This window comes from Hippoglossus hippoglossus, chromosome 24 (genome assembly GCF_009819705.1).
Source record: "Hippoglossus hippoglossus isolate fHipHip1 chromosome 24, fHipHip1.pri, whole genome shotgun sequence".
Classification (NCBI taxonomy): domain Eukaryota; kingdom Metazoa; phylum Chordata; class Actinopteri; order Pleuronectiformes; family Pleuronectidae; genus Hippoglossus; species Hippoglossus hippoglossus.
Genome location: NC_047174.1, coordinates 19,470,844 through 19,615,022, shown reverse-complemented (window position 1 = coordinate 19,615,022; position 144,179 = coordinate 19,470,844). Strand labels below are relative to the sequence as shown.

Below are 144,179 nucleotides of genomic sequence, written 5' to 3'. Positions count from 1 at the left end.
TACAGTGTTACACCATGACCAAAGTTTATTTTTTATTACAAATGACAAATTCCTTCTTAAACTATTATTTATCCAGGGCACAAGTGCACTTTTATAGCTAGTCCTGCCCTCTCAGTTATATACAAATCGACACATTCACAGCAGTTCAGCAGTTCAACCGAATCCTTCTACTCTCAGCCTATGAGACACTGGGAGGGACCTGCTGGGTGTGCACCTTGCTGACAGTTGATGAGGGAGGGGCCTCTAATTTCTTGCCAAGATACATAAGACTGAATTTGAGCACAAGGTCAGAGGAGTGGTGATGATAATGATGATGATAAGTGTCATGATGACTTGAATTTACAGTTAATTAACAGAAATGCCTTGTTTTCCTTGTTGGAGGTTCACATTTTCAGATTAGGGATTCAGGCTATGGGTGTAATGGGACTTTTTTCTGCGATTGTTAAGTCATTTCATGGAGAGTGAGTTACTAGTATTTTTTGAATTACATTTTAACATGTTTCTGTTTTCATCCATATTGCATGTAAAGCACTTTGAGCTGCATTTCTTCTATGTAAGGTGCTTTACACAAAATATTATTCAAAAGAAGGCTATAACTATATTTCATTTGTTGACTGTTGTAGAACATCTTTGGTGTGTACCTGCTGTCTTTCTTGTCAGCATCTTAATCTTAAGTGTCACTTTTATTATTTCATTCATTGAGATTTATTTGAATATTTAAACAAAACCTGATGGGTTATGGAGCTGATGCACTCTACAAGCAGTGATTTTGAATTAAACAATGTATTTGGAAGGAGTTTAATTATTTAACTAAAAGTAAAGAAAATATACAGGATTTCTTATCCTTCCAATTGACCCCAGTTAAATTTGAACCATCTCTGTTTGTATAAATGAAAGTATCTATCTTACTACTAGTGTACCTGCATTGTTCTAACTTGATTTAACCTGAACAATTATTGGTTGAACAGACACACTTGACTCACCATGGCTCTTGACGGGGTAGGGACCCTTGTTCACTCTCGGCACGTGGTGGTACCTTTCAGGGGTTGCCGCGGCCAAAGCCAGGAGGACGAGGAGAACGCTTGTTACCCTCAGATCCATCTTGTGAAGCCAAACCTGCAAAGACAAAATCCAACTATGAGGAGGAGCAGTGATGTTGGCCTCAAATGACAATTAAAGGAGCGTGAATGATAATATCAGAGCTGCTTAGCCCATGTGTCACTGCATTTCTCATATTCTTGAAAGTGATGCAAAATGAGGACATGGCTGAAAATAATGGTCATACTCATGCAGTTCTGAGCAGCTACAGCTACACCTTTTGTCAAAAGTGTTTTTTTTGTCGCAGCAGAAGCATTGTTATCTTATTTTCTCTCAGTGTAAACTCAGCCATAGCACATGGCTCATTACACTTGTAATTCCATCAACCGGCAGTGCTCTACCACTGGCCCTCTCCTCAGTGAGAGCCTGGCTGCAGCTGGGATCTCCTTTCACTGCACTAACCTGAAATCAAACACAAAAAGCCATCTTACCGTGTAGGTTTACGCTCCAAAGAAACAGTTGGGGGGGGTCGGGGGCCTGCTGTCCGAGTGCCTTGCTGTTATATCCTTGGTTGTGGAGTCTGTCAGTCTGAGTGGCAGCTGCTGCTTCCCAGGGCACTGGGCTCAAGGTATTTATACTGAACCACTCTCCAGTATCTTGAAGGGTCTACCTCACGTGGAAGGCCCTCCCTGCTCTGATGTCATCTTTTAATGATGGGTGCCATGTCCTCAGGAGGCAAGTCACTTCAGGGTGATGGTCCTCCCTTCTCCTCCCTGCCCTCTTCTGCTTCATTCTGTGTGCAGAGAGCAGCCGTGAGGAGACTCTTGTCAGATTCTGTTTGGTGACATTTTACAGACAAGTTAATTTCATGATTTATCTCTTTCAGATGATAAATAGTTGAGATTGTGGCAGACAGTTTGTGCAGTTCTCAAAGTTAGCCTAGTTTATTCAGTCTTGCATCCTACACTTTGATCTCTGCGCTTTTTATATATGAGTCAGATTGCTTAAACTGACAGTGCTACTGTCCCTTTTTTAGTATTTTTAGCTGCTCAAACATACAGAAGTTGTTTGTGTAGTCTAAAGACATAAAGTAATTGACCATGTGGCTTGTGACAGGTTGTTTTTCTGGAAAAGTAAAGACTGTGTGAGTGTGACAATATTTTCCTCCAGTCTGAAGACCGTGCAACAGGCAGGCTGTGGTGGACTATATGTACCAGATGACTATTTTCACTCAATTTTGGTTAAATCTGAGTTTAAACTTAGCTTTAAATAGATACCTGAAAGTGTTAGAATCTCTTTTTCAAAGAAACTGTAGGTCAATTTTGGGTTTGAAAGACAGCAGGCAGTGTTCACCAATTAAGATGTATTTCTGAACTTGCCACCAGCTCTATATTAAATATAATAAAATATTTGCATAGTAAAGTCTTAAATCATAATGATGGCAGGTTTATGTGTGTGGATTGTCTTTGTGATTTTTGTCAACCACAGTTCAGCTTGAAGACACTGGGAGGCAGAAGTGAGGTTTTGCTCTTTTTGCTGTGAGAAGCTGCAGGTCTGCACTCAGATTCACAGTGTAATAGCAGTTGAGGATTCGGAAATCCTTCTGCTTGAGGCCTTACATTTGTGTTTTTCAATACCAGCCAGAATTAAGATGCTACAACTAGAACTTCTGCATTTTCTGAAGAATAAGCATTTCATTACATTTGCTGTTGCCATTAACAACTGATGCATAAAAAAAGAACGTTATCGTAGTTAAATCAAGGGACATCAAAGTATCAATCAAAGAAAACAATATCTGACCACACGGTGGCGCTATCGCAACAGTTTTTGACAATGCAAAGCACATAGTCTGCCAAATTTAATGTTCGGAACTAAGTCAGTTTTTAGCGCTCCTAATCAAAATGAATTACTCATTATGAGAGATATGGATTATCTGCTTATAACTTTGTCATGTTTATTATTTTGTTTTTTTGGTGTAGCACACTCGAAAGGTGAAATTGAGAAATCCGGTAGCCTTATGTAGCCTTACATGGTATACACTACGTTTGGTGAAGTTTGGATGAATGATAGTGGAGAAACTTTTATGTTTCTCACCAGAAAACTGAGTTTTTATCCTTGAGACTTTAAAAAAAAACCCAAAAAGCTGAAAAAAACCAGCTAAGAATTAAGGAATAATGAGAAAAACACAAAAAGAGAAAAGTGACATTTGACAGTTGTATAAATCTTGACGGTTGAATTTACGATCAAATGTTGATTTAACACATATACAGTAAATAACAGTCCGAATTGTTCCACTTTGTAATAGAGCTCTGGTTTGGGAAGAGCCTTCCCTTTCCTTCCCTTAGGCCATATCTTTTAAATTGCCAACGTCTCAGCAGCCACAGATGAGCACTCAGTGAGCTGTGGGCATCTTTGGTAAACTCTTTGAATTAAATGACAGAGTATTGTGGGGGGTGGAGTCGACATTTAACAACTTTCTAAGCTGCAGATATGCCACTGCATCTCACTATGAAAGTGGCTGTGACCGCATTGTGTTCGTGGCTGCCTTTTATTTCATTTGGATCTTTTCTTTTCTTTTTTGGTGTGTCAAAATTAATGCCTCTCTATCTAAATCTGGCCACTGGTAGCTTAAATGTAAACGCTCACTTAGATTCACATGCTGTTACTGGATAAGCTCACGCTGCTCACGGCAAAAAGCAGTCAGAGTGCATAAACATGTAATTAGGAGTGGAGACGTATGGGAAAGCAGAACTGATGGAGTGATATGGAGTGGTCCTCAGTCTCTTTTCACACGTGGCCTGATGGCAGGGTGGGTGGTATTACAGGAAAGGGTCTGCTGTAACCATTGTTTTGCCCCTCCAAACATCTTAACATTCCACCGCTGCTCTCCAGACATGACTTAATGCTCCTTCAGTGGCTTTAATTAACACTGGTGATGACAGGGGTTTGTCCCCCAACATGTTCTCTGTTTTACACGTTGTCTTGATATGTATAGTATGTATAAGCAAAAAAAATCCTGAATTAAAGTTGTTTTGCTCCTTGGTCATCAATGGACGGAAATTTTACATAGTTGTTAATCATTTTTCAAGTGTTTGTATTGTATTTGTGAGACACCTCATGAAAGGAAGTTTGAAAATATTCTACCTTTTTCGTTGTGTTTTGGTTAAATTTTACACTATCTGTTCACCAGCTAGTGCCTAACTCTCAGCCCCTTTTCTGAATTGCCTAAAGCTCACTGTGGGTTTATAGAGCTTTCCCTTTGACCAAAATTCCTATTGGTCAGAAAAGTGCTATATAAATAGTCTTTTCGGCAGTGGAAGTTACAGACTAACTACCCTCCCCGTTTTCACAACTTGTGACTTGCCCAAGTCATGAATGAGACTGCTAGGTGTAATGCAAGGTCTAAGTTAAACTTATGTAGACATAGGGGATCCCCCTCTGTGTTCATGACGAGCGAGTGGGGGGGTTGATTAAGCTTCTAACGCGCGACAGACGCAAAAATGAAAAGAGAACAAATATCTCCTTGTGAAAAAGCGGTGTCACACACATAGAAGACACTGACAAATTGGATTGGATTTACGCTATTCATGATTCATTGATGAATAAGGCTATTAGGAGTGAACTCAGTTCACTGGACGAAGAGAAGGTATGATTTCAGTCGGCCAGGATTTTCTTTGGTAGACTATAGCCCTAAAAATACTTTATATACTTGGCATTTCTTTTACCGCAGTGTGTTGTTGTGATTAGCATCTATCAACAGATAATTATCAGGTTGGCTAGTACTGAACGGTAGTTGACGGTTTATTCTTGTCCATGGAAACAGTGATTGAGGAAACAGTCTCACCACAAAGGTCTGTTAGCTGTTGCTGGACTTTCTATCTCTTTATTCTCATGAGCAGATGGAGTTACCCAGTTGACACAAAAGTTCTAGATTTGTTTCTTTCTAAATATTATCGCAAAAATCGAGGTGCAGAGTTCATTCATGACTGTGGAAATTGTCTCCCAACAAGGTCCTTTTAGTGGCTGATCTGTAACTTGTGACCTAACCCTAACCCTTGTGAAATTCTGTATTTTCATCTTGATTTTTATATTTTCTGTTTTTGCACTGTCTTTGTCCATTTGACCCAGAGATTTGAGGATGCCATGGTGCCTGAGAGAAAAGGGAGAATAATTGAGGGAGAGTGGAAAGCAGGAGCTAAAGATAGTGTTTGAACTGGGAAGTGACGGTGGCTTAGATTTTACGTTTTAATAAACCAAATACGCCACTAAGAGGCACTTTGAGCTTTATGAATGGAAGGACTGAAGCCGGACCTCCTGGCTGAGAGTTGGCTGCAATTACAGGGACCTAAAGACAAAAACCATGGCTGGAAGCTTGACCAACCTGAGGCTGACTGTGATTCAGAATAGCAACCAAAGGCCCTTACTGCATCCTTCTGCATTTTGTTTTCTTCTTTCTGCATGACAAATCTCACCCAAGAGAGTCATTATAAAATAATAGAAAAGCTGTTCTCAGAGAAAAATAATTGAAGCCAAAGACGCTAATTATTTTTTGCTACCAAATCAGATTTTGCTCTCATTTTAGGATTTATTTTAGGAGCAGGTAATGACTTACTTTAAAGTCAATTATCTTCAAAGCTGAGTAAGTGCTATAATGACCAGTAGTTTTCTTTTTACAGTACCTCCAGCATTAACTCATATTCAGCAGATTTTGCAGGGGTGGTGTTGCAATCTTTATATCCCAGCAGCTCTTACACATCTTCGACTATAATATGATCCGATGCACATGCCTGAAATGGAAACTATGGACCAAAACTGACAAAAGCCAGTAAAAAAATATTAAGAGAGTCAAAAATTTGTAACATTAATTAATAAGTAAAAGTTAAACAACATTTTTTTAGTATAAATACAAACACCAAACTTTCTAGTGTTATTTTAATCATGATTTAATTAGAATACAAAAGAAACTAAATGTATACCCCATTCACACCTGGCATTAAAGTGTATTTTGCATGATCATGATAAAATTAAACAGAAGTTAACCACATGGTGTAAATGCATCCAGGCTGCACTGAGGACCGATTGTGATCCATCAGCCAAACCATTATTTTGTTTGTTGTTTTTATAGACTCAACAGGACCAGCTCATTTTACTTGAGGCGGGTTAGAACGGTCGTCCTTTAACCAGAAGGTCTGCGGTTTGATCCCACTCTTCCCTAGTCCGCATGCCGAAGTGTCCTTGAGCAAGATACTGAACCCCAAATTGCCTCTTCTCATAGAGAAAGTGGTGCACATAGATGTACTGAATGAATGTGTGTCTAAATGGGTGAATATAAAAAAATTAAATGGCCTGGAGTGGTCATCAAGACTAGAAGAGCACTATATAAATACAGACCATTAACCATGGTGGCTGTGGCTGTGGCTGAGGGGTAGAGCGGTCTTCCTCCAACAAAAGGTCAGCAGTTTGATCCCCAGTCTTCTCCATCTGCATGCCGAAGTGTCCTTGGGCAAGATGCTGAACGGATTGCCCCTAATAGAACAAAAAAAAAAGTGCTGCTAATAGATGCACTGTATGAATATGTGTGAATGGCAAACTGTACTGTAAAGCGCTTGGAGTGGTCATCAAGACTAGAAAAGCTCTATATAAAAAATACAAACCAAACCATTACTCGATGAGGTGCTGCACCTTTTAAAGACGGCTAATGATGACAAAGTTAGCAAGTTAATGCTACTTGAAGTTTGGTATACTTCTTATTATGAGCAAGGGGACATTCAATAATACAGCAAAATGTCAACGAAACACAATAACGTCCAAGATTTTATTTCCCTTGTGCTTCTTCATGAAGATCAGAGATTTGTATTTATTAATGGAAATAGTTTTATGATCATAGATCAGCTAGCTTTATCACTGTTAGCTTTTTAGCTAAAATACTTTTAGCTACCTTTTTATATTGTACTCTGACACTATAGCAGTACTGTATATGAATTATTAACACTTCCTGCAATGGGGCTGTCAAATCTATATTTGAATGTGGAAAGAAATTAAGTTGGCGTATGTTCAAATTCAAAATGTAGTCTATAAGAGTAAAAGGCTGTTTGAAGCAGTTTGAGGCCTTGTAGTCCAGCAGAGTGTGCTCTTAAAATTCACTAATAGCTTTGATGGTAGAGGAGTACACAATAAAGCAAAGTTGAGTTAATCAGATAAAAAATGCTGCAAGTATGTTGAGCACGACAGTGAGGATGGCGAAATTACTAGCAAACATAGGGCTGTTTGTCGGAAAAAACAGCTCTACAACCACAACAAATCTGTGATATATTTTCTGCGATATTCTTGCAGTTTAACAAGAAAGGACATATTTGCAAAGTGAAGGGTTGCTGCCCGCTGTATTGGGTTGGTCCACTCTGGGATTGGAAACTAAAGAATATGTTAGTGTTTATTCTCCATGGTTTGCGTTAGAGATCCTTCACCTTCCATAAACACTCCCCCATAAAACCTTTACTATATGCTCCTATGGTTTCGACCTTGGGAACTTATCCCAATTCTCTGTGGTACAGAGTGCGGAGTGGCATAAGTGTGCATTCTGTACTTTGTTTTTGTTGAATTTCTTCAAACCGCCTTGCACCTTGAGATGTCGGTTTAGTTTTTTTTTTTTTTTACTTACGCCAATGTACAAGACTTAATCGTCCGTTCACTGTGCATGTCATTCCTCACCTTCATTCCCGTATGGTCCTCCAGTGTCACTATAGGAAGCCCAGCACACTAAAGCTTGTCGTTGACTGACTGTGGAGGTGGTGTTAGTGGTGAGAAAAGTTGTTGGAGGCCAAACCCAATGTCTTAAACAGCTCCAACACTATTATGTTTATGTTTTTCTGAAAGGAGCGCTGGTGTTTACCAAATTACGCAGAGTTCAAAATAATGATGGTGCACAAAGACAAAAATGGAAGGAATGATGCTGGAAGCTCCTGCAGACATCTGCGGCAAACACTTTAAGACTCATCTGTATTGATTTTGAGATAGTGTGGAAGCTTAAAGTGAGACACGAGAAGGAAAATGTGATGTGATGGAATCTTCAGTTGAGGGGTGGAGCCAAACTGACCTGTCATGTGACATTGTTGTTGAGTCATGAAAAACTCTATTTAATTTAAAGAAACAACTCCAAAACATGTTTGTCTGCTCTAAAATGTTCAGTCTTCAAAGGTCATGTGGGACTTTAGATTCCAGACTGACAAAGGTGGACAAAGAACAGAAGAGGCCAGAATTGATAGATGTGGCAATCCCAGCTAACCCTAGCTAGTAGAAGTATAAAGGGCTAAAAGAACACCTAGAACAGATGTGGGAGGTAAAAGGCAATGTGATCCCCATGGACTTAGGAGCATTAGGAACTGTGATTCCCAAACTAGGGGAATGGCTCCGGCAGGTACAACATCTGAAGCCCCGGTCCAGAAGAGTGCAGTCCTAGGAGCAGCTAAGACACTGCACAGAACCCTCAAACTCCCAGGCCTCTGGTAGAGAACCCGAGCTTGAGGAAGACATACCACCCCATGCGGGATGCGGGGGAGATTTTTTTTACTCATCAATATTTTATTGAAATAGTGCAACTTTTCAATGCTTTGCATGGAAAATAAAGTTTTTTTCTTGAAATTCATTATTGAGAATTTTACAAACTGAAATACCACATGAATGAATTCAGAAAGCTGTTTCTAAGTCAAATATTTTAGTGGTACTTACATTTCAAGTAGGCTACTTGGTAGGGCTTAAATTTCTAATTTATGATTTAAATTATTGTTGCAATAATTTTTTGCATTCACGGTCATTGCTCAAACTTCTAGTCACACATGTGGAATTCCTATCTAATAGCCACAGGGACCAGCCATGTAAGCAATGTTTTGATTGTGACCGACTGACTGAGTAAGGTTCTCCACTCCCTGCGACCAACCAGCCAATCAAATGTTGGTCGAATGAGACTCTTCTTATTGACTAACATCTGGTTGAGGGGGGCATCATCTACATAAGTAAAACTGACCTGATATGACGTTGCTGTGGCAGCAAGTAATCACTTTAAAGTAGGACTGAGCCTTCTCATTGCCATAAATAGTTTCCCCCGAACTATTCACCTGTTTTTTAATGAACAAACTATGAATGAACTCAGGTGCTGGCATACATCTATGTCATTTGCAAGCTCTTCATGGTCTTTTGAACCCAGTGCTTATCAGCCCTGGTGGCCTGTGTCCTAAATATACCGTAGTCTGTGTGGATTTCCCTCGCTAGGCTGCTCTCCTGGCTCAGGTCTGTTGTTTTTGTCGGTTTTGATTTTATTTTGGGTGTTGGGCTGGGAAAGATCCCTGAGAACCATTCTGAGTACAGTGGGAAGAATGCGTAAGGAACTTAAGAAGCCATTCACTCTTTTTTTTTTTTTTACCCCTCCAATCCAAAGAAACCTAACATCACTCAGTGGAAATGAATAAGGAGCAAGTCATGAATAGCATTTATCTCACAAGCTGTATAAATATCTTTGTTTTGATTCCTACCACAGCTGATGAATAGATAGTACAAATGTACATGGATTTGGATGTAGTACAAGTATTATACCTATTAGAGTGGCTCAATTACGATTTATTATGCCCTCCATGAGTTATTATGAACAGTAGCTAAATATTTTTCTGAATTGTGCGTCACAGAAAAAGGCAACATCTTGATTTAATAGTTAAGCATCCGATTTGGATAAATGTTATCTTAATTGTTGTGAAATATTTCACATATCGCTGTAGTCCTGTTGCTTTTTGGTTTCAGTCAGTGAAATTGTGAAAAATGAAAAACAAAAAAACTTGTGTTGTTTACAGGGCACAGTGTGGCTGTATAAGAATGATACTAAACTCAGGCACCACAACCTTTCAGCTGTGCTAAGACATGTAAACACAGCCTAAAGGTTTCTTGCTTTTCCCAAAATGTGGGGCTTTGTGTTGCCAAAAGTTACTGCTGGGCAGTTTTATGGCGGAGGCAAAGAGCCGGCCTTCTCTGCCTTGTCCTGGCTGTTTCGCACTTCCTGCCTGATCTCTCTCCCAGAACTCTTTAGCACGTTTTTATAGTCTTTAGATTGTTACAGATGGAGATAAGGCTACGCGCTCTCAAGCTGTTTTCAGAAGCATTTACGGTTTTGCACTTGGCTGTTGGTGTGTTTGGTAGTCATGGGGAGTGTGTGTTTGAAGGAAGAAAGAGAGAGAGGTTCAAATTTTGGCGTGCGTTCTCACCCCCAAACACCTGGTGTGTCAGTAGATGCACTCCATTTTTAACATACTGTTACTCCTGTATTTGTAAAAACAAACCTCACAACGTTCAGTTCAATCCTCATGAAGCTCTCAGAGGCAAATTTGGGTGAACTTTGAATTTTGAACTCATGTTGCTTAGCAGTTGTAAACCTGCTTTAACAATGACAAATGACAAGAGGGAGAAAGTTCAAAATGGAGGAATCGCAACAACATTGATATTCAACATCTGTAAAATGTAAATTCTTGACAAACATTGTTTTCCGTTGTTAATTTAAAGTGATGACATCATTATTACCCAGCTGTGGTTAGGTTAGTGTGGTGTGAATTTACTCTACTGGAGTATCCTGTGAAAATGTGAGGAAACACAGCATGATTTTTAGTCTGTATACAAAAGTATAGTATGTTTCTTGAATAAACTGTCATAATTCTTTATGGCAAATATTAATCTTAAAAACAGTCATCTGTTGATGTAAAAGTGAAAATAGAATACTTGGTTATGCTCAAGGAGGATTTGAATCAATCCTATGTATCATTCAGAAATGTAATAACCACTGGCAAGGTGACCTCGGCAACCCCTTCTCCTCTGTGATATAATTACTTTGAGTTATTAAAGGCCCATTCTCTGAGGCTTTTGAGAAAGCAAATAAAACACATTTTTGGGACATTGGCTCTGTATGTGTGGACAATGCACTTTTGTTGTGTTGCTCACTTAAATGAAAACCCTAAGTAACAGCTGCTGAGTGTGATGGAGGGCAGTAAAAGGAGCTGGATTTTATATTCTGATTTTTTTATATCTTTTAAAACCTCGAGATTTTGTTTGGTTGGAAACAAATCTATAAGAACATTTTAATAGCATTATGCACATGTGTCACAGTTTGACGTCAGTGACTATCTCAGAGGAAAGGTGGAGCGAGTGAAGAAAAGTAATGCCTAATTTTCTCTGTAAATTAAGGGGGCTGCCATGGTGAAGGGACATGTGCTCTGGTTTTATGGTAATCCAGCAAATCCAAAATAAGACAGCTTTAAACTCAGTAGTTTCATTTCAAACATGGTATTAAGCTGCAAAAATACCGAAATGCTCTCATCAAATCCACCACGTCTCCGACCACTCAATTCACCTCAGCGTCCACTGCTAAATTAACTGCTGAATTTGTTTAGCTCCTCTCAGCATGATTGTTTTGAGCTTCCTATGTCTGATAGTTCAGCCTGTCTGCTCTCTGGATGCAGTGGAGCCAACTTTAACCATAAAGCTGTGGTTTTGCCGTTTGATTTTCCTCCTGCGCAGTAAAAATCCCTTTTTCAACTTTGTAACATTTTCCCTGCTTCTAGGTTAGTAGCATTTCTAGAGACAACTTGCAAACCAACCGGTATTTTTGTATTTGGTATTTTTAACAGACTTTGAAACTTGGATCTCTATCGTGATACTAGTTTTGTCACAGTCGATATGTTTCTATACATCAAACACACTCTGCTTTGACCTTGTTAAGAAGTAAGCATACGTGTGTATGTTGACATAGCAACAGTATCCATGTTTTTACAGCTTTGTTTACGTTAGATGATGAAGTCATCCATGCCACAAGTCTTTGGCCTAAATTAGTCTGGAAAGTTGATTTAACGTCTTTGTTGCATTTAAAATGCCCAACCTACTGGGTTTGAAGATGATGAGCCTTTTCTTCATGACGTACATGTATATAAGGAAGAGTTGAGGTGGATTTAATTACATAAAGGGACACCTCGTTCGCTTATGTTTTAAGACTCAGCGAACACTTTGTAAGAAACACCCACCCACCAACCCAATAGTTGTGACTCAGGACATAGAGAGGGTCGTTCACTAATCAGACAGTCTGTGGTTTGATCCCCAGTCCTGACCAAGTGTCCATTGTCCTTTAGCAAGATACTAGGTATGAATGGTGAGTTATCGAAAAGCACTGTGCATAGAAGCCTGTGAATGTGTGTGTAAATGGGTGAATCTGGCTTGCATGGTTGATATTATCAGAAAAACGCTATATAAATACAGTCCATTTACCATACTAACACTGGGCAGTTCCTCCCTCAAACAGCCATAGTTCTTAGTTATGTGTCAAATGGTATATACAGCACTTTTCTAGTCTTGCTGACCACTCAAAGTGCTTTACAGTACAGTTTTTGCCATTCATACAGTGCATCTATGGGCAGCCGTCAGGGGCAATCTTGCCCGAGGACACTTGGCCTTTTAGTTAGAGGACGATCTGCTCTACGCCCTGAGCCACAGGTTCAATGACTGCATCTCAACATTACTGCAGATTTGTCAGCTGCACATTCATGCTGCCAATCTCCTGTTCTACCACATCCCAGAGGTTCTACTGGATTCATATCTGGTGATTGGGGAGGTCATTGATGTTCTCTGATTTGGCGGTGTTTGTCTCTCTGGCTGAAGACTGTAGTCATGTACAGTGAGAGCACAGACACAGGTACGCCAGTGAAGCATTTTATTCGCTCTGAATGTGCTCACGACAGTCCTGCGAGGGCCAAAGACACTGGCTTTTTTCAGACAACTTTATCTATTGATGGCTATTGGGACGTGAAGATAGAAGTTTTTTTGGGGGTCGTTTTTCCTTCCTCTTTTTGAGGGTTAAGGACAGAGGATGTCGGACAATGTTAGGCCCTATGAGACAAATTTGTGCATGTGTGCTACATGAATAAAATTTGATTGTGTTTCAGAAACAACTAACCAAACCTACCTTTAAGCAGTTACGTATGAGAGATGTAAAACAAAAGTAATAAACACAACATCAGGCCAGCTGTGCGCACCCTCTATCATTTTTATAAATGCCAGACATGATAGAGTTTGATGTTTTTCTGTTTACATTTGTTCCTGTTCCCACTTCCCAGTACGTTAAATATGTGTGTTCAGGAAAGGCAACATTTACCTTCACCCCTCCTGTCTCCGTCTCGGTCCCTGTCTCTGTCTGAGAGGACATGTAAACACCACAAACCCCTCATATCTCAAACCATCACCAAAGTTAAGATTTAAGTGCCAGTTTCCCTCGGTTCGAATCATAGTCAACCTAGTTTATGAATAAAATGATTTGTTTGGTATGTCAATCCCTTTAAACAGTCTTGCACAGCTTTGTAACAAATGCATTCAGAACATATGTTCCACACACCGATGTCACATATCAGGGCGGGGACATACACTGTTATGTCTGACTTGCTAAATGTTGTTATAGCGATGCCCATGCTTTGATCTGGCCGGACCGCTCTCAGATAAGCTAAAATTGTGTTTTGCATGCAACAGTAACAGTTGAGGCACTTTCTGTATCAAATAAACAACTCTCTCCTAATGAACTGCTTGGATCAGGAGCTGTGCAGTAATGCTTGGAGTCTGATGAAAGCTGGTGACACCAAAGACCTTTTTAATAAACGCAGTCAGTTTAATCAGCCTTTTATTTCATGACTCACTATTATTGTGGTCGTGGACAACACAATGAATTTGTCAGATGTTGATATGTTGTGCTACACTGTGGTAAAATAAAGATTTTTTTTATTGAATTGTACTGTAAGGATGCACGATGCAGAAATATCTAATATCATAAGCACTTCTGGCTTTGGCACATGGCAGTCTTCTCTTTGTCTCATTATGCCTCATCAAATTCATGCGAATGGGACAGATGGACAACCTGAAAATATATAATCCTTCCGAATTATAGAGACTTTCTTCAAATTCGGCACTTGGACTCCAAGTTGATCCTCTGAACATGATATCTCAAGAATGCCTGGAGGGTATTTCATTATATTGGCACAAACTTTGATTCAAGGATGAATTGACTAGAATTTGGTCATTTTAAATGATGAGATTTTATTACCAAAAGGTCAAAACACTATTTATAGGTAAGGTTGGTTGTCTCTGAAACACTTTTTTTAAAAAATCTTATATATTTAATTCCTCTTCACAACCAGATAGCTGCAATAAATAAAGTTGTCTGAAAAAAAAGAACACTCTGGTACTCGCATGACTGTAGTAAACACAACCGATGGCGTACCTGTCTGTCACTAACTGATCATCCTACGTACGTGCACCCAGGCTGCGCTCTCACTGTGCATGATCAGTCTTCACAAGGCGCAGAGACGATATCCAGAAGTAAGCGAGCGAATCACATTAAAGGTGACTACTAGCAGTTGTCAGTGTTCATATGGGCGTAGTTTTCACGGGAGAGCCGATGGGAGGGGGTGGGATTTATCGGTTGCATGTTTAAAAGTGTAGCATGCTTTTTTGCTAGCTTTTCCAGGAATACCGTCCCTAGATTTAAAACCAAACGTCAGAACCAGGAGAGCCTGTAACCATATTTCCTGCTCCTTGACTCGTTCCCAAAGGCAAACTCAGTCAGTCTAGTTTATAATCTCCACTTGTGATTGGGCCTGTTAAAGACCTGGGCACACCCGCATATAAACAAATTTCAATGTAAACATATGGAGATCAACTTTCACTCTGTCAATTTTTGCCCTTGACCAACTTCTCGTTTGTCTTGAACTCTACAGGAACAGAGACTTGTACAGTTCAGAATATGCTTCAGTATTCCCTGTATCCTACCACCCCATCTGATTCATAGCATTGTTCCATGAGAATATTGCTTAGCAATTGTCATGAGATGAGCCTCCTAAATTGCAGTCAACGCCTTGTTTTAAAATCGTCCTTACAAACATTTACGTAAGAAAAACCCTCCAGAGCTTCTATAAGTAACACAATGTACCATATGAGAGCACTCCCTCCACTTGGATCAAATGTCCTACAGTAGCCTCAGTCTGCTGCAATACACTACATCACACCGAGAGACGTGGTCACTTTGACCACAAGAGGGTTATATACTGTACATCTGGACAGGATGTGGATGTGTTTGTTGCGTGGTTTTTTCACCGAGAATCAGAAAGCCAGTCCAAAAATATGTCTGACTCTTTCAACTTAAAATAAAACACAGGAAAAAGACAAAAAGGCTAAATACAAATGGAAAACAATTGTTTTAATGAATAAAAATCGAAATCATAAAGCTTTATATATAGAGAGATAACTTAAAATACTTATAAATTAGCTGACACGAATCCTGTTAATTCAACATAACAAAACTGACAATAAGTTTAGATTTAAAATTCTTTGCTACCCACATATTGTGTCTCCTATAGCCCTGAATGAAGCTGATTCACAGCATGCTCCTGGTGGCCTGATGGTAATCTATTGTTTATGGAGATTGTACCTTGAGATGGGAGTATAATTCGTCTCTGAGTGCCATAAATCCCCTATGATTAAAACAAACCTGGCAGGCTCTGGATTTTACACGTTTTTTGCTTTCTGTGCATATTTTTGTCCTTCATCTGTCGTCAGCACCATTCAGCCAAGATGGATAAACTTTAATAAGTTGAAGGTCATTTTAACTTAGGTTTTTAACTTTTGTTTAAATGGATTCTTCAGCTCCTATTAAGGCAGTTGCAGAAGTGACTATAAAATGTGATGCAAGTTATTTTACACCTTATGGGAAACTCAAGCTACGGTTCTGCTGAGATCAAGCCTTGAATGTATGAATCCTCACGGTTTTCTTAAGATAGCTCTGGCTAAATATAGCTCTGGTTTGGTATAATGACAGATTTCAGTGTCTCTCACATTTGCTCAGAGGGGGAATGACTGTGTGCCTGGCGTCACTGTCCCCCACAGTGATGTGCACAAGGGTGTCCAAAAACCACTGTGTATTTTTTTCTCTGCTGCCATTGTTCTTGTTTGTTGCCTTTTCTCTCTGCTTCAATCACATTTCTTCAAAAAGGAGAAAGTCTATGAGATAAGAATCTTTTAGACTACGTCTACCTGTCTGGTGAACTACTAAAAGTTTCCCTTTCACTGACAAGCGTATCTTTCTGTCTGAAAGGCCAAGGTCCAAACTAAGGTTTATGTCTTTGTTACATTACATTTGATCTGGTTAGATTTGGTTTCACATTGCAATTTATGGCGCTGACTAAATAATTTTGTATGGCGTACGTTTTTCCAGTCATCACCTAAAGTAAATGTCTTATCAGTTCGACAGGTACCATAGAAGTGAATGAACCAATTCATTTTCTAAGTTTCGTTGCCATTGGTATATCATTACGGTATTACTACCAGCTTCACCAGTACTCAACAATTGGGGGGAAAAAAATGCCAAATGATTGCCCTCTTCGTTCAAACATTATATTATTGGAGGAAAAAGAATCCTGCGATCCTGCCTTCTTCTATTGTTTAACGCTGTCCAAACTATCCAAGAAAGCCAAACTTTTACCTAATGCATAAACCCTCAATTATATTTGGACCAAAACAATGGCCCATGCTGTTAAAAGAAAATAACATAGGGCTAATGTGTAATATTTACAAAATATTCAGCTTACCCTGACTTTAAATATAATGCTTATTTCGTAGGTTTAATTGACATGTGTTTTATTCTTATTTCTGAAATCAAAAAGTACACATTTGTTTTGTTACCTTAGTAGAGAAATGCAAGCCCAACAGGCTTTTCCTGTCCCAGCAGTGGTGGCAGTATATGGATGGGGTATCACCTTTCATTTGTCCTTTATCGTGGTACAAGATTAGAGATGTTTCTATTTTGGTCTCAGTTTCAGAGTCATAATGTCAAAAATCTAAATAGTAGCAAATTCAAAATTCTTTGTCGTTGCAGAAATATCTTCCAGATTAGAAGCAGTTAAGTTCTCCATGAACATTTTGTGTTTCAAGTTTGGCATATGGTATGTCCCAGCAACGTAGGGTACCTTTTACCTACTACGCCTACCTGTGTTATATCAAAAAAAGCAGCAAATCTTACATACTATAGTGTATATAACATATATAACTCCATGTGAAAGATATTGTCATGACAATCTCAAGATTCTCCCTCTGTCACTGTCTTAGAAAAAAACTGTGTGCACCATGAGGGACATAATGCAGCAATTTGTGGTCAGTCTGCTAAAAATGGAAAGTCCACAGATAAAATGGCCTGGCCAGTGTTTTCCACGTGGTTCCAACAGGTGCTGGAAAACATTGTCTGTCTGGATGCCTTTTTAAGACAAAACACCCAAGATTATAGCTTTCCTTTAGAGATCTTCTCCACGTGCCTTGTGTGGGCTTGATGCACATTAAATATAATGAGAAAATGGATAAATGCGTCTTTCTTCATATTGTTATGATAGCCTTTATCTTCCTTGCTGATTAACTGGGCGATAAAAAAAACGAACGTGATTCTGCCCCCTCATCACTTTTGGTGTGGCTGTTTGTGCAACGCACCCGGGCTTGGCCCTAATTTGCACTGCAACTGTTGATTTGTGTATCCTGTCAGGGTGCTTTGATGTGTGAGAGCGATGGAGCTGCTGCTAGTCGCGGTTCTCTCTGTGACGCTAGGCAGCTCTCCAGCCGTCCAGGCCCCGCGCCCAGCCTGCACGGCACGGTGCCCAGCCACAGGCCTGCAGGCCCTTGGGGCACTTGAGTCTTGAATTCACAGCCAGATCCTTTAGAGCCACATTTTGATCCACGACGCACACAAACACACAAATGCTGTAGTCAGCAGGCACTGGTGATGAACCAAGCAGCATTTAAAATATGCTCTTTTGTACTTGTGGATTGATCACACATTACACAACAGTAATAATCTGGCCTCTCTACTCTCAGCCTAATGCCAGAGAGAGTGGGAAGTGGTTTACAAGAAATCTAACATATCATCTTGGTGGACACATTTTGCGTAGATGTTTGGCAATTATGCAGGAAGAAACAAATCACAGAGAACCAGAGGTCACTGATCAAGTATTACAAAATTAAACCACCTGCTGCCATGCAAATAGTCTTTGGATCTGAATGCAGACACACAGAGAACCAAAGGCCGGACATCACTTTATGCCTACTCACTATTCCGCCAGATTCTGTGACTCAATGCAATCTCCCTTTGAGTTAAGACGTGGCTCCTGGTCCTGTGGTTTCTCTATCCTGCCAAGATAAATAGGTATCTACTGTATTACAACACACGCTGCAGCTGTTTACTACTAGAATTTGAGCTTGTTGTGGTTTTTTGAAATATGTTTTTATTGACCTTTTGTTGTTTTCATTGGATAGTGACAGAGACAGGAGACACAGGGAGAGAGGAGGTGAGTGACAAACAGTAAATGGACCAGTAGTCGAACCCGGGACCTGCTGCTTGAGGGCATGTCTTTGCAGTGTGACACTTACCTTTACCATACGCCTGTTCTGGTATTAATGAAATTTGAAAATTATTCATTTGTTGGCACTGACAATATTATAGTTGCAATGAAGAAGCAAATAACTCTAGCTGTTTGCCCTTTAAAAGTTACGGTAAATGGTCTGTAGTTATATAGTGGTTTTCTAATCTAGATGACCACTCAAAGCACTTAACAGTACATTTTTTTGCCGTTCACCCTTTCACACACACACACACACACACATTTATACAGTGCATAGCCATCAGGGGCGATTTTGGGGTTCAGTATCCTGCCCATTGACACTTCGGTATAAGGAAGGGGACGTTTGGGATTGAACCAAGGACCTTCTGGTTAGAGGCCAACCCACTCTTAACCCTGTGACACAGCCGCCCCCAGTTATGATTCAAAACAACATAAATGTACAACTTTTCTGATATTTACTCTGAAAGTGCTCTAGAAATAATAAAACAAACTAGAATGGCACTCAGAGGGTGTCAGTCTCCTTATCAAACCACATTTAAATTCACTACATCCAGATTTTGTATTTGGATGTGCACTTAACTGCACACACTCATAGATAAATTTCTGGATCTGCCCCTGAATCTGCAAAAATGTTAATAGATTCTTTCCTAACCTATACTGCATGGTAATCCATTCAGTAGTGTTTGCGTAATTCTGCTAAGTAACGAATAAACACGCAGATGAAAGCATTATCCACTTTGGGCCTGATCTACTAAGATCCCAAATAAAGAGTGCTAAATTGCATGTGCATTATAACAGATTGCACGTTTGGTTGGTGTGCATTTTGCGGGTGATCTACTAAAACTAATTGCGTAAATGATAACAGGTGCAAACACGGTAGAGGCAGCAGTATTTAAAAGAGTGTTTTGTGTGCGTCACTAGTTTCTGCCATGGAGCATTACGGAGAGCAGAGTGACCGCAAGCGCAAAGCGAAATTTAATGCCATGGAATTGGAGGTGTTAGTGAAGGGGGCAAACAAACATGTTGTTGAGCTACAGCAAAGAAATATTAATATAACTCAAAGAAACACGATTAGGGAGAGTGTCTGCGAGAAAGTAAATGCTGTGGGTAAAACAAAAAACGATGAAATTAAGAGAAGATGGCAGGACATAAGAACAAGAACAAAAGAAAAAATAGCTCATAATAAAACCTCGGCAAATAAAACAGGTGGGGGGGGGGGGCCGGTTGAAGGGATGCCTCTGACCAATATTGAAAAGCAGGTGCAGTTCACTTTCTGTGACACTCGCGCCATCAGCGGTGTATCTGGTCTGAAGATGGCCATCAGTGCCCTGGCAAGAGGGATCAGAGCTCAAGGGATGACACAAAACCCTGCCGCTATACAAGTAAAACAGAATTTCATTTATTGTTTTAGTCTGTGTTTGTCTGTTTATTTGTGGGTAAGGTAGAAGGATTATGCAGAAACTACTCAAATCTACTCCATACATTTTTGTGGTGGTGCCCAATTTAATGGGTTCTTCTAAAGAAGAACCTATTTAATTTTGGTGTGGATCCAGATCAGTGGTTGGATCCAGGATTATTGTTTTCACTATATAGGGTGTTTTCACCATAATTCCTGGATCTTGATAAAAAATATCTGGCATGTTTATGGGAACGATATTAATGTGAGTGTGTGCAATTATGTGTAAATGCAAATAAAAATCTGATTCTGGTTAATTTAAATTTGGTGTCATGAGGCGGATTGTCGGGCCTTGGCAGAGGTATGTGCCCCCTAGCTCTAGTTCCATGATGGTGTTTAATCAACATGACCATTCCCTGGATCTTGTGTCAGCTGTGTACTTGGGTGGTAAATGTCAGGTCCTGGTGGAATAAAACAGCTTCTGCTCTGTTTCTGCTGCACGCTATCTGATCGTTTGAACGTTGCACAAAGATTGATGACGAGGTCAGTTGTTTATCCTCTAGCACACATAACTGCAACATGGAATTTGTTGTTTGCAGGGTCCCAGAGGAGGAAGCCCCCTCACACTGAGGGCCAATTGTTGGTCCCCATGACCTGCCCTTTCTGTTTAACTGAAAGTGAAATGGTCTGTGGACACCATTAACTTCAGAAGAAATTCGTGGATGTCAAGCCCAGATGTTTACAAATGTGTGAAGTCCGGGCTCCTGAAATGAATCTAAGCCTCTAGTTGCCTGTGTTTGTCGCCATCTTCAGGTTAGATCCGTCTACTGCATCTTGAGAACCTCCAGGAGCTTTGTTCTTTCTCCTCTTCCTGTGTTCTACCACTGGGGGGCACCATGCCCTCATTTTTCAAACTCCTGCTGCAGGATATTCATTAGCTGCTTGAGTCAGACCTCCACATTTTAGGCTTATGTACAAGAACTGAGTAGTTGAAATGTAGCTAGTTAGGTCATTGTGTTGACATTGTGCTAAACACTTAAAAAAAGGAAAAAGACTGAAAGTCTGTTTCTATTGATTTCTGTTCAATCAACCCAAAAAGACACAAACAGGTGCTACAAGCTACTATCCCACTAATGGACAAGCAGCACAGATATTTTTTTCCAAATGAAGTTCAGGTCCAATCGTTCGACCTCATCTTTAAAGGATTAAAGAGGTTTATTTCGTCTTTGCTTGAACAATTGGGAAAGATACAAGAGAATGAAATCCAACACAAGTCATCTGTTCATTTCAAATCAAATTTCAGATCAGCTTTCCAATGACATTGGGACTGAACTGCAGCTTCTGTCCAAATAGATAACAAGACTTACAATTCACCTTCCATTGCTAAGCCATCCTCTCCGTTGCTGCTGTGGTGATGATTGTGGAGAAAGACAACAAATCTAATCATTTTCATGAGAACGGCTAAAAATTCCAACTTTAAATGGTTAACAGATTTAATGCTTTCATGCCCTGTCAAGTGATTGGTAAGACCTTATATTTTTATAAGGGTTAGGGTTGGAATATTACGTGGACTAAAAACAGCAGGCTGATTTTCTCACTGGCTTCTATATAAATTGAAAACTGACTTCCGCCCTGCATGAAAGAATGCCAAACCAGAAAAAAAAGGGTTCCAACTAAAATAAGCAAAGCAATGCGGTGTGACATCATCTGCCACGGCACAGCAATGGTCATTCAGATATGTTCAAGAGTTGATCGCTAACGTTACCATTAAATTGCAACTGTTGATCTGCGGCCATCATAACTATTTGTTTAGTGTTTAGATTATGTTGCTCAAACTGGACTTCAGTAGCAACAGTACCAGTGTGTTGTTCTAATCTGTGTTAAAATGAATACCTGCCTATGTGTGTCCATGTGGCACTGAAGGTGCAGGGATGCTCCTGAGATACATGTTCTGAAACATCTAAATTCATGAGAACACACTACTCAGCCTCACCCTGTCCTGTTTTTATAAGCCCTCTTTTCTCCTGCTCATGAAAATAAGTGATGCAAAATTCTCTTTTTTTTTGTTGAGCAAATGCAATTTGTGGGTTGCTTTTTTATGTCTCAGGATGAATCCAAATATAATTCTATACTTAAAATCCTCAAATAATGCTACACATAGCAAAGGAGAATGTAGTGCTTTTCAGTGTCACTGACCTGTCACATTTCCTCTCAGTACCAAGAAAAAACACACTATTTTCTAACTTAGTATTACATTACATGTATATTGCCAATCAGCATCAAGTGCCTATTTCCATATAGGTCATGTTTTATTCATGAACTGTTACATTCAGCTGAGAACCTAAGGTAAAGGATATTCTGTGATGGACTGGGATTATGTAACAGAGCGCAGGAGAGCTTTGCCATATTTAGCTGTGTGCACTCTGCTGACAGGATGTACTGAAGGGCAGCTGGGGCATCAAAGTGGGGAGAGCCCACTGAAGTTGCCTCAGAAGTGGGGAACATGACTGAGGTCCCCTTTTACCTCTTTGAATACAAATGTGGAGAATCAAGGCAGAACTCAACAAAAACATATCACAAATGTAAAAAAACACATAAGCTATACATCCTGCAAAAAGTTGGACTGAAGGATGACCTACAAAACCCATGTTTTGCTTTATCTTAAGAGCACCAACAGAAAATCTTTTCAGTTGTTTTCTAATACTCAAGGATAAACTAATCAGATTTGGGGAGTTAAAGGTCAAGGTCACGGTGGCCTCACAGAACATGTTTTTGGCCTCTTGAACATGATAACTCGAGAACAGCTTCAGTGTGTGAAATCTAGGAATTAACAGCATTGTCTTAAAAGATATATTCACCAATTTGGTGTTTTGATGTTGGTGACAGAGAGAGACATCTCACAAACTGTTCCATAATCTTCCACTGGTTGTCAGATGGGTTGAGAGCTTTAGAATGTGACGGCCATATCATATGATACATTTTAGTGATGTCGCAGATCATGATGGTCCCCACTGTGTCACCTTAAATGCATCTTTAAGATCAAATCTGGTTGTCTAACTGTATCTCACTGTGTCTCTGCACAGAGGACGCAGGGACTTACTTCCCTAGTGTGAAGATGGACCCAGGCCGATACCTGCAGCCCTGCTCTGACTCTGTCAAGGCCTGGCTGCACAGCATGAAGAAAGCCGGGAAGGTCCTCCTCCTCATCACCAGCTCTCACAGCGACTACTGCAGGCTCATTTGTGAACACATCCTGGGGTAAGACTGCCCACACTGGAACCACAGACTGACCCCTCCTTAATAAGACCAGGACCCAGTCTGCAGTGCTCACCATAACAGCCCCCACAGGATTTATAACCCGGACGTCTGCAACGGCCGAGCTGGGAGGTTTTGCTTCTCCCTCGACTCATAACATTCCTTACAGCCCCTGCATGCCATTAGTCATTCCTTTAGTCAAAGGTGGCTCTTATGTCCACCTTGAATTACCATCATCATCACAGTATGTGCTACACACATAAACATTGGCTCCATAAAATATTCAAAGTATTCACTTTTTTCGCGCTTCATTGTGTTATAGATTTTTTTTTTTTTCATGCTGTGCCTTTATTAATATTCAATAAAACACAAACTTATACCATTAAATTGAAAATAGACTGCAAAATACAATAGCTATAAGTTAATGGGACCAACGGCACTTAGACTTGTTCCTCCTCCGCCTTTACTCCAGTTATACTGCTTTTGTTTCTCCCGGTAGGTGTTGGTAGCTTTTGCTTGGTAGTAGAAATGGAAGAGCCGGAATGTGAGAGGAGGCAAAGAAGGCGAACATGTAGGGTGATAGAAAACCAGCTAAAACAACAATGCACCTCAGACGGTCTTCACAAAATGTAGAGTGAATGCTGCCCCCGGCCCCTCCCCTCAAAAAATAAATCCAATCATGAAGTGACTCTGATTGAGCCCAGTCCCAGAGCACACATGCAGGCTCATGTTTCCCAAGCCTATTTTTCATTTGCTTACACATTATGAATTAGAACTTTAAGGCGTCATATGTTGTATTTGCAGATTGTTCTGTTTTACAAAAGGGGCCAAAAAATTCATTAATGCAGTTTTCAAAAATTGGAAAAATGCAGTTTTCCTAATTTGGTTTTCTCCCTTTTTACTAAAACCGCCTTTTATAAAGGCAGTTTTGTCAGCAATGTGTCAGCAATGACTCCACTCAAATAGGCTGTGTCAGCAATGACTCCACTCAAATAGGCTGGCTTAGAGTATATCTGCACCTTCTAAACACATTCATGTGTGTAATTATAGCTGCACAAACCATGAAAATTCATTCTTACACACTTTTCTGTCACTTACTTAAAAGCAAAGTGGTTTTCAACTTTTAAGCTGGTTAGTTTTTAAATTCTAGTAAAACGTACTAAGAAATCTAATTTGGTGAGCTGACAGATTTAGGCCAACTGGTGCATGTAATGCCTCAGGGGGACCAAAAATGAGCTAAAAGTGATGTGAGTGAATATTGGACTTTTTCAGGCGGGTATAAGAACATGAATCCAAATTCATGCTAACATTGCCTTATGATGTGTTTGTGGCTTGCTCTGGTGTCAACACAGAAGAATTAATTGAAGTTTAAAACCTAAATACAAATAACAGAAAAGCAGTCGGTCTAATAATTAACATCATTAGTTGTACAAATGTCAAATGTCCATATTTGGCAAGGTAAGTGAAAAGTGGAATCCATCTCCTCACACTTAGCCATTTGTTACCAGTCCAGAAGTAACACTCAGCACTTAAGTTTATAACTGTAGGTGTGCAGCAAAGGGATTATTCTCTTAGTGGGATTTTTGTAGTTCAACACTGGCTTTGTGTATCACTGACGTCCCTCTGTTTGCAGCGCACCCTGTGTGGTGTAGGCTTATTTTTGTAGCCTAAGCCCTATTATGCACTCGACCAAGCAGCAAGAGGGCCTTGAAAAAACACAGTGTCCATGTTGCTGCTGTGATTGAACTAACATAAGCCTCTCTCATTCTTTGTGAGGTGCTGTTGTCTTTCAGTGCACTCGCCCAGTGAGGTGGTCTGCCTTTTCACTTTCCACGCTGTAAGCTGATTGTTCTTTGTACGGCCAAATTGCAGGTCGACTTAAGGCCGCTTTGCTCGCTCTGGATGCCAGTTTGTCTCATGTGGCCTCGGTGGCCCCCGCCTCCCCCCACGCTTCCCCTCGCTCACGGTTTCCTGTTAGGCAGTGATCAGCCTTGGCCATTCCTGCAGTTCCTCACCCCCTTCCCCTGCTCGCCTACTGTTTCCCTGGCTGCCCACCCCCCCCTCTCACGTCCATGACCTCCCAACACCACAGCATGCGACGCCTTACAGAGAGAGCAGCTAGAGCCCAAGCTGTGCATGAGTGTATGTGCACCAAATCATATTCAAATGACTGCTTTACAAGGTCAGGGGAGACATTTTGGCTGTGACTTTCAAAGATTAGGCCAGCTTCCTCTTGTCAGGTGTGGTTTGTAGAGTATTTTCATGGAGTTGGCCTTTTGAAAATCGTTCCTGTCTTATCTATATGGTAAGTGTTCCTACCTCAAGGAATGTAATTAATGCTAATTAATAAAATAATTTAATTCAGTCAACACAGTACCAAATTCTCTCTCGCATTTAGCACTGCACTATCAAGACAGCCTCCTCTGCCTCACTACAAGGTCCCTCCTCTTCCAGACAAAACCCTTGCCCTCAGCCGCTTCAGTGTGGTGAGTCGGCTACAGGCCAGTGACAGTCAGCTGTCAGAAGTAGCATAACAAGGTCAGAGCTGTCTGGCAGGAGACTACTTGCCAACAGCCAACCACCTGTTCGGAGAAGCTGCTGTTATTTGGCCTGACCAGATAAAAGCATTTACTGCTGGAGTGCTGCAAAGCTTATTGATTTGTTAGGTGTCAATGTGTTGAGCTTCTTTTATCCCTTAGATGATATCAGTTTAGACAGAACCAAAGCTTCTCCAGCTGGGTGAAATCAGCTTTAACTTGGCTGCATTCACATGATATCAATGCATCTGCAAACACATTTTCACATGCTAAAATATCTTTAGATCTGTAATGGTTACTCAGAAATCTTGCCATTTTAAGTCAACATTGTGGTTTTCTAAGGACCTGAAGTGTGGAAAAGGGCAGAGGCAACAAACATAAGCACAAACCACACAGTGTGCTGCAAGCAGAGGGAGATCAGTGATATACAAAGCAAGTGGTAAACTAAAAGAAACCCACTCAGAGAAAAGTTCCTTTGCTGCAAAACTACAGCTATAAAATAGAACGCTTTTATTTCTGGACTGGAAGCAAATGGCTAACACACTGGCTGCGTGAGTGACACCTGTGTGATGAAGAACATCTTTTCATTTAGGCACCCATGTTATCAGGCAGGAGCGTTTACACTGCCTGTGTGAGCAGCGCAGCTCAGGCGTGATGCTCTTCAAGAGAAAGGAGGTCTTGCCAATTTTCTCCACTTAAGGCACATGGTTCAGAGAAGAACAAACAGTAAAAATTATCTTTCTCCACAGTTTCAATGTCTATCTGTTGAATATGTCACAACACATTGAAACACTTCTTGTACCAGTTTTAAAGTAAAAGCACTGCCACGTTTCTGTTGACTGAATCCATTCATTTGTTTCACAAGGATTGTTATAGTCATTGTAGAACCAGAAGATGCACGGCTTCATACTGTAGAGTCCTAGCATTACGTTGCGTATATCGCAGTACTTTTATTCAAGGAAATACAGTATTTATACCATAAACCTCTCATTGCAACTCCGCAGCAGACACACTGCCTGTGTGAACAACAGAGGACTGCGACACGCAGCAGATCTGCGGCGCAGCCATCACACGTAGCTCACACAGGTAGAGTGGCCCTGTGGCCCTGGTGTAACTCTGAGCAGATGGACACCAGATATCATATATAGCCTAATTATGGAATTTGACTGTTAAAATAATAATAATGAATTTAGCAGCACGCTACAAACACAACATCTAAGATATTGTCACATTATGGCTGTAGCTAATTGTTAGCAAACAGTTGCCTATTTATCCAGCAGACATAAGACAATGTTAGCATTCATTGTGTCAGGTTCTTAGCCACCTGACACATTCAAGTCCAATATTCACTCAAATGTGACTGTATCTGCTAGAGCTTCATAAAGAGCTATCTGCTTTAAGTGTGTATCATGTTCTGGCAACATGTTGGCAGCACAACAAGCTGCAAACATAACATTGTGAGGCAATGCTCGCATTAATTTGGACATGTTTAGTCATCTTCCTAGACACCTGATAAATACAAGTCCAATATTCACTTATATTTCACTTTTTAGCAGATTTTTTGTCTCCCTTAGAAAAATATGTGACTGTTACTGCTTAGTGCTTCATGGCGTGCCTCAGCTTGCCTAAATCTGTCTGCCTGTCGCTTGTTTCTGGACAGCTAGCAGCTAGGGGAGTAATCTTAACTCAAAGACCACTTTGTAGATTTTTGTAGGATTTCAAAACTAGCTAGCTTTAACACTAACACTTAAAAGTTTAAAATCAATTTGCTTTTAAGCTAGTAACCTGAAAGGGTCTAAATACTATGTTCAAAGCCGAGAATTCATTTTCATACTTAATGAAAAATAATGTTTAGACATAAACATACACCACTGCCTTTATTAAAGTTATTTTAAGGTAATTAGCTATCTTCCGGAGCTTTAAAGCATTCTACTTTATTTTATTAAATACAAGTCTTAAACTGCTGAAGGCACAATGTAAATAGGGGGACCTTATATAAACCAGTGTGTGTGTGTGTGTATATGCCTCCCAGTTTGAAGACCTCTGCTCTATAACATATATTCTCACTATAAACTTGTCAAACATCAAAATGATAAGTTTACGTGTTTATACATTCCCAGTCCTTCCTGTTTCATAAGACACCTTATATGGAAGAACGTACAGAGGTTCTTATATCTTATATACCATGGTTTCCTTGGAGGCACCATCCAGCTCCTTAAATGCTCATTGTAACTCCCTGTGGGAGTGTATACTGCCCTCTCAAAGTGTTGACTTTATCAGTCTAAGTATTCCTTTCACAGTGCCCTATGTTTACACTGTTTATTGCACCAAGCTTTTCATCACATCTGTACAGACTAGTTGGCTTCACTGAGCTATTAGTGCTTATGTAACTCAGTGTCTTGGATGTTGTCCAGGCATTGTCCTTCATGCAGCGGCCAGGCGCATGTCACAGAGGTTAATGTTTTTTCTCTGGCTGTCAACAGGAAGGACTACGAGGAGCTGTTTGATGTCATCATCACAAATGCACTGAAGCCCGGTTTCTTCTCCTTGGTGCCCGAGCAGAGGCCCTTCAGGACCCTGAGTGAGTGCTTTAACACATCATCAAATAAACCAAATAAAGCCCATCACATAAAATATTCTCTTTATAGTCATATTATACCAAGACAAACATGAGGAGCTGGAGCCATGAATTTACCATATAACCATAAATATAGTATCATCAACTAACACTGACAATTCCAGTCCTTCTAAATAGATTTTTAAAAATCCCTGAGAGTAAATTTTCCAGTTAGACAGTCAGTGTCAACTACATAATTGCCAGCTTTGGTGTTATTGTACCACACCATTCTAAATTATTTAATACATACTTCACTCTGAACTTCTTCTGTTTGGTGAGTCATCTTACATCTGATGGTGGTGATAATGATGAGGATGATGATGATACTGGCAGCTGGGTCTCCAGGTTTGTGTCGGTCAGTCTTCTACTTTAATGTCCCCAAACAGAGATGCAAACTTAAGTGCATGTTTTCTCAGGACATACATACACTCGTATATAGAACTAGAGCAGAGAGAGGTTGTTGTATCTACTGCAGAGTTGAGTTTTGTTGTTTTGAAGTTCAATGGTTTCATAAGGGACATTGCATAACACGTCAGCTTGTTCCACATTAAACATCTTAACAAATATGTTCTGTTTAATTTGTTTCCTTTCGTGCCCTGAAACATCTCATCTTATACCTGCTTTGCAAACTCAACCGCATATTCAGATGTTACAGCAGACTTAAAGTGCACGTTAGGAAAATACACAGTGTTTGCACACAATGAGTTTTACTTTGTCTGGTTCTAGCAGCTCCACAGCAGCAACAAGGCTCCTTCACTTATTCTCCATGGTAGTGAGGCTTCAGCTTCTTAGCTATTAGCTCGCTCACCACAAAACCTGCCTGTGTAGCATTATCTCTGTCAGAATGTGGTGCTGTGAAAGCTGTATGTTGGGCACACACCAACCCCTTAACTTTATCTAAGGGTGTTTGTCTTTGCAACTCATCTAGTTTGGCTGCATATCTCCAACTGGATTGATGCCGAGATTGACCTTCTTCTTAACTGCGAACTCCTCCCTGAAAACTAGGCTCGTATTTAATGTCTACCAAAAAAATTGTCCATTTATCTTCATTATACTCATGAACTGTCAGATCAAATTATCTTGTGGGCCAGAGATTCCCCACCCCTGACCTACAAAAACACACAGTTAAGAGATTGATATTGGTATGTGTATCCCAATGCCATTTATTAGAGCTTTGAGTAGCACAGAATTCATTCCATTGTACTGAGGAGGAGAAAGAAATCTCTCTAAATCAGCACGACCTGCTTGTCATATGTACAACAAACAACCACTTTTTTAAAATTTGGGTGAACTGACATTTTGAGGGAGCAGGGCTTTTTAGACATATGCAACATCCCTTGTATTATTTTAAAACATCATACAGAATCAGACATCAGACCAGATGTAATTCTATATTCAATATGAAGATTTCCAGCAGCCGATGGTGTTAGTGAGAAAAGATCATCTGTCAGCATCTCATCAGCTTAGATCACCCTCAGCGGTCCACGTAACTCCATTTACCTTGGTGGACTGTCTCCCTTCTCATTAGCCCAGGCGTCTGTTCCTGGATGCTCATGTTAAAGGTGTGTGCAGCCAGCTGGAATGTTCCACTCATCTGGATTGTCTTCCTGCCAGCAATAACACAGGGGATGCATTATGTGAGAAGACAGGATGATCTACGCACTGAAATATCCTCCTCTCTCTCCTTCTCTTGCTCTTCCTGAGTTTTGCCACGTTGGCAGAAAAAAAAAGCACCAGTATCTGTTCCCCCGGCTGCTGCACAGACAGGCCACTCCTTTTTTGAGCTGGAAGTATTTTTTGTTTCATTTATTGGCAAATACAGTTTATCTGGAAGAATTGAGGATTGCTGATGTATTAAGTGTGTACTGCTGATTATCTGCTCGAAATATATTCAAGAAAAGTTCCACTTGTCACATTAAATGACTCATTTTCTGGGGCCTTTCAATGTTTAGTTTATATTATCTGTCTGCTTTTGTGGGCTTTTTAAAGCACTTAAACACAGGTAAAATACAGAGGTGAACTTATCTAAAGCTGTGCTAACATGTCATGGTGTTCCCAGCCTTGTGATCAGTGCATGCTGGGACCGACCAGAGCCCCAAGCTATCTTGAACAAGAACTGTACCTATAGCAAATTAACGTACGGATCAACTTCATGTGGGGGGCATCAGGAATCAAACTGTGCTTTTCATAAAACATTTAACTCAAGGATTAAAGTGGTGTTAGAACTGGGACTTTAGTCATTTAGCAGTTGCAATTAGAAATTTGGAATGCCAACAATACTGTGGGCATTTGCTGCACTGTTATGATGACAAGGGGGTTGAGCTGGAAGGTAAAGCGTTTGAGTTACCGGTCAGTCTATGCTTCAACCCTCCCCTATGCGGGGCCCACCCTCAGAGACAGGGTAAGGAGATTGGACATCCGGAGGGAGCTCTGAGTTGAGCTGCTCCTTTGTTGTGGGGGGAGACAGTTTGTGGTTTAGCAATCATCTTTTGGAGGTTTTCCGACAGACCCAAGTGGTAAAATTTCCTCGGGTAGACCCCTTCTTTATTATTGTGGTTACATTTATTCAAAAAACCATGTTACCCAGAGGAATCCGGTTTTGCAGATATTCTGGGAACGAGTTTGCATGAGAAAGTTATGACCTATCTAGTATGAAAACTTGTACAGATGCAGCAGGCCAGTAATCAGCTCTCTATCCTACTGTACATGGCAGGTGAAATCAGGAATCACTAATCCCCTATCCTGATTATGGAAACATTTATATGACGGTTATTATTCCCATGGAAAAATCTTTTAACAACAAAAACAAAGATAAAGATAAGTTTTTCATGTTCCTTTGTGCAAACTAGTTATTTTCAAGCAAACTCAGCCTTAAAACAGTCTGCACATTTAGTCTCAACATGTTTATGTGATTTGGTTTGATCTGGTACTAATCAGTGTCTTTCCTTTCTTTGCATGTCGCTGATTAACTTGATCTGGAGCCTCAGAGGTACCCACTCTGTTTGAGGCTACAGTCTGATCAGTCTCTCTTTCTGCTGCTCTCCAAAGACACCTCACGTCTTGAGTTGGTTATGTTGTCTGAGGATATTTTTAGGTTTTGTCCTTCACTTTACAACACCCACATCCTTCACTCCTGCTTCCCACACACCGCTGACTTTACTGATATTCACATATTCTAAAATTATAGATCTATAATTTGTCACTTAAAGTAAGTTTGAGTGTGTGTGTGTGTAGTAAATTGACATGGTTGGTCTGAAGCGATCCTTCTTTTCCAGTGGTGTATAGGTCAGACATCTGTCCTGTTTCTTTCCATGACCAGCAAAGAGCAGTTACGGTACAGCTACCATATCTATAGCATCACTGATTCTGCCACAAATGTAGCCAGCAATAACCAGAACAATCTAAAAGAAAACCTTTTGTTTGTTGCTTCAACAAGCTTTGTGGTTAATGTAAGATATCTGGTCACATCAAACAAGAATGACACATTGAATGAGTCAATCAGAATAAATGCAAAGCTGTTTTATGTTCAGTGTCTCTTCATCTCTCCATTCTCTTATCTAGCGTTTCTGTTTAAATGTATTATGGCTTTGTATTAAAACTGGACCAGCACACTGACTTTTCCTATGGGTCGAGGAGGGGGGGACTAAATTATATAAAACATATATACCATATACCAAATTCAATATAACATAAAACTTCCCTCAGTTTGCCATTGGTGGTTCTGTATTCATCTGGATGTGAGGAGGATAAAGGAAAACAAAGAGAGAGCCATCACGTCTGAACCAAAACCTGTTGTTAACTACCACTCCAAAGTGTGTTTAGATTTACATTTTCAAAAGTATATTGACACTGCAATGCAAATTACAACAACAAATGGGAAAACACAACAGCAAGTCGTGTTTTGTGATTTGCTGTTATTTGACAATACAAAGTGAAAACATATTCTAAAAATATGTAATTGATGTAAATGGTCTGTATTTATAAAGCGCTTTTCTAGTCTTGACGACCACTCAAAGTGCTTCACAGTACAGTTTGCCGTTCACCCATTCACACACACACACATTCATACAGTGCATCTATTAGCAGCACTTTGTTGTTCTATTAGGGGCAATTCGGGGTTCAGCATCTTGCCCAAGGACATTTCGGCATGCAGATGGGGAAGAGTGGGGATCGAACTGCCGACATTTTGGTTGGAGGACGATCGCTCTACCACTCAGCCACAGCTGCCCTGATGTGTACGTCTATTGTGCAGTAATGTGCAAAATATAAACTAGTTTAAAATGTGTAAAAGTTCACAGCATGCAGCATAAAGAACATTTTAAATGTGCAAGATAATCCTCCAAAAAGACATAATGTAAAAATAATATGACATAATTTATTTCATAACTGCAGGAGCTGATGTACATTATGATTCTTTTATTTTGGTGAAAATGCCACAGGGCATCTTCAGGGCTGCTGCTCATCTCAGCAGCAGTTTCCACTTCTCTGAAGTCCAGACCACATACCACTCATTCCTCTAAAAGTCCAGTGTCCTCACAGCTGTTACCGCTCGTGTACACTCCAACATGTGCATGTGCTCATCACTGTTCCTTCACTCTCTCCTGTCACAATATTTGTAGCATATTTAACCTCAGTTTGAACCTGCACCGCCCTTTACTCCTAAGAACACCACGGTTTTGTCTGTGAGGATTAGGAGCTTCTTTAATCCTGCTACTGCTGCTGTTGTCTTAAATACCAGTCAATCAACGTAAAGACCACTGCCTGTCCAGAGTAGCAATTACCTACTTCAGAGAAGCTTCTCTATTGATTCCTAGATGACAGCCAAGGACATACCACATTTAAAAGTCATTCTTTAACCTGCTTCAACACACTATTATACGTTATTATAGATAAATGATTGTTATTTCATTTATGTGGGCCTAAATTAAACTATATTCAAATTTTTGTTCTAGTTTCATTATGGCTTTTGGCCCATTTAAGGATGTGAATGTCAGGTTTTTATTTAACTAATCTTTTGAAATACAAATCTGGTCCTGTCTAAAATGGAGGCAAAATACCAATATGCAGAAATAAATGAAAAACAAATGGCGCGTGCATAAAGTTAGGCAGCTCACAAAAAAAGAAAATTGAAAAAGGAGAGGCCAATATATCCTGATTTTTAATCCCTAGGAGGGGGTCAAGCTCCAAAAACGCTGGATACTACATTACCCATAATAGCGTCACTTGGTTCAACACTGTGTTTAGTAAAGCCTAACTTATTTTCAACTCCACACCACAGGCTCCTTTGTTATAAGTTTGTAGTCTCTAGTTTAAGATGACATAAGCATATTTTTTTTTTTATTTCAAAAATGTCTCTGCCCTTTTTCTTGTGTTAATCCTGTTGCAACTCCTGAGATTTAACCTATTGATCCCTAAGGGGTCCTAACTCATAGTGTAGGACCAGCTGTAGTGGTGGTATTGAAAGCAGGTTCACTGTCCACATGATTCACACGGTGCTTCTGCTCTTGTGCTTCCTTGTGAGCCTGCTGCTGAGTGCTGTGGTGAGGTTTTGGTGCTGAATGACTGGAGGCTGTGTGGTCATGTAGCCGCTGGCTGTTTGGACAAACTTCTGCAATCATGTAGTCTGATTTTATTCCCTTTCCTGCAGTGAACGATGTGGAGGAGAGAGAGGGTCTACCTTTGCTGGACAAACCAGGCTGGTACTCCCAGGGCAACTGGCCCCACCTCCACGAGCTGCTGAAAACCATGACGGGGAAACCAGAGCCAAAGGTAGGCCCACCACCTCGTATATCACAGGAGTAGGCAGCCAGACGTCTGGCTGAAGGACATCTCCGACTCGCTTTGAGGTTGACTCCAACTTTGGTTTTGGCAGAGGCTGAAAGAGATGAGAGCTTCACGATAACTCCGCTCAGGGAGATTCACACTGGTGTGATGGAGAGGAGGAACGTGGCCCTTGGCATGACTGTCGACAAGGCTCCTGTGTGCCAGCATGCTGGGTGTTTACTGATGAAACATGGCAAATATTTCCCCTCAGACAAGCTTCTTATGTACGATGCAGCCTATTTTACTCTCTCAGGTCGACAAAAAGTAAGAAGCTAAAAAACCAAGGTTGGATTTTTCTTAAAGGTTCAGTGTGTAAAATTTAGGTGAAAGGAATTTGTTGGCAGAAATTGAATATGTAATAATCCTAGAGATGTTTTCACTAGTGGGTTTCATCTAAATCGTATGAATTGTTGTTTTCTTTACCCTAGAATGGGCCCTTTATATTTAAATACTTTATCTTTACATCGGGAGCAGGTCCCCTCTACGGAGGCTGCCATGTTTTGTATTGTTGTCCAAACTAGACAAACTAGACACCTTTCGAGTTTTATGACAACTGAAGGTTACTGCAGGTTTTCTTTCATGTTTGGAAGGGGTGGGTGAAGTGAGGGGTATTCAGCTGTAACATGCAGCTTCACCACTAGATGTCCCTAAATTCTACACACTGAACCTTTAAGTTCTGAGATGTCATGAATGAATTATTCCCATTTCAAGACCAAAAATTGTATGTTATGTATGTTAATTGTTATGTTGTACCTAACATTTACATACATTTACAAAAACATTTTAGCAAAGGACAGGGCTAAGGACAAGCTACTTGGCGCATGGCTCTCTTTTAGGAGCAGAAGCTACTGTAGCTGTCCTGGAATGCAGGGACACTGGACATTGGTCAGAGAAAGGGGTGTTCGGAGAAAATTTACTGTACCACAGATCTCAAACATTGCTGTATGTTGAAGCAGCAGAGTATATTTAGCTATAGACAGTTCACACACGAAATTCAGGTTTCTTCTTGATCAGAAATCCTGCTCAAAGTTATCGACGTATTTCTGCGTCACATAGGCAGAAAGTAAATGAATTCAAATATTCTAAAAAAGATAGGTGGATGGTAGGCCTTCTTCTGTGCTTCTCACAAAATCTTTTACCACAAATGAAATGAACCTTTTTTGTATAGAATTTTTTCAGTGAGCTTTTTGCTTTGAAGGTACATTGCCTCACCAGTTCCCTGCCTTCGGACGCAGAAACTCAAGAGAGAGAGAGAGACACACACAGAGAGCAGCGAAGTCAGTGTGTGTGTGTGTGTGTGTTACTTTTCCCTCAGGTTCTGGGATCATGAATAAGCTACACAATTCCTTTATATAATCAAACGCTCATAGTGATGAATTTGATCCGGGACAAAAGTGATCACTAGAAGTTTCCACAGTAGAATTTAGTCGGGAGGAGGCAGAGCGTGATTTATTTTCAAATTCTCTGTTTTCTCTTCTTATTCTCTTCTTCCGACAATGATTCATTGAATTTCTGACACCCATTTGGATGTCAGTTAACCGTTCAAGTCATTTTTCATTCAGCAGATATATCCAGTTGTAGTTTCTCCCATGTAAGGATTCAAATCTTTTCTCCATCAAGAAAACATGAAAAAGAAAAAGAGAAGATCAGCAGACAGAAAGCCACTTTAGAAATAATGCTTTGAACCGAATATCTTTGGGATTTAACAATGTTGGTTGGACAAAAAATACTATCAGCTTGTTTTCAATTTACTAAACTAAACAATACACCAAAGAAGAGATAAATTATTGATCTGCCGATTAACATTGAATCCCCTTCTTTGAGTTTGAGTTTAAAAGGAATGTATTTTATGTTTGTGACAGGAAGTTGCCAATGAATTTAACTTCACTTTGGTCTCACTAACTTGGTCATGTTTGTATCAGGTGAAACATCTAGTCACAGTGGTGTCTCATATTCTATTATCGTGTCTTACTGGACTAAAAGATATAAAGACAAATGATGTCTATTAAAACAAACCCTCCCAGATCAGGCACATACAGCTCTGTATCATCTAACCCCTGAGTCCACCCAACAATACTCGTCATCATCCACATCCACAGCTCCGTCTCCCCCTCTCTCCCTCCCTCCCTCCCTCCCTTTCTCCCTCCCTTCTGCTCAATGCCCCCTCTGTTCCTCAGCCACGTGGAGAAAGCTCTTGTGGAATTCAGTATCAACCTTCACTTTTAGCAGTTGGAAACACTCCTCCACGGTGACCTGAGGCGCTCTGAGTGTTTGCACTTTTCTCCACTTTCACCTGAAAAGACTTAATGCAAGTGCTTTGAATAGAGGCATTCAGGGGAGATTACAATTCCCGCTCTGAACTAGAGTTTGAATTCAGTACAATCATAGTCAAATTTTAATTTAGCAAGCCGAAGACCAATAAAGCTTTATTTTACAGGTCAACAATTTCCCTAATATTTTCCTACAATACTTAACTTGGGGAATTTTGGGGGGAAAAAAGCTTAATTTGCTGACAGTAAGATTAATGAGTCCCCAAACATGTCACTGGGTCTACCAGTTGAAGACAACCCCCTACATTACGTCAATATTAAAGTTATGACAAAATTAAACTAATAACATAAATAACTAAACTGAAATGATCTTAAAATGAGTATGGAGATGTGTCTCATTCTGTCTGAGCTGCATTAAAAAGAATTTTCACGGCTTAAGATGAATGTTTTTTGAACATTGAATGAACATTTTAGACCAAATGGGGTCTCATTGCCCTCATTGCCCTCATTGCCCCCCCACCTCCGCTGCCTGTGCCACACTGTGCTGCACAAAGGGCTGATTAAGACCCCTATGTTCCTGCAGCTCTGTATATGTGAGTGATGAGTTGATAAGAGATGTGGGGTCCACAGACCCGCATTACACTCCATCCTCAGGCTGCACTAAGTGGTTACTGCCAAACGTATACTAGACTGCCTTATAAAATATGTGAGCGTACATTTCTGATACATTACTTGGTAACGTGATTAGTTTATTTCTACTGTTTAGCTTATGATCGTGTGATTGTGATAAAGGAGAAAAATGTTTTTGATGTTATTCTTGAAACTGTGAGCTTATAAAACTCCTCATCAAAGTATAGCAAACTAAAAGCTGGTGAAAGCTGCAAAGAGCTGAGGATCAGCTGTTGATTCTTAGTGGGATCAGAAGCAGCAGAAGTCCTAATGTTTGAGAGTACTGAATGCAACTTTCAAACACGTTTAAATAGTGAGCAGAGCTGGTCGAAGGTCTTCTTAAATTACAAGATTTCAAATGCATGTAGTGTCCGATATAGTGTATCTGATACCAAGTCCTTTAAAATCGACCCAAAGAATTCTCCAAGTTCTGTGAATATACACAAGGTCAAAGCTGAGATGTTTGTGTTCCTTCAGTGAGTCCAAGTCTCAGGTAAGTTGTACAACAGTTACTCTTGGTCCAAGTGTCATCTTGTAAACATTGCATTTCTGCAGCTCTGTGATCGAGAGTCACAGAAAACTGTAATCCGAGTTACATCGCTTGTTTTAATTAACTAATGAACATTAAGTCTGGAAAACTTTAGAAAGAGGTTGAGTGATCTTTACTTAAATATATTCCACTGTGCTCAACCTAGTACATTTTCCTTTTTTGAAGTGTTTGCAGATTATATGTATCGTTTTGTTTTTTTGTCGGTAATGTATATGGCAGTGAAATTCATATTCCATCGGAATTTATTTGAATCCGTTCAGTAAGAGAGAGGGGTCTGCCCAGCTGATATAACTGTATGGTGCAGCCTGGTTCACCTCACCATGCTGTGACTCAGGCAGAACTCAGCGTGGTTCAGGCTAATGTAACTGTATCCACCCACAATGAGTGTCTTTTATGATTATGTTGCCTCTGTGCTGGAATCCTGGGCCTCTGTAAATATTTATTATAGTGATCCCATGACGCCGGCAGCAGCGCTGAGCAATGAGAGGTGCAGGGATTTTTGGGGGCTCGGGAGCCAGCTGTGGCCAGTTCCGGGAACAAAATGAGATTCCTGCAGCCCCCTCCCCTTCTGGCCGGCCCGCAGCAGCCCCGATTAGTCCGACTGTTTGTTTACATGTGGTACGGTCGGACTGAGACACACATCAGCTCTGTGAGGGGGAGGGAGCTACAGGCAGCTACTGGAATGCTGAACATCATCTTTAAAGCCATCCAACTCCTTTGGAGAGATTTGATCTAGTTTAATGTCTATGTCACACACACACACTCTAACATGAGGCATCCCAGTATGTGGTGTCTGAAAGGGTTTAACTGATGAACCTTCCATAAATCTTCATCTTAAAGATTTGAGAAGATATTAAGACCATTAATGACTAACACACAGATTAGAGTGCCTATAGATACAAAGCTCAGATCAGCAGATCCAAACTAAATGTGAGCTCTGAGCCGCAGGAGAGACCAAAGATATGGTTACTATCATACTTTTACTTGGTTGCACTTTTGAGCGTGCTAATTTTAAATTATTTGATTTTAACTAGCTTTAAGTTTTTCTTTTACTCATGTTTAGTTGAAGACATGATATATCAACTCAAATAATATTTTTTTTATTCCTTAAAATTGCAATTGCATCAAAACTTCTTAAAACATCTTGAAATGTAGCTCTACATCACAGCCAGTTACCCAACAGACTGCTGGTTAGTAAGACTGTAAGTCTACATTATTGCAGTTATGTAGCATTTAGAATAGAATATTCACATCTGCATTAATTTCAGTGTTTTAGTCCAGAGCTATTATTAAAAAATCGATTCTTCTCTGTGGCTTCACTCACACTAGTATGTTTTAGTTTTAATACACATCACTGTTGCTATGTTTACATCTGGTATCCACACTACTTCAGACTCTTGAGCCCCTGAATGGAGACTTTATGAAATGATTCTGGCTCCATTTCAGTTGTGTTTTACTCTGAACGGGCAGAAATTGAGAATTTTAGAAACAATGATACTGTCATGCAATCACTATTGATTTCCTAATGGGTTCTTATCAGTCATGACTTGACGACCAGCGGTGAATGCAAAGCATAGTTAACATTTACTGTACAACCGACTAAAGGGTAGACAACGGCTTCCTATTAACCAGCCAGTGAACATGAAAGGTCATGTGATGTGCGATTATTTCTGATACAGAGAAAAATAATATTTTCAAATAAAAATGTATTAGTGTGGATGTAGCCTGTAATGCATAAAGTAACCAATTTTCAGTTGACAGATTTTTATGCTGTGTAGAAATGAATGGAATCCAGTGGGTATATGCAGAAGTAAACAAATGGTGTATACACATTACCTAAAGCTTTTAGAATTGGTTAGCACACCTTGAAACTTCAGATGACATGTAGTTAATGTAACATCTGTGGGGTTTTTCTTTTTAAAACATTCCCTCATGCATCACTCCATCACTCACATGTCTTACACACATTGAAAGACTGTAATGATCAGTTTGCTGTAATCCTTCCGCCTCTCTGCAGTAGCTGTGGAGTGATGTCTTTATAGTGCAGCCTCACTGTAAAAGATGAGGGGGGGGGGGCAAAGTCCACAGTTAATCCAAGGCTAATCTCAGGCTAAATCTATGGAATCCACCAAAGTTACACTTTACAGTCGCTTTAGAGCAAAAATACCATCTTTGTGTTCCCTGGTTGTGTTTCCCTGCTCAGCCACAGTGGACTCATACCATTGTAGTAGATGTGCACGTCACAGTCTGAGTTCCAGCTCATCTTTCTCTGCATTTGTGCAAAGAACTAGGACTGTGAACCTTTTCCACTATTTTTCCACTGAAGTTGATGAGGAACCATTATTGCAGTGAGCAAGTTTTCATTAGAGTCATTAGATGACTCTAATGAACGTCAGAGCCCTGCGTAATCAGGATGCACTTGTTGTAAACAACAGTGTAGTAGTAGTAGCAGCAATGATGCATCAATAGGCAACTCATTATTTGACCATGTAAATGTGATAATTCTCAGCCTGAAAACTGCATTTCAGTTTTCTTTTTTGTTCTTTTTCAGTTGTAGTCGTTGGTGTGAAAAGCCAGTAAAAAGTAAACGTGAAGTGGCCTCTGGTCTTTCACTTCAGTGTTCTGATTGTCAGCAGACGTCTCTGTCTTTTCTCCAGCCATCTCCACTCCACTCACTCCATTTCCTTTCTTAGTTGGAGGAATAGAAAGAAATAGGTTGTGGAAATGGGATTCGAAGCTTCAAACGACTTTTGCGTTTGGAATGCATCTCAGTGAAACCTGCCTCAACTTGCTCTTCTTTCCAGACGTGGGGGGACAAAGAAGAAGTGATGGTCAGCGGGGTTGTAATGAGCTTTGCAGTCTCATCGTGTCTGGTTCACCCTGGGGGGGGCCCATAAGTCTTGTGCCAGCTTTACTGATTTTACCGGCTGCTGCTGAGAGAAGAACACTGTGCAATCTTACCACAGCGTTTGAACATTTGTGTTGCAGTCAATAATCAAGCTGTCCTCTCTGTCATCTTTTTCTTCGTCCTGCAGGTAGTCTATTTTGGAGATAGCATGAGATCAGACATGTTTCCCGCCAGCAGCTTCGGGAAGTGGGAAACGGTGATGATAGTGGAGGAAATGGAGGGGGAGGGTACCCCGAAGAGCGACGCAGCAATGTCTAATGAGGCCCAAGTGGAGCCGCTGGAGGAAAAGGGAAAGTTTGAGGTAAGTTCACTGAAGCAGCTGTTTCTGTTTAGCAGCCCGCTCCCCACTTACCAAAACCCCCTCCCCCACCTCTGTGTATGTATATATTAGCTCCCAGAAAGTATTATGGGCACATTTTGACAGTCAGGTGTGATGGAGAGACATGTAATATCAAGCATGTTGACACATGTCTATGTCAAAGATGAGGACACATTAAAGGCTGAGTGCTGGTTTGACACATCTGTTCCAGGTGTTGTGAAGCACTAGTGCATAGAGCCCATGTGGAGAAATATATGAAAATATGTGAAATCTGCTTATTGTCCTAAAGTGATGTCACTTGAGTTTGAACATTTTAATAAATCTGGGGATGTGGAGTTAGGAAGAAATTATTTTACCAGACCTCTGTAGTTCAATCCTCATCTCCACTTGAGGATAGAGACCCCACGCTACATTAGCTTTACTTGTTCAGGGGCCATTGTAAAGCTGCCTGTTTGGAATGGGCTGTTTGATTGGCCAGTGGTGACGCTCTGGAGCTTCTTCAGAATTGATCCTTGTCATTCCATCTTTTTGCCATGGGTTTTTGTGAAGCACTTTGTAACCTTGTTTAGATAAGTGCTCTACAAATACAGTTATTATTATTATTATTATTATCATTATTATTATTCCTGAGTCCTCCTCAAACAGACCTACAATATACTGTAAAAAAAATAATTTACGTTGTGTGCAGAGCTTTTTATAAACAGTCAATGATACAGAGTGAAATTAGAAAACAGTTCATCCTACCTGGTTTATCTGCAGTGAAGATTTTATAGTCCGTGTGTTTCATCGAATAAAACTGAATGTGCTTCATTATTGTTCATATGCACGATTGAATGATCTACTCAACTGACTTGTTCAAAGGTCTGTTTAGCAATCGACACATTCTTCAGACCCAATTAGATGAACTGTTTGTGAGATGTGCGTTTCACAGACAGACTTACGTTTGTGGAATAAGTCGGTAGATTTGTTACAAATCTCTATAACAACATATCGGCCTTTTCAGGTTCATATCTTCTTGCAGTGTCTATATTATGCAACATTTCCTGATTATTTAGCTGATATTGTGCAAAGCACTAATTCCTCTGTAAGCCGTGTGTCGTATCACATCCTTCTCTTCACATCCTGTTGTCACAACGATTGCAACTCTATCTGGCTACAAACGCATTGAAGTTGTATGACTGATTAAGAATAAGCGGGTGGGGGATTTCTCAGGAATAATGATTCACTTCAGTTCTGGGAGAAAAAAACAACTTCAAAGCTGCGTGGGTTAAAGCCACTTTAAAGTCTCCCTATATTCCCCTGTGCTCAGGGTAGAATTCCTACTTCCTTTTATCAGGTCTGCACTTGCCTGAAAATGAATGTGAACTCACAGTGAAATAGTTTGGTTCATGTGTCAATTGTCTCAACAGGAGCAGGGCATGAAGTCACCCTCTGCCATGTCCAACCAGTGGGGCTCATACTTTGTCGACGTAGACAGAAGTGGAGGAGGGGACGAGGAGAGCCAGAAACTGACCTGGTGCGGCCACTGCATCCACAAATACAGCACCATGGCCATCCCTAGTGTTGAGCACATAGCAGGTATGTGGAAGGAGAAAAAATGCAAATAAATGTTCAGAGACTGGGATTAAAGAACCCCAAAAAAAGAAGATCAAAATAATGATGATAAAAATCAACTATCTGAAAGAGCTTTACACTTTTAAAGCAAAGTCAAGCGAAAAGTAGCAGTCGGATATAAAAACAGAGAGAACGAACTTATATTCAAATACAGAACTCAAACAATCAAGGCAGTAAGAAATGACAAGGTGAAAAATATAGGTAAAATAATAGGGAGCTTAATTCAGTGTAAAATACTGTATGTGATGAAGGGATTTGAGAAGTGATCTAAAAGAAGACGACAATTCAGCTAAGTGGATCCTCCTAGGCAGAGGTTCAGGGCCCTGAGGGAACCATGGTTGAGGAATGGTCTTCATTTAAGGAACGTAAAACAGATCTCAGGAATAGGCTGCGAGTACAGCACTCAAGAAATCAATAAAGGGCCTCCTGTGGCAAAATGTTCACATCATGATACCGTGTCGAATGCTTTCTCCAAGCCAAGGAAGATTAAGTGCAGCAGTCTTGGTCACTGTGTTCATGATGTGCCGTTTATAAGTTGCACTGCTTATTTTTATGCAATGAAAATGTCGAGTTTTTGGCTTGCTGCCCTTACATATCTAAGCGCCTCGCATTTTACCGCTCTATGCACTTAGCGATTTAGTTTTTTGGGGGGGGAGGGGGGTGAGCATCACCAGGTCTTAGAAAAGATTCAAATTTGTATGGACTGTACAGTTGTGCTGTGTAGCTATGTGTCAGATCATGCACTTAAAGGAAGCAACACATTTAAAGTCTTAATCTAAAGATAATAGGGGATCCTATCTCTTAATGCTAATTCCATAGGTTTGATACAGTCAGTTGTCTGTCTAAGACTTTTTAAATGATCTGTAGTAATAAAGATGTGATGACATGAAAGCTGTGTGTAGCTTCACACATATGCAGTGTTTCCAACCTGATAAAATAGAACTAGTTGCAGTCATATTTGACACTACAAGTTAAATGCTGCAAGATCAAAATCCTAGATAAGCTCATACCTTTGTAGTAATATTCTGATGATCTATAGTAAGATTATCTGTTTTGACGGGGGTTTATCCATTCAGTTTTTAAAAAGAGCAAGGCACTCCTGTAGTGAACACAGCATTTTAACTTCAGTGGAATTTACAGGAAGGCAAAGCTGTGTGTTGCATACAAATTAAATGAGATGATATGTGAAAAATACAACTTTCTGTTCCCCAGATAAACAGAGAACCAGTTTTCTCTACATGTATCTATTCAGCAGGGGAGGGCTGTATGAAATGAGCTTCTGTAAGGTTTTATTAGCCGTTTTCAGACATGTCCTGTGGAGGATCTCCGCAGTTTGCCTTTCACACATGCACAATGCAGTGGGAGATTCACTGCTCAGATGCGTTCACAACAACAAATCCTCAAAGAGGGTTTAAGCAGACAGAGGCAGGATGATGAGATCACGTTATTTTGTTTACAGCACATCGACAGCGGCGTCGGCTCTTATCAGCACCAACTCTCTTGACATATTAGTTTGTGTCTTCTACGTGTGTGACACTGCTTTAAAGGGGACATAGCATGCAAATTCCACTTTGTTAGTGCTTCTACAGGTTAATGTGGGTATCTGGCATGTCTACCAACCCAAAAACTCTGGGAAAAAAACACTCGCGCGTTTTGTTATAGTTTCTCTAAGTCAGAAACGTCATGCTTGAGCGACTCGATTGAGCTTCCTGGGTTTTGTGTCGTAACAAGGAACTGGAAGTCTCCCTACATGGTCTTGGCCCACCCCCCACCCCCCCGTCACGCCGTGTTTACACCGGATGCTGCGAGGCTGCGAGGCAGCGCAGCGCCGTTCCCAAGCACGCAGCCGCCTGGCTGTTCACACGGGACGAGCATTTCTCCGCTGGTCAGCCCGCGATTCACTCACATGTGGCATTTGTCTGGATCGTTGGGACTGGGAGGCTGCAGCAGCTGCTCGGGCGCGACCGCTCGCTCTCCCGTGCGTGAGCTGGAATTTGTGTCAGCGCCACACAGCCGGCAGTGTGGAGGACTTCCGCAGTGTTCAGTGCTACTGTAACACTGCGGAAGTCTTCCACACAGCCAGCAGTGTGGAAGACTTCCGCAGTGTTCAGCGCTACTGTACGCCGGGTTACAGTAGTTACGCCGGGTTAACACCGGACGCGGAAGCGCCGCTGCGAGGCTGCGAGGCAGCGCAGCGCCGTTCTCAAGCGCGCAGCCGCCTGGCTGTTCACACGGGACGTGCATTTCTCCGCTGGTCAGCCCCATAGACTGTATATATAAGGTCAGCCCGCGATTCTGCTTTCTCCGCTTGTTGTTGTACCCGTTGAATGTCGGGGTTCGGGGGTAAATGATGATGGTCTTCATAGCCCCCCCCCCACCCCTCTTTCTCTCTCTGTCTGTCTGCTTGTGTGCTTGCTTCAGCAAGGCCCCAATAAATTGTTTGTCAGCATTTTCCTTTAAAAACACACATATGGTACACAGAGCATGCATGAGAATCTGATTCATTACGTTAAAAACAGGGAAAAACAATCTGAGGTTACAATTTTAGTGGTTAAAAATCCATCCCCACATCAAACATTCTCTCCATTTTTCTGTTTCAACACATAGAAACACTCACTCGAGTCAAAACAACGACTGAACCAGACACAGATGTGGAGTTAGACTGAGCTGCAGCCACCTCTGCTGCAGAGCAGCATGTGGGGAAATGGTGCCAGTCTCCCATATAATGAGGAGCTTAGGGCTGTTTTCACACTGGGGTCATTTGTTGTGTCTGAAGTTGGATGAAACTGACCCACTTTCACAGAACCTTGTAGCTCTGCTTTCACCTTTGTCTACTGTTGTTGCCATCTGTTTTCAGCAGTTTCCAGGAAGTTTCAGTTCAGATTTTTTCTGTACCTTTTTTTTCCTGTTTATTTCGGGGGTGTTTGGGGGGGGATTAGCCCCGGCTACCCCACAGTGACTGTGTTGCATCTTTTTCTGAAATAAACCATCGGTGTATAGCAGACTTTTCTCTGTAGAGGTAAAAGATCAAACCATGGTGACTCTCTGGACCAGCTGTTTAGAACAAAGCGTGCTTTTCCACTGACTAATAAATCATTGCTCTTCAGAAGAATACCATGCAGGCGGCTTGTACACGTACTCCTCAACTTGCAGTTGACTTTCTTGTTTGATATTGCTCTTTCTAGATCTCCCTCTGGATTACAAGTTCCCCAGGTTTTCTCCTGACAAGCCCTGCACCACCGGCTACTACCCCAGGCCCCCGGATTCCTTGCTGAAGAGGTGCGAGAGTCTGTCATAAAAAAAGGAAAAGGTCTTAAAAAAGAAAAGTCCTCCCTTACCCCTTTGCCTCAGGAGAGGAATGTGCCTCCATATTTGCCTGTAGTTCCCCACCTGACCCCCATCGCCATCTGTGGAGCACAGGAAGCATACACTCCTCACCCATTCAGAGAAACCATGTGAATGTAAGCCACAGTATCTCTGTAATAACGCCTGAACGTTGTTTCGTGGTTTAGTGTTCCGTATACGTGGAAATATGACAAAATAAGTGTGCGTGTGTGTCTGCATACAGTAATAATAAGAGATGTAGTGTTTTTATTGTTTAGTGTGTGAACCCCCTGTTCTTTTCTATAGCTGATTGTTTTAAAATCCAAACTTTTGAAACTTGAAAAGAAGTGAACACTTTCCCACCTTTTTCCCCCCGGAAGTAATTACCTCATGAATGTTATCTACTGTAAACAGAACCCAGATGGTGACCGTGTTTGTCCCTGGAAATCCTTTGGAAACATTGTGGCAGTATTTCTGTATAACACTCTCATTGTGAAGTCTTCTTTTTTCAAAACTAGTTTCATTTGCATTTTAGCAACCTTAAAATGAGGTGTAAGGTTTAATGTTCCCCCTGTGTACGTTCTGTGGAAGGTGTTAATCTTCAGGTCATTGTTGCTGAAGAACTGGCACAATGCTGTCCTTTGTGTTGGCTGTTTCGAAAAACACAACCCTAGGAAACAATAATAATAATAACAATGGATGATAAAGACTATGTTAGATGTTCTCTGTATTATTTTTGGTGCAGCAGTGACATGTGCTCTGTGAGTCATAAAGATGTGGACTACTTGTGCTTCATTGATATGCAGTACCAGACTGAGATATGCTTTAACCGACACCTGAATGGTTTCTTTTGTCGGTGTGCATAGACAAGTTGTGCCATAATATTTAAGGAACACTTTCAGTTTGGGACAAATCTGTGCTTGTTTGTTTCACAGGAGATTGATACTGGATATATCTGTAAACACATGGGAATCCAGATCTAGTCCCACCAGGTCCAAATTATATTCATATGACCAGCATTTAAGTACAAATCCACTGTAGATCTGCATGTCCATATATCTAACCTGAGTGGATCCAAGTATACTTGTTGTCAGCCATCAGTCTTGGGTCAGTCCTCGGGTCTACAACATGCAGCACAGAACGTGAATACAATTTGAAGGGTTTTTCCCTGACCCATAACACATCCTTCCGCTAAGTTTCAGGGTAATCCGTTCAATAGTTTTTGTGTTATCTTTCTTACAGATAAACACAACCTTTTTGGCAGAGGTTAGTTAGTTTATGCCATTTTGCAATACTGAGAACAACATTAGCTGAGTTTGCAAATGAGCAGGCAACGGAAAAAGGAGAGGCCATGTGTTTTACAAACGCCCCTCACTGGAGCATGAGATAGGCCTGTTGCACTGATACACTCTGATTGTTGCATACTGAATACTTAACTCTTTTCAGTGTCTGAGCTGTTGAACTTCTACAAAGACCCTAAAGTCCACTTGTGCACACAAGAGAAAACTCGTCACCAGTTGGGACTTGAGGGCTCTGTAAATGTCAATCCTAAAAATCGACAATACTACTAAGTCACAAATAAGCTAGATCGAAACTCTTAAATAACAATTGTTATTTTGTTTCTACAAGTTTTCCATGCATAAGATTAGACACAGAACCAAAACTGGTATGCAGTATTTATTACAGTACCACAGCAGTTGTTGGCTTGCTGCTAGCTGGTCGTTTCTTGTGCTCAGATGGACTAAACATGTCAATGCTGAGCACACAAAGATGAAACTGGTTTCAGTCTTCCCACTTGGCTCTGATTAAATCAAGAAACAAACAAGATGGGTTCCCACATGTGGAAGTGTTCCTTGTAGATGACCATCATCTCACACATGAAGAGTAGAATATTTTGACAATGGGCAGCACAAATGGGAGATTGGTCATCAGAAGTGAATTATTACTTGTGCTGTGTTTTCTGCATACAGCTGTAGTGATTGTACTCTTCTTTTCTCATCTGACCTGGATGTTTGACATGCACATTTGCCTTATGTTGAGTTACTTTGTGGTCTTAAGTTCTTGAAAACACAGGGAAAGTTGAATTCTGTGTTCACGTGTTGAAGTACTGTCAATTAAATAAAATGTGATACAATTTTCTTAAATAAGGCTTTGTGAGTTCTTTGTGAAGACGTGAAACAGTGCCTGTGCACAGGAGTTGAACAGGTTTAAGGGGAACACATGAAACATGAGCCGGTTACTCCCATTCAGTTTGAAAACAAAATGACAACTAATTCATGCATTTTGGTCACAGTGAAAGTGAATGTTTTATTTCCGTTTTTCACATTGTCTCTAAAGCAGGTCTATCATACAGGCTACACTGGACTGCTCTATTTCATTAGTGCCTCAGCTGTGTCAAAGGCAAAAAACAGTAGCTATACAAACAGTGAAGACAGGCAGATTTACAAAGCTGTGATGCCTTAATTTCTGCTTTTTAAGAACATTTTAATCATGCGAATTTCCCCTTTGTGCTGGTACCGTTGGTGGGCCGGGGGCTTTAGTCTAACCAAGCCGGGCATGTCCACAGGGGCAGAGGTCAGACCAAAATCTGCACCTGGTCCTCCTGGTTGGGGGTTGGGCCAAAACTTCACCCTGTAAAAGTACCATCATGTTACGGAAACAACGAGGACAACCACTACACCAGACGCTGCAGTGAACTTGAGCCTACTAACTGGCAGCATGACTACCTCTGATGAAAGCCTCCAGCAGAAAGCCCGAGGTAGGAGGGTAGCCTGCTTTGGCCCCAAACAGCGAACTGTGAAGCCTATACCATGATGTCATGATGCCTCTTCCCAATCCATTTTTGGTGTAACACAATGCTTCCTAAAAATGTAGAAAGTTCAGATATTTGAGAATATATGTAGTGGAGTCAAAGTAAAAGCCCCCCCCCTAAAAAAAAACAACAGTGTGTTATGTCTTGTGTAATATTTGATGGTGGGGGGAGGGTCATTGAGCAGTGGGCTCAGTGAGACTAGTGTGGGGACAGTTAACTAACAGTATGTAAAAATACTCTGGTGTGTCTCCTGTGTGTGAATATGTGTGTGTGTTTCTGTGTGTGTGTGTGTGTGTGTGTGTGTGTCACCAAACTTGGTGGGAATATAGATTCTCCAGCCTCTAGACACGACCTTAAGGTTACGTACATAGAAAACAAATCGTTCATGGTCACCTGGTAGGAATGATGTCACAAGCAAGCCAGAGAATGAGGTTGTATCGTGTAGTTTTACATACAATAAGATTAGATGTACAATCTACATCTTATTTAAATATAACAATCATTCTTCTTCATATAAGTACAATTATGCCATGATACATTACATCACATTACAGATTAAAGGGATAGTTCACCCAAAAATGAAAATTCACAAATGATCTAGTCACCACTATGGCGATGGAGGGGTGGGTGAATTAATTGCAGCTATCGCGAGAACCCGTGAGGATCGTCACGTGCCCCTTGGGCGAGAGCATAGAGGCGAGAGAATGTGAACGGGGCTCCAGAGGAAGATATCAGAGGAGATTTGGGCTAAAAACACGGTGGAAATGACGCCGCTTTGAGTTGAATTTGAATTTCAGAGCTTCCGGACACTTGGATGACACCACAAAAGCCGTATGGAGGCCTTTTGTGTTGTTTCTGTTGGTTTTTTTAACATTTGAAGAATCGGTCACCAGTTACTTCTGTATTGGATTTGGCTGCAACACTATTTACACCTGAGACTCCAAAAGTGTTCTGTGGAGTAGATAATGATGAATTTTTTATTTAACTATCCCTTTAATATAACAGTTATACAGCCTGGTTGGGGTATATACAGCATAAGTGTTCCCCTCTCTGGGTATAGAAAATATTTGCTCAGAACCAATACATTATTTTTTATAGTAATCACAACCAGATTTTTGTCAACAGCTTTAATTCCAATTATATTTTGTGTGTGTGTGTGTGTGTGTGTGTGTGTGTGTGTGTGAATTCATTAGGTCTCCTTTAAGCCTCTCTCCCCCTGTTGCAGCCCCTCCTCACTCTCAGGCATGACGCTTCCTCCCTCCCTCTCTCCTTCCTCACACATTCTTACCCTCCCCTCTCTCTCTCTTTCCCCCTCTCTCTCTCTCTCTCTCTCTCCCTCTCTCTCTCTCTCTCTCCCCCCCCCTTCACACACACACACACACATACACACACACTTTACTTTCTTTGACTTCTCTCCTCGATCACACACACTCTCTCTCTTCCTCTCTCTTCCCCCCTCTCTCTCTCTCTCTCTCTCTCTCTCTCTCTCTCTCTCTCTCTCTCTGTCTTGCCGTGAAGAGAAGAAATGAGCGCCGTGCGGACGGGAGTACGGATCAGTGACAGGTAACGTGAACGTCTCCTCACTTCGCTGCTCTTTGCGCGGTCCCACCGGCACAAGGAGACCTTTGTGTGCGCAGATTGAGATAACCGATCAATACCGATCGATCCACTGATCGGCTCGAATGGAGGCTGGCGGGTCGGACCTCATCGTGCGGTGGAGAGCGATACGTGAGGGGGGAAACAGCTGCAGACTTTCTTCAGGAAAGTGAAGGAGAAGTTGTCTGTAACTATTGGGGAGAGGAGGGGTAATAACAGAGTGTGGTGGGGAAAGCGCTGCTGCTGAGTGACATGGACGAGTCAGACATTATTGTTCTTATATAACTGTCAATCTGAGAAGCATCTCACTCTCTGCACCTACAGGAAGTTAGACATGGAAGCAGTTGAGGCCCAGAGGAAGGTGCACATCTGGCTCGAAATCTGCTCTGTCTTTAGCTTATTGTTTTTACACTGACAGCACAACTCAACGGTATTTATGTTACACCAATAAGCCATAAGGAAGTGAAGAATTAAAGCTATTCATGTCAAATTAAAAGGGCAGAATTAGAGCCCTCACAGTGATTGTACAGTTCTGTCACAGCTCTGTGATTCTGTTGCTGAGTAACAGAGACAAACTGAGGTCATGTCTTGTTTATTTATTTTAAGTTTTCACACTATGTTGTGACTACTTTCAGGCCACCAAAACTAGATCAGTAAATATGGACTTTGGTATTGGCAGTGGTGCAAACACATGATACCTTACTCTGGGGTTTATAAACAGCCTCTTTCTTTTTAACAAAAAAATCTGGAAATGTAGAACAATGTTTAAGAATGTGAGTAAACATTACTTGATACGGCCCTTGTCTATATTTTCTGTGTTATACTCATATTGTGAGTATGTATTCAGAATGTGCCTCAGTATTTCTCTGCACCGTCCACAGGACTGTGCAGAAACATCTTAAATGTTTATTTTGAGAAATATGATTTTAGAGCAGCAACCAGCAGTAATATTTATTATTATTATATATTATACTATGTTTGTTGTTTTTCATAGAATTAACAGGTTGCATGGTTTTTAAATTGTCACAATAAATAGAAAAATACCATCAAAATGCCCCAATTTCAAGGTGAAATTATAGATATTTCATTTATGATTACATCAAACAGAGAGAGAGGCTGTAACCTGCACCATGTTTGGCATTTTTGCCTCAGAAAGACAGTTAATCAATTATAAACACTTTTTTACTTCTAATTACCTGTTAGATGACTAATCAATAAACTGATTCATCAATATCCATTGAATTTGATAAACTATCTTACAGTTGGATTTAAATTAGTTAAATTTGTCTAATTATAAAAGGGCCTTGGCTCGTGACACAGCTACAGCTTCCCTGTGATAATTTAGTCCAAAGTTGTGTTGACGGTTTCAACATGGCGATGAGCTGACCGGGCACCCTCATGTTCACCACAGAGGAATGTGACGCCTCCTAAGGTCAGATCTCAGAATTAACAACAGTGGAAAAACCATTTTTCGCTTCCCCTTGTTCATCAAACACAACACAAACTCCATGCACACGTCGGACAGCAAGCGCCTATTAGAACGTGCCCCCGTCTAGACGGCGTTAGAATGACTACCAAATGGTTTTCCACCCGGCCTTTTCCAATGGCTCCACTAAGGTCATGGAATTTACCCTCATGTTCAGAGCAGAGACGCTGGGCCAGCCCTTGTCTTTCTGTGAAGCACAGCACTTTGGTTTGGAGCCGCTCAACAGACCAGAGTAATGTTACTGCAGTAATGGGCCATTTATGACCTCCGGGTCTGCTCGTCTGGACATCTGGGTGTGCATGGCTGGACTTGTCTCACAACAGCTACTCAGAAACAAATCCTGGGAGGTGAATATAAGGTAACAGTGTGCAGAGGTGTGACCAGCTCCAGATTTGTAACGTGCATGTGGCTATTGGCAGGAGGTTATCACTGAATTCCTAGAAATGGTGAAGAGTTTTGAGGAAACGTAAACATGTGTATGTTTTGTCAACAAAAGGTCCTACTTTATCTGAAAGTCCTGTTATTACTGTTTAACTGTTGTGCTCAATAATGGCCTACATCAGTATGGAAAGCCTGCATCATCAGGACTACAGCTGTATCTAATTATTCCAGGAATGCCGGGCTTTGTAAAAAAAAAAAAGCGTTGCGCAGAATATGGGCTGACTTTTTCAAAATCCTTCTCTTCCCCCTCTGCTCCCTCTCAGCTGAGCTCCTTTGGCAATGCCACAGTCTCCCCTCTGATGAGATGATGACAACCTACACCCGCGGGGCCCCCACAGTCTTCTTCCTAAGTCTTCTGTGGCCCCTGCTTGTCCCGACGGTGGTGGCTGCGACGGAAGGGGACCCCAGCGAAGGAATCCCCTTCATGGGAGGCAACTACGATGGACATCCCATGCTGTACTTCAACCGGGGGAATGTGGAGGAGCTGCAGTACGCAGCGGCGGGGACTCATCGGGACATGGCGAGGAGGATTCGTGAGGCTGGGGAAATAATGCTGGAGCGCCCGGAGGAGTACCTGCCACCCTGGAGCCCCGCGGAGTTCAGCGCCCGCTGGAACGAGGTGTACGGGAACAACCTGGGTGTGCTGTCCATGTTCTGCCTGCTGTACCCCCACAGGGCCGGGGCCCTCGACCTGGCCAAGGACTACATGGAGAGGATGGCGGCTCAGCCTAGTTGGTAGATTTACTGTCTTTTATTATTTCATCTATTTCAGAGCTCCAGAGTGCACCAGTCCTAACATTTAGCTGGTCTGTCTATGTGTATTTGATTGAGTCGTGTCGCTTCCTCATCTCTTCTCCTCTGCGGTGTTTACACTCATACACACACACACACAGGCCCCCACTCACACACTGACACCACACGGACACACGGACAGTGAAGCAGAGAGGAACAGAGAGTGAACAGGTGAAAGGATGGTGGTTGTTTGTACCATGTCAGACATATATTTAAACTCATTGAAAGAAAGTCCCCCCCCCCCCACACACACACACACACACACACACACACACACACACACACACACACAATCCTAGGTGAAACGCTGTAATACTAACCTAATACAATAGAAACCTAAAAGCTCATCTAAATCATAATTGTCCGGTTTACTGAGCTGGTGACATACATTCTGTGCCAAATACTTATTCAAGAGCCATTTTTGTTTACAGAGCCAGAGAGTCCATGGTTGTCGGCTTGTTGTGTTAACTTCTACAAAAGATATTTGAACCAGCCTCCTGTTTCCTTTCCCAGGGGAAAAAAATGTTTACAGATGCTACCTGATATCCCTTTGCACCCACATGTGTGCATCACAAAGGTTTTGATGCTAAGACCTCCCCCTCACAGGCTTTTCTACCATGTCCAATTCCCAGTGTTCTTGTTTCTGTCTGGTGAAAATGCATTTTACTCTGAAGATTCTGTGGCACGGGAAATATGTTTAGCAGCTGTCTGCGGAACCTGCACCCCCCGATGAAGGGAAATGAAATGTTCAGATGTGAGCTGAACAACAGACAGGGACTGAATCCACTTTGCTTTGATTGTTACTCATGTCAGCCGAGGATCCTGCAGCTCGCTTACAATCAGTCTTGTTGAACTATCTTGACATGTCTGTGATTTGAAGGTGTTCAGACTGGATTTGATTTGATAAGGGAAAGTTTAAATTTAAATGTGTGTTTCTATGTAAAATATATCTATTCTTTTATTCTGTCAATTTCTTTAAGTTAAATTTAAATGTATTGATTTTTATGAATACTTTTTTTAAATTAACTTTACAACATAGAAGAAAACAATGTTTTGTTCCTAAATTGGCTTAAATTGATAGAGTAAAAGTGAAAATAGTTCTACACAGAGTGACAATGAATCATTTAACCAAAAATCAGCTCCCACCGAATAGGCCAGCATGGGACCCTTGGCAGTTCTCAGCAGCAGCCAGACACTGCTTTGTCACATTGATGTATAAAAAGGAAAATCTGTCAGAACCATTTACAATAAAAACAGACTGAACCGTTATTTATACCACGAGAAGTCAACAAGTCAGCAGACTTGATCTCCTCAGCCAAAGTCTGGCCTTTTCACCGTGGGCCATGGCTGGACTTAATGTTAGCATCAGCCGTCAACAGAGCTTCTGAATACCCCGAACAATTTGATTGAGCTCAATGAACACTAGTTCTGTCTGGCAGGTGCAAAATGGCTGCGAAGTGGATTAGAGCCATTCAACTTCTGCTCAGCTTTAAAAGAGGGAAGGTCTCAGAAATGATGCTTGGTGAATATTTGCATCCGGTGTTGGTATCCATGGTAACCTCCGACAGTTCATTTACATACATTCACATAAACATAAAGAGAATTTGCACACAGCTGCTACTCCCGGTGACCCAACTTTCTCAGTAATACTTCCATTTACGATTTTGGAAATATGTACAAAAGTAGAGGGTCCAGTCATGTCGAGACAAAATTCATCCAATCACAAAAAAATACCAAACAGCAACATTATTAAAGTAGAGATGCGTTGATCAAGTGTTCAAACCCTTAAACATTTGTAGATACTGACTCTGATCCTCATGTGATACTGATGCTTTACCTAAATATTGATTAGATATCATGTCAGCGGTGGCTGTTACAAGTGAACTACACTCAGAATCCTGCTAAATCGGCCAAAATAGTGACATGACGAAGCTAAACGTGACTGACAGGCATCGTGTCAGTGAGGTTACCACAGTAACACTGTTATTATAGTTCTGATATCCTGAAACAAAGGAAGGGCTCTACACGAATCACTCGCCCTGCTGCTGTTGTTGGTAATTTGACTGATTACTGACTACATACAAACTGCATCTCTGTTCTTAGGTTAGAGTGTTGAGGATTTGAATGGCTGGTATGTTGATATCCGTTTCTATCCTCCTTTCACATCCCAAGTCCTTTACATATCAGCCCAAATGCTGTTATTATGCTTCAATATGTTCACACATTGGTAATAAAAAGTGGTTAATACATTTAAATTCCATCCTCTAAGTTGATCAGCAGAAACTGTAGATACAGAATGAATCCTAAAGTGGGAGAATGTGACACGTCTCATCAAATACCTTCATATTCACTTATTGCATCATTTTTTTGGGTGCAAATATCCTTGTTTTAAAAAAAATTTAAACAGCACATCTTCCTCTTCAAAAATGAAAAGTTGAATTAAAAAAATTTGAAAAGCACACCTCTGCTGCTGAAGCTTGTCTTAGGCTGGTATGACTATCAGCTTATTCACATCGCTACAGTTACACATTACTGAGTCACTTCACTGACTTTACAGATCTCCTTGACTTTGTAGGATTCTCCGTTGACCTTGTCACTTGTGACTTGTCTTTTTTAATCAAGTTATCACAAAAATCTTCATAATTCTTGAATACAAGTTTTCGTTTGTAGTTGATGTTATTGGAGTTTTTGTAAGAATCAATCAGCTCCGTGTCAGTTAGTTGGTTTTCATTTCATTCACTGTATTTAAGTTCCATACCCCCCCTCCTTCATTTGGAGAGCGAGCAGCTTAATCCTTTTCTTTTTGCTGTGCGGCTGCTGTGCTCCCTCCAGCCACTGAACAGAGGGAAGGGGATTTTCCAGGCGGGCTCATAATGCGGTATTATACATTTCTCACAGAATCAGTGTGTGTGCCACAGCGCAGAGAGGAGAAGCCACCGAGCATGTGTTTTCACGTCTCGTGAACACACTGAGTTTTCTCCTCGGCCGCACTTTTATTATGGTCACTGAGCCTCTGAGGGCCTCTGCACAGCCGCTACAGGAATCAGTCAGCTGTGGTCTTCACACCCTTCAATTATGTCTGCAGCAACTCCACTAACCATGTTCCAATGGGCTACTTCTACTTTGTGGTGGAGTGGTGCCTGCACCTTTTTTTTTTACACAGTCTGCAAACTCACATAAGTGAAGTTGTGTGTTCTTCTGCATAATTTGGCTGTAATTTTGTTCTTTTTGTTATATTGGTAAACTGCAATTTAAAGAACTTTTGATTTTGGTTGATTTCGGCGCCGCTGTGTGCAGAAGAGGTCGTGTTTCCACCGTCTCCTGTCTTAGAAACCTGGGTCTGCACATGCATTTGTTATAGAAGGAGCGAAAAACGACACTCAGCTGTTTGTAAGGATGCATGGCGATGAGGGAATAATCTTGCAATTCACAAGATAATTGTGAATTATTTCACATAAGACATTCCTGTTAGGGAGGAAGAAAGCCAATTCAGGATCGGTTTCGAATCCTTTATGATCATGTAATTCTCTCAATTTTTCACCTTTTAGTTCGTACTTTATCACTAGCTTTTTTAGCTTTTCCTTGTTCTTCTGTCCTTTCTCCTCTCTTTCGTTTTGCTGATCCTGCCCCAGCATCAGCCATGACTACAAAATGCAATGTCAAAAATGACACTTTCTAAAGAGATATCTACTACTCATTGTGAAAGTTTGCAGGCGGAAATGTAAACTTAGGCTTTTCCAACCTGACTGCCTTAAATCGACTTAGAGAATAGTCTAGAAAAAGCCAACTTTCTAGCTGATTGTCTCCTTTGCTGTAGGTCACAGAGAGGCAGCAATATTAAATGAGGCCGTTTCGTTACCAGTTGAAAATTGCTTGTAGTATGTTTGAGCTGCAATTAACAAGAGTAAACATATACAACATATCACCAACATCAGATGTGTGAATCTGCTCAAATATCACTGATATACTCTATCATGTGTTTGATCGCTTGTAAGAGTCATTGGAGAAGCTTGTCACAAAATGTCATAACAATTCACTCATTTAAATGAAATGAAATCAATCTATTCAGCTCTGCAGCACAATTGTTCGTCCATTTGTGCAGAACAGAGTCTGGCGATGGTGATGAGGAGGAAAAACTCATTCGTGAATACATGTTGCTGCAGGGTTTATTTGGTGGAATCACTTTTTCACAGACAGCCGAGCAGTAGTTCAGATGTGAATCATGTGGAGAAATGAAGGGAGGCATCTGTCCCAACAGGCTTCCAGGGCTCTGTTTACACAGCATGCCAGCACTGCCAGCGGGCTGCCACAGTGTAGGTAATGGGAAACACGGGCAGTGACGTCATGCATTGTTCAGAAATGCATTTTTGTCAGGTTTGTCTGAATCCCGTAGAACTGTAGACACGACCTAAAGCTTCTATAAGCTGAAAAATAGTTATGACCATATTTCTCATATACAAATTTTGAACAGCATGTCACTGTTGTACAAACATGTTTTTATCAAATAAGGAACATTGGCAGAATTCCTCCGATGTTAAGGGACAGAGAAACAATTTGACCTGCTTTACTTGCACTAGTGGTAAATCTGTAGAGCATCTTCAGACAGTACAGAACTCAGCTGCCAGGCTTTTAACCAGAGTAAACAGGTTGGAACACATCTTTTTGTACATGTTTTAGGTCCAGACGACATTTGATCAATCTTTATTAATGGTTATCTGCATGTGAATACTGATAAATTAAAAAGCAGGAGCATGTATTCCGCTTCTTTTTCTCTCCAGAATAACTGTTTACCTGCGGGCAACCAAAGCCTGCTCAAACATGATTGGTCTCACTATAGAAACAGTAACTCAAGGACCCAAAACATCTACAGAGTTTGTATATTCACATACACTTATAGAGATTAATATTGCCTCAAGGCAATATATACAATGTGCGCATGGTATGCACCACCCCTGTCATGCTGTTCATGTCAAGTGAAGTTTTTTAGTAGATCAAAATCTTGGATTCTAGGAATCAAGGCACACGTCTTCCACGTGACAAGCAGACTTGATGAGAGCTGCATGAAGAGTTGGAATCCAGCCCACAGATGAGGCAGAAAACCTTTTTTCCATATATATCACCAAACCACTCTGACAACAAGCGAAGGTGTCACCAAAGAAAATACATTTGCAATATATTGACTAATAGTTACAGTATTCCAAAACTCTATAACATTAAGCCATAGAATAAATTATATAAATATCACTATCGCATCAAAAGAAAGAACTGTAAATTTAGCAGGGAAGAAACTTAATCCAATCGTAATCCACACCTGTTCATATCTTAGACTGTATATAAAGATGGACGACATGACGGATCCCACAAGTGAAGCCAAATCTTTTGTATTGCCCCCTGGTGGTTGCCTGCAGTATATATATACTAAACTCTACCTCCTGCATGTTAGCAAGTGGGACATGGACCAATATAAATCGGCAAAATGTGGATCGTAAGTGTTTTCTGTCAGTTTACACTGAAGTATGTTCAAGTGTTTGTGATTCTGATACGTTTAGTTCAAATTAGGTAATTGGCTGGGACGTCATGATTGACAGCTGAGATTGACTCTTGATTGGACGGTCAGGTTTACTGATGGGACCTCGATGTCACAGCTCCACTCCGCGATCACTACTGCACAGGCTCTGACACCAAATGACATCACCAGCACAAGATGGCCGTGCTTGTATACATATAAGATATCTTGGCTTCATTTTTGTACAGTTGGACGAAGCGGAGACATGTCGTCCATCTTTACATCCAGTATGGTCCAATGAAGATAATTCAAAGCAGTGGTCTCATGGCACATTCTCACATTCTGAAAACACTGTAGCAAATCTTGTAGCAATCAACACAATGTTATTGAACAGAAATTTCCGAACATATAAAACAGAAAAGCGTGCAGTAATATTCATTACAGTGTTGTAAATGTGTGCAGTGACAGGCGGTTTGCCCTCATGTTCATTGTTTCCATTCTCCCTGAATCTGAACAACGAAGCTGACGAGTGCTACGTCAGGACGAGGCCTTTAAGTGACCACATTCATGGGAAGTTTACTGGAACTTGCTCTTTAATTTTCATGGCAGCTGTTGTTGTTTGAATCCCAAGAAAATGAATCATTACATTACTTTGTCAAGCTTGTGAAGATCTCAGCTTCTAATAGCAGGCACTGTAGCAGATACTAATTTAACTGACAGTGTAGCGCGTAAACCACAAGATCGCGTTTCATTTTCCATAAACTTGTGATGACAGAAAGAACTCAGTGATCGGCGGCTAGACTGCGGATGAGGTCACGACTGTGTCTCTGTTGGTTTTCAGCTGAATCCTGGCGCATGTGTCAGTGGGAAACACTAAGCGAACACAGCATTTGCTTTTAACACAACATCTGAAGTTCATTTCTCTTCAATTAAATCAAGCAGCAGGATTGGAGAACACCTTTCACCTTTTTTACGACACTAATGCTCCTGACAGTCAGCGTTCTCAGATCCTGGTGTGTGAACCAGCACATGCTGCACTTTGCACGTCTCGTTCTACGTCTCTTTATTGCTGCAGCTGTATTCGTGGTGTAAAAGGCAACTTAGCACCTTTATTTTTGCTTTCAACGTGAATAGTTGTGTTTTACAGCTGTGTTTAGGTGTAATTAAAAGGCTCTGCACAGGGAAGGGTTTCTTGTTCATGACATAGCATTTAGGTTTTATTTAAAGAGGGAAAATGTCACACCTGCTGCCCTGTTTTCAAGATCCACGTGTGTGTCTTGCCTTCAGTCTTGTGTTGTTGTTGTGTGTTGCAGGCTGGTCAAAGATGCCCCCTGGGATGAAGTTCCTTTGGCGCACTCATTGGTCGGGTTCGCCACCGCTTACGACTTCCTGTATGAGTACTTGAACAAGGGCCAACAGGAGCGATTTCTGCAGGTGATCGGCAACGCGTCACGCCTGATGTACGAGAAGTCCTACGTCCGAGGCTGGGGCTTCCAGTACCTGCACAACCATCAGCCCACCAACTGTGTGGCTCTGCTCACAGGAAGCCTGGTTTACATGACACAAGGTTAGTGGTCCATGTCTTTATGATGTGGCTTCATTCTTGCCCTCGCTGCAGGGTTTAAAACATGTTTTTATTTAGCGATATGCAGGTCTGATACTGATATCAGATATTGGTCCGATATAATCTGATCGAATCCATTTAAATCTAAATGCTTTCAGCCCGTCATTGGGTTAGCATCAATTTATATTGCTAAGAAGGATTCCAGTCTCCTCACAGTGAGGCAAACAGCTATTTAAAGTATATATTTTTGGGCCATTTTTGACTTTGTTCGACAGAGATAGTGAAGAGTTGACAGGAAACAGAGAAAGAAAGTAGGGAATAGAAATTCACTTCCAGCAGGGAGCTGTTGCTCAAGACGTATGCACCTATGTGGTACGTTTCCTAACCTCATTTGACTATTGGGTCCCACCAGTCACACAGCTTTAGTTTAACACTGGTATCAGAGAGGTACTTGGTATTGGCCAACACCCAAAGCACAGGTATGGGTATCAAGAATGAAAACATATACTGTTCCTATGATTCTCTTTTCACCAGATTTCCTGTGTGTTGCGTTGTGAATTCGCATTATCCCAAGTGTTTCCAGCCATTTTTAAATGTAGAAAAATCCTATGTTTGTCAAACAGTGTCAGAGAAACTCCACTTTCTAACACGAAAATGCTTCCATCAGTGTTTTAACTGGATTTAATTACATGGTGCATCTGTTTTAGAGAGGAGGAGACCTCTGTGGATGAGTTAGCTCTCGGTAAAAACCCTCTTTAACATCCTCTTAATGATCACTGACTGAAACAGCGGTGAAGACAACAATTCATATGATCCCACACCACTTCATGACAAAACCAGGTCTTTAGTCATTGATTTGATTTATGGTCCCCGATGTGGCAGAAAATTACATATTGTGTGTTTAATGTTAATTATCTGAGGAACTTGCAAACAATGAAAATGAGGGATTTACAAAAGTGCTTGCTCATTGTGGGATCTGTTGGGTTTTTCCTTTCTTTAAGGTCTCTTTTTCAGGTTAACATGTAAAGTGCCTTGAGATACTGTATATTAGGATTTTGTCCAATACAAATAAGATTGAATTGAATTGAATTGAATTGAATTGAAAATCAAACTTGTCTGTTGGTGGTTTGCGTGTCTGCACTCGTCAAATCAGTTGATGGAAGAAGCATCACACTCTCATCACATTCTCTCTCTCTCTCTCTCTCTCTCTCTCTCGCTCTCTCTCTCTCTCTCTCTCTCTCTCTCTCTCTCTCTCTCTCTCTCTCTCTCTCTCTCGCTCTCTCTCTCTCCACCAAGGAGGTTATATTTTCACCCCTGTCCATTTGTTCAAATTTACACATAACGCAAAAGAACAGATGTCCACTAATCTTGGTCGAAGGATGTGTTATGGGTCAGGGGAGAAGGCAAGAAGTGTTGGTGCAGACCCAGATCAGAGGGCAGGTCAAGGAATCTATTTTCACTTTCTTTAACTTTGTAAGATTTTTTAACATTTTCACCATTTTCCGAGAGAATAAGTCATCGATTTTGACAAGCAGCTTTCCTTAAAAAAAAAAACTGCCGGGTCTTGGAGAAGATATGTGTTGTGAATTCCCGCTGTGCACCTTGTTTTGCTCACAGGGATTTGATTTCTGCAACAAAAGCTCCGGTGCTGATGTGAACCAAATGACGGATTTCTGAGAGTGGCTGCGGTCACAGTGGTTTTATTTGAGGCTTTTTTTTGGACGGGGTAACAACAGGCATGAAGCTGTGTAACACTCAGGAGAGTTAGAGCCTGACCTGAGAGCAGGGGAAAGTGTGTTTGCACCAGTGTCTGTGTTACCTGGGGAACGGATTCTGCCCGGGTGCTTTTGTTTATGACAGATTTTATTTGTTAATGTGTGCTTTACAGGAGACCACATGCAGAGATGATAGGTTCACACCCAGCAGGAGGGACACGATAGCTTCTCAATAGATTGTTAACACATGATGTATCTGCAGTGATCAAATAAACAGCTCTTATTTCAGCTGCTTCATTGAGCAGCCTCCCTCAGCCATCACAAGTAACACTGTGCAGAGGCCTGACTGTATTACATTATCATATGCATCATTCGTCTCCTGCGCAAACGGATGACATAAGTTCCCAATATTATTCCCGTCAAAGTGGCTTCGAACGAATGGAAGTTTGTTTTCGTAGCCAAATGGAAGAACTGCCAGAAATGAAGGGCAGATTCTGGTTTCTGCTCGTTCTTTGTTGGATGTCTGTCACAAGGCGTTGTTTCCATCATTGTGTGGCCTAAAAATAACATGGTCTGCCCCTCACTGAAATGAAAGATGCCTGTGCTGTCATGTGTGTTCGGTTCTTCGTTTAAGATAACCAGACAAGAATGCAGCAGCAGCAGCTCAGAGGAAACATACATTCCAGATACAGGTGTTTGCTTGTTGGCTCCTGGAAGCATCAGCTCAGGGCCCAGTTTAAAATACAGCTCATCTGTAATGAACGTGTCTGTCACATGCCTCTGACTTTCCAGCCACATTCTTACATCTGCCAGAGCAATGCAAAAGCTGCTATTGTTATACTTGTGGGCCTCAGTGCTTGCCATGAAACAGTTTAGCATCCTGTTAAGAAATGTGGAAAGTGGAGAATTTTTTATTTATATTCAAAAATATCTAAATATTCTATAACAAATATCAAAATGCAACAAAGCTGATGTTGTTACTCGTCTCAGGCTTCCCAGGGGGAGCAGCAATGCTACGTGACACTACTAAAACTAAACTGCACCTCTTGGTAGCATTGAAGTAGCATTGCAAAATGATGTAATCATATTTTTTGTATCAAGCTTTTTTTTCCAGTAAGTAGCACAGAAGTGTGTCCAAATGCTACATCAGTACATTTCTAACTATCTAAAGCTGTGCTGCAAGCCATAATGCCATATACATAACTCACATAAATGACATTAATGATACTAACAGACTCAGACAAGAGGCAGCTTGTGCACAAAGAGAGAAGTGAAAATGAGACCTGACATCTGTTTTTTGTGTTGTGTGATTCTACAACATTTAGCAGTGAGAAGTGTAGAACATTTACTGTATATGAAAATGTCTCTGCTTCCTCCCACTCCCAAATATCTCAGATACAGATACTCATGACACACAGTCATACTGTTGTTATAGCATCAATTAACTAATAGAAACTTATCAGAAACATGAACACTTTACAAACATTTTTGTGAACTGCTTAAAATGAAAGAAAGCATCTTAAAAAGTAATTTGATTTGTACTTTCATATTTATATATTGTACTTTTTTTGTTCAGCACATGTCCCATCTGCTAACATGGAGGGGTCAGGGTTTATGGCCTATACTTTATGACCTATACTAAACACTTTGGTAACTGTCATGTTGTCAATCTTTATATAGAGTCAATTAGGCTTGTCAGTTTTTCCCAAAATTAAGTTTGAATGAATTTGACATGACATAGAATTCATACAATTATATCATGAGGTTAATTACTAAGACAGTCTGATGTGCTTCTAGACTGTATATTTTGAATTACAATCTTGCATGACATTTCGAATACAAACTTTTCCTCCCATGTTTAAATTGAATGTTCGAATTTTTTATATAAAATGACAGCCCGACAATCTACGGTGTGGAACTCTACTGCAAATCATCTCCATTCATACTAACACATCTGAAAATGTGTGTCACATGACCATTCATGTACACTGGGCCTGTGTGTGTGTCGGTGTACACAGGAAGCATATTGTCTTCTCTACAGTTGGATGCTCGTTCTAGTTTTGGTTTCATAACAAGGTGGGACAGTTTCTGACTTAAATGCAAATGTGGTCGCTATGCATCATTGTTTCCAAAAGTCTCGGTTTCTGCCTCTTAAGACTGAAAAGTGAACCTGGAGTTTTCAAACTAAAACAGAGCCTGCAGTGTTTCCAAGAGTTAGAGGGCCTCAAGAACTCCAGAGTCAGGTGGATGTAGCCTGGTGTGTTTGTGTGTATTTGGTGAAACCTTGCAAAAAAGAGACCAGAAGAACTGGGGGATAGTCATGTGACAAAACTAAAGCAAAGTATGTGAAGTCAAAACTCTCGAAACCGAGCTATCAGCCTCTGGGGCAGATCGTATTTCAGCACTGACTCTTTCTCACCTCTAATTTAAAATAGAAATAAAACAGTTTTTCCCAATAGCTGTTAACTGTTTTGTAAAACTGCTGACAGGGCACCTCCAACTGCAACTCTTTCTGTTCCATTTCTATTCAATTTTATCTTTGTGACATCATCCATCTGTGTACCCCCCCCCCCCGCACATAACTTATAACTTATATATTGTTGGCACTATCCGGAACCAATCACTGCACCTTAGCACCGCACGTGCCTATTGTTTTTTCTGTATATATTGTTGTTTTATGTCCGATTTGTTGTTATGTCCAAAGGCACCAACCACACCAAGGCAATTTCCTGTATATGTAAATATACTTGGCAATAAAAAGAATTCTGATTCTGATTCTGATTCTGAACTACAATACTTGTTTTTGCTCATGCAACAGGAGAGCAATTTTCATTCAGGTGACAACCATCTTTGAGTGTGGTATCCAGGTCCTACTGTACAATACATTCTTGACTGTATAGTACATGTGTATGATGCAGTTTGACTGGTAAAGGTGCAGTTTTCCTTTTAATGCAGGTACAAGGGATTATTGTTTTTGTAGTTCCTCTTTCTTGTCTTTACATTAAGTCTTAGTTTACGTGCTCAACACCGTGTAATCATTATTGTTGAATTTTCTGCTATGCAGCACTCTCATGTCTGCATTGCTTTAACATGGAGCACGTGATCGTTTTGGCGGATCGTGATTGTGTTGCCAGCTGACTGTGGACTATGATTACAACAAGACTGCTTGATATACAATATGCCTCCTCACATATTCTACCATTACTGACAATAATTCATCAATTAATCTGTCATTGCTGCTCCCTTCATCTCTAGCAAACATATTCTTATTCACAAATACTTTAAACATTGACACACTTTTCCATTATGTTACAAATTATGTTACACGTGGCATCTATTGCACTTCTGTCTGACCTGGGAGAGGGATCCCTCACATGTGGCTCTCTCTGAGGTTTCTACGTTCATTTCCCCTGTTAAAGGTTTTTTTTCATAGTTTTTCCTCAATCTTGTTGAGGGTTAAGGGCAGAGGATGTTGCACATTGTTGAGCCCTATGAGACAAATTGTGATTTGAGAATATGGGCTATACAAATATAACTTGATGATTGATTGATTGATTGATGCTTGGTGCTGGTACTTACTGATGAGTGTTTCATGTTAGTGCTCAGTCAAGGGCATTTAAGCTTCATTACTTTCTGCATATCTTCTCTGTTCCATCATGGTTTCTGTCATTATTCATGCTGACTGCTCAGTTCCTCTTCTGTCTTCTGCCAACACTGAAACTCCTCTGGAGATGCTTTGGAAAATACAGGATTTCCTGTTTGTTAGAAGAATGACACCATGCACTCTCAGTTAAACATTGTTTTTGTCATTAGGTCATTGTCACTTAACTCAAACCAGCACACAGACACATATAGAGACTAGCTAGCATTAGCAGGCAAGCAATTTTTCTTTGGACTTGGAGAAGACCAAATCAGAGTTGAAAGCTGAGCGAATAATGTAATGATTGTTATGTGACCAATAGCATGGCTTGAAATTGCTTCCTTGACACTGCTGTTTGTTAGTATTAGTGAATAATAATCTATCTAATAATTCCAGAAATCTCTCTATCTAGTTATTTAAGGGCCCAACGAAGTGCAGTGGGAAATTCGGTATGATTTGGCCATGGGATACGTTTAGTATTAATAAACTTTGAATAGGCAAGAACTGTATGTGTAGCAGCAGCGGCTGGGACTCCTCAACAGAATGGACGTTTTCCAGGATTTCAACAGCACGGTTACGACAACGGCAACAACAACTGATTCTGCAGTCCAGGGTTCTACGTACTGAGTCGAGCTTCACCGAACTTTGAATAAACAGGTGAACAGCTCTTTGTGCGGCAGCGGTTGTGCGGCTTCAGGGTCCTGCAGTAAATCTTTACTTTCTGCGGCTCAATTACCGCAGGTCACCTTTACAGTTTCAGAAAGAAAACTGCAAGCAGTGTAACCACAGGCCAAACAAACAATACATTCCAAACAGAGAAGTTTAGAACAGGCACTGAACTAGTATAACACATGTTGTGTCTTCATCTTGCCCCTCTGCTCTCTCCTCTGTAATAGGTGCAGCTTGAAACTAGCAAATAATTAAATTTGTATGTGATTGTTCCATGTGTAGCCATGATAGGACCACTGACAAAAAAGTCTGTCACAGCAGTTGGTTGTAATCTTAATTATCCATATTATGTCTTAACTTGAGGAAAGTAACTGGAGCATCTCTCTGCGCCTCTGTTGCACTGAAGTGTGGCCCTGCACTGCATGAGTGCCCGTCAAGCTCTGTTTGTGTAAATGTGGTCTTTGTGCATGGCAAGAGTTCCTGTTTGATGGTAAATACCTGCTCTGTGTAGGCCAAGCGGTCCCCAAGCCTAAACCAAACACGTCTGGGGGACGGCTCCACTGGGCGGACCTGCACCCGCACCCACCCAGCCGGTTACTGCCGGTACCCCCTGGGATTCCTCAAAGAGTTGTGGCTGGTGTGTTTATATAGTCACTTGTTCTCACAGTAAATGCTGCGTGTGTGTATGTGTGCATGTGTGTGTGTGTGTGTGTGTGTGTGTGTGTGTGTGTGTGTGTGTGTGTGTGTGTGTGTGTGGGAGAGAGTATACATAGTGTAGTGTCCCACCGTGGTGTCATGCTTTCCATGACCACAGCTAAATGTTGCGTGTGGAAGGTTTCTTTAGGTAACTGACTGAGAAGACTTTGTTTGCTGTAGTGCTGTTTTCCATTAATTCCATTTGTGACATAACACATAAACCACTCAGACTGAATAACACAAGGCCCTGTTCACTTTATGTCCTGCTGTGAACATACAGTATTTTTCATTAATTTAATTCAAGCACTTTTAATGCCCCTGCTTCCAAAGAGGATAACTACTACTTGTAACAGGAGTCAAATTTGGGAAGTATGTTCACCCTGGATTTCAGCTTCTCTGATCCAAAGTGAGATAACTAGCACCACCAGGTAGCTAGTGGCTAACCTCAGCTTTTGCTCTTGACTCCTACCATAGCTTGTAGATGCAAGATTAAAAGCTTTAGATATTGATAGAGTCCAGCTTATCACCTCATCTCTTACTACTTGGGCCCATTCCTGAAGTAATTTTGCTGTACAGATCAGTGTCCTGCACGGGTTCATTTGTGCAGACCCGACCCATTACCAGTAATGATCTCCAAATCAAATCCGGACCCACCTGGATCTTGGAATCTTGGAAAAGTATCTGTCAATTGTCAGAGAACCTGTGCTCCTGCCACTGTCTATGTGTTTTCTCAGTGACATTGTGTCCAGGAGCTTGTTGCAAGCAGTAAGGCCACTGACAACATATTCACCACTGGATATTTTTTCATCTTCATGTGATCCATTTTGTTGTGACAGTTATTTGAGCGGAAGTACCTTTCAGTACCCGACCTGGTGCAGGACTCACATGAAAAACATTGTCTCATTGATTAGAGCTGGACTGATTAACTCACACCTCTATAACTGACTTGGTGCAGTTACCACCAAATCTGATGATCTGACACTTTTGAAACATTTGTCATTTCCACCCTGCACAAGGCCCGAATGAGCCCTGACAAAATTCAAACCCAATTTCATCCAAAGTCCCTCGCCTCAGTTGAGGATGATTCCCTGTGTTTCCATAGCAGCTTCGAGTCTGCCCTGGACATCAGCCGCCCACCACACCTTGTACTTTAACCACTTCCAGGCCAAGCAGCACTACTTTGTTCAACAAAGTGTAGCCGGGTCCATATAGTGCGTCTGTGATAAATGGGAAACCAAAGGTCTGTCTGGACCAGATTTTAATATTATTATTTGTGAGAGTTGTATGTTCGAATGTGACAGATTTGTTAGGAATATGCTGTTGTTGCACTTTAAGCATGTGACTTTTAAAACAATGGAATGCAGGCGAATTCATGTATTTGAACATAGTCATTTCTTTATATTTATTTACAATATGATTTGAGCAGAAACTACTGGCAGTAGTCACAATGCACTTCCTTCAAGAAATGCTCTTCTTTGTTATTTTTCACTTTCCTGTGTAAATCAATGCAAATCGACACTTTAGTGTTTAAATGCAGTTGTGAGTGAAAAGGGGAACTGAAACTTAATGCTTAATATGTTCAGTGTTTGAATTTAAATTGTATTTGTATAGCTGCAAATAACAACAGATGTTTTCTCAAGGCACTTTACAAAGTAAGGTCGAGACCTTACAACCAAACAGTTTCTACAACAAGCAGGCAACTGAGGAGAGAAAAAACTCCTTCATTAACTGGAAAAAACCTCTTGCAGGACCTGACTCAATGTGGGCCGACATCTGAGCGGAGAAGAATGGGGGTCACAATAAAAGGCAACTCTAAAATGTGCAGTTCTTTCATGCAACACAATGCCACATCTACCACACGTCTTGAGGGAGTGTGATTTGAAATGCTAACTGCAGGAATGTCCACCAGAACTGTTGTCCATGAACTGAGCGTTCATTTCACTTCCACCTCCAACGTCTTTTCAATGTCCAAAATACCCTTTATGTGAAACGGTAGTTCAGTGCCTAGGTAAACTGCACATTTTAAGGTGACTTTTTCTGTGCCCAGTTTAAGGCACGTCTGTGCAATAATCCTGCTTTATAATGAGCATCTTTTGATATGTCACACCTGTCAAGTGGACGGATTATCTTGGCAGTGGTGAGGTGCTCACTAACACAGGTTTCAACAAATTTGAAAACAAAATGGATGAGAAATTTGCCATTTCTTTGCATAGAGGAACTTCAATTCATGAAGTGTTTATATTTTTGTGTACGACAGCTTTAACACAGAAGCAAATCCCATTGCTGACATACAGACACAAACAACCACTGATGCTCACATTTACATATTCATCTAACCTGCATGTCTCTGGACTGTTGAGGAAGGTCGAGAAGGGTGGAACTCTGCACAGAAAGGCCCAGATCTGCTGGCAGCTTTGAACCCAGAACCTTTTTGTTGTGAGGCGACAGTGCTAATCGCTGCAACATCCTGCCACCCCCAAGTTGAATCCAAAAATCTAGAATAGAATTCAACACGGTTATACCAGTCAATTTAAAGAACAATAACAATGGCGGGACTAGGTATCTCTGACTGTATTCCACTTGTGACACCATCTCTACTCCCTGTGTTGCAGGTTACCTTCAGGAGGCCTACCTGTGGACCAAGCAGGTCCTGTCCATCATGGAGAAGTCCATGGTCCTCCTGCAGGATGTGACGGATGGCTCCCTGTATGAAGGCGTGGCCTATGGGACTTACACCACCCGCTCTCTGTTCCAGTACATGTTCCTGGTGCAGCGCCACTTTGCCATCAGCCACTTCGACCACCCGTGGCTTCTCAAACACTTTGCCTTCCTCTACAGGACTATCCTGCCCGGTAACTGTCACATCAACTGCTGTTTACTCTGCTAAACGCCTGAGAAATGCATCTGATACACTTTTCACCTAAGTCAACAACCGGTGAATAAGTGGTTACTTAGCTGTGAATGACGGACACATCCTGCTATAGCCTGTATGTCAAAAGTTGTATAGATTCGATTAGAAATGAAAATGACCATAGACTGCCTCATTGGAGAGCAGCCTCTCCTCTCAGTTGATATGGGGTATGCATGCATGTAGCTCCTACCTCCCTGGATGTAGTTTCAAAGCTGAGCTGAGACCTCCAGGGACCTGTGGTGTCCCGGAAGTTTCATCTGAAGGTCAGAAGGAGGGCAGCAGCAGAGGAGGGGGCCCCGAGGTCAGGCTCGGACATTTCACAACCCCCCCAGCAACACTTTCTGTATTGTGTTTGAATGGCACTGCTGCACTCAGACAGCACCTCTAATTACACCAGCCAGGAGAGCCCCAGACCCAGAGCCACAATGGCAGCTTTCTCCCTCCAGCAGACAGGAAGACAAGGCCAGATTATCCTCAACTGCCCCCTCAGCAGCAGACGATTGCTGTCCCCTCACTGACTGTGTGTGTGTTCCCCGGTTATGTGTTTGTGTACAGTTGACAGAAAGCAAATGGTAATTAGGATATTGCTAATATCTGAAAAAGCACAGTTTTCTTGGGACAAATTAATTTGTTCTCCCTGTAGCACATTTGCTTTAGAAACAGTTGTGGCAGCTGGATGACAGCTCTCCTCTCCCTGCCTGTGTGTATGCGATACAGATGACAGAAATGAAATGGTCACAGTGCTATAGCATTACTGAAGGGCAGTGATAGACATGGAATGTTAGTTGATATGCAACGGCTTTGTGTGTCCACATATTGGTAATTATCTCTGCATATGCATTGTTGTCACTGCAGACTCATGAATGAGTCTTTACATCGTCATTTGATTTACAATATTATGTCATTTCTTTATGACGCCACTATGACCAGCCACCACTGACACTGTGTAATCATCATTTCATCCAGGATTTCAGCGGACTGTAGCCATTGCAGATTCCAACTACAACTGGTTCTACGGGCCGGAAAGCCAGCTGGTCTTCTTGGATCGCTATGTGTTGCGTAATGGCAGTGGAAACTGGCTGGCAGATGTGATTCATCAAAACAGGGTGATGGAAGGGCCAGGGCAGGCTGGAAAGGGCCAGCGGTGGTGTACTCTCCACACAGAGTTCATCTGGTGAGCTGCTGAATCTAATTTAACACTGGGATATTTCTTACATCTTATGTACAACTTTTATCAAAGGCAGATCATGGAATTTTTTTATTGGTTTTTCTGTAACATTTTGAGACAGGACTTTTTTCCAAACTCTGAGGAAATGATGTCTGGATCTCTGGATTGAAAAAAATCGGACATATTTATGTTGTGATCTATTGGCCTCGTTCACCAATATTTTCTAAAAAATATATATATTTGCACTCAAGAAAGTTCATTACGTTTTCTTAGGGTGAAGACTGCAGGTCCGTGTGCACACACAGAAATCAAGGAACTGAAAAGAAAAGTCCAGAATTCCGAAACGAAAATCTAAAGATGGTGGCACACCAGAGTCAAACTGTAAAAAAATGAAAGAACACAAAAAAGTATTCATGGGATGCAGTTAAACATTCAGTGAAAGCTAAGAAAGTCCCACAGTTAATGGATTCAAAAAATAATAAATAATAATGAAATATTGTCAAATGCTGAAGAGGAGGGGGAAGCAGCGCATCATTGGAAACACAGCACTGCTGGTGAATCCTCCGTTGATTATTTGTAGATACCAGACCTGAGCCTGCCGGGTCCAGACAAAAATTTCGAAATTATTTTGGGGTCGGTCACGTTGGCTTGGCTGATTTTTTTACACTGCACATGTTTTTTTCTGCTCGGACGGGTTCAGAGAGAAAAATGTGCCCCGAGCCTAACTCTAATCTGGACACACACCTGGGCGCCGTCTCCTGGGTCATCTGCCGTCTCTGAATCAGAACGTCAGCTCATTTTTCAGAATATCTGTGACAATTGGACAGAATATTTTAAATAAAAGCTGTAGTGACACATTTAATATGCAAACACCTAAAGTGTGTAAAACCTAAAGATGGGCGACTATTTTTGTGAATAACTGTTCTCCTCTTCAACATGTCCACGTGTTTAAAATCTCTGAGACAGTTAAGTAAATATTACAAATTTGCTATAATAACTATGCACTGAAACGTCTCTGTCTTTTTAATTGACATGTTTCAGTCTTGAGATTCATTCTTAACTACAAATAACCACAAACCAGCAAAATATTATAAATTCTAAAATATTGTGGTAATTTTACAACTTTAGAATTGAAGAAACCACCGATTTTTTTACACAAGCATGTAGTCAAGTTGTAGTCAAGTTTGCGTATGAGTGTGCATAGATGCTGTTCTTACATAAGAACGGTCCCAGATAAGAGTTCTCGTGAAAACTGTTTTCTATGACTTTGTATGACTTGTTTCCAGACCGCTACTTTTTGCTTTTTATTTTTCTATTATAAGAGCTGGATAGAAGTGTAGGATTGTTTGGCCATGGTGGAGGTATGCGCTCTTCTTAGTACCATTCCAGTTTGAGTAATTATAAAGCTTATGCTGACTTCTTCCTTGATAGTTCCCTCAATCATCAGATAGAATTAGCTTCTAAATCCATGCTTTAATCATATATATACAATCACATATACCGTAATCACTTTGGTAAGAGTTTGATAGACAACTAACCTGGAAATAATGGGCAAATGTCCGAGAGCTATGAAAAACACTATGAATGCCTTTGAGGGACAGTTGGCACCTACTTTGTCTTTAAATGTGGCGACAACACCCCATAGGAACATGCTTATTTAAAGCATTCTGACAACATATAGCCATCATTATCTCCCAAGATGGTAGCTTCAAATGTTTTCTGTGACCATCAGTTCCAAACTAATAGTAATTCGGTGTACTATGATATAAAACACTGTAAAGCTCACATTTGAAACTTTCAATGTTTGACATGTGTCCTTGATAAATGGATTATGTGGAAAACTGATTATCAAAGTTCTAATCAATCAACTACTTGTTTCCAAGGCATTGGTAGTTGAGGCAAACGTGTTTTCACAACCTGACATCTAGAATACCCTGAATGATTAAAATGCCTGTCAGTGCATTTTGCTTTCTATTCTATTGTAAAAGTATTATATTGTTTATCTTGTTGTATTCTGCAGGTATGACCCGAGCCTGATCTCCAAGCCCCCGTCAGATTTTGGAACATCCCAACTCCATTACTTTGAGGACTGGGGTGTGGTCACATATGGCAGTGCTTTACCTGCAGACACCAACAACACCTTTGTCTCCTTCAAGTCAGGGAAGCTGGGAGGACGCGCCATCTTCGACATTGTTCACAGGAACAAGTACAAAGAGTGGATCAAAGGGTGGAGGAACTTTAACGCTGGCCACGAGCACCCAGATCAGAACACTTTCACCTTCGCACCCAATGGTTTCCCATTTATAACTGAGGCACTATATGGACCCAAATACACTTTGTTAAACAATGCGGTGTTGTTTGGCTCGGCGGTCTCAGGGAGTTGCTTTAAGCCGTGGGCTGGACAGGTTACAGAGACCTGTGACTCTAAGTGGTTGAAGTACAAAGTGGGGCTGGCGGCTGATACCCAGGGCAGAGTCGAAGCTGCTATGGAGAGACAGGGAATGGTCTTCATCCGAGGTGAGGGACGTTCTGCGTATAATTCTGAGCTAAAGATCAGAAACTTTCAGAGGAACCTTCTCCTTCTTCACCCACAGCTCCTCCTCCTCGTGGACCACATCCACCTGGATCCTGACAGCCCAACCAGGGCCATGAGTGCCTTCTTTCACAACACCGATCTGCCATTCCAGGGCACAAAGGTAGATGGTGTTCATGGAGCATTTGTGTCACATGGTGAGGACAAGTATAAGATGTTCTGGATGGACGACACTGGCTACAGTAACAAAGGAGTGATAGGTTACTGGAATTACCCTCGAGGGTACCCATATAATGGTTCTAACTATGTGAACATCACAATGCCATTAAGGTACCCTTACACAAGGGTGGCCTACATTTTTTTTGGACCGGGGGTGGACATACAGAGCTTCAGCCTGCGTGGTGATGACCAGAGAGTGGATATTTACCTGGCCACCAAGGATCACACTTACACCATCTACCTGCTTACTGGAGAGGTCACCAGCAAGCCTCTGTTCTCCATGGTGCTGCTGAACAACAAGAAAATCGTATTCGAGAAGGCCGCAGTTGCGGATGACAGCTCGCCAGAGGAAGTAGAGGAGTACGTCAACGTGATGGAGGACAACCTCCAGCACGTCAAGCCTGTTTTTCAGCAGATGGAGAGACACATCCTCGGACGGGTTCTGAACACTAACAGCTTCAGAAAGACTGCAGAGCGCCTCCTGCAGTTCTCTGACAAAAAGAAGACAGAGGAGGTCATTGAGAAGATGTTTGCTATGTCCAAGAAGCAGGGCAAGGGTAAAGGGGGGAAGAAAGTCAACCTTGGGGAGAAGCTTTCTGAGAGTCTCCCTGACATTTTTGCACAGATTGAAGTGAATGAGAAAAAGGAGAGACAAAAAACCTCAAAGCGTACGTATGAGGACAGTCCAGAAGAGGGGGACGCAGACTCCCGGGCCTTTATGGATTATACAGACAGTCGCAAAAATAGAAAAGGTGGCTTTGTCAAGGGCCGCAAATTCAAAGAGGTTCACATGGTGGGCACAGCGGGGAGTGAAGGTTTCACCAGCACAGCCTCTTACATAAGACTCTTCCTCCTTCTGAACACGGCCACCTTCTTTTTACTGCTGGCTGTGTTGCTGACTCGCTTTCAGAGGGGTCGAAGTTTGCACACACAGAGGTGTTTCTACACCATCCTTCTGATCGACTGCTTCATCTTACTGTACCTCTACTCCTCCTGCTCTCACACACAGTGCTAACACCTTGAGCGGGTTTGGAATCGTCCAGCCCACGACCGAATGACCTGTTGTTCATGGTGAACTAAATGCACCTCACACCTCAGTCTGAGCCAGATCTTATAACAGAATATTGGGCTGCTAGTCGAAAGAAAGTCTGAGATTTCAAGAAAAATTATCATTTTGACAAAATAGTTATAATATTATAAGAATGAAGTTCAATAAATGTTTACATAGTTCAAGACATAAGTTCTAAATGTATAAGAAAACATTTAATGTTGATGAAAGTCATGATGACATGAGAAAAGATTTACAGTATTTCATAAATTAGTGGTAATGTTACGAGATGCTTCTGTCAGTGCTACCTATTAATATCTCAGTCATTAGCAGTCTAGCAGTTTTAACTTGTCACATGAGGGATGCAAAGGATTTGAAGTTAGGAGTTTCATATTTAAACAATTGATTAAATCATAGAGTTTAGGACAGTAAAATTATATAAAATCAATTATATAATGTGACAATCGTTACATACGGCAAATGGCACAAGTTAAAAGGGGATGTACGTCCTAAATGCACTTGAACAATGAGATCAAGATCATTCAAATAAAGCCTGATGACCTTTTTGAAATGTGACTCTTATTCTCAGAATATAACCTTTCTTTCTCATGTTATGACTTTTTGTCGTCATTTCTATTTTATTCATACAAGTCACAAATTTACCTCATGGGGTTTGAGGATAATAATCTGAAAATTATGACTGAGCCTCTTAGTAACATACTCGTAATGTTGTGAGTTTTATGTGTCATAGACTTTTTCTCAAGTCTATGACTTTTTCCTACATAATATCCTGATTTTATTCTTGAAATGTCAGATTTCCTTTTCCCTAACAGTGGCCCAAATACTTATAAGATCAGGAAATACAACAACTGATTCCAATAGGAATTGAAGAATTGCCAAGATGAAACCAGATCACCTCTGATTAAGCTTCTGTGGAGCTTTAGAACTGAGTCTGTGTGAAGTTTGTTCATAGTTGTGTTCAGAGGTCCTGCCTTGTATCAAAGATCTCAAGGTTAGCCACTATAGTGCAGTCGCCTCAGCTGTACATGAGATTTGTCCTGTCTACATAGTTTATAGAAATACATTGAAATGTATATAAATATATATATATGTGAAAGCAAGATATATTTTTATGGTTTCTTTTTTACCATTTGTAAATAAAATTACCACATGCAGATGCGTGCGATCATTGTGTGTTGTGTCTAATGAATGTGTGAACTGTGAACAGTGGCTAAGAGAGCACTGTACCTTTACCTGGAACAAATAAATGAAGATCTTTATGTAGCAACACGTACATTTCATTGTAAATAAAAATTGCAAATCCAACTTTGAATCCAGAAAACAAGCAAACAGGAACTGTTTAAATCCAGAAGAACACACGGAGATACTGAAATCAATTCAATTCAACTTTATTTGTATAGCACCAAATCAAAACATAGATTATCTCAAGGCACTTACCAAAGTGTCAGTGTGGCTCTGTCTATTTCTTGAAATGACCACTTAAGCTTTAGAATCACAGCAGATATCTCACGTATACTCCAAGAAAACTGTGTGTGTGTTCTGGTGGTGATGAAGGTACATGTCACCCAGAACAAGAGTGTGATTCACTAACATGTTAATAGTTGTGGAGCTCTATGGCTCAGGGTACCAGATCAGGCTTGGGACACACGCACACGCACACACACCAGTCATATGCTTTCAATTTGTAGTCTTTTGTGAAGAGAGATGATTTTCTGAAGTGGAAAGTTATATTTATGAACTGACATCTGCCCTCCTCATGCTCCACACACTGAAAAAAGAAGAGATGATGAACAGATATAAAAACTACTCCCATGCAAAAGGCCAACAAGAACATTAATTATTTTTCATCATTAACAGAATTGTTTCCTTTTCACAGCACTTTGTTTTTATTACAATACGGTAATTGTTAAATTTTTAGTTAGAAATAAACACTCCTATCTGCCTGCCTCGTGATTTGTGTTATTCGTCAGCTCTTTTTGAATGTGGTGATTCAGCTGTTTAAGGCTCTGGTGTAACAAAGCACCATTGGCTGAGAACCTGTGGCCTTTTGTTGACTTTCATCAGCGAGTCTGACTCCACCAAGTAAGTGAAATGAAAAGAGTATCTTTCCATCCCTCTCCTCAGAAAAATGCTGTGGGTTGTTTTGTCATGATTGAGCCGATAACCATTTCCAGATGTGCTCCATACTGCTTCTTTCATGATGAAAAGTGACCTCTGTTGTCTGGCCCAGTCGACACACTCGATGAGCAGAGAGGATGGTTGATTTATCGATTTTGTATTACTATGAATTGTGACAAACAGGCTGAGGCTCTGTTTGTGTTTGTGATAAAACATGAAGCCATGAAAACATGAAGTTTGTTTTAGTTTGTTTTTATGTTGAGCCTCTTTGTGTACAAGTATGAAATACTGCCATCTGTTGGCCATGTAACTGCTCAGGTTGTAGTAATCTTTAGAATAAAACCTCAGATCTTTTTGGATAATTGTTTTAGCGCTGGTATTGATAATCTTGAAGATACACTGGAAGATGTCAGTTTCACATCTTTTGATGAAATTACAAATTAAATATTAAGTGTGAATTTTGGAGATTTCTACAAGTTAGACATTGACCTCTCTCAAGTACAAAACATATCAAGCAGGGATCAACTGGGATTCAGGAACTTTCACGTCAGATTTGACACAAGAATCATGGTAGGTCAAATTTTAAAAGTATGCAATGGCTAAAATTAAATGTCCTTAAAGTGCGCTGGGAAAGAGACCTGGATCATTGTGTTGTCACAGATGGGAAACACAGTCAAAACTCATCCTTATAAGATATTAAATACATTTTACTAGACTCCCTCCAAGTTAGAGAGAAGGTGAGAACCCTCATGCATGTGATAAAACCGACAAAATGTGGGAATAAATCATTTCCCTCTTCAAATATGATGTTTGGAATAAATTTATCAGTGGCAGACCTATGGTTTTTCTAAATCAGGGGCCATAAAGGGCCACAATTTATACAGAGGGGCCAATAAATGCTTTTATTATCTGTATTATTATTATTGTTGTTGTTGTTGAGATTATTGTTTGTGAGCTTTGTAATGTTTATTGTAAAGCAATTTGTTACTTGTAGTGCCATACAAATTAAACCATTATTAATTATTTTATTGTCTATAAAAGAAGGGCTTTGAAGTAAGACTGTATATAATATATACCGTTTGTATTGTGTATATAATATATTTATTACAAACAGTTTTATAAAGCAATGTTCCATCCTTCCATCGCAGCTATTTACTGTGTTCGCCTTTTCGCCATGAAAATGACCCTCCTCGCTCGCCGTCGACAGTTTGAATAAACTTTATTGGTAGAGAGTGTTCGGCTGATGGTCAAAGATGGGGTCGCGTGTTGCTCGTATGTTCAGAAACTTCAACCTGGAGAACCGAGTGATCCGAGAAATCTCCAGAGAGAAGCCGCGGGCGGCTCCGCGACACGAGTCCAGCGCGCCGCCGTCTGAAGGTGAGCGACACGCGACCATATGTAACTGTGACTGTGTCCTCAGGGTCACAGCAGGTCCATCACACAGTGTGTTCATGCCCTGTGTGTGTGTGTCTGTTTGTGTGTGTGTTTCAGTGGTGGACACAGTGAACCAGAAGAACGACCCTCTGCTGAGCCTCCTCAGGTCTGTGTATGTGGAGTCCACGGATCCAGCAGCAGAGGTCAGACTGGGACACTGTCTGTGTCCATTTGTTTTTAAAGGCTGTGATGCTGCTTTGTTTGAGCTCATTTGTAACTAATGGAATAATTAGAGCTACAAAATGAACATTTCTAGTCACTTCCAGCCTATTTGCTCACCACACACGTATAGTTTAACTAAAGTAGTAAAATGTCTGGGACTATTTTCAGTGGTGGATCAATCCACACTTGATGCTAAAGTGAGAATTTGCTGCAGTAGGATGGTTTATGTGAGACGTCTTAGTAAACTACTGTGTGTGAGTGTGTTTGGTACTGGTATTTGGATAACAATAAAGTTGTCTGGCTCAGAAGAATACAATTAGGGACACACACACACATTAGGGTGAAACAGGAGCTGTTATCTAACCTTCACTGGGTGTGTAGCTGCAGCTGTTTGTAGCTGGGTCAAATGTGTGTGTGTGTGTGTGACCCCACACACATTTGACATATCAGGGCACCAAAACATTGCTGTAGCTAATTTGTTACTAAGCTGGTTCCTATTTACTTTTCAGTTCAGACCTAGATTTATTTATTTATTTTCGTGTGTGTGTGTGCGCCTGCTGTAATACCTAACTCTTACAGCAGGCGTATTTGGACCAAAACATGTCATATGCTGTAGGAAGAAAAAAACAAATTTAGTAATTACTAAATAGACAGCATCCTGCCCTAACTTTAAATGTTAATAATTTGGTAATTAACATGTGTTAATATGGAAATCAAAAAGTAGATTAGGGAGAGCTCAGCAGGCTTCACCTGCAGTGGTGGTGTTCTGGCGTCCTGTATCGCAATACAAGATTGAGGACATTTGCATCACACTTCTTTGGTTTCAGAATCATTACATGTTAGGAATCTCTTCACGGTTAAGTGTGTATTCAACAAAACAATAGGCTTTTTATTTCCCACTCATTTCATTTACCTTGATCTTCCCACAGGCGTCAAAGGAGGTCACAGAGGGTAAAGAGGGAGAGCGCCGCCCGCTCAGGTACAGTTTACCAGGGGGGGCATACGGCCTGGCGGAGCTCACGGACGTTCCTAGAGGCAAACTGACCATCGCTGAGGCTCTGAAGGCCCTGAGCAGCCACCAGCAACACCCTCAGACGTGGACGCTGGAAAAGATCGCTCAGGAATATTCTCTTGACTTGAAAGACACAAAGGCTCTTGCTGAGTTCTTCATCCCCTTCCAGGTCAAGATCATACCGCCCAAGAGCGACGATGCCAGGCAGATAAACGCTTCGTAGGACTGGACTGATGGTGATCATTAGATAAGATCAAATGTTGAACTGATTTATTCATGTATGTCGATGTACTGGTATTGGGAGAGTCACCTGACCTGGAGCGGATCAGCTACAGTATTTCAAGCTCGGGGTTTGGACACAAATGACGATGAAAGAAACTATGAAAAATAATAAAATATTAATAAATACAGTGGGTCTAAGAACTCACTATCTATTGAAAAATGATTCCATCTTAATTATAGTATTTTTTTCTTAGAGTCCATGTGGAGATTTTGGAAAGCTGGTGAAAATGCAACATGAGTAATTATACTCGGGAGGTCTAGAAAATGGTTGAGAAATCCGAATTCAATGGAATGTAACGTTTTTCAGAAATACACTTAATAGCGTTCCCTCCAATGGTGAGATGAAAGATGGGTATTTATCTCGTGTTTGTATGTTTTGTGCACAGCTGGATGTGGTTAGTCAAGCTAACAACTAGCCTAGCTCCATCTAAAGTTGAGAAACATAACTACTGATGCCTCGTAAACTCAGTAATACTTGGCCTGTAGCTAGAGTCACTTCACAGAGTGGCTGGGTATTCGTAATCTTCACTATCCCCCAGATTCATGTCATTATGCTAAGCTATTGGCTAACTACATTCAGACTCATGGGTGCAGTTTTGAGCTATTTGTACTCTAGCATTTCCATTTTATGCTACTCTACACTTTGCCTCCACTATACATTTGAATGGGAAGAGCTTAAATCTGATCCTCTTATTGAATATGATTTAAAAGTTTGATATTTATTGGAAAATGTAGCTCCACTTTGACATACTACAGCACTGCATCAGCAGTAATAATGTAAATTAAAATTACTCCAGAATACGTACATTTTCACCACTTTCTAATTTTCTGCAAACTTTGGTAACTATTTGAGCATGTTAAAGCCCTCAAAAAGCCAATTCATTTGCCTGAAAAAAAAAAAAAAATAATGATAATAATCCTTACAACTTCAATAGGGCCTCCCACTGTCTCCTACTGTTCGGTGCTCGGGCCCTGATGTCAAGAATACCATAGGAATCAATATAAGCAGCAGAAAACACAAGACGAGCCGTCAACAATGTTCCCACATTTGTTATGAAGGCAACCATCCTCTTGAAAACCAGTTGGTGCAACTCAAGGGGTGTATCCCATTTGAATAAATACATTTAATAAACAACCAGCACAGAAACCAGCACATTATCAACATTTAACAGCAGCAGGTAACAGCAGCAGCTTCATATTTTACAGTAGCATCATTTCAAACTTGAATTATGAGCCTGAATTGTAGAGGTTAGCATGCTGGATAAATACAGAGTTCAAGAGAGGGAGACATGACTTACCTCACACAAGGTCAGAGTGCAATAAGAAACTTTCTTCAACTTTAACAGCATTAAAGGCAGAGTCAAAAAGACAACAGCCAATCAGAGGTCTCCTGTGGAAGGTGTCCAATCAGATGTGTCCTGTTGTCCCAGCCCCAGTGTAATTATGATGGAATTAAAATTACTCCAGAATACGTACATTTTCACCACTTTCTAATTTTCTGCAAACTTTGGTAACGATTGGAGCATGTTAAAGCCCTCAAAAAGCCAATTCATTTGCCTGAAAAATAATAATAATCCTTACAATTTCAATAGGGCCTCACTGTCTCACTGTCTCCCACTCTGTTCGGTGCTCGGGCCCTAAAAATGTTTTAACTTTAATTTATTTATATAAGTCAAATGTATTAAATATGATTAATAGTCCCAGCATTATATTAAATGCAGGACCTTTACTGCAATGTAACAGTATTTACATTGTGGTTGTACTAGTCACCTCAAATACAATAATTTTGACAAACATGATGCAAAGACAACATATTTAAAGTGACTCTTCTCATCTCACTCTTGGAAAGAAAGCAAAAAATGCACATTTCCAAAATGTTGGACTATTCCTTAACTGTCCAGCAAACACCTTATTTACCCAAGGACTTTAACAGTAAATTTTTGTCTAAAGAGGCAAAACAGCATCTATCATATTATTTGTGTCAACCCAGTCGGCTAACACTCGAGTCATTGTAGCTCCATCAGGGCTCCAATGACAGAATCTGCTGCACTGGGTTTTTCATGAAGAAAATACATTACTATGCCATTAAGCTAAATAGCTACCACATATTGCAATGGTTGTCAAATAATGGCTCCAGGGCTGAATCCACCCTCCAAACCAAATGATGTGACCTCAGACAAAGGTTTTTAAATTCATAACAAAACCTCTAGATCAGGGGTCTTCAACGTTGTTCAGGCCAAGGACCCCCAAACTGGTGGAGAGATGGAGCAGGGACCCCCTACTATATATATATTGTATAAAATTGTGTTTTATATTAAACTGGGCCTAGTGACATGTATAAACATAGCTACCCTGTTATTGTGCATTCAATACTAAGCTATTCAAATATTACACAGGTTCATATATTCATGTTTTTAATTTAAACGTGCAAGGTACAGGGTGGCCGTGCCACTGCCATTTATAAACATACATCTTGCATACAACACTGAGCTATTAAAATAATTCACAGATTCATGTTTTTATTTTAAACATTCATGTAGGAGGGACAGTGAATCCTCAAGCCATCTGTGGATGGCACACATACTCCCACATTAGTGAGATGTCTGTCCCTGATGAGTAGCACACAACTTATCTAACCTCCGGATGGAGGTTGTCAGGCAGAGGGTCATATCAGCCTCACAATATGTTGGATGCATGTTAATGTGTATTTAAAGACATTTAAATTTGTGGGGAAAGAATTGGTTGGAAATAAAATTAAAAATTAAAAAAATATAAAAAATTGTCTAATCAACCAAAAATTTTGCGGACCCCGTGTTGAAGACCTCTGCTCTAGATAATCAGTCATGTATCTACTGTAGATAATGTGAGTACTGTGATGATTATCTTCTTATTTGATGTGTGGTCATGCAAATGAATATTAAGTGTTATTAGTCTTTTGTTGAAATCACATATTCACAAACTGAATACACAGTAAATAATATGACTTAAACAATAACAAGCTCCATTTGTCATTTTATCACCTTTAACAGAGATACATGACCAAATAAGTACTTCCTTCATCCGAAGCCGCGCCCACTTTGTCCAACCCCGTCAATCAGACGACGAATAAAAGGGGCGTATCCTAATAAAAGTCCACATTTCAGCAATATAATTGGCTCCTGTAGGTGTCAGTCATCACAGAATACAAAGCTGCGTCAAACCAACCAAAGAGAGCGTGAAAACCGCCGGAAGCTGCATTTTTCTTCTTTCACAATAAAATGTTAGAGCAATGAGCAGAAATTGGCCAGAACCACCTATTAGTATCAGTTTACTCCCTTAATTTTTTTTTTAATATACAAATGTCTCCTTCTTATGTCTTTTACCACTTTTAATTTATTTATTCTGCTCTTCTTAATCTCTTTTATTTTTGCTTAAACAATGTCTTAAACTGCGCGTTCTGATTTGCAGTTGATTTCTTTAAATGTCATCTCTGTGTTGTCTTTAATGACCCTGAAACTGCACCTTGAATCTACCTCTGTGGTACCATACGGTAAAACGTCTCGTGCCATCTTACTCCAAGATTACAGTTAAACAATATATAATATAGTTCAAAGTATAAAACATTAGTCTTAAAGTCTTATAAATACAAGTAAAAAAACAAATATACACTATTATTTATTTTTTATGCATATGTATTCACCACACAATGCTGTCTTTTCACAGTCTATATATATTTGTTTTCAACAATTTCTTGTGTATATATGTATATTTTCATAAAAACGGGGGAAAGACGTTTATGTTGAAGGTCCAAACAGGAAGTGGCGCCTGTCTCCCTGGTGCTGCTGCGGGTATCGAACAGTGAGCGCAGTGTGCCCCAGTGTGTTGATGGTGGTGTCTCCGGCTCCACGCAGTGTTCAGTGAGCTACATGTGTGCTACGTGTGTGTGTGGAGGATGAGCCGCTCACACGTCGCAGCTGCATGAAGAGAAGGAGATAGAAGAGGCTGAACAACACGAGCTCCACTGGCGAAGCGGCGCCGCCTCGCTCCTGCTCCCCCGGAAACAAAGCGACACCAGGCGAATGCGGATTTCACTTTTCCTCCGGCTCCATCTGTGTAGGTGGAGGCTCCGGCGGCTGTCGCACTGTTGATCAAACACACGGCCTCGCACACGGCTCCACGCCTCGGATTGAAACCCTCTCTGCTCTTGTTCTGCAGAGCCGCGGTTCGTGGGGTGGACTTCGAGCGGGGGGAGACATCTTTGCCGTCGGTGAGATGCACCGTGTGGAGGACTGAGCCTCATGGGAGAACGAAGCAGGTGAGATCAGCGAGGAGCCATCCGAAACCCGAGCCAGCTGGGTGTCCTGTTATTGTTCACTGGCGTGTTGTTAACAGGGCGACACCATGATGGGCTCCTGGGTGTAAACACACTGTGTCGTCTGCTAACACGTCAACTCTCCACGGACGCTCAGTGTGTCCTCGGAGATTTGATGGAGCAGCATAGAGACAGTGTTTGTATGACTGTAAGTTTCAGAAACATGTCACACATGTGATGGGGTGGGATGGAGGGAGGGCCTGCTCTGGAGGAGGTGTCATTCTGATTGGCAGTGATTGTATTCCTCCAAAAATCACAAGACCCCTGAGTTTATTCCACATGCGTGTGTGCGTGCATCAGCTGTTGAGTGTGATAGAGGTGATTTGCCGGAATCATCATGGGTCTGTCACATATGGCAACCAGCGAGCTCATCAGGGTTATTGTCAGAAACCTGCACTGATCTAAGTGTTCCTTTCTTTAACACACATCAAACTTAATACAACATTTATCAGCTGGAATAATCAATGCTAAATGTTGACTTTTAAATGCCACTGGATTTAAAGCTTCAATATATTTAGACTTTGAATATCTACGCATCTCTGTCGAGATCAAATCCCCCACTTCGAACATTTCAGAAGTCTTCAACCGCTCAAATCAGATTTTGAAGTTTGCCAGTTTTGCAAATCAGTGCATAAGTAAACATTTTGTAATACTGTGTAGTCAAGTTACTAAAATTTGTAATTTTTTTATCTTAAAACTTGCGTTAAATGGAAAAAAAGGTCTAGATGCCAACATTGAATTGATTAGTGTTTGACTGCATTATGAGGAATTCGCAGTCAAAAATTATGAGGAATTTTGAAACAAATTTAAAGGTGCTACGTAACGTTTTTTTTCACACAGCCCATGACAACATTGGCAGCTGTTATACTTTCCAATCTGGCATAAAAGTTTCGGCTTGTGCATCAGACTTCATCCCATTACTCGTCAACATCTGTCCACATATGTGGAACGTAATCGCCCGTGGTAACTCCTGTGGTGTAATTTCTCTTCTACTGAAGTTAGCATGCTAACCAGCTAGTGTCATCTTTCCAATTAGCAAGTAAGTGTAGCGCGGAAGAAGTCGTGCTGCTGAGATTGTGTATTAAAACCTCTCGTCTCTTAAGCACAACAATGGCCGAAGCTCTTTGTGAGAGACCATCACTCCCACCTGCCTCCCACAAGAAACTGTGTTTGCTGGCAAAACCATTAACCCATGTAGCCAAACTATAAGCTGTAGATTTAAAATTCTTCAGTTCATTTACAGTGCCTGTGAATGAAAAGCTAACTTAAACACAGTTGCGTTTTAAAGCTACAGTCTTTTCCTTATCCACCACTTCTTTAAAGGCTTCCGCTCATTCCATCTCGAATGGTTTGGATTCCTAGTTATCTGCTCAGCATGGCTTCTTAGTTTTTGACTATGATGTAACTAATCATCTCCATGAAATCTTTTACATTTCAATATGCAGAAGTCATATAGAGAGACATATATATCCGCTTTGCTTAACAGTAACAACGCTGCTCTGAGGTGAACCAGTACATGAACTCGGGAATTTTTTCAGTATACACCATCAAAGACTTACTTCAGCAGCAACCCTGTTTCTCCTAACTCTTCTTCCAAGCTATTTAAGGTGAGGGTCTGTGGCAAAGAAGCTCTCAGGATGCTCTCTATACAATTCTCAGTTGCATGATTGCGTTGCCACCGTCTTTCAGAACGCCAAGTACCCGATCATCCATTTTTACTGCAGGTTTACTTGATTGCTTGGAGGCTTAAGTGGCTATTTTAACATTTTAGGTCACGCCGCCTCTAAAGGAAAGGAATGAGATGTGGCATTACATCCCCTGTTATGGCAGAGTGCTGCACGGTATGTTCAGAATTGGGTTCCACAAAGCCCATGACCTTAGAAAATGAGTTTGTAAGTATGTGAGGTGAATGGAGCCGGAACTAGGCCAAAGTGAAACCCGCTTCTTCACGAGGTCTCCATTGGGATGAAGCAGTAGGTATTATTGAAGCAGACAATACACCAGGAGAATAGAGCAAACTGAAATTGGCGGCTGCCGGCCTGTTTATCTCCGTACTACAGCTTTTCTCTCGACTGTCTTGGGGACATGTGATAACACTATCTGTCAAATAGCTACATTTGCAGCCAACCCATGTTTAAGCATGGACAGTCGCTGTTGTCCCAATAATTGACTGAATATCTATTTCCTTGATTTCCTTTAAATTATTAATGAAGTAATGAAACCACATAATTTATGTGGTTTCATTGCAGTACAAATGGACTCTTTCTATGGCTTGTGTTTACGGTTTGGCATTAGTCTCTTAGTCACTGTTAATGATACCAGGCAGTCTGAAATAAACAGTGTCCGTGTTTATACAAGTGATAAGGTTTTATTGCAGTATTTGTCTCCAGTTGAACACTGACTGTTTTACTGGCAGCGGGTGAGAAAAGCAGTTAACAGGATTTGTTTTCACATTTCAGTCTAATAAAAGATTCATGTGAACAAATGCTTTTAATTTCTACTTTAGTTCATATTCTATTTCACCTTATTGTTAAAATACAATTATTACATTTCTGTCTTGAGAAAAAATGAAAAGATGAATGGCAAACTCGTGTCCGTGTGTCGAATAGAAATAAATAAGAGCTCAAGTGCACAACTCCTAAAATAACAAAGTGGGATTTTTACCAATCTGCATGGTTTAAAGAAATGAGTAAGCCTTGTAAGTCAGTGTTGTAGTTGTAGGTAGCTGTATTTTGTAACTGTATATTCAGGCTTGTTGTGTCCACCTAGGCTAAGCATGTCCTCTTACTTAAGGCCAGTTCATGGTTCGGCTTGCTCTCAGCCGGACGTGCGAATGTGGACACAGACTCCTGACAACAAAAAATGCTCCTTCATTAGTTGTGCTCTTAAAAAAAAAAAGAAGAATGAACAGTTTGTGTGACCCCCTAAAATGAATAGGTCTATTAATATAAGTACATTTTTGTGCAGTGTGCTGGTTCCACGGTTCATTTAAACTTTAATCATAACAATTTTATTTAATCCATCATGCTACAAAACCGTTACTATAAATTGAACAAATTAGAATTAGCTGTTTGTTAAAGGAAGGGTAGTTTGCATGCAAATCAATGGAAATTTGCTACAACACAAATTAAAACGCTTTAAAACAACATTAGCATCTAGACTTTGTGTTTTGTGTCAGTACTAATAATGGAGATTGGTGGTATGAATTAATTGGGGAGATGAAATTAGGGGTATTTTGGTGAATTGAACTTTTATTATATTTCTTTTCTCTGTATTCACTACATTTTTGTTTATTTCTTAGGGTCCCACAGCCATGAAGACGCCGCCATGTTGCATTGAGCTGGGAATACCTGCATCCACAGCACCATGTTTGGGATGAGCTCACCAGCAACAATGGTTGCTCACCCTGGGGAAGAATGGTTCACTCCACTACTGCCCCCCCTCCAGAGGCAAGGGACATCAACATCAGTCTCTGCTGCCTCTATACGGGACTGCTGAACTTGTCTGAGAGGCTGGCGATGGAGAACATCTCCATGGCGAACCTTTCCCTGGGCTCCCGCTCGCCCCTGGAGCCGGTCATGCCAACAGCGGAGGCCCAGAGGAGTCTACAGGGTGTCGGGCTCCCTCTGCAGGTCTTCTTTTGCTCTGTTATGGTTGCCATCCTGCTGGTGGCACTGTTGGGAAATGTGGTGGTGTGCCTGATGGTGTACCAGAGATCTGCCATGCGGTCGGCCATTAACATCCTCCTGGCAAGCCTGGCATTTGCAGACATGATGCTGGCCATCCTGAACATGCCCTTTGCTCTGGTTACTGTGGTGACCACCAACTGGATTTTTGGAGACGTTTTCTGTCGAGTGTCGGCCATGCTCTTTTGGTTCTTTGTGATGGAAGGCGTGGCTGTACTGCTTATAATAAGCATAGATCGCTTTCTTATTATTGTCCAGAAGCAAGATAAGCTGAGCCCACAGAGAGCTAAAGTGCTTATAGTGGTCACATGGGGACTGTCATTCATTTTCTCGTTCCCCCTGGCGGTTGGCTCCCCTCCCCTTCAGATCCCCCCCAGGGCCCCTCAGTGTGTATTTGGCTACAGCATTGAGCCTGGCTACCATGCCTATGTATTGATCCTAATGTTAGTCTTCTTCTTCATGCCTTTCATGGTCATGCTATACACATTCATGGGGATCCTGAACACCATCCGCCACAATGCCATCCGCATCCACAGCCACCCAGACAGCATCTGTCTAAGCCAGGCCAGCAAACTGGGTCTGCTGAGCCTCCAGAGGCCCTTCCAAATGAATATAGACATGAGCTTCAAGACCCGTGCCTTCACCACCATCCTCATCCTCTTCTCTGTGTTTACAGTGTGCTGGGCACCCTTCACTGCCTATAGCCTGGTAACTACCTTTAGCGATGGGTTCTACCACAAAGACAGCTTTTTTCAAATCAGCACATGGGTCCTGTGGTTGTGCTACCTCAAGTCAGCCCTCAACCCTCTCATTTACTACTGGCGGATCAAGAAGTTCCGCGATGCCTGCCTTGATCTGATGCCCAAGTACTTTAAGTTTCTTCCTCAGCTGCCAGGAAACACGAAGCGGCGCATACAGCCAAGCGCAGTCTATGTGTGCGGAGAGCATCGCTCTGTGGTTTGAAGTAAAATCCACACTCAAACACTTAAATCTTTACATACTGTACTGTATTTGCCTGTTTTGCTGTTTGGTGGTAAACTTCTCTTAGCAGGTGTTCAGACAGAAAGTAGCACTGCATTAAAAAAGGCATGGGGCAGGGTTAATGTGGGTGTGTTGCTACAGGGCGCAGGTGAAATGCAATCTACAAAGTCCAGTTTGAAGCAAACATCTATGACTTTCAAAGCTTCCAAAACACTTTCAAAGATTCCAAAACACTGTTCAGTGATAAAAAATTGTTTTTAAATCAGGGCATTACAATTTAGAAGTAGGCTGGGTTTTGTTCGATACCAATTCTGTTACAATATCTGAGATTCTTCACCTATAGAAAAAATCTTTATATTTTAATACCCAATTTTGATGAATACTTTTTTTCTTGTTTGACAAAAGAAGATACTTGAGAATTTTTTTATCATGTAGTCAGCTGTAGGATATAGATTTTTTTTTTTAAACCCATCCCTTAGAGAAACCATCTTCTCCTGCATCTTGCCAATATTGACATAATTATATGACGCTGTTACTCACAGTGGAAGTGTGCAGGGTATTGTGTGCTATATGTCTGATTGGCTGGATGATGTGCTGTGTTGCAGCAAAAGTTGAGTCAGGGTCAACCTTTTTGCTGGACAACCTTGCATTTTTGCTGGAACCCTCATAAGAACAGTGTTTAATGCTGTGCTAATTTTAGTCTGACTCACCATTTTTGCACTGATGCTCAGAAACAGTCAGGGTGTATGTTAAGATTCGTGGTAGCCATGGAATATCTGGGGGTCAAAAGCAACTGGACTCTCCATGTGCAAAATGTTTTAGTGTTCAGTCAGAGGCTTCACTTTCTGGTGAAAGCTTCAATTCATTTCTCTCATTGTGGTGGTGATGTTCAGTACCTCATGGCTGGACTGAAACTTGTTTTAGAATCATGCTATATTTTCTATAATATCAGATTAGTCTGGTGAGTATGATTGGTCTATTGATATTTTTTACACTTAAATACTTGATGCCAAATGTAACTTTTTTTTCTGGACCGCAGTGAAAGTCCAGTTTTCTATTAAAGCTGGGCATACACTGTACGATTTTAGAAATGCTGTTGTTAAATTCCAACTCGTACTGTGCGTGTTAATCGTCTGCAATTGAGAAATTGAGATGTTGTGGGATTGTTAGCGTTGGGATAACTAGACATACAGTACTTTTATACTTTCATAATCTCCTTTGAGTAGGTTTATCCTATAAAATTAAATATTTATTCGTAATGGGAGATAGATAGTTTACAGGTTTACCTTTTGACACCCCCCCCCCCCCCCCCCCCCCCCCCCCCCCCCCCCTCAATAACGTGTGCAGTCAGCCCTCACCAAAATGACAGTACACTGTTGCGAGGTGCACACTCTCCTTAAAAGGAAGGATAAGAGAAGTTTACTACAATGGTTGGTTAATCCGTGCCGGTACCACACCACGAGTACATCTCAATCTCTCAATTTCTCCATGTCAACAGATTCGCCAGGCGCATCCTGTCACCAGTTTGCCATATGTGCACAGTCACGCTCCCTGCGCACTGAACCTTTAACTGCGCTTTGAATAGGGCCCTATGTTCTTATTGACTAGTAATCGCAAACGTTTCCACCACAGTGTGGCCTCAAACAGAGTCAGTGCATACAGTGCATGTCAAACTAAAGCTCATTATAGAGGTTACATCATGTGATCAAGTGAAACGTTTCATCTCTCATCCAAGAGGCTTCTTCAGTTCAGTTCACTGTCTCTGTGTTTGCCACTTCACGCCGTCAGGAAAAAAGGCACAGAGACGGAGGGACCGACTCACGGCTCTGCTTCAACTGTGCGAGACGATGAAGTCAGCCGACCAAAAATTGTCAGAAATGTATCGGTGCATAAATTTCCACCCTGTGCACTGCACGGCAAACATTGCACGACAAAGCTGAAAATCGAGTCATACGACTCAGAAATCAGGGCAAAAACGGGCTTAAATCGTACAGTGTGTTTCCAGCTTTAGAGTGTGTGAAGATTGAGATCAGGTCATTGTATATCAAGTGTCAACTCAAAGGCAACTGTGCTGGCTGTTTTGTCTCTTAGCAGAACAAAGATTGAGTACATTTGTCTTTGATTTAGTGCTGTACTGGAAAGAATGCATTGCAGAAGAGGGAAACCAACTGTCCACATGCAGCTTTAGTGATCTTCAATTAAAGCTTCAATAATAGAGCTGGGTATTTGAAGGTGTTTGATACTAGTTCCAGTGAAATCCCTGAGTGAAAACAAGTTCCCCAATGTTAAATGTGTAAACATAAGCAGCCATACAAGATTTTTGCCTTATAATCAAAATTTTACAAAATTACTACTGAAATCAGGAAGTACCGGGTCAAAGAGAGATTCAGCAAGATAATTATGATATTGATTATTGACAATACTTGACTGTTTTTAATACTTTGTTAGACTTCATAGTTATTTTGCTCCAGGGATATTCAAGTAGATCAGCCAGCCCTACTCATAGACCAGAATGCATTGCAGCAACATGACTTTTAATGCCAAGAATACAGTCACGGATAAACTTGCTCTCTTGCTCTTATGCTGTCACTCTAGCTATGGTTCTTTTTCCACCTACTCATCCCACAGAACGCACTTTGTCTCTGAGTGTCGCTCTGGGTAATAACAGAAAGCTTTAAGTGAAGTTGTCAACTAGGAAACATAAAAAGAATGAAACCACTTTATAATTGCTGGAATGCACTGAATGGCACCGACCATGCAGGAGTATCCACAAATGAATTGTAACTTTAATATTGAGCTAAAAAGAAAACACGGGCGCTGTTGGATTTGACATGATCACATCTTTTCTTGCCACTGGAATCATGAGTCGAGGGAAAAGGACAGTTTGTTTTAGCTGTGTACAAGTTGTTATACAGGGCATGTAAATTAACAGCTTAAATGGAGTTTGGATGTGGTCAGAAAGTGGCCATGACCCATTTGAACATGTTTGAATTTCAATGTTTTTGGATGTGCCTATTGATTAGTCCACTTGCCAGTCAGAATGCTGCTATATCTGGTGAAAATGTGCAATTTCAGTGTACTGTACTGTTGAATGTAATAAAGAAATAGACATTTCTTACCTTGGTAACCGGTCTGAAGTGGGCTCTTTGTTGGATGTGTTGTGGATAAATCAGTAGTTTCTTCTATTATTCATGTTGGCGTTGGATCATTAAAACTGGTAAATATTTCTAATGTTGTGGCTGATCAGTGTATTTTAGACTTTGTCAGGCCATGAAGTCATGTAAAATAATAGAAAGTAAAAAAGTAAGTGATAAATCACATCACTGATGGTTCGGAATAAGTAGTTTTGAAACAGGCCACAATGCAACACAATGCTAGATTAAAACAAATAAACAGTTTTAATGTTATGGCTGACTGGAGTTGACTAGGAGACGACCTACTTATGTCAGCTTTCCACTATCTATGTCACTCAGTGTCAACCTAGACTTTCTTTAATCTGTCTTTCTGAAAAACAATTAACATTTTCATGTTGTTTATTTTACATGGATAAATCTACCTACCATAAACACTTGCTGAAAACTTGAACTTTGTTTACATACAGCTCTCGTTGCTACTTTTTTGTCCATGATCTATCAACTTAAAATCTTTTTAGTGGATCTCTGCAGTGTAAAACATTGTGTTCATTTTGAACAGACAGAAAAGAAATGATGGAACAATGATATTGGATTATTTTCTAATTTGCCAGCCTTTTCTCCATAAACATAAACCAGCACTGGAACAGAGATTTGTTAAGATTAGATTGCAAAACCATTTTTGAGTTCCCTCCAGCCATGCCTATTTTACATTTTGTTTTCTTGTTCCAGCTATTAGAATATCAAATTTATCTGAGCATCATCGATTATAGTCACTTCTACTTCGGTCAGGTGAAAGAAGAAATCTCAGATACTGATGTACATTTTGTAATTTGATTGGTCAAACCAGACCAGTGTGGTTATTTTACCCATAAGTATCTTAATATAACAGGTCTTTGTAAGAGCAGCATTTTGTCTTGTTATGGGTTGATAATCCTGGAAGCCATTAAGAGCAGGCTACACTTTAAAAATATGGAACCAATACATCCCACCCCCTTCCATCGGACCTCTTGTCAAAGCTCCACCCCCAAATCCCTTGGACGCACACTGCCTACTGCTAGAAACCGACTTTTCCGTGACTGGCTCGCTGACTTCTGGCTGTTATCTCTGCTTTAGAGGTTTATGTCTCTCTGGCTTGTGAAGACTTCGGTCATTCACAATGAGAACACCTGCAGACTTTATTTCTTTTCCTTTTTTATGACGACTTTGTTTATTGATGGCTTTCAGGAAGGGAAGAGGATTTTAACAGGTAAGATAAGAAGTGTTTCAGAAACAAAATACCAACGCTACCTTTAAGGCCTCGACACATCAGGATTAGAAATGGAAAAAAACATGCTGGGCCCAAGTTAACACAGCTGAGATTCCAGAATTATATCTCACCTTTCACTTTTATTTAAACCTCTCCAGTAGGAAATATAATCCACTAAAAGAGCGACATTTGTTGTGACAGTAGCTCATGTGAGGTGCACATCTTTTGAGTAAACTGTTGGACTGTTAGCACCCAGGTTAGGCTGATGGCTTTGCAAGCTCATTGGCTCAGAGAGCTTTGACTTCATAGGCTGCAAAAAGGTGTCCAATGGTAAACAGAGCAGCAGTGGTTGAAGACACAGCAGTTCACCATTTGCTCTGTATTAGTCACTGCCCCCATCTTTCATGGCCCCACCAATGTGAACATGAACATCTTCCATTTGACACCAAATTTGTTTACATGAACATTAATATCTCTATATAAACCTAAATATAAGCGGGATACAGAGGCATGTACACATGATCCATATTTGTGTTTCCAGCTTTGATATGGGACAATAATGCGTCATTGTTGTATGACGCAAGGCTATAGAAAATTATCTGGTTTTGCTTTAGCAAAGTTAAAAAAGAAACAAAATGTACCTGATGCAAATCATCAGCTGCTCACCTCATATCTGATTCATTTTGCTTTTGCATTTCAAAGCATATCTGCATTTAAAAACATCATTACTGTTGGTGTAAGGCCTCCTGTTTGCCTGGTGTTTACGTGACGCCTCTGTGCAAGCTCTGCGTTAATTATCCTCCTCCCAGCGCATCACCTGTGTCTCCTCTTTCCACTCAGGGACTTCACTTCCTGCCATCGTCTCTGCTGAATGCTTTTGCGAGGGCGACACACGCCCGCCGTGCGTTTATGCATCACTCCTCCACACGGTGATTTCACGGGGGCCTGCCACTCACACTCCTCAGTCGAGTGAACAGCGTTCTGTGAAATGCAGCAAGTAGTAGTGGTGAATACCAGGGAGCTGCACCCGCTGCTGTGCCTGACAACCAGCCTCAGGTCTGTTTCCAGTCTCACAGATCTGTTGTTTTGTGAAGGAAGTGTGAGCTCACGTCCCTGCTCTCAATGTCCTGCACTACAGCACTACAGGTGTTAGGGGAAAAAGGGAACGTGTATTCATATTTTCTGTTGGTTTATGGTCATTCATTTCTGGTATTTATTGAGCTTATATTCATAAATTGACTGCACAGGAAAGCCCAGGACCATGTCAGGGGATTTCTTTGGAAAATCCAGAAATGCAGATTGATGGGGAACAGTGGCTCGGGGGTAAGCTCTCTGTAATCATGAAAAACATTTGCATATTTCTTATCCAGCCGTGCAGATGCTTTTGACTTCATGTATCCAGTGAATGAAGGTGTCTCTGCAATTTCTGCCTCCACCTTGGTGTTTGGGTGGAGGCAGAAATTGATTCTCTGTGTATTGAAAATGACATTTAACAAATTCAAATGTGCATAATCCTCACGCTCATAAACTACATTTCAAAGGTTTTTTTCTTATCTGAGCTCTACACTCCGCCGTGGTGACTGCTTTCTACATTGAGTCTGACTCTGGAACACAATTTGAACCTTGGACATTTGCACAAAAAGCCTCTTAAATAACTACCAACCCCTGAAGCCCTTTGTAGAAATTCAACCACAGTCTAATTTAAATAAATGAGAAGCTGCATCTTCATCAACAAATAACACAATCCTAGCATCTGTTAGAAAGAGGTAAATGTGATTGAAAACAACATTTTTCTCAGTATGTTAAATTGTATTTTCGATAATCTAATTCAGATATATGACTGAATGATATGGAGTTTATCAAAGCATTTCCCCATTTGTATGGTTTGCACTAATGAGTACAAAGTAAGGACATGAATGTGACACAACCCATATTCCTTACCCTAAACCAAATGCATTATGGGATACTTAACCTGACCACACATGGTTAAATCTAACCAGTTCAATTAAATTGTATTGGTGGTAAATCACAACACACATAATCTCAAGGCACTTTACATAAGGTCGAGACCTCACAATAACAGAGCCTGACTCGATGTGTGCATGTGTATGTATGTGTGTGAACCTATTTTTCTTACGTCTTTAAGACCGTCCCCAGCATAAACACTGGCCTTGTCAGGACCAGTCTATGGTCAGGACCAGTAGCAAAACATAATTTTTGAGGTCCTGATTAAGATTCGGGTTAAGATATGAATTGTGGTTAGGTTAAAGTTAGGGGTAGGCATTAATAGGTCATGGTAAAGGTTAGAGATAAGGTTTTGGTTAGGCTGTCCACGATGAATAGAAATCAATGCAAAGCTCTCATTAGAATAAGTAAACAAATACTTGTGTGTGTGAGTCTGTGTTTGCAGGGGGGCGTCTGCCTTGACTGGTTGGGTTGAGCGGAGAGACAAATGCACTATGTTGGCCGCTCTGCCAGTGACAGTGTAACAGAAAAACTGGTTTGGCCCATTCATTTTGAAAGAGTAACAGTCAACTCCCATCACTCAGCCAGCCAACCACATGTGTAACGTCATCATGAACTCCACTCTATCAACTAACTAAATAATATGGGTGGCTGTGGCTCAGGGGTTAGAGCTGTAGCACTCTAACCAGAAGGTCAGCAGTTTGATCCCAGTCTTCCCCTTTTTCCTAATGCCGAAGTGTCCTTGGGCAAGATACTGAACCCCAAATCGCCCCTTCTCATAGAGAAAGGTGCTGCACATAGATGCACTGTATGAATGTGTGTGCAGAAATAACAGAAACAGAAATAACATTTAATGTGCTAAATATCAGATCTATTCTGGATGTGTCAGAAATAGATTTTAGAGGCCGGGTGGCAAAGAGCTGGAAAACCATCTATCATGTGATTCAGTGAAAGCAGCCGCACAGTGTTTCAGTTAGAATGTAAAGAATCGAATGTTGTTTGTTCCACATTGGACACTTAAATACAACATTTTAATCCTGAATGAAAATTATTTAAAAATCATTTCAAAACTTTATCTTTCTTATAAAAAAACAAAGTCTAAAACTACCTGTTGCATGTGTAATGCATTTGATGAAGGGTTTTATTATATACTGTCTAAATCTAATCTTAGTGTGAAATTTGACTGTGAAAATGTTATTGCACATTTTAAGAATGAGAATACAACCACTGACTTTATTATAAATTTAAAGATTCTGTGTGGTAAATTTCACATCCATAAATGCAGAAGGCAACAAAATACCCCTGATTTCACAGAATTTCTATGTGGATTTAAAGAATGTTTTAAGACTCTACAATTTTAAAGATACAAAAAAAGTAACAAAACTTTCCAAATGTACAAAGAACTGACTTTTAAATGAGCAGTTCCCTCCTCTTTCTTCTATTTATCCCCCTTTATATTCATGTTATATATAATGTTTTTATATATTGTGTGTATGTACGCCCTTATTTTCCTAATTAATATTTATTTATCTGCATGACTGCTTATTTTACTGTACTGTCACTTTACCTGGATATTTTCTGTGTTGAGCGCACATCTGCAATGTGTGTTTATTTACACATTGGTAAATAAAGTCGTTTGAATGTGTAATGAATATGATTGTAAGTCAGTATTTAATTTAAAACCTTTCAGATCTGCCCACCTTCATGTCAGCCCAAAAGACACATCAAAGCCTCCCAGGCCATAATCTGTGTGGCCTGGGAGACATGAAAGCAGAGCAAATGAGGCGTCTGGCAACTGTCCGCATCACATGGGGAACACGGCCGGTCCAGAAAAGGTCAGCGGGTTGCTCCTATGAGCAGACATCAGACCTGCTACACCTCCGCTGACCCCTGTGACCTGTCGCCGCCGGATCGGCGCAGATAGTTCCGGTGAGACGAGGCCAGTTTGATCTGCTCCAGACGTGCGTTTATAAAGGATGGTGTTCTTAATCAGCTTCCTCCCTGGGATTCATTATGCAGCCAGCAGTGAGTAATGAGCGTATCCAGAGCTTTGAAGCTCACTGTAATCAGAGCACTGAAGGCGATTACTAAGCAACAGGAACTTGCACATGTCTCAGGAGGACGCGTGGTGATGGTGGATGGAGTGATGTTTGCGCGAGGAAAGAAGATTGAAGTCAAAGGCACTTGTGCTTGTATCACTGTGCTCGCGGCTCCAGCATCTTTACTCTATAATTTGAGTGCTGTGGTCCATGATTGTTGTTACAGCTAGAAACCAGAGAGTGACTGAAACAAGGGCTCATCATTCCTGCAGGTGGAAAATGTGGAGCGGCAGCACAGACAGTCAATTTGTGACAGATCTTAGCGGATGACACTTTGTGTTTTTGAACGTAGAAATATATAGTTACTCTAAACTATTACTCATTGATGTGTGATTGGATTTTAACACCATTAATTCTTTGCTACCTGGTTTTGGGACGAAAAATTTCCCACACACTGATGAGACATGTACACAGACATTTGAAACATTTTTTAATTAAAATCTTAAAGCTTATGAGATAAATTGTGATTTGTGAATATTAACAATACAATTAAAATTTGACTGCATTTTTTTAATTGGAAACTACAGATCGCTCGATGACATTTGGAAGACACATTTTTATAAGGTATAGGAAGAGTATAAAAAGCATTGAGTTGACAGATGGGAAATGTAGGATCTGCATCTCAGAGATGGTATGTTTTGAAGATGGAATAATATACAATTCAACTGAATTAAATTCAGTTCTATTTGTATGGGACCACATCACAACATACATTATCTCACACCATCAGTGGTGTTGGCTTTCTAAAATTATATTTTGCTTACACCCAGAAAATTGCCTTCACACCTGCCGTGTTGTGAAACTGATGTTCTTAAAATCCTAATGAGGAGCGAGCACTGGGATGTCCGGGTAACCTTGGATGTATTTTCTGAGAATCTTCAATTCTCTCAGGGAGCTTGTGTCCTCACCCTGTGGAATGTAGATGCCTGGGAATATGTATTCAGTTTGGAGAGGATCAGTGGCATCGTCTTGTTGCCCGTAGTGACAGTTATGCAATACTCAAATTACCTCATGAAGGCGTAACTAAAGGGTCAAGAAAACATAAGACTGCGCTGCCAGGACAATGGTCGGTTAACTCCTGAATCAATATGAGCGCTGTGATTGCTTAGGCTGTTGCTATGCACTGCCAAGGGAACCAGTGTCCCTGTAGTCATTAGTACATGGTGTGCGAAGGTGACTTCATGAGGGGCTTTTAGGTTTTTACATAAACAACATAAATCATTGACTAGATCAACATGGATTCAATTGACTGCATGAGCCACTTCCACATCACTGCAGTGTAATTTCACTGGGAGAATGTGTATAAGACTGCCTGCTCTCATTCATGATGGATTCTCACTGGAGCAAAATGAGAATAGGCGTCTTCGACACCTGCTCTTGTTTACATACTTGATTTCACTGTGGTCCTGTTAACATCCGGTATTCAGATTTGACATTTAGATATGATTTTAATCTGCGAGCCCAGTGTCGATGTTGAGATCTGATCCCTCTGTCCAGCTCACGTCACATCTCTTTTGCACAGCTCCAAAAAAACAAAAAACAACCAACTACAAAAAGGTCCACGAACAGAAGATCCACTAATTGCGTTATTGTTTTTGAGTGTCTTGAATAACATTGAGAGATGAGGAGGTGTGTTTACTGACAAATGTCTGCTCGCTGCTGCTACCTCAACGGCTTGAAACTGTCGATTTTTTCCGCCCATGTAGTTGGCGTATAGAATGTGGATTGTTTCAGTCAAATTCATCAGGAAGTTTAATAATATCGGTGATTGAATTTGATAATTAAGTGATTTTGAATTAGTAACTTAATGTCAAATCTTCATACACATCAGCAGAGCTTGGTCCTTGTGTGTGTTCATTTGATCTCATCTTGAAAAAGAGAAATCTACACACCTAAGCTTTTTAATTTGTCAGTAATTTGTCAGAATGCTCTTCTTGGCTCTTCGCTACTTCTGAAAGAAAAACAGTGTTGCCGTCTTAAATACCCACAGACCACGTGTATCTATCAGTGATACAGTATATATACATACCATAGTAGATATCATCATAAATGTACATAGAATTATGTACAAAATATAGAATTATACTCACGTGTAAAGCTCATGCCACATTGGAAGTTGGTGTTTCATTGCAGGTTCAGGGTAAATAAATGTGTCTCGATACTGTTTCTCTATCAGAAGTGTGAGGAAGAGCCTTGGTGCTAAAAACGTCACTGGCAAATAAATCCTTTAACATGAGCTTTAGCTGTGCTGATTTTCTCCTCATCAATCATTTTATGGTTTGTTGATCCTGCATCCATCAAAAGATTAAAACTGGATGTGTGTGTTGTTGCTATTTTTGTTCACTTTATCTGGAAAATGTAGCAGCATTTGACGCTAGAGCCTGTGAAAGTGATACACTGCAGATGTTTACTTTATCTATGAAATATGAAGTCGTCTCTGAGTATCATATTTGTCCCGTAAATCCTGCTCAGAGTTAAAAACAGCTTGAATGAGGATTATAATACTTTATCCAGCTCTGTGTGCATGCTGTATCTGCTATTTGGGAATCAAAAAGGAAGATGTGTGCTATCCATGAGTCTATTTCTTCTGTAGTCTGAAGGGATTAGTGTGGTTTTAACTTTGCGTCAGTATTTTGTGTTGGTATGAATCATATTCTGAGAGTAGGAGGCTGTTCCTCAACCTCTCGTTTTAGAACGAAATCCCTCTTTTGACATCTCACACGCCAAACCTGCAGGCTTTGGAGGAAGACAGAAAGAAATAGAAGGGGGGAAAAAAGAATCTGGCCTCAGCAAGGAGATGCCCGTTTCCATGGCGACGAGGAGCATGTGCTTAGGTGTATGATGACCTCACGCATACATATCCTCCTTGCCAGCCTCTTGTGCTGCCAGGACGCAGACAGTGCGTTTGCCTCCATGCGGCACATGGTGCAGTCACATGTCAGGATCTGCACTGGAGGAGGACTTTGTGTTCAAAACGTGACAAAGTGTGACATTTAGTGCCACAATGTATTGTTCAACTTTATTATTCTCCAGACCCAGATAGTTTCTCTGTTTTCTGACTTTCTTGAGATGGAAAACGTTAATGTCTGAAATAATAATAATAATAATAATAATAATAATTATTATTATTATTATTATAAACTGCATTTACATTGCACCTTTCAAAACACAGTTACAAGGTGCTTTACACGTTTAAATTGAAGGCAAACAACAGGAAACAATTAAAAGCAAATTTAAAGATCACACGGCAAATATTTGTTTTAACAGATGAGAATAAAACACTGTATGACATATAAAATATTACAATAGACAGTTAGATCCAAAGAAGAATAAAGCTCACCTTTAAAAATGGGTCTGTAAGAGAGATTTAAAGAGGATAAGGAGTTTGCCAGACAGATTTCCACAGGGAGACTGAGAGTGGAGAGTGGGAGCCCTGACAGGAGAGGTCTGGTCTCCTCTGATCCTCAGCCACGACTGTGGAATGGAGAGTAGGGCCTTCGCTGAGGACCTCAGGTTATGATACAAATGGTTTCAAGAGATGTGAAATGTACCAATCCAGAACGGGCCTTAGAAGTCTGCAATAAAATCTTGAAATCTATTAATAGACTATGAAGGAGGTAGAAGGCCTATAGTGAAACTTCAGGTTCTATGAAGTGGATGTTTTTCTCTCACTTACATCCAAATGCACACATTGCAACTAGGGTCCAGTAGTCCGGATAGTGCAGGAAGTCATCATTCTGGTAAGTATTATTTTTATTAATAAATGTCGAATGTGTAATTTTATTTTAGAACATAGGACAAGATGGTGAATATCCCTTATACCTCTGAAGTCTTGAAGTCACCAGCAGATGTTAGGGATCACCAGCAGATGTTAGGGATCACCAGCAGATGTTAGGGATCACCAGCAGATGTAAGGGATCACTAGCAGATGTTAGGGTTCATCAGCAGATGTTAGGGATCACTAGCAGATGTTAGGGATCACTAGCAGATGTTAGGGATCACTAGCAGATGTTAGGGATCACCAGCAGATGTAAGGGATCACTAGCAGATGTTAGGGTTCATCAGCAGATGTTAGGGATCACCAGCAGATGTTAGGGATCACTAGCAGATGTTAGGGATCACCAGCAGATGTTAGGGTTCACCAGCAGATGTTAGGGATCACTAGCAGATGTTAGGGTTCACCAGCAGATGTTAGGGATCACTAGCGGATGTTAGGGATCACTAGCAGATGTTAGGGTTCACCAGCAGATGTTAGGGATCACTAGCAGATGTTAGGGATCACTAGCAGATGTTAGGGATCACCAGCAGATGTTGGGGATCACCAGCAAATGTTAGGGATCACTAGCAGATGTTAGGGTTCACCAGCATATGTTAGGGATCACTAGCAGATGTTAGGGTTCACCAACAGATGTTAGGGATCACCAGCAGATGTTAGGGATCACTAGCAGATCTTAGGGTTCACCAGCAGATGTTAGGGATCACTAGCAGATCTTAGGGATCACTAGCAGATGTTAGGGATCACTAGCAGATGTTAGGGTTCACCAGCAGATGTTAGGGATCACCAGCAGATGTAATGGATCACCAGCGGATGTTAGGGATCACTAGCAGATGATAGGGTTCACTAGCAGATGTTAGGGTTCACCAGCAGATGTTAGGGATCACTAGCAGATGTTAGGGTTCACCAACAGATGTAATGGATCACCAGCGGATGTTAGGGATCACTAGCAGATGTTATGGATCACCAGCCAGACGATGTTGGGGATCACTAGCGGCAGCAGGTGTTAGGGATCACCAGCAAATGATCACCTGGGTGTCCCCATCTTGGGGCCCAGTTGGGGTCTTTCCTCCTGATCCAGAGCCAGTAGCTGCAACATTCTGCAGTCTGCAATATTTGTTGCTCTGCATTAGTCTCGACAACAAGTTAGATCCAATGTCATTCTTAGAAAGCAGAGGATTCAAAGGCTTTGTTGGATCCTATATACAGCATCCCTAGAAGGAAGACCTTGAAGCTCTAAGATGCAGAGAAAATAAAAAGGCTGTGGCTGCTTCACACCTGATATGTGGAAATCTTTTATCATGGATGTCTGCCCACAGTGACACAAAGCTTCAATACAGAGGAGATGAAGATGGCCAATGTCATTTTGGGGTTAAAGAAATATCACATGGCAGCTCACCAACGCTGAGGCTGAGAATATCCTGATAGCAGAGAGGAGTGGGCCCTCAAAGCAAAACAATTACAATACCATGTGCAAACACACTAAACATGTAAAACATCACAACCTCTGCCAACTAGTGCTGGTTAGATTTCTCAGCCAAGACAGTAGACCTTGAGCCAATCCGCATTCTGGTATAAAAAAAAAGTGGAGCAATTTAAATCAAGATCTACATTGAGAGGCAGACATAATGTTTAAATGTTGACCCTCTCTACCCATAAAGTTGAGCTAAGTAACCAGTGTATTTAAGTAATAATAATAATAATAATAATAACAATAATTATTATTATTATTAAAAACTGTATTTATATTCCCCCTTAAAAATGTTACAAGTTAAAATTGAAGGTAAACAACAGGAAACAATTAAAAGCAAATTTAAAGATCACACAGACAAAAATAAGAAATGTTACAGATGAGAAGAAATAAAGAAATAAAATACTGTATGAAAAATGTAATTACTACAATAGACGGTTAGATCCAGAAGAAGAATAAAGCACACCTATAAAAATGGGTCTGTAAGAGAGATTTAAAGAGGATAAGGAGTTTGCCAGACAGATTTCCACAGGGAGATTGAGAGTGGAGAGTGGGAGCCCTGACAGGAAAGGTGTGGTCTCCTCTGATCCTCAGCCACGACTGTGGAATGGAGAGTAGGGCCTTCGCTGAGGACCTCGGGTTATGATACAAATGCTTTCAAGAGATGCGAAAAAAGTACAAGTCCAGAACGGGCCTTAGAAGTCTGCAATAACATTTTTTAATAAATTTTAAAATTTACTGGAAGCCAGTGAAGAGAAGCTTCAATGATAATCTGGTCTGTAGAGATAGAGGTGAGTATTATTAAGTGCTCAATTATCTGAGGAAAGAGATTTGTATCTTAAATAAATCTCCTCCCCATGTCAAGATGTTGTAGCATCAGACAGTGTGTGGTGGTCAGGATGAAACTGTTACTGTATTTTCTGTAAATCACTGGATGTCAATGTTATTTCTATCATTGAATCTTTGTTCCAGCAGAGTCAGGAAGGGTTTTGACTGCACATCTGCCCTCCGTTAGTCATACCATCATAACGGAGCTAAGTGTCTGACTAGCCACCTACTATCATGGTATACAGACAGAGAGGATCTCTTTGTGGTCCTCTATAACCGAATACACATTTCTCAGTGGGCTGCTGTGAAGTCTCAGTTGGCTGTTGTTGCCCCCTAGTGTTACAAAGAAGAACGTGCACATATTTTATTCAAACCTTTAGTTATATGTATATGCAGTTCCACATGTTGCCACGAGAGACTTTATGCATTTTTCGATGTCCTGTTTCTCACTCACTTTCTGTGATACAGGCACTTGATTATTTATTAGAAGTTGAGTTGGACAGTATCTCATTAAAGTTTACACATTTACTGAATGTGTAACTTCTCAGGCCTCAAATCACGTAGTTTTAATCAGGAGATGTGCTCACTTTTAGTGTGCACATCTCCTAGACTCGTCCTAGAGTCTGTATGAGTAGAACAGGAGGTAGAGCTCTGAGTTTGGGTTCAGGAGGCAGACACCCTCACTTCATCTAAGGTTAAACTTTCTCTGATAAAGTTTATTGTTAGAGTTTTATCAGGTGAGCTACTGGAAAAACTCCCACATCATCAGTTGGAGTACCACCCCCCCCCCCACTTGTGGTAACTGTGTGGTTATAAGTCTTAACCTTATTACATTTAGTGCCTTGAGATGATGTATATTGTGAAATGATTTAAATTTGAGTGCTCTGTTACTGAAAGCTTCAGAACGAGCACGTTGCTTTGCCCACTGCTGTTCTAAGGCTTAAGAATTCAATTTCCATTTAAACGTTACAGGTATGTGGAGAAACATGTCAGTATTGTTGACATAGAAATGACATTTGACTACGAACAATTGAAGGGCACACGTGGGGGAAGAGCTGAGCTTTTAATGAATGCATGAAAATCAGAACCTCATTGAGGATTTTCATGTTAATTGGGTTTTACAATGAGACATCCCACACAGGAATTATGTCCACATGGATAAATCACAAAAATACAGTTCTTTCAACTCACGAAGTAGTCCTGCAAGTATTTATCTGATAATTTAAGACCATAAAAACTTCATCGTTGAACAATCACTCTTCTCCTCTTTGTAATGTTCAGTCCTCGTTGACAGATGTTTTCCTCTGGGACAGCACCAGCTCCTTCACCTGAGGTGCCAGGGTCATAAGCTGCGAGCGGACGCTCCGGGCCTCCTCCTCCTGCTCCTCCACCTTGTCGGCCTCGACCTCTGCCTCCTCCTGTTTCCTGCCCTGACTCTGGCTCACCAGCTGCTTCACCACCAGGCTCTGGTAGGCCGACAGCAGCTGCTGCTGCTCCTGCAGAAACACATGGACGCAAGATAACATTTCAGCAGTTTAACTCGATGAACAGACGCTCTATTACACCGACACTGCGGCAGATGGAGATTACAGACATCTGCTGAGTCTGAAAAGTGGATGTAAACAATCGGAAGATGAAGTGATGCGTTGCCAACATTTGCTGACGCATTTAGAGCCCACTGAAGCACAAACACGGCCATTATGACTGAGATAAAGATGTACTATTTTAGGTTTCCCACACCTGTTTATGGATCAAAAATAAACAGCCCCGAATGCATTTTGCGCAGTCTGTTACATTTTCATATGATAGTTTCCTCTTTGTGTCTCCACAGACCGTGTTTCCATGTCTACAGTGGAGGGACAGGACCTGGTATTTGCATACAGGTTTGTGTTGGGGACAAAACTCTGGTAATACAATAACATAAGAGAAATAGGCTTAAAGACACTGATTTTACTCAGCTCCTTCAGACTGGTCAAACTTCAGCTGACCTTGAGGATGTATTTTTGCAGAGAATAAAGACTTTGGCTGTGTCTGAGTGGGACTTTAGTTATGGACATAGTATTGGCCATAAGTATTTGGACAGTTACACATCTGTTCTTCAGGCTCTGAGCTTCAGCACATTTAAGCTCCATGGTTTATGTCATTATAGAAGGAAATAGAAGGATGTATATATTTTACATCTTAAAAGTTTTTGACAGTTCTAAAAATGTTGACAGCACTGGTTAGGCTTTTGGTCACAGTGAGTGTCAGACATACTGTAGGTATTCGGCCTGTGAGAATGCCGATGATCTGAGGCACGCAGCGTCCCGGAGCGTGCAGCATGCACTGGGTGTTGGCCTGAAACAGCAGCACACTGGTCAGATGGAGAACCAGAGCCGGGTCCTCCGTTTCCTTGAGCTGCTCGGTGAGGGCCTGACGGTGCAGGAACAGGGCCTGTCTGCAAACACACAAACACATGCGTTAACAAATCACTAATTAAAGGGGACAAGACCTGTGATGCTCATTTCCAGGTCAATATCTTTATTCTAAAGCCTCTTTTCCACTGGTCAAAAACCTACAAACACCCACTCACTTCTCGCTTTTGTCTGCAATGGGAATGGATACAATCACAAATCACTCCCATGTCAAATGACTCTGCAGTAGACCCAGGTGACTAAAGGCTCCTGCTCCGATCGGTATTGAGGGAAACATGACACCTGGGTGAATGTGCTAATTTGGCAAGACAGCGAGGTGAGAGTGCCTGGGTTGCCGGTGTGTTTGTGATGTTGCACTCAGTAAAGAAAGAGCACAAAGTCAATGTCAATGGGAAAAGAGCCAATAGCCTGTTTTCGTAGGTTTACCTGCGTTTGTACCCACGTACACACTAATTATGGTGCAAAAGAGGTATAATAGAGAAGCTATGTGTGATTTACTTTAAAAAAAAAAATCTATCTCAAACTGACAATTACAACAGCTCCTCAGTTGAGCCTCTGACTGAAACAGGCAATATTCTCTAAGACCTACTTAAAAGCACACTTTCTTCTAATTGAGCAAACCTCTGGAAAGTGCATCAAGTGTTTGTGAGCTCCACCTCATCCTCTAACCAATGTGGAAGTTCTGAAAGCAAACTGTTAAACTAAGTAACTCGTAAAAAACTTCGGAGCAGATTTTACTTTTTATGTTTGTTTACTTCATACATTTTTTATATTTGCTACATTTAATACAAGGATCAGATTTTATACCAGCATATACATGTATTTCAGTACATAAGGAAACACATAGAAGGCCCCTTGAAGAAAAAAAAATCATTACCTCTCCTTTTTCTTGTCTCCCTTCTTCAGCATGAATCCACACACTTCAGCAGAAGTCTCTATGTTGGTCAGAAAGTCTTCAATCGTCTGATGAAAACAAGGTGAAGACTGTTTTTATATTTTATCCATCACACAGAAGCAGCAGCTGCTCATGTACCTGACAGGAAACATGCTGGACTCACTTTGCCAATCAGACAGTTGTGCAGCTTCATGAGAGGTCCTTTAGTCTCCACTGACAGTTTGCCCAGAATCTTCACTCTGACCTGAGGCGACATGTCAGAGACGATCAACATCCAGTCCACGGTAACAACTCCCACAGTGCATTTCACACAATGACACATGGTGTTAAAACTCTAAGTTGATCTAAATCTGATGCCAGGCTCTCTGACGGATCCTCGCTCCCTGAGGCTTCTTCAATTCGAACACAGAAGACATGAGAAAAAGTGTTTCCTGACCTCGTTGGTGATGGAGCCTGGGTTCTCCACAGACATCATCAGGTCAGCAGCCAGGAAGTTCACCAGGATGTTGGTGACGTCTGTGCACACAGTCTTCAGGACGTGCTTTGCAATGTTGACCTGTGTGTCATCTGCATGAACAAAATATTTCTGTTAAATTCATTATAGAATAAATTAAGGCTCCTATATGACGTGTGATTTTGGGCTGTAGAGAGACATGTGGTGGTCGACAGTCGATGATAGACCCCGTTCAGACCTGGTTTTATCATCCGACCTGCGGCTTCATCCATACTACTACTATTTTGTTGCACACTTTTTGAATTCGTGTTCATACCAACACGCTTGAAAACACGAGGACTCACATACACTGGGCATGCACCTGCTGGTGTAAATAGAAAGGCATGCGCGTCCCACTGGACACAGGAATTGTTGCAGATTGCTCAAACAATAGCTCGGCTCCTACACATGCTAGATATAACAACTAGTTGTATCATTGTAAAATACAGAGTTTAACTGCACAACAGCTGTTAGCAAAGACAACAGGGTCAGCAATGCGTGTAATTGATTATTAATGTTGCGTTCTACACTGAGGCTTGTTTTATCCCAGAAGAGGATCATGTGATAAAAGCCTGACGAATCGGCGAAAGCTGCATTGTGACCAAAAAGACCCAAGAGACTGTGAGTCTACCTCATTGCTTCCAAACATGTCTGTTTCTGCCCGTCCAGAATAAAACGCAGCCTCGGACTTATTAAACTGAAACGGGGTCAGCTGCGTTTCCGAACTTCTATCTAAGCTGTAGGAATTCAACTGTGTCCTGGGCAACATTGACTGCCTACTCCTCTGAGCTGCTAGTTTCATTATCAATCCAAAGTATTTCTACTATTCTTAGTGTCAGTATTCTTTTTTTTCCATTTGTGGCAGGAGAAGGATTTACCAGCGAAGAACTTGGTGCCCTTTTCAAAGAGTCGGATGTTGTTGTACAGGTTGGTGATCTCCTCCTGCAGATCCTTCATGCTCTTCTTCTTGTTGGCCCCTGATGGAGAGCTGGTGGAGGACATGAACACTGCTCGCAGCACCTCCTGATAGGCTTTCATGAGAGGCCTGTGGAGACATAAACAGTCAGGTAATGTCCTTGCTGTTCTCCCTGATCTTTGGAGAAGTTCTCACTTCAGACAGAAACCTGTGTTTTACCTCACTAAATTCTCTGCCAGCTCAGAGAGGATTTCTTCAGGGCAGTCACTCACTCTCTGCTCTAAAACAGCCACGATCTCCTCCGGGGCCATAAAGGGGGCCTCAGTCTGTCTGCTGCGATCTTGGCAAAGGTAACACACAAGCTAATTAGTCTCATAGGAAAAGTACATTTGACTTTGTCTTCCATGATAAAAAACCCAGGAGAGAGATTTCGAGCCAACCAGCCATTACACTCTTGTTACAGTAGAATGCCCAACTGAAAAGGCTTAATGTGCGTACAGTGACATTATATCCCCGTGAAGATAAAATAGCTTTGTGGCCCTCAGCATACTTTGCTGTGAAGGTCCGTTTTCCTCATCACTGTCCTCGTCTCTCCTGCCTTTCTTCTTGGTTTTACGAATACGGATTTCCCTGGCGTTGCCTCCTCCGCCTGATTTCACACTGCCACTGCCCTCTGAGAGACAGAGAGTTAAGAGATGTCATAGAATCATAGATAATTAAAATGAATGCTGTGTGTCATGGTGAGATGGGGCTGTTTTAACTAACCTGTCGCCTTCTTCCTGCGTTCAGCTTCTCTCTTCTCCTTTTTTGACGGAGCCGAGTTGTCTGTCATAGACGATTGCTTCAGATCATCCTCAGTTATCAGAAACACAGGGTTGTTCTTGACTTCCTAAAAATCACATCACACAAAACACGAACACTGTTCTTTCAAATCTGTAAAAATCACCTATATATGATCAAAGACTTTTCTTTGGTGTGACAGTGGAAGACCTTCTGAGCTTTCTGCTGCATGGCATCGTCAAATAACGACAGGCAGTTGCTGATGAATTTCTCACTGACGACCACCGTGCCTCCCAGTACTCTGGCAGAAGACTGGACATCAGTATTTCTCATAGCCTGGTTGATCAGGATCCCAACGTCCTCCATCGACAGGCAGCTGGGCAGAATCGGCTACAGCAGCCAGAGTCAGATGAGAGAAAATTAAGTACTTTTTTTTTTTAAACAAAAAAATAACAATGAATTTAATAGCAGTTAACTTAAGCCCTGGGTGAGCACCTGTATGTCAGTCCACGTGGCAGAGCTGACAGCTTCCTCCACAGAGGCCTCCACCTGGTCGACCAGAGTCTGACCCACACAGGCGGCCCTGAGGAACAGCAGCTTGTTGGACTTGAAGCGTTTTCTGATGTAGCTGGGGGGGTCGGGGATCCCCAGCCTGATCAACGCGTCAAACTCTGCAGGAAGAGAACTTCATCGGTTACACGCAACCCTACTGCAGACACTTCACATAGCGACGGTGAATCTGAGTTTATGCGTGACACAAGGGGTTAATGGGTTACCGGGAGTCATGCCATGAGCCTCCTTTATACAGTTAAGATGACCTCTCATTATGCAGGTTTTGTCTGTTTACACTGAACCAGAGAAAGCTGACATAACACCACCCCTGTGTGTGATTTTAGATATCATGCAGACGTTCTGGAATCAGATGCATGACTCGCACTGTGTCTCTCTAACACACTTTAAATCACTACTTAAAACACATCTGTTCTCCTTGGCTTTCTCCTCGAGTTGAGTACGTTTTTATCCCAGCTTATCGTATATCTTATATTTTATTTTACTTATATTTTATTTTTACTACTTGCACTGAGATGTATTACATGTTACTGTCCTCTTGTTGTACCATTACACTACATTACACTTGTGAAGCACTTAGGTCAACCAAGTTGTTTTAAATGTGCTATATAAATAAAATTGACATTGACATGTTTTTTATATTGTTTTGTGTCTTCAATTACATTAATTGAAAATTACATCCCAGGTTTAACTCTGCTCATGGAGAAACATCCACATGTCAACATCTCAATTTATGTTTCTCAAGTTTTCCATTAAAGAGTTTGAAAGGAATCTAAGAAGTTGCAATAAAATATCAGAATTTAGTGCATTGAAATTAAATGCACATTCTGGGTTTAACTCAAAAGACTCGAGTTGTCATCTAGCCTTTTTAAACACCTCTTCAACCTGAGTGTATTCAGGACCCCCCTAAAAACAAAAGGGTAGACAAAAAGTCCTGAGTGCTTTAGGAACAGACGAAGCGAATCAACATGGCGGCCACTTAAGGTAAAATGCTCATAAATGTAAGAATTAAAATTTGCTAAATAACCATGAAAAAATGTCTAAATCTGAAATATCTTATTTTAATCCAGTAGCAATTGAAAATGTAATTGAATCGCTGTGACAAGCGCTATTCATGCCATCAAAACAAGAATGTAAACAGTCTGAGTGAGAGTAACAAGTAACGTTCGTTACTCCCGTGTCCGTATATGAAGTTTGAAAAATTGTCAAGCCGCAATTTTTGCAAACTTCATGTTAGAATGTTTTCAGTGCGTGTCTATGGACAGGACTAACGTGGAAATAACCAATGTAAACACACTAACTGTGTATTGATCAATCGATCAATCAGCAGCTGTCAGATGTGTCACTATTATAAAGTTGGTTGATAACGGTTGTTAATATAATAACGGTAGTTGATATCATTTGTCACTGTAATAATGTTGGTTAGCTGCTGATGACGTAGCGAGTTGTGTCCCAGTTCCTAGGGGAAGAGTTTCTAGCCCTCCCCCTTGTGGCCCCGTTTGGAGGAGGACACTCGCAGTAAGGTCCACTTCATATCTACTGGTAGGGCCAAGGGAGAGGAATTGGGACAGGGCCAAAGTCTTGTAAACATGGAGGCAGTCACATGTTTGTTAATGCTTGACTTGCCCTGGTCTGTCAAAAATATATTTATGAGGAATCATATAAACACTTTCTGCACAGATTTTGCAAGAATCATTAACTTAAAATAAAAATAGAGGAGAGTCACTTACAAAGTAGGAAGGAATAAGGTCAATGGTGAGAAATGAAATGGGAAACAACAAAAATGTGATTTAAAAACAAACAAACAATTGCAATACAAAAACATACCTAAATATCCGTTCTGCTGGAGGAAGGAGTCCACCCAGGAATTCTGCGTTTTGGAGTAAATATCGGGGATGTACACAGCTTTGTCCTGTCGCCCTCCAACCACGCTTCCTTTCAGACGTCCAGTATTCACCAACTCCTCCAGGACAGCTGATAACAACAAAGTTCCATGTGATTAAAACTCACTGTGTAACAAAGAGTCAAATAAACAACTCTCAAACATCAGAGGAGTCTCTTCTTACTGTACAGAAGGTGTTCCTGAAATCCAAAAGCTCCGATCATGCTGCTCACAGGTGTCGGCCTACAGAAGGAAGATAAACATTTCACATCACATTCAAAACAACACAAATAAGAAAGTCAATGGGTCTCATGCATGAACAGTTTTGTATTTCTCTCCTGCATCTCAGTGTTCTGACTCACATTCACCAAAATCCCTCTTCACTGCACAAAATCACTTGTTTCAACTTAATGAACACCAGCACGTTGCTCTGTAAGGCCACATGTTCTGGTGTTTGTGTAAAAGTTTCATTCACAAAAATATTACCAGAAACTCAAAGTAGGATTTCACACTACAGTGAGAAATCAATGAAAACATAACAAATCTGGCAGCATGGATAATCACATTAGAGGCCCAGTTTTCAATAATTTTGATTATTTTGACATTTATCATATTTAACTCCATATAAATTCACATTGGGGTTTTATTAGGGCTGGGCAATTTAACCAAAAATGTGTCAAAACCGACATTCATAACCTTTAACCGACCGAATACTTTCCTAGCGCTGGGTTTCACCACTGATGTCTCCAATCTGTTTGATTCCGATTTACAAGATCCTGATTCAATTCGATTTGATTCAATATCGATTCAATTATGGATATTTCATTGTACAATACCTGTTTTGCTTGGATATGAAAGACATTTTCAGAGAACTAATGCTTTAAACTGTGCAAGGAAGCCTCTAGCTTGCTGCAGTATTTAAAATATGAAAACAAATTTTGTTGGATGATATTTTGTCACAGAAATAATAGTGACAAATTATATTATTGTCATAATTTAGAAACCATTTTACATCATTGATATGATAATATTATAGTAGCATAATAAGAAACCTTTCAATGAGCGATGAACTTTGAATTCTTAAGAATATTCAGAGGGCCTGTGTGTGTGTAAACTCTGTCTTGCTCCGTCTTCAGACACAGATGTGAGAGGAGACTCCCTCCCTTGCTAAAATGTTTCCGCTGTTCCTATGTAAAATGGGGTCACTCATAGGAAAAGGCATATATTAAAAGGTCGATTCCTCCTTTTTATGAATCGATATTGGATCATTTAAATGAAGATCGATTTTAATCAGATAATCGATTTTTTTAATCCAGCCCTATACTTTCCCCAATGCGTGCATTCAAGAACTGTCAGGTATTCACTGCGTTCTGTGCTGTGTCTGTCCCCCACACTCCTGCAGACAGGAGAGAAGTTCTTCCCACAGATTATGATGCAGTGTAGTGTTTTAACTTTGTGCAGAGGAAGCGGCGCCCTGTTTATCAAGGAACATATATACGAGTTCAGCAGGTTTTTATAAAGAGCAGCTCAACGTGTGAGGGATTAGAAAAGAGCAGAGGAGCAGAGTCGCTTGTTGACCGACACTGAGTAATGCACCGAGTGATGAGCCCCCTTGGCGGATGTAATAGAATAACCGTTCATTAATTGAGGTTTAAGTTTGAAATAATCGGGATATGGATTTGAAGTCTTATCCCCCAACCCTCGGTACTATATGAGTACCTGTACATGCTGGTCTGACTGGCCTGTTAAACATGTTGAAGTACAAGAAAACTTGTGGCCACAGCAAGTTGTCTACTATCACTTGCGTCGTCCACTAAGTTGTTTACAGGAGTGGTTCTTGTATGACATATCTGAACACTGTTTACCTTGTGATGGCGCTGAAGAGTCCTCGTATTCTGGCTTTGTGTCGAGCAACAAAAGCTGGAGTGAATATGACTCCCTTGTTGTACTGGTCCATTTCTCCTTGGATAAGCTTCCCAAGACGCTTCGACAACTCCTGAGATAGAAACAGTGAAGTCAGCGATGTAATAATACGCGTGTGTGTGTAAAGAAGCTCAGGTCAACTACCAGGAGGAATCTAAATACAAAGTTTATTAGCAAATGTAACATGAGATTTTTTCAGCAATGTATTTCACCTCAGACAAGAAATCTCCGGGGAGGTCATAACTTTTGCAAAGTTCTGCAATACTGATCAGACCAGCCTCCTGCAGTTTGTCGTTCACCTCCTCAGCTAAACGGTTCAGGTACGAGCTGCGGACAACACAAGATGATCAAACCACACATCAGTTCACATTCACCAGGTTTGTTCCCTAATAAAGTTTTTGTCTTTTCACATCTTGCTGTTACCCTCTTAAGAATTTGTCTCTGTCTCTCTTAAGCTGCTTTCAAAACATGCAGTGAACTCCGGATCATCTCATGACATTTTCCAGAGGGGCTGGATGTGAGAAAGCAAAGTTCCGAATCAGAGCCTCCGGACTCCCTCCAGAGTGTCTTTAGCCAGCCCCCTAGTAAAATATCTGGACAATGTCTGAATGGGCGGATGTGACAACACAGCTGGAGATCCTCCACAGGATTCACTGTGAGCGAGTGGGCATGTTGATGATATTTCTAACACGCAACGGATGCAAAAACTAACCAAATATCGCGGGATGAAAAAGTGGTGCAACACACAAAGATGAAAAGAGAGCTTTAGGCGATAAGAGCAGGGGCCGGGGTCAATGTGCTGAAAACACATGATCTTCACAGCAGACCCAATTCTGCGGACATTCTTCAGAGTTCATGTCCGAAAACGACTTTACTGAAATACTCCAAACACCTGCACTTTTGTCTGTCTGCTATCCTGGTCTTGTGTCGTGCCTCACTCTGTCACCTGACAACTTATGGGTTAGGGTTAACAACTACAGTTATCATTTAGAGTCTACTTTTGATCTGTGTGTTTCAACTGGCTAAGAGCAATAGTGTCGCAATAGTGTCAAAAGTGTCTGATGGGGTTATATTATACTATATTTTGAATACAGAACTACAGACAACACTGCCTTTTAATTGCAAGATTCAACACCTGCAGTAGCATGCCGAAGTTTGTAGTGTAAAGTGCTCTGAGTGGTCGCGAAGTCTAGAAGAGCTCTAGATAAATACAGTCCACTTATCATACGGAACATATGAGGGCACTCTGGATCCTGTTTCATGGTGAGACAGGCGGTCTCCAGCACCAATGTGCAACTATTGTCATACTCACTCATCAATGAGTTGTCCCAGTATGAGCTGAACGTCTCTATCAGACTTCACGATGTCACTCGCTCTGTTTTCAACATGGACCCAGTCCACATTGAGAATCTGCAGGAAAGGAAGAAGGTCAGGACAACATTTCCAGGACGTTTGAGTAGTAGACTGGTCTGGCTCTGAAGGTTCATAGACATATGGTGCAGGACACAGCTCAGAACACACAGTGACATTTACACTTCACGAACCTGCTGGAGGTCGACGATGTTGACTCGCCCTGTGAAAGGAAATGACAGGACTGATTTAGTGTCAGCACGTCTACTCCAGAATACAACAATAGTTGACCGTACTCCCACAGCCTGAGACCACTTCTAAATGGTTTATATGGTGATGTGAAGGCTCTTGTAGTGACAGTCGACCATCTGGACCACGTTGGGTCTACTTTGTGTATGGCTGGGACACTGACCTCCATGCACGTACAGCTCATCTCGGATCTCTCTGCTGATCTGTGCCGGGGTGATGTACTCTTTCCCATCGAGCGTGTGCACCACATCCAGCTTCTTGTCCTGAACCAGTTTTGTGATGATCTCGATACAGTTCCTCTCGGACAGCCTGTGGAGAGTTTCACAGCAGATGTCAGTGACGGTGTTACCCTGCCACTTGCAGACATGTAGTTTCCCCACTCTCTAGTTATTGTTAACGACAGCTGTTATCAGAGAGGAGACAAGTCACAGCTTTCAAACCAGACACCGTTAGCTCCGCTGCTAGCACTTACCTTTGCACCGTGTCAGCAAACTGAGCTCTCTGGAAGTCCGCGGCGAGCCGGCGAATTTCTTCCCAGTCGGCCGCCATGTTTTCCAACTTGAAGTGTCGGTAAAGTGAGTCGGCTGTCGGAGCTTTCCTGGACACTTCCCTTCCACAGCGGGTTAGCTAGCTGAGAAGACGCCTCTCTCTCTGTTAGCCACACGTCACCATACAGTGACGTGTACGGTGAGCCGCGAGGTACAAATCTCATCCGCTCACAGCTTCCTGCACCGTGGTCTCTGTGTGGGCTGAGAAACTGAACCAACGAGGCCTTAAACAGGATCAGTACAGATACATCAGAGCTTTGACTTATCTATAATATACAGAAATATTGGAACGATAAACTAAAGCTCTTAATAATCAAGCCCCATCATATATTAAAGAGTTAATGGCACCATGTGGTCCCAATAGATCACAAAATACAGGCTCTCTCTCTCTCAAGATCCAGATCCACTACTGAACAACTATTATTATTATTATTGTCTGGTCTCTTTCTCCTCTCCTCTCTTCCCCTGTTTACTGAGCTCACGTTGCTTCATTAGATGCAGGACAAACAGACGTGAGAACTTATTTGTCCCTGCTGTCACTGACCTTTTAAATACCCTTACATGAGTGTATTGATTATTTATTGTTCAGATTGTTTACGTTTTCATGTTGTATCTTTTTTCTTTTTCCACAGTTGCCAAAGTATTTACTCATAATGGGAACTGTTGGGTTTCTCTATAATTGTTAGTGCTTTGAGATAATGGGTGTTTTGATTTAGTGCTATACAAATCCAAAATTAATTTAGTTGAATTAACAATAGGGAGTGCAACCCAACACAGTTTTAGGGAGAGTCAAAAACTTCAATATTTTATTAAAACATAGTTATGTATATTTGAAAAACAGCTGTGGGTAAATTTTTCCCGTTGGCAGTTCTGGTGATCATTTTGACAAAGAACCTCTACTCTAATCTTTTTTCTCTCCTCTTTATTTTTTTCAAGAATTGTAGGTGTATATAAAAAATAACGTCTGCCATGTCAATGGACACGGACATAATCTAGTCCTGCACCCTCCCTGTGGATCTTTTTCTAAATATATATATATAAAATAGTGTAGCACCAAATCACAACAGTATTATTTCAAGGCACTTCACATACCAGAGACCTTACAATATTATAGAGGAAACCAAAAGGTCCCACAATGAGCAAACAGTCTGCGACGGTGGAGAGGAAAACCTCCTTTTAACAGGATCATGCAGGATATTTCAAAATAGTACATTATGAAGTGAAGTAAGAGACAAAATATGACTATAATGTTTATATCATAGTTATAGCAGCATTCCCTCCTAGCTGTGAGCATAACCTGGCATGCAGCGTTCATCTTGGCAACATGAAGCTCGATAAAGTCTCTATTGGAGGGGATGGAGAGATAGGGTGTGTGGTATCTTTTTAGCAACAGTGTATGATGCCTTTGGCTACATTTATCTGAAGAATAAGAGCATTAACAAAAGAAATGCACATGTGATGAATGACATACATATGATCCTGATCAAAGATTTACCTGATTGAAGAATACAACAAGTGAAGTCAGTGTAAATCTAACCAGACAATTTTATATGTATATACATGTTTAACTTTAATGTGTCCACTATCTCCAAAAGGATACTCTCTTTTTTGTATTTTGAGTGAACTGGCCCTTTAATGTAACTACCATATCTCTATTCTGGACTCGTCAGAGCTAAAAACCTAAATAAATAAATAAGAATGAAGAATAATTTAAATATGATTTTTAAGTTAACATTTTTTTTATCTTGTGGCTGATGAAATCATATGGAAATCCCTTTCTTAAATTGTCCATCCTGCCGCTGCAGCTCAGTGAAACATGATGTGAAAAGTAATGGAACAAACTCAAGTTGCAGTGGAAACCACTAAACTCTAGGGAGCAGTAGACTACAAGCTATTGAACTCCTCGCAGGTCGGTTAACAGATGGTTCCGTGCTGTATGAAGCACTCCATCATGCCAGCAAAGACCTGGTAGGAGTGAAACACTGTAATTATATGTCATGTGCACATTCACTGCAGGCCTATATGTAATTAATTGCAAGTTAATTTTTTAAAAAGCACAATCTCAATGAGAAAACTGTCCCTCTGTGTCTGGCAAAGTTGAACTATGTCTCAGAGCCATGTACGCTCTAATAGCCTGCTGTGATGAGGAACGTCTTGAAATAACCCCTCCATATTAACCAGCTTCCATATATAGTGGAGATATAGCCTGCTTTGCCTCTTGGAAGAAATGCACATGTTCCATAAGGGTGAAGAAGAAACTAATCCGTAGCCTGCAGCCAAGTTTTAGAATCAGGAGAAAAGTTGTAAAATGATTTGTTCAAACTTTTGGATGTATTGTATGATTTTCTCTTACCATAATATCTGCCTTCAAGCTTGGATTTAACAGACCACTCGCGGTAAAGGGAAAAGCATGAGATTAAAGTATATGTTGTGTGGAGTGTGTGGGTGTGATACAGTTTCCCTGTAGGAATCTGACTCCCCATTGACAAAGAGTTAAAATGTAGAAATACCCTCTGTAAAGGTTTTCTAATGGAATTTCCTGAACTGGTTGAGTGTGTTGGACCCAGTGTGGACAGCTGCATTTGCTTCTCACGTCTGAGTGCAGCAAACATACATAAAGCTGGTTTTACGCACATAGATGATTGTATCATCGAAGCTTTGTTTGTTCTGGTTATATGACATTATGTGTTTGTGGCTGACTGGATGTGTGAGTTTGCCAGTAAACTCTCTCAGGTTTGAATCGGTGCAGTCAGGCTGAATGTAGAGTTTTATAGGGATATAAAGGTAGGAAAGCCCATTAAAGTGGAGGAAAACTCTGATTTATATTTCTGCCATAGTTATGCATTAATACATAGTAGAGGTCACGTATGGGAATAAGCTTTTAGCTCTATCATGTCTCATGTAGAAAGATTTTAGATAAGTAGACTGGATGATTGTAGTCTTAAATGTTTCTCTAAGGCAATTTGTTTTTCAATTTAAAATTTAATTTAAAATTGAACTTTGCTCAGGGATCAGTCATGTAGACATAAAAGATCAGGTGTTTTTCATTGGGTTTTATTGCACTTTAATGTTTTCCTGTTTTTGTGTGTATTTGTCTAATGGTCCATTAAAGAGCCGACATTGCACTATAAATTACACTCTGTGATTTGGAACATTAATACATGCAAGAATACCACTTTAAATTAACAAAAAACTAAATTATATGTGCAAAGGAGCAGGTAAATGTCAATGAAATTGAAATGACTGTAATTCAGACTTGTTACCTGTTTACAGTTTGCAGTGGTGGAGTAGATATTCAGGTTCCTCAGTTCCTAAGTAAAAATGCAATTGGTTCAAAATGTCAAACCAAATTCAGTGTGAACACACAATTACACGTACACACATACAGTATATACAGAAAAATAGTCCCTGTGAATGTTGTATTATTATATTTAATTTCAATGATGCATTAAACGTCAGCATTTTTACTCGATAAATAAAAGCTGAACAAGTGCTTTGTAACTAGTACTGTCATAAAAGTATGGCACAACGTGGAAATAGATAAGTACAGCAACATTTCACAGATTTGATTTCTCTTTCCCGCATGACACACAATTTAGCAATTTATCCTTTGCAGTGGGAGTTTGGCTTTACTTTTAGTTTACATTTTTAATTGTGTCTCAAGATTTTGTGAGGGAATCGGTCACCAATTAAAAAACTTACATTGTGAGTTGTTTCCTTAAACTACATGAATACACAACTTTTTTAAAGCATGAGATGTTTTACTAGAACACAACAAATACAAAATGAGCAGAGGCAGAGGGAAGTTCACTTCACAGGTCAGGCTAAGCATAAACACAATTACAGTATATTTTTACATCATTTCTCAATCATATCTTACACATTTGTTTTAACTTCTGTTGTTCTTTCATTTTGCAGAGAGATCTACAGATTGCTAAATTAATTGTTTGCACAAATTATATATTTGACTGTTTAAGGCTGTTTTTTGGTATTTCTTTCTTGTGCACCACTTAAACCCAGTACCTGTGTCATGCTGCTTTGCAGCCATGTAACCAGACTTGTCTTCAACAGATTGGAATCAGATTCTATTGATGCACACACCCAACAACCAGATGCTTCATGGTTTCTGCTGCTGTGTGATGGCCAGGGAAACCTGAATGATGTCATTTGCAGAGCCGTAATGCTCCACAACGTGTTCTATTAATGAAATATGCTGCAGAGCCTCTGAGATAGAACCAGAAACAACTCAAACCAGATTTTTACGTTTCATTCTGCTCTCTATGACCCTGCACTAAGTCTAAAGAAGCTCTATGGCAACGCTAGAAATGTGGCTAATTGAGTCGTCAAAATCTTTAATATTAAAAATTTACTTTAAAAAAAAAAGAGTTTGATCCAGCCGCCTTTTTCACAAAATAAGAATAAATGTTCCCCAGACTAATTTCAAACTTCAAAGCGGAGCTTCCCTGACAAAATTTAGGTCATATTTCCACAGTGAGTAAGCGCTGTGGGAATGCCTCTTTGAATTGTAATCAAGTTGAGGTCCATTAGTAAACACGTTTGTCTCCGCAGCAGCATCCTGTGACTTCAAACAGCTCAACTTAAGATAGTGATTGGGGAGAAAATCTGCTTTGAAGATGTCACTGAACAAAGTGTGAGATGCTTGTTCACATTTATCCTTTTTGTTTACCTAAATGCATGTGGAAAGTGTCACATTCAGCAGGTTACATGAAAACCAGGCCACTTGGAAAAATGCAGGATACGGTTTAAATATACTGTTAAAATACAATGCAACAGCTCAGTACACAGATTTCTCCTACCCCAAACTTTATTTTGAAATCATCGCTTACCTATTAACAAGAGAGATGTAGTGATAAAAGACGTCTCATCCTTGGACATATAGAAGCTGCTCAAAGCTCAAAACAAAGCAGCACATTCCAGGAGTTTTCTGAAATCAAGGAATGTGGCAAGTCACAGCGCTATGTACAAAAAGGATTAAACGTGTGCACTTTCAGAATGTCTGTCCTCAGAGACATTTGTAAAAGTGCATTATTTTGTACACATGAAAAACAAGAGTTGTGTGAAGATGGAAAACTAAAATAAGAGCTCGGCCTTTCAATCTCATACCGTGGTTCCTCTCTTGCCTCTGCACACCCGTGGCATTGACTATGTGAAGTGTGTGTGTGAAGCGACTCTTGTGTTTGCCACAGTAATTCTAACATCCCTCATGGTGTAGAGGTTTCAGACAGTGTGTTGATAACCTAAGAAGGATTTTGTGAATTTGAAGCACACAAATGTGCACCGTGTACGTTTTGGTCCAGGTTTGAATTTGAATGTTTTCAATACTCAGAGGCATTGATAATGAGCTGTCTTTCATCCTGCCACACTGTTGTCACAGAGATAGATTCCCTATCAGAAGTCTTTGTGTTCCACAAAAAAATCATTAGATGTTGATACACAGAGCGCGGTTGGTGACTTTAGTTTTATGTTATGCCCTCCGCAATAACAGAGACATTTTTTATACACGTCCCGTTTAAAGCTGCACCAAACTAATTTATATTAACAATGCATCAAATCACTGAGTGATGGTAAAGATGTTGCTTATGATGAACCCAAAAAGAATTACCATCCACCTCTGAAGTGTTTTTCACTTCTTTGCTTTGGTTTTTACGCCCTGAGGCTTTATTATTTAACTACAGTCTCATTATCCATATCAGTGTCATGTCCTGCAGTTGTTTTTAGCTGTAAATGTCCCAAAACCCACAGTACACTATTACACCAGTACCCTGCACAAAAACCCACTTACACAAAGCTGGTGATTAGCTGCTAGTATTTCCCAAGTGCGTCACCAGCATGTCCCATTATTACCAAAGCATTGATAACTACTTTGAGTTGCTGCACTTTCTGCAGCCCACCCAGATAGCTAGCTTGTTAGCTTTGTCACTGGCTCTCAATAAGTCATGGGAGAGGTTAGCATTGCTCAAGAATGGAAGGTCGCAGCCTCTGAAGGATGCAGCATGTGTCACTGATGTGTTTAGTTTTTGCGATGCCCTTAAGTGGCAAAACAAAAAGATCTATAAATGAAGCGTTACATTTTTTTTAGGAAAATTGGACCTTCATTTCCACATTTTTATTATGATTTCATAGAAGTTTGGTTCTATCTCTGTAGTTATTGCCATCATTTTGTTTTTGGCACTTTGACAAGTCAAAATTTGACCTGGAGGTTGAGATTCAAGCTGTGGTGGATATAAGTTTTTGCCAGTAGGACTTTTCTGTTCCAAATAAAACTGTCTTAATTTGAGATTAGTCAACATTGACATTCAATTACACCTGGTATTAATATGTGTTTCATGTCCACATTTGATCTAGACATGAGATTTAATTTACACCTGGTATAAATATGTGTCTCAAGTGTCCACACTGAGATCTGATTAAGATCTGATTACTTTCTCCAGCTCACGTCACATCCTCCTCTCGTTTGCACAAACCCGAAATAAACAACAAACTACCAAAAATGTTAAAAGAAGAAGAAGAAGAAGATGGCAGTAATTCATGAATTAGCAATATTTAGTTTGATTGGTTTTCAAAGGAGGGGTAGAATCCGTCACTCCATCCTCAGGTGTCTTGAATTACATACATAGTTGAGGACCTAGAAGAGGACTCAGAAGAATGCTTCCTGTGTTAACTGGCTAATTGCTTCTCGCTGCATATGGCTGCTGCTACCTCTGGTGATTATTATTTCTGCCCATGTAGATGTTGTATGTGAATTGAAAAGAAATTGCATTAACACTAATGTTAAATATGGGGATGCCTGGGCCACAGTGGTTACGTGTGCAGCATGTGACGGTGTCTGTTGCGTCTCGCCTGCATCTGTTGTTCACACAGGGAGCTGCTACATGGGGTTTGTGGTATGACTACTGTGCTTCCACGGGAAAAAATAGCCTATACTGAATTAAATGCCAAGACTCTACTGTAAGAAGCTCTGCATCCTTCAATCCTGAAAATATTTAATTTCCTTATTAAAACAAAAGAATGGATTCAGTCAACAGAAATACTAGAGTGCTTTTACATTTAAACAGCTACCGGAGTGTTGCCAATATTCACGTTTTGTGACATATTTGAGAGATAGACATTTAAAAATGTGGTGAAAGGTCATTTGTCTATTCTACTTTGAATCACATGTTTGTCACGTGGAGAAAATTATTTAAAAAACTAAGCGAGTGCGGCCCGGGCATCACAATCTGATCACCTTTAGGGATGGTCTGGTCGATCTTATGACAATCTGTCCTTAATGAGCAGATTTACACCTGTTCTGTCATGATGTAAAACTCTGAGCTTTCAATCTGATGACCCAAAAAACATTTCAATGCCAGGTGTAAAAGGAGTACTACTGTACAACTTCATTTGACTCCTCATGTTTCTCACACAGACCAAGTAAACACACACCCACTCATGACGTGTTGTTGTTTATTCAAGTTATGAAACTTCAGCCAATCTCGATGTTTTTACCCCATCTTTTCTAAAAATACAGCACGTAGAGAAGCAGAGCTAGCATGAAGCCTGATACTGACACCAGGCAGCTTCAGGTGGATTCCCTGACTTTCGCTGCCTTCCGTTGGTGTTGACACCTCAGCTCTCATCTCTCTCTGGTTCCTCGGGGTGTAAGTAGGTGGTGAGAGCGCTCTGACAGTGATTATAGTGGTTGGGGGTAGTGGACACGTAGGCGGAACTTATTTATTCAGGCACAGCAGTCAGCCTGTTGCAGAAAAAACACAAACATTTCTATCCAAAAGCTGTACGGAAACAAACTAAAACATATTTTTGAGAGTTCCTTTCAAAGTATGTTGAAAGACTGAGCTCTTACAATTTAGGTTCTTTCATACCCACTTCAAAAGGCAGCCGTGCAAAATGTTTGCTACCCCACGGCTAAGAGCCCCAGTTAGGTCAAAAAGAAAACAGAAAAAAAAATAAAAGCCTTTAGTGTGCTCTTAGCCCCGGGCTAATTTCAATGATTGCATTATAAAAAGGTGTGTTGAGGTCAAACAAACAAAATTCTTTCAGAGGAGACATTTGACTGTATACTTTGGTAATTTAACAGCATTTCAGTCTGTGTGGTGCATGTGCAGAATCAGACACAGCGGCGGTGGCGGCTGGCAGGAGAAGCAGCACGTGGGAATGAGACAGTCTGAGAGAGAGGGATAGGGACCCTGCAGCTGCTGTCCAACTCCTTCTATAGCTGGAGAGGTCATGGCTGTGCATGCTGCTGCCAAGTGTAATGAGGGTGCAGTCGAGTGACCACCAATCCACACACACAGGCTCTCTAATAATTTCTATACACTTCCAGTTTGAGAACGCTGTGTGACACCATCGCACAAAATACAAATGCTATCTTCATCTGAAGAAACCTCATAAAGGAATAGCTTTCAGTCATCTCCCCAACAAGTTGCTGATGTCATTTCATTTCTATGAACAGGGTTCAGGATGAGGGGAACATTCATGCGTGAGAGCTTGAAACTTCACACTGCATTTTCGTGGTTCCCCATCTAGATGTTAGACACTGAAGACACATTATTATTTTTAATTTTTTGCATCAATTACCAATAATAGATATGCAGTGTTTTACGATCATGCAGGTAGATTCTTTTAACTGTAACGTTTTTTTGCAAACCTTTCTTTCCTACCGTCACTATTTTACAGTACCTTATTAAAGGAAAGGAAATAGGAGGGGTGACATGAAAATGACAGAAAAGAGATAAAAAAAGGAAAATTATAGAAAGAACGAGGAAAGGAAAGGAAAGAAGAAGGTGTTACATGGAAATGGCAATTAAGAGACGATAAAGGAAAAGGACAGCGAAATCTCGGAAAGGAGAGAAAAGAAAGGAAAGGGAAGGAATGAAAAGAAAAGAAAGTAAAAAGAAGGCATGACATGGAAATTACAGTAACGAGATGTAAAAGGAAAGTGATAGAAAAAACAAGGAAGGAAAGGTTTTGAAATGTGATTTGCAGGTTTGGTCCTCGCTCATGAGAGGATGAGTCTATCATCTTTCGCTTGGCGAGGTCTGTGTCCTGTGTCCTTGGGCTCCAGATTGCTTGGATCTGTCAGACCGGGCAAGAGACAAATTCCATCAGCAGATGTCATGGTAGTGTTGTGGGTAAGGGACCTTGGTTGATGGGTACATATTATTCTGTCACACGTACAGCCCACTAGAAAGCCACCCAAAAGTCACAGTGAAACATCCATTCGAAGAAAGCTTAGATAACAGCTAAATGAATATCTGAATGATCTACCACCCAAGGCCACCAAGACATTACGGGGCGTGCCACTAGGTTGGAATATTAGATCACATGTCTGAACCAATGCCATGTCTGAGCTGAATGGGTCTGATCAACAAAACCTGAAGAAATGTCTGTACTGATGAATAAATCCAGAATGGACTTTTCCGCCTGGTCACCTGATCCGCTCTGTTTTATTTTGGTGATGGGTAGATGAAGCCTTGTGAAGCTTTTGGGGTTTACTTTCTTTTTCTTAAATATAATTTTTTGATTGCCTGCTGTAAAGATAAATTGACATTGACATGTCTAACATTGTATGTAATTCACACTTAATATAAGATGTTAATATCATATGATGGTACTTGGTAGTATAATATCTCATTGCTCATATGACCAGGAGTGGAAGTAATACATTACAAATACTTATGTTACAATAACAAAGTTGTTGTTTTGTACCTTAACTTTACGTGGAGTAATCATTAATTTTTCATCTCAGGTTCTGGACTTACATATATTTTACATTTAAAGTTGCAATAATTTCAGTCAGTCAGAACAAAATGTGAAAGAAATCCTGATAAATCATGTGGTAAAGGAACAAAAGAGACAAAACAGCAGCTGCTGCAGAGGAGAAGCTGCTATTCAATTTGAGGGGGGGTTTCTGGGATGTTGGAGAGATATAAGATGTGAATGCAATGTTTTTGTACCACATGTTGATACACAGAATTTCTGTTGCAAGTTTTCCTTTGCCTACTGATAATTTTCAAAGCAAGCATTTCATTGGTGGTCACCTTCCTGCATTGGGTGACCACCCCATAGGCAACACTCCTCCGGAGGTCAGGCACCTCGTAATTGTAGCTGGGGAGGAGAACGGGTGTCGAATGGTGAGTTCGAAGTCCTTGTTTTTGCACATAGTGAAATATGAAATCTGTTGATGTCTCACATGGGACAGGAGAAGAGAGAGTTAAGACATTCAAAGAAAAGTTTTGTTTTCACAGAATAGTGCATGATCACATCCACCCTTATCAATGAGTAGGCCTACACAATCATAGCTGTTTAATATTGTGGCATATAGTACTTTACTTTAGCACTTACTTTCACTTTTATACTTCAGCTAACATACACAGTGTACACCCTCAGTTGCCAGTTATAGGTCCACCTAACAGTCCTCGACCTTCATTAAGTATATTATTTTAAGGTTATGATGACAATGTTTTAGAGACATGTTGATTCGCCTTATTTTAAATTTTAAATTTGTTGTTGTTTGTGCCTCTCTAGAACTGTAATTTATTGTTTAATTTATTTATTGTTCACCCCATTTTCTGTATATCAGTGAGGTTACTAAATACTTACAATCATGTGATTGGAAATAGACTGAATTACTAAAGTGAAGTCATCTCTTTATTTACAGTGATTTATGGAGGTAAATGTCCTCCTATATTACTGATTCAGGCATTTTAACTCAGTGAAAAACCTGGGGTGGGTGTCGGGGGGTCCCATCATTGTATATGTTCTGTATCTATTGGCGATCTCGAAGAAGAACAATGACACAATGACACAATGCCTAAATTTTCCTTTTTCCTCTTTAAAACATGTCGCTCACACATCCTCCCAGGCTCTAACATAATTACCAAACAGCTCATGTAACCTGTGGTTGTTTGGGGAAATCTAATTAAATCAAATTAATGTGAACCATGTTAAGAGCTTTAGAGCAGAACTCCACAGTGAGGATATGTTGACACGTCAGACAGGTGTAAAACTTGACATTATTAATTGCTGCGTTGGATTGCAGTAATTGCTGGATCTGAGCCATCATAAATGGTCCACCTAGTAATTAGTTCCACCCAATGACAAGTGGAAACGCCTGCTCTAACTGTAATTTAAGAATTTAAGGCTAACAAAAGCAACTAATTTAAGGCTGACAAAAGCAAACACTGCACGTCAAGTAAGTCATGGAGAGAAATCTGCAATTCTGAAAAACATGTCAGATAAACACAAAGTATGAGGAAATTCATCTTTGAGACAACAGAGACTGAAGAGGAACATACATGAAAATAAACATGCAGTTTTATGTCTTTTCCTTTTGTTAAATATTTTTTTTTTGTTGGTCTCCACAATTTTACCTGGCAAATTTCAGAATAAGACACTGCTGTAAATTATCACTGTCGACCTGTGACACATGATCATGATATGATTAGAACAGTTGATATTTGGCTCAAAATCTTCCCGTACTTTTGATCAACAAAATAATAATGACACCAATTGTAATACTAAAGTCATAATTTTAAGTATGCAATATACAGCATCTGGATGAATTGCCCATGTGATGAGTGGTCGACAATTTCTTTTTCTGCCCATCTCTTATTGACCTTGACCTATCAGGTCCAAAAGTTAAGCATCTTGAGATACGCTCCAAAGTAATATTTCCACCAAGTTTAGTGAAAATCTGTCCATGGGTTTGTTGGTCAGGCATTAGAAAGAGCACAGTAGACAGTTGTTTTTTACAGGATGAGCAGTATACCACAGAAAAAGTTAACTGACTTTGATGAATAAAATTGATGGAGCGACTAAGAAATACATAAACAATAAAAATAATCCTGACGTATGGGATCCCCACTATACTGTCAACAGTACTTCAACAGTACAGTATTTCCTTTCTACTTTTATCCTGCAACACATTACCAAAATACTGGTTGTGGTGATATTTGGATAAAATGGGATGTGGGAAATACAATTTCTATCTACCCACTGAAAAATGAATTTACAGCTCAGCCACTCCACAAACACAGACAACTACTGAAAATCCATTGTCAACCACTTCCACTTGTTGATTGCTCTTTCATAAATGAGCGTATATTTCACAGTCTTAGTTGTCACCGTATATAGAACAGCAGCAGCCCTGATGGCTCAGCCCGTGGAAACCTGAATGTGCTGCTCTGTTCAATAACACAAAGCAAGGAGTTCATCAGCCAGCCACTGTCTCAAATGCAGCACCAGCTAATAGTCTGACAGCCTTAACATTCCACTCAGACTGACTGGCAGCTTAGCAACAGCACTGTAACAAAACCAGCTCATTCTCTTCTCTCACAATTTAATGGGTTAAATGTCTACCTGCAATGTAGTAATGTAATGTACCCCTGATGGGGGTTACAGGGTTGAAACCAATGTCTGTAAATTGAGATGGACGACATGACATTGCAGCTTATGTCATGTCGTCCATCTTTATTTACAGTCATTGCTTCCAGACCATTCATTATCTATAGTGCTTATTCTTTGAGGGTTATGGGGGTAGGGGCTGTATCTAGTCCCAGCTGACATCGGTCAAGGGGTGGGTACAACCTGGACCGGTCAACAGTCCATCACAGGGCTGATATATAGAGACAGAAAAGCCATTGATAGGCACACTCACGCACAGGTATTGTGGAGACACCAGCTTATTTGCATGTCTTTGGACTATGGGAGGAGTGGCCGAAAATCCACGCTTCTAGACCACAACATAGTAAGGTTATTGACATTGTAGTAGCTGAATATCAGTTGACATCGCACCAAAGAAATCATCTATTTAATGTAAAATCTGTGGTGGATGTGGTTTTGTCAGGTGACATCAACAATCTGGGTGTGTACTTACTATAGCCGGCAACACAAAATGTGGAGATGGAATAGTTGGTGGCAGTAGCACACAAAGATTCATAGCAGTCCGCTGGGCCAACAGGAAGAAGAAGACCGTTAGCTGGCAAACAGAGGCAGTGTTTCAATTCAGGGACCTTATCCTGCAGAGGCTGCATTTGAAGGCTGATTGAGTCACAGCAGCGCGTCTTGACTGTCCTATTTCGAATGCTCCTCCAAATACGATACGAACGCGTCCGTCCATACCATAAAAAACTAAGTTTCCAACCCAGGATGAATTTTGCTGTCCTTGAAAAACTGATTTTCAAAGAGGTAATGCTGCTGTCTAGCAACAAGATATCCGGTGCTTAATTATCAGGTTTCAACACAACCGAAAAGCTCATGGTACACATGTTCAAAAACCAAGGGGCATTAAAAAGTTATTTTTGTGTCAAATTGCAGATCTGTTGCTAAGTGAGGACGAGACAAGCCGGTCACATGAATCACAAATCCTCTGTAGGTCAGACAGTCACATTTCGGTTTGGGATTGCGGTCTATGTAGCCCCAAAAGACCACCTCGAAATATACAAAACATAAGCACTCAAAACATTTCATGAGGAAGAAATGGCATTCAACAAGTATACATACAGTGTTTTGTATTGAGGAACCTATTATCTTAGTATCCAACTAACCATCAGAGCTAAGGCGGATGAGAGTTTTTCCCAAAAATATGAACTTCTCCTTTAAATGTCATCTTTCAATGCCACGTGCACCACAGATGAGATTCCATTGACCTTCATTGTACTAGTGCTGTGTCAACAACTACTGTACGTACATGGCTATGTGCTACAGAGCTATGATAAAATGTGTTTGGGTGAACCGGCCCTTTAACTTTGTGACACTCCATTTCTCTCTCTCTCCCTCTCCCTTGTTCTCATTATTCATCCACGCTGAGAGCCTAGCTCAGGATTCAGGTGTACTACGGCGGAACAATATGGGGACTCAGTGTGGCTAATGAAATATGTTCAGTGCAGTCAATTCTACACTTAGTGCCTACTCACTTCATTATCTTGCGGGTGGCCCATTCTCACCGCACACCCAGGTCTGGCTCTATCTGGCTGCCAAATCTATCTTACACCTCTGATGTGCTGGGCTGACATTTTCTGAAAGTGCCTGAATCTATTTATACAAGGTGTTTATCTCTGCCAGGCTTCCAGCTTCATTTCTACCTGCAATTAGTTGCCAGGTTTGAAATGGTTCACCTTCTAATTTCACGACCGCTTCTGGCAAGAGGAAAGGCAGACAAAAAAAATATCACAAGGTGTTCCATTTTAACATGACCTCTGAGCGAATAACGGGGTCCTTCACATTGGCATTCTCACACACCATATGATGCAGATTTAACATGGCTTAGCTTTCAGCAGGTCGTCTGGCAAACAGCAATGTGATGCTTCTGGGCACCAGGCATTGGTTTAGCACACTGTAAATGTGGGTGGTATGTTCTCAGTAAGTATTAATAAAACAGAATGTGAAGAACAAGCACAGGAAATACAAAATAAAAAACTGGATGGTGTATCAATCTGTTATTTTTTTCCTCACCTTGGGTACTGGGGGGTGCTTTTTTTCCTGGTAGAGGAATAAACTCAGTGTAGTGCAGTGATTTTAGTTCATCATTAATTCCAGCACTCTTTTACAGTATGTCTATTTTAATTGAAAAATTGGGTGTTGAGGAGACCGAAAACCTCCAACAAATTACAGTATTGGTTGTTTGTTCAAACCAAAGATGGATGACATGAAAACACCCCAGAAGTGAAGCCAAAGAATCCCAATTGCCCCCTAGTGGCTGGTTGCAGTTTAGGTCATAAATAAAAATATAGTTCAATATTTCCATGGTTTCTGTCATTTTAGGTATAGTTCTTATTACACAGTGTGATAAAGGGGCGTTTCACATTAATTGGGCTTCACTTCTGGGGAGCTTTCATGACGTCCATTTTTGGTTTGAAGAAACAAACAATAATGTAATTTGTTGGAGATTTTGAGTCTAATCAGCACCTAATTCTTCAATTAAAGTTGATGTGTTCATGTGTTCATGTTTCTGACATGTTTCTGTTTTTTATTATTATTGTTTAGATATTTGATGCTGTAAAAATGGTGTGAAAGGTCATGTATGACAGCTGAGACTGACTCGAGCATGTATCGGCGGAACTTGGCTACCACGGCTTCACTCCACAATCACTACTGTGCAGACTGTACAGACCGTGCCACACTGCGTCATTCATCTTTATATACGGTCTATGGTTCAAACACCTAAAGTGACTTGTTGTGGCCAAGTCATTACCACTGTTTTAGGCCATATTTCCAATCATCATTTCAAGTGTCTTGTATCCAAGAAAATGTCAAATTGACCAGATGAGATCAGGACTGCTGAGATTTGTTTACACTGATCTAGATCTAGATCACTAATAATAATAATTACGATCCATCTTTGCTACATCAGTCCTCTTCTGGCCCAAAAGCTTGAGATGGTAATACCCCTGAAGTTGTTTGACAAACTGACCAAATTTTATTATTGCTTTCTACTTGAAATCACGCCCTTGGAGAAGGACCTTTGGAGGCTGTAGAGCAATTTTGCAGTGACAACAGTATTGTGCATCATATACAAATACAAAATGACTACTTGTATTATTACCAGAGCCCATTCATGTGTCTGGGAAGACAGAAAGTCAGCTGGCTCAATGGATGCTCTCACGGACTTTGATGTAAAACATGGACACATCCCTTGGAGAATCTTTCTGTATATGGTGAACTACTTTTGAAATTAAATGAAAATCACCTGTATCTGGAGCAATATTAATGGCAAGCCATATGATAGCTGTTTAGATATTTCACTGTGAGCCACAAATATCAACCTCATGGTGGTGACATGGGGCGTTAATGTCTGTACAAAATTTCATGGCCATGGATTGCGTAGAGATATGAACGAGAGCAACCAACAAAGCCATTGTCAGACCCTGTTAACAGCAGGGCAAAAACTGAATAGAGAAAAAACGAAAAGAAGCAACACAGTTTTGTAGATATTTGTAAGCCTGTCATCAGCTGATGTCTCTTTGATCCACTGGACCATTCGTCTTCCATCAGTTAGCTTGCCTGTGTGGCGGGGCTGCTGGCACTCCACTCGCCAGCCTGCTGATCCCCTTGATTGACTTCGTGTTAGGACCTTAATTCTCGTCAATGCCACAGAGCTCCATTTCATGGGGATTAATTGTGCTTGGCATTCCAGACATAGACTAAAGGCTCACAAGCCTGCAATATTCCGAGCAGGTTGCTTTAAATCCCCTTTGAGCGCAGCGCTGACTTTAATTCAATTTCAAAAACTGATAACGGCTGAGATTGATGAAGGCTGGATGGAATTTGCTTTATTGCCCTAAATTATAGGTATTAAGGTGGTTGAAGGCTGCATTTATCAGTCATGTATTGGCTTTTAATCATAATCTTTGGAGACGCAGTGTGAATGCAGCAGTCAGACAAGGGAGGAGGGAAAAATCAGTACCGTGGATCTTTGGATCTTATCACTGCACCTGTTATGTGAACATTACTGGGCCCCTCAGAGGGGCTTTAGATAATAGAAGATTTAGCATTGTATAATTGATTTCAGCTACTTCGTCTGAACCAGCTATGAAAGGTTTAAACACTGTTTGACAGAAATAAACCTGCCTATGAGAAAAGTTACATAAAGCCAATACCCACATCCGTCTTTCTTTTCTCACCCTCTCACTTTTTAAGATTAACATTCTATTTGTTTATTTCTCTCCCCTGAGTTTAAAGGGGGGGGGGAAATCGTATCTGTAAAGTGTGGAAGTGTGTAAAGAGCACGGTGTTGGCCACAGCCTCCCGTTGGGTTTCTGACAGGGGACTTTGTAGCACACTGGGAATGTGCAATAGTTACAGCCACTGGCATCATCTCCTGACAAGCCCCACATTTTAAAATAAAGACCCAATCAGTTCTCATTCAGCCACAGTTTACAGGTCATAAAGAGGTCTGGGGCATTTCACTACAGCCAATCCTCATCACTGCTGTTTTTACTCCAGATGCACATTACAGGCATATATTCACAGAAACTCTACTCATCACCACTCTGCCTCAAGTTGTTATAAATTCGGTGCTCAGTGTGGATTCTGTTTAAAGGAATAGTTTGGCATTCTAGAAAATAGGTTTATTTGCTTTCTTGCAAAGAGTAACATGAGATTATCTAATCTGTCTTTGTACGACATGCCTTCAGGCATTTTTAGAGGAGCAACAGCAAATTAGCCAGAGGTTGTCATTTCCAAACTGATTGATGATTAATAACTGATGATACCGAGCTGACTATACAACTCAATTACGCAACACAATTCTCACCAATCCTCATCTCTGACTTAATCTTTTTAACAGAAATAGTTTTCGTTCACTAATTACTTGTGTTCACATTTAATATTTAGTTCTTTTTATCACTGTTATGTGTCTGTCAGTAAAACTTAACACTTAAAGCCGAGCCATTTGAACCACAGGTGGCTGTCTCAACCAGCGGTTCAAACACTGTGTGTGTCTGTATGAATAATTGACAATTTGGTGGTTTAGAGGCTTAGTTTTTGTGTAGATTTCAAAATTAGCATGGGCCTATAGATTCCCCAAGTGCCGTCGCGGGTGGCACCTTTGATTAGAGGGTGTTAACCTTTGCAAATATATATAAATGTCATTACGTAGAGACATCCCAAATAATTGAAACACTAGGTGGCGTTATGAACCACGTGCAAACTTTAAGTGTATATTTTTATACATTTGTTCATAATTGTGACATTAAAACCAGCATTAAAATGTTTCATCAAAAAACCGTCATATAATTAAGTTTACAGCTCCAAAAAGAGATGTAAATGTGCAGGATCTGTTTAGTGTGAAACATCTGCAGGAAGTATTGACAGTATCTTACCATCAAGGGTGGCAGAATACTGTTGAGATGACACACTCCAAGTTATGATTACTAGAACATTTTTTATCTCTATAGTATGAGTGAACATTTTCTAAATAATATAACAAAATATACATGTAATTTGGAAAATATTGGCAGTTGCAAAAAACTGACTTTCAGCTTGTGTTGGTGTATGTGACCCATGTACCCCAGACCTTGACATTACACCCGATTAACAGATTTTATTTGAGACATTATTAGAATGGCAGCTTGGATTTATGTATTTGCTGTAATCTTGTTTTATTTTGTGAAAAACAGTTTTGCTTCAAGTTTCTTACTCAGTGCCTGAAATATGCCCTTCATGTGCAATATCTGTTTTGAAACAAAGCTGTCTTCGCGTACCTCCACCCTTCCGAAACCTCACAGTGAAGTGGGCTTGTGTCAAGGACGTCCTGTTTTATCACTGTACTGTTGCCTCGGTGCTCCGAGCTCCCCTAAACTGTTTCTGTGGAGCGCCGGTTGCCCTCTCTCGCTCTCTTAATCCACCCTATGTGTTTGCCACTCTGTTTAAAGGCTGATCCAACTGGGGGGATTAAAAAGATTAGTCACCTTATGCAAAGGTAGCATTGGATGAAATTTTACTCTCTATCGTAGATCTCTACTTCAGGAAGCAAACATCTCAAGGAGCACTTCAGCATGATGAAGGGAATAATAAACTGATATCTGGTATGTATTTCTGAAGAGGTGAAAAGTGTCAGGCTGAGGTGTGTACTGCCTGGTTGCAAGTTAGAGTCAGGCACAAATTGAAATGTTTAAGGGGAGCACTTATTTTGCATAAACACACAAGATGGAGAACATGCCCATATTTCAAGACTTATTAAAGTCGAACTGAAAGCAGGGAAGGGCAAACCACAACCGCAAATGGGAAAATACATCAAATCCCCAAAACTCTAACTTGTACTGGAAAAGGAGGCTGCCTACTATGGACAAGGAAAAAGTGTGTTTGGACTTCTTCGTTGCACTGTCCACTGCAGAGTCATGTGGAGGTGGTGGTGACCCCGGGAGACCTGAAAGCAGTACCCTGTGGGTTTGCAGGGCTGGTAAGAAACATAGCATTCATGAAAACAACTGGACACTGCCAGGTCTGCTACGTGGCCCTGATTAGTGATTAGTGCTACAGGAAGAGGAAACTGTTGCAGATTGTTTGTGACCATCACAGACAGCATGTAGGATGACCTCGGTCAGTTTTCGACTCTAGCATGCTCCTGCACAGCTCTACCCTCTTCCCCCAGGGCTTCATTGTCCATCATCCCAGGACATGCTCCATCATCGAGTATGTTAAGGGGAATGGTTTCATTTCTTTTGTAATATATATATATATATATTATTTTTGTGAATGTGTCATCCTTCACAACATCTACCTTCGGGCTGGAGACATCGTGGCCAAGGAGGATGAGCCTGAGGATGATGTGGTGGAAGATGAAGAGTAGAATGGTTTGGAGGTAGTTAGTGTTGCTCCCTGGCCTGACCAGCTGTCCGCAGAGGTGCCTGTTATCACTTGACCACGACTTTTTTAAACAAGCAAATAAATAATTGGAAAGTTTTAAATTCCTTTGGATTCAAAATGTTTATTAGTATTTAGTGGTATGATTTCAATTTTAAGGGCAGTTGATTTGGCTGAAACTGTAATTCATTACACTGACAGTGACTGGGAAATAACGGGTGACTGGGAAATAACGGGCACCTGTTGGCATTGGGCTCTGTCATCTGTGGTAGGTGCTCAGTGCGTAGCGTTTCGAACACGCCACTAATGAGGGTACACTGAGTTTAGCCGTAAGCGGCCTTCCTTACTCTGTTGCGATAATAGCAGTACTTTGCATTTTACCATCTGATATAAATGGCTGGAGATGGATTTTCCATGTCCAGACAAGTTTTAAAGAAACTAGTAATGCCTTCCTCTCCAGCAGGGTGGATGTCTGCGACTCTGGTCTTCCCAAAAAGACCGCTACACAACTTCAGCTGACTCACAACACTGCTGTCGCAACTCAGCACATCAATCAATGCAATTGCAAAGCAAGGTTCTTAAATCATTACACTAGCATCCAGATACCTATAGGATTTAAAGGTCTTCTTGCTTGGGGCTAAAATACATTTGTGATGTCCTTGAAGAATCTAAACCCAGGAGGACTAGAAGATCATTTGATAAAAAAAATACCTCCAGTCAGAAGTTCAATGCTGGATGGAACCAACTACCTGATGATTTCAAACTTTTGCCACATTTAAATCTAAACAGAAAACTCAAAATTAGCTTTTGCTACATTTGTTATAATGTACAACTTTTTACGGTACTATAACTGTGTTGACGATCACCTTAATCTAAATCTGTTTATATTCTATTTTCTATTAATTTAATACAATTTGAGTGATTCAGGGTTTCAATTCTTACGGTTTTATCAAAGTTCAGATGTTTTTTTTTTGCGTGCGTTAGAAATGTGCTATAAAAATAAAGCTGCCTTGCTTTGCTATGCTTTGGAGCAGCTTGCTAAGCAGATTTACCAGCAGCAAGGTGACTGTGACCGCCGACGCCCCTGCTGCTTTGAGTAAAACTGTCTTGGGCATGATAACTGTGTGGCATCTTTGTCGTTAAGGAGATGAAATAAATAACTTTGTTCACAGGAGAGCCCTTTGTCTGGGATGCCTCTTGGCTTGATGTAGCCTTGGGCGCTAAAGGGCAGCATTTCAGGGGCACACACATGCTTACATTTGAGTGGTTTCATAGTGTATGTAAATCTAAATAAATGACATTCAGGGGTGCTGTATGTGAGAACACAAAAGTCCAAGTGAGCGCCACAGAGTTTCTCCGGGCAGCCCTCTAGTAAAACTCTGGAGAGTGTCCAAATGAGCTGATGTGAGAACACAGCAAGGGATCCTCCACAGGATTCACTGTGAGCGGGGGGGGGGTGTTTATCACGTTTCTAACACATGACAGATGCAAAATGGAAAAGAAACTAAATATTGAAAAAGCGGTGCCCTACACGTAGAAGACAACGATTACGATTTCAAGAGAGCTTTTGATGATAAGGGCCGACACCGGTGTTGATGTGCTGTAAACAAAAACTTGTGATCTCTGCAGGGGAATTCATACGTAACATCCTTCCTCTGCCTCACCTGAACACTCTGGACATTTCTGTGTTGCTGTTAACGTGTCTGAGCAAAGAATCTCCTGCTGCATTTTTTGTGTGCGGAAGGCAAATTCCAGAAAAAAAGTGCTAACCCAATTTTGCAGACATCTTCGGAAGTTCATGTCTGAAATCGCCTTTTTTGTAACCACTGTCTCTGCTGCTGATGTCAGAGGATTTTTCAAATCTGCTGAAACCAGCTGCCATCTGACTCTGGAAATGAATATGATTCACTGTGGGGTCATCACTATGAGCGACCCCTTCTGCGTTAAACGTTATAACTTGATTTAATTGATTTAAATGCCAAAAACGGCTGATCGATGTGGTCAGTTCACCAGTGGCAGATATTTGAAAACTGATTTGGAAGACGATGACAGTTAACGGTAAGCATAGTGCTTTTCCAGTCCTATCAACCACTCAGAGCTCTTTACAGCACACATCGCATTCACTCATTAACCTGTTCATGCAACTTGGGGTTCAGTATCTTACCCAAGGACCTTTCCAAAATACCTGCTGCTACTACTACTAAGCATGTTAGCTCATCAGCAATAGCACACTAACTAAATGCTAAATGATGTTGTCAGTAATTCTTTAATTTAACACTATTGGTGAACTCATGTTGCCACTTTATTGACATTGGCTGCTGGTTCAGCTGTCAGTCTCGCCCACTCAGAGGCACGAAGGCTAAAGGAGCATTGATCAGTATCTGTTCATTTCATTAATACACAGAGCTACACAACATACTTGAGAGCTGTTCTTCATTATGATTCATAACAGCGCAGCGTGATGACCTTTATGTGACTTTAAATTATGAGAGAATGAGGAATAAAGCACGCGGCGCGGACGTGACGATAGATGGTGTGTCGTCCTCAGGCACTCGGTTACAGAGCACACATGCACACCCTCGCTCACTCTCTGCATTTACACTGATGTTAGAGGGCAGTGACATGTGAACCATTGGATCCATGCCTCTCTGCAGTTGCTAATTAGGCCACTATAACCAGAGGCTGTGTGTCACATCAGACATGTGCTCTAAAGATTTTAAATTGATTACTACAGTGCAGAGTTTGTGATTAATAAATGTCATGTGTGAAAAATTGGAACCACAATACACAATAATTAATGCAGCGAACAAGGGGACTTTGAAGATAATTGCTGAACAAATGCAAACACTCATTAAAGTGACATATGAATTAACATTTCTGAGCACTGAAGATCCAAAACATGCTGCTTTTATTTGCAGTGTCGTGTCGCATCTGTTGTGAGAAAGATATGATCCGTGAGAGACGGTTTTTTTCTGATGTTTATAAATTGAAATGTCTGTGAGAGAAAATCTGACAGCCTAATCAGGAGGGATGTCTGGATGCAAAGGGAAGGGAAAAAATAAAATTCATATATGTGTGTGTGTGTGTGTGTGTGTGTGTAGAAGTTCTGCCCAGAGGACAGTCCTCATGGGGAACCATCATAATCCCTTTTTCTGCCTCCCCAGCCCCTGAAAGAGATTCTATAAATATATGATGGGAGTGAGAGAGGGAGGGAGGGGAAAATCGAACATCTTGTCACTCAGTCAGAGGTTGAAAATGCCAAAAAGGAGTGAGGCGTTCACTGCGTGTATGTAAATCTATTTTCATTGCAACAGCAGCAATCTTCATTTCTTATCTTCTGATTACGGATTGAGACATGCTGCACCTGGAAATGATGGCTGCTGCTGCTGCTGCTGCTGCTGCTGCTGCTGCTGGAAGCCTCAACCCACACAGGAATTTCAAACCTTTCATTTCACTCGCAGATTCAGCCCCAGTCATTTTCAGGAATCAATTAGAGCTGGTGCCGGCACTGTCCCATGTGTTAAGGGGATTAGTCGGTCACTAGCTCAGCTGCGTTCAGCTCCGCCTGTTCTCGAGGCTTTACATGCTGAAACAGGCTTTCTTTACACACAAGCAGATACAACAGATGGTAAGAAGAGATGCAAAAACTGAGCCCACTCATCTTCCCTCGACCAGAAACTGCAATTCACAGAAATTATGTCTTTCTGAAATGGAGATGAGCTTGGCCGTCTTGGCACGAGGCTGTGCATGTTTTTTTTTTCAGGTACCGCTTTTTTTATCACGATAATTTCTTGTGTAGAACGGATCAGGGGATTACAGAGCAGTGACTGTGTCCAAGAGAGAAGGGGTCAGAAGTTCAGCGCTACCCAGGAGTGTCAGGAGGTGGAGCTCTTTCCAAAATGGAGGCTGTGATGCTGTGCCAGAGCAACTGGGCCGCCCGACAAGCCAGCCAGAGCGGAGAGCTCGGCGCATGGCAGGAGATAAAGACATCCTGCTGCTGGTCGATAATAAGAGAGGATTGTGGTCCAGACAGACTGTCCGCATCTCCAAACATACACTACTAAAACACACACTGCCCACGTGGTCACAGAGAGCAGTCAGGCTGTTTGATTCTCCTTGACAAGAACAATAACCTATATAACATAATATATATATATAGATAGCAGCTATTATATAGCACATATCAGTTGTCACGAGACAGACCGAGACATTTTAGAGTGTGATGTGTCCTCTACATAAGAAACTCAGCAAAAAAAGGCCCCAGAACATTGAGAGAAACTTCTGCAACCACATAATCCACTTTTTCAAAATTGACCGGTGTTCTTAGTATGTTCCAAAACACAAGTTCCATGCACTAGTTGCGTGTCACGCTAATGCCTCTTAGACGCACCCTGTGGACTTTAAACCACAGGTATTGTTATGGATCTACACAGAGCCCACATTTGACATACTGTGACTACAGTACACATTCCTGTCAGTGGTTACATTTTCATTTTACTCTAATGATTCACAAATGGAAGTAAAACCACCAAGAAGCGCAGCAGTGTGCCAACGAAAGACAGAAAAAAAGAAGCACATTAAACATTGATGTAAACACTGCAGGATTCAAAATGCTCACAAAAAGTCAGCAAATGTTTTATGAGGAAGGAAACACATTCAACATGTTTGATGACACGTGAACACTGAATACAGACAAAACTCCACATTGATTCAATTCTTGCATTTCAATTCTTGACCTTTATTAGTTGAAACCGGTGAATAATGTTTCCACTGACAAATATGACGTCATTTACAGAAATGTCTTCATTACTAACGTGTCCATGAGCAGTATTCTGCTTCTCTCTGTGTATTTTGGCACATCCACATCAATTCATTTTTTTATCTTGTGTGTGTGAGTGTGTGTGTTTTTTAACTGATCCCAAATGAAAGTATTAATTTCCACAGTGCTTCTGAGACCACACTCTCCCTGATATTCATTACTCAAATTATACATATGACTGCGTAATCATAAATGGAAAAAAAATGTGTAAGTAATTAGCTTTCTCACAAAAAGAATTAAAATAACATCCCATAATGAGTGTTTTTTTATATTTAATTTTGGATTAGTGCCCCGAAGAGGCAAATAAAGTTCAGTTGAGCGGAATGCACGGAGAAGAATCTGATAAAGCAGCTCCCACTACAGATGTCAGAGAGCTTTTATTTTTCTACTGTGTAGTGTTTGTGGTGAGTGTCCAACAGCTTTTCGTTCTGTCTGTCTGTCAGTTTGGACCAGATGAATACGAGCACCAGCTTGTTGCAGCTTACATTAGGGATTTATCCTCATTTTCAACCAAAAAATGGATGATTGCTTTTCAGTGAGTCAGAGGAGCACTGAGTTATGTAACGACGCAGCATCTCTATTGAGGAAATACGCTGAATTTTAATGGGGGTTTTCAAAGGCACGGAGTGTTTGGCAGGTTTAGCGTTGCCTGCTCAAGGACAGAGTGAGATCCTTTGAGCTGTGAGCACCATTACCATGATACAGATAGATTTTTCCATCTCAGCTGACATTGACTGTTTTCCATTTGTAACAGCTACCAGGGGCACAGCAGCAGAGGGCATGCGTTCTGTGCAACCAGCATGGGACCGTCTCTATGACCCCCTGGAGAGAGATGTGCTAACACACGATTCCTGCTGAATCAAACTCTGTGTCACACACGCTCACCCACCACCCCCAATGACCTCCAGCTGAAATATGTTCTGTGTGTTTACTTCAGTGGTGAAATGTGACAAAGTGCATCCTCTACTACACTATACTGTGCTTTAGTACAATTTTACAACCTTTTTTATTGTGGTGGCAAGTAATAAAGTACATTAACTATAATATTGTATATACAATTTTGAGACACTTTACATGTGTATATGAACTTTATGTTCCAACTTCGATTCCACTACAGACAATGCTCCACCACATTCATTTGGCTGATGTAGTTTGTTGTTACTTAACAGATAAAAAATGTATATAAAAAAATATATACTTTTAATATATGACATTTACTTATGATTAAACAATTAATTCAAAACCTTTTATATTTGTGACCCTTCTCAAAGAGTAATGAATAGTTATGGGTACATGTGGTTCTATTTAACATGTATTGGATCGTGGTCTAATGCTCAAGTAAATGCTTCAAATATGTTGTTCTTTGTCACCTAAATAATCATTATTGTGATTTGAGTGTAACTTGCTATAAACCAATCAGAGGTGCCATTCCCATTCCCTTTAGAAGCCATGAGAAGTTTCACCTCGGCAGATTTATATTATAATAGTGGATTTGCAAGGTAGCATCACTTTGACCATCTGAGTGCAAACGCATTGTACATCCATGCATGTAGGTGCATATTAAGCTAACTTTAACATAACTACATTCAGCTACACTGACTTCAGACCAGAATTTGTTGACTGAAAAGGTGAATCAATTTCCACTGTTTAAAGATACAGATGAGACTGGCCACACCTTTTTAGGTATATAGATGATAACTGTGCAATTCAGAACCTGGCAAAGACACTTGCATTGTGCTTGGCGACACTTCGTACCAGGTGTAAGAATGAGCCCTACAGGTCTTCCTTAAAAACAGTTGTTGAGTTTGGCAATAGTTTATCCATTAGTGTTTTAAGTAGCAATACGTTTCCTGTAATTATATCCCTGAGGTCCCTGAGAAGAAACAACTTTATTGTGCCTCTTCACTGGAATCAACTAGAGACTGTGAGCTCAATATAATAACAACATTTAACCGGGGTGTAGTTAATTGAAGATTGACAGTGAAGTGAAAACCAAAACCTCCTAAACATGTATTCTGTAATCTTTCAACTATATAGGAAAACAAAGCTGAAATCAACAAAGTGGCATTTCACAAATGTTTTTATAAGCATGTCTATGCCATCTGCACCTAGATCCTCAGGGAATCACTTACAAAAAACAGTGTGTAGTTGGGTCCCCTTGGCAAGTGTCAGATGTGCTTTTCTCAAATGGTTTCATGCCAGTAACTGTGTAGAGTCCAAACAGCTAATATGCTCCAGTATTTTACAAAAAATATCAAGTGAAGATAAAGCTGGATCAAAAACCAGACTCCAAAGTCCCACAGCACAAATTGGTCAGATTGTGGTTAGATGGTTAGGAGATTGAATAAATTATGGTTTTTGGATATGCTCGCGACCTGTCCTGTCCAGTGTGAGCTGGGATTGGCTCCAGTCCTAAAAGGACAAGCGATGTAGTTAATAGATAACGGAGAATGGATGGATAATAATAATAATAATAATCATAATAATAATAATAATAACAACTTGTATTCATTTAGTGCCTTTCAAGGTATCCAAGGCCGTTTTGCAGAGTCAGGGATTTGAAAATAAAAAAATGTAAGAAATACTTGACAGTAGTTTACAGTTTAGTACAGTAATTACAGTTGAAGGGTGTAAACTGCGCAGTTGAGGTTGCGACTTCTATAAAAGACATGAATAAGCATCATTTCACCACTATATTCTCTTCTTGTTTGCCTAGTAAAATAGTACATTAGATCTATCCCTGATTTACAATGTAAATGTAAAACTATCATGACCCCTGGACAATGGGCGGCTGTGGCTGAGGGGTAGAGCGGTCGTCCTCCAACCTGAAGGTCAGCAGTTTGATCCCCAGTCTTCCCCATCTGCATGCCGAAGTGTCCTTGGGCAAGATGCTGAACCCCGAATTGCCCCTCATAGAACATCAAAGTGCTGCTAATAGATGCACTGTATGAATGTGTGTGTGAATGTGTGAATGTAAAACTGTACTGTAAAGAGCTTTGAGTGGTCATCAAGACTAGAAAAGCGCTATATAAATACAAAACCATTTACAATGCAAAGATTGGGTTGACACAATAGATTTATTATTTGTATGAAAGGTAGTGAATGGGTATATTCCCAGGGGGCATGAATTATTAGGGTAATTACCAGATAACAAGGGAAGTTTGCTCTCTGATTGAGTTGCAAAATCTTGAGCTGTCATTGTGGGTGAGGCAGTCAGGGTGCGAAAAGACGCCTCATCGGAAAAAAGATTCCGTTGTTTTTTATCATTTTATTGAGATAAACCTTTTGGAGGTGCATATGAGTTTGACATAATTGGCAGGATTTTTACATTTAATAGATATTGCTGTGTGAAAAAGGAAATACTGTGAAGAGAGACATTTCTAGGCTGAACCTGCAGGATTTTCAAGTTGGCAGGCATTCAGACCAAAAATTGCCCTGCAGCTGCATTGGGTGTGCAGTGCTGCCAAAAGTACCAGTGTGACAATGAAATATGACTGAAGAGGTCCAACTGATTCACACCTCACAGTAGCATAGTGATTGGAATTTGTGCGTTGTCACAAAATTACTCATGTTAGGTTACGTTTCGACCAGGCTACCTGAAACTTACATTCCGAGGAACTTTTTTCAAGGAACTAAAAAGTTCCTGGAAACTGTTGTTTGTCCGCAGTTCCTCGCGATATAAAGACCAGGCGATATTTAAAAAATGAGTCTGCTGACATATGAACAACCACTACAACAAGCACTGCAATAGATCAGGCTGCAGTAATACAGAAGACTATGCAACAACAATGACGCTATATTAATGAAGCATCACTACAGCTACATTAAACATGGAGGAGATTCCAATTGTGCTGCTGTTGATCATGATTTAGTGCTTGGCCAATAGGATTATTGAGTCAATGCTTGGAAGGAGAAGAGCACAAGTAACACAAATGCATCGAAAACACCTGAAATCCTATAGATTTAAACTAATGAAACATATTTTATGAGCTATTGTGGAGATTGACTAGCTGAAATAAAATGCTGGAGTACTCAACCAATCAGGCATCTTCAGCGCTGAAAGGCCCACCTCAAAGATCCCTGTATTTTCGTAAAGTATTACCCCCCCGAGCAGGGACCTTTTGGGGGGACCCTGGTCTCTGAGGTGGAAACGAATGGAGTTCTTGCAAAGGTTCCTATGTGCTGGGGAGATTTCCTGTGGTGGAAACGCAGTTTTGGAAGCATAGGGATCTAGTATTTACTTGCAGGGCTACTTGGTTAGTACTTGTCAGACACAATAACTTTCAAAAAACCTAGTTTCCTATCTTTTTGTTTGCTAACTAGACAGTGGACAGCTTCAGTCCTCTGCTACAGCTTTCTCTCCTCCCAAGCTCTCTGTTCTCTAGAAGGTCAGCACTCTTTCCTACATGTCAATGACAAAAATGCATGTGTCATGTTCACCACAGTTGAGCCTGACGTGAGAAATCATTTGCACTTGATTTAAACCCACCTTTTGGTATCAAACGTTGCTTTCTTAAATGCTGTTGTGGTCAGGATTTAGTTAAAAAACAAGAGTTTGAAGTCTTAACAGACACCAAAACACTGCAGTGAGATTATTAAGAGAGTCTGGATTTTTAAGCCATTGGAAAGTGATCTTAGCACATATTTTATATATATTTTCAAGAAAATGAAAATGCTAATTTACATGGGTTTGTGCTCATAACTGTTTTGTGAACATCGCTCAATATGCAAAAGTAGGATATTTTCTTTTTTAAGGCAGTTCTGGCCAATTGGCTTTTATTTGATGGGACAAAGTTAAGTGTGAAAGGGGGAAAGAGAGTGAGGAAGATATTCCGCAAATGTGAGCTATTTGGTGAAAGCTCGACCAGGGGGCATTTCTTCTCGTAATTGGCAAA

General features: G+C 40.8%; 6 protein-coding genes and 1 long non-coding RNA gene across 9 annotated transcripts in view; 5 read left to right on the top strand and 2 right to left on the bottom strand.

Moving 5' to 3' along the window:
• The window catches only part of col10a1b (collagen, type X, alpha 1b), a 5,835-nt gene extending 4,062 nt beyond the window's left edge, over positions 1-1,773 (bottom strand). The window contains exons 1-2 of the mRNA XM_034579248.1: positions 1,530-1,773; positions 984-1,116 (exon numbers count right to left, since the gene is read on the bottom strand). Coding sequence (XP_034435139.1) covers positions 984-1,101 — 118 coding nt within the window. The 5' untranslated portion in view covers positions 1,102-1,116; positions 1,530-1,773. The remainder of the gene's footprint in view (positions 1-983; positions 1,117-1,529) is intronic.
• Positions 1-45,750, top strand: part of nt5dc1 (5'-nucleotidase domain containing 1) — a 54,833-nt gene extending 9,083 nt beyond the window's left edge. The window contains exons 7-12 of the mRNA XM_034579249.1: positions 22,959-23,133; positions 28,151-28,248; positions 33,932-34,053; positions 40,632-40,805; positions 42,233-42,401; positions 45,623-45,750. Of these exons, the coding sequence (XP_034435140.1) occupies positions 22,959-23,133; positions 28,151-28,248; positions 33,932-34,053; positions 40,632-40,805; positions 42,233-42,401; positions 45,623-45,735 (851 nt within the window). The 3' untranslated portion in view covers positions 45,736-45,750. The remainder of the gene's footprint in view (positions 1-22,958; positions 23,134-28,150; positions 28,249-33,931; positions 34,054-40,631; positions 40,806-42,232; positions 42,402-45,622) is intronic.
• A 4,213-nt stretch (positions 45,751-49,963) lies between these two features.
• Positions 49,964-76,315, top strand: dse (dermatan sulfate epimerase). 2 transcript variants are annotated; one of them, XM_034579442.1, is made up of 6 exons: positions 49,964-50,136; positions 52,360-52,831; positions 59,708-59,961; positions 69,291-69,530; positions 70,556-70,763; positions 72,778-76,315. In XM_034579442.1, exons 2-6 carry the CDS (start codon positions 52,401-52,403, stop codon positions 74,522-74,524), a joined length of 2,880 nt encoding a protein of 959 aa, XP_034435333.1. In that variant the 5' UTR covers positions 49,964-50,136; positions 52,360-52,400; the 3' UTR covers positions 74,525-76,315. The 2 variants fall into 2 exon arrangements, with proteins under 2 accessions (XP_034435333.1, XP_034435334.1); XM_034579443.1 differs by lacking the exon at positions 49,964-50,136 and having other exon boundaries at positions 52,702-52,827.
• Positions 76,316-77,909: 1,594 nt separating this feature from the next.
• ndufaf4 (NADH:ubiquinone oxidoreductase complex assembly factor 4) lies at positions 77,910-79,714 on the top strand. Its single transcript, XM_034579448.1, has 3 exons — positions 77,910-78,073; positions 78,188-78,273; positions 79,222-79,714. Exons 1-3 carry the CDS (start codon positions 77,950-77,952, stop codon positions 79,525-79,527), a joined length of 516 nt encoding a protein of 171 aa, XP_034435339.1. The 5' UTR covers positions 77,910-77,949; the 3' UTR covers positions 79,528-79,714.
• A 3,680-nt stretch (positions 79,715-83,394) lies between these two features.
• gpr63 (G protein-coupled receptor 63) lies at positions 83,395-89,003 on the top strand. Of its 2 annotated transcripts, XM_034579446.1 has the most exons (3): positions 83,395-83,678; positions 83,781-83,880; positions 87,239-89,003. In XM_034579446.1, exon 3 carries the CDS (start codon positions 87,354-87,356, stop codon positions 88,584-88,586), a length of 1,233 nt encoding a protein of 410 aa, XP_034435337.1. In that variant the 5' UTR covers positions 83,395-83,678; positions 83,781-83,880; positions 87,239-87,353; the 3' UTR covers positions 88,587-89,003. The 2 variants fall into 2 exon arrangements, with proteins under 2 accessions (XP_034435337.1, XP_034435336.1); XM_034579445.1 differs by having other exon boundaries at positions 83,395-83,880.
• A 15,168-nt stretch (positions 89,004-104,171) lies between these two features.
• Positions 104,172-115,337, bottom strand: ufl1 (UFM1-specific ligase 1). The gene is made up of 19 exons (XM_034579444.1): positions 115,067-115,337; positions 114,758-114,903; positions 114,540-114,568; positions 114,308-114,405; positions 113,208-113,322; positions 112,938-113,068; positions 111,257-111,315; positions 111,018-111,164; positions 109,116-109,291; positions 108,831-109,010; positions 108,606-108,729; positions 108,391-108,513; positions 108,060-108,180; positions 107,803-107,969; positions 106,868-106,998; positions 106,595-106,675; positions 106,414-106,499; positions 105,379-105,559; positions 104,172-104,618 (listed from the first exon to the last, which is right to left on the bottom strand). The coding sequence occupies exons 1-19, from the start codon at positions 115,141-115,143 to the stop codon at positions 104,400-104,402; spliced, it is 2,391 nt and encodes a 796-aa protein (XP_034435335.1). The 5' UTR covers positions 115,144-115,337; the 3' UTR covers positions 104,172-104,399.
• LOC117758088 lies at positions 104,454-106,999 on the top strand. Its single transcript, XR_004613231.1, has 5 exons — positions 104,454-104,591; positions 104,954-105,005; positions 105,339-105,526; positions 106,443-106,513; positions 106,792-106,999. It is a non-coding gene; the product is annotated as an uncharacterized LOC117758088 (long non-coding RNA).
• Positions 115,338-144,179: the final 28,842 nt, after the last annotated feature.

What these genes read in the sequence shown, in the direction of transcription:
- dse (XM_034579442.1), top strand. Translation starts at nt 52,401, where the DNA reads ATGATGACAACCTACACCCGCGGGGCCCCCACAGTCTTCTTCCTAAGT. An exon ending in CCTGGTTTACATGACACAAG is followed by an intron (nt 59,962 to 69,290) that starts GTTAGTGGTCCA and finishes CCTGTGTTGCAG; the next exon opens with GTTACCTTCAGGAGGCCTAC. An exon ending in CTCCACACAGAGTTCATCTG is followed by an intron (nt 70,764 to 72,777) that starts GTGAGCTGCTGA and finishes TGTATTCTGCAG; the next exon opens with GTATGACCCGAGCCTGATCT.
- ndufaf4 (XM_034579448.1), top strand. Translation starts at nt 77,950, where the DNA reads ATGGGGTCGCGTGTTGCTCGTATGTTCAGAAACTTCAACCTGGAGAAC. An exon ending in CAGCGCGCCGCCGTCTGAAG is followed by an intron (nt 78,074 to 78,187) that starts GTGAGCGACACG and finishes TGTGTGTTTCAG; the next exon opens with TGGTGGACACAGTGAACCAG. An exon ending in CCACGGATCCAGCAGCAGAG is followed by an intron (nt 78,274 to 79,221) that starts GTCAGACTGGGA and finishes ATCTTCCCACAG; the next exon opens with GCGTCAAAGGAGGTCACAGA.
- gpr63 (XM_034579446.1), top strand. Translation starts at nt 87,354, where the DNA reads ATGGTTCACTCCACTACTGCCCCCCCTCCAGAGGCAAGGGACATCAAC.
- ufl1 (XM_034579444.1), bottom strand. Translation starts at nt 115,143, where the DNA reads ATGGCGGCCGACTGGGAAGAAATTCGCCGGCTCGCCGCGGACTTCCAG. An exon ending in TCAGGAACACCTTCTGTACA is followed by an intron (nt 111,165 to 111,256) that starts GTAAGAAGAGAC and finishes TGTTGTTATCAG; the next exon opens with CTGTCCTGGAGGAGTTGGTG. An exon ending in TGCAGCAGAAAGCTCAGAAG is followed by an intron (nt 108,730 to 108,830) that starts GTCTTCCACTGT and finishes TGTGATTTTTAG; the next exon opens with GAAGTCAAGAACAACCCTGT.